The sequence below is a fragment of the Sander vitreus genome, chromosome 3 (assembly GCF_031162955.1).
Source record: "Sander vitreus isolate 19-12246 chromosome 3, sanVit1, whole genome shotgun sequence".
Taxonomy (NCBI): Eukaryota; Metazoa; Chordata; class Actinopteri; order Perciformes; family Percidae; genus Sander; species Sander vitreus.
In genome coordinates, this window is record NC_135857.1 from 9209704 (window position 1) to 9353882 (window position 144179).

The 144179-nt window shown below is 41.2% G+C and overlaps 4 protein-coding genes across 14 annotated transcripts; 3 read left to right on the forward strand and 1 right to left on the reverse strand.

Moving 5' to 3' along the window:
* Positions 1-22751: 22751 nt before the first annotated feature.
* On the forward strand, positions 22752-67034 carry bcl9l (bcl9 like). Of its 6 annotated transcripts, none has more exons than XM_078245896.1 (9): positions 22752-23085; positions 54942-55015; positions 55383-55795; positions 59602-59724; positions 60127-60304; positions 60487-60598; positions 61959-64365; positions 64460-64714; positions 65797-67034. In XM_078245896.1, the coding sequence occupies exons 3-9, from the start codon at positions 55465-55467 to the stop codon at positions 66987-66989; spliced, it is 4599 nt and encodes a 1532-aa protein (XP_078102022.1). In that variant the 5' UTR covers positions 22752-23085; positions 54942-55015; positions 55383-55464; the 3' UTR covers positions 66990-67034. The 6 variants fall into 6 exon arrangements, with proteins under 6 accessions (XP_078102022.1, XP_078102028.1, XP_078102025.1 ...); XM_078245902.1 differs by having other exon boundaries at positions 60487-60571; XM_078245900.1 differs by lacking the exon at positions 22752-23085 and adding an exon at positions 34064-34082.
* Positions 67035-67631: 597 nt separating this feature from the next.
* Positions 67632-73945, reverse strand: cxcr5 (chemokine (C-X-C motif) receptor 5). Of its 2 annotated transcripts, XM_078245909.1 has the most exons (4): positions 73746-73945; positions 71861-72136; positions 70726-70882; positions 67632-68925 (listed from the first exon to the last, which is right to left on the reverse strand). In XM_078245909.1, exons 3-4 carry the CDS (start codon positions 70750-70752, stop codon positions 67870-67872), a joined length of 1083 nt encoding a protein of 360 aa, XP_078102035.1. In that variant the 5' UTR covers positions 70753-70882; positions 71861-72136; positions 73746-73945; the 3' UTR covers positions 67632-67869. The 2 variants fall into 2 exon arrangements, with proteins under 2 accessions (XP_078102035.1, XP_078102036.1); XM_078245910.1 differs by lacking the exons at positions 71861-72136; positions 73746-73945 and having other exon boundaries at positions 70726-70892.
* ddx6 (DEAD (Asp-Glu-Ala-Asp) box helicase 6) lies at positions 73103-83901 on the forward strand. The gene is made up of 14 exons (XM_078245907.1): positions 73103-73211; positions 74009-74630; positions 74713-74776; positions 75529-75633; positions 76412-76541; positions 77663-77809; positions 78283-78377; positions 78494-78616; positions 78728-78856; positions 79056-79172; positions 79667-79730; positions 80506-80607; positions 80718-80897; positions 82222-83901. Exons 2-13 carry the CDS (start codon positions 74434-74436, stop codon positions 80891-80893), a joined length of 1449 nt encoding a protein of 482 aa, XP_078102033.1. The 5' UTR covers positions 73103-73211; positions 74009-74433; the 3' UTR covers positions 80894-80897; positions 82222-83901.
* Positions 83902-85807: 1906 nt separating this feature from the next.
* Positions 85808-98356, forward strand: treh (trehalase (brush-border membrane glycoprotein)). 5 transcript variants are annotated; one of them, XM_078245904.1, is made up of 14 exons: positions 85808-86643; positions 87136-87283; positions 87376-87463; positions 89316-89422; positions 89576-89668; positions 90324-90440; positions 90716-90838; positions 90944-90993; positions 91692-91892; positions 92551-92768; positions 93821-93932; positions 95963-96075; positions 96174-96227; positions 97717-98356. In XM_078245904.1, exons 1-14 carry the CDS (start codon positions 86622-86624, stop codon positions 97795-97797), a joined length of 1527 nt encoding a protein of 508 aa, XP_078102030.1. In that variant the 5' UTR covers positions 85808-86621; the 3' UTR covers positions 97798-98356. The 5 variants fall into 5 exon arrangements, 4 of the variants coding, with proteins under 4 accessions (XP_078102030.1, XP_078102029.1, XP_078102031.1 ...); XM_078245903.1 differs by lacking the exon at positions 85808-86643 and having other exon boundaries at positions 86650-87283; XM_078245905.1 differs by lacking the exon at positions 85808-86643 and having other exon boundaries at positions 86650-87283; positions 92551-92660.
* Positions 98357-144179: the final 45823 nt, after the last annotated feature.

Consider the following 144179-nt stretch of genomic DNA (forward strand, 5'->3'; position numbering starts at 1 on the left):
ATAGCTGGGACTACATAGGGATCTGGGTAACACATTACTGCCACCCCAACATGTGCCACCCGCCCCAACTGTGAGCACTTGGCAACGCTGCACTTTATGTGAGAGCAAAGCTGGCAAAACAGGTGGGTTCCGTGAGCGTGCCCTGTGATTAGATCAGTCATTACCACTGGCTTTGTTGACAGCAAAGCTAACCTCTCATTTCACAGGACCACCTATATTGGAATGTGTTACTAAATCTTAACAGCAGATGATTCAATCTCTGGATTAAAAAAGAATAGTCTTGGCTCACAGTGAGGATGTGTGTTTCCACTTATCATCTAATGAGATTTAGATTCACAGTGCTGTACAGCCACTGTGTTTGTTTTTGTAGCTCAGGATTTTATCACAGTTTATCACAATGTTGACTTCCTCTTGTTAGTGTAGCCATAGGCGTAGATTTGTGTTGGTGGTGTGGGGGGGGATGCAGGGGATATGTCCCCCTCCAATATTTAGAAGAGGTAGATTTGTCCCCCTCAAAACATTTGACAAGCCACTCCCCAAAAGAGGTAACGTACGTACATATATGTATATATATATATATGTATATATATATATATATATATATGATATATATATATATATATATATATATATATATATATATATATATATATATATATATATATATATATATATATATATATCTTACCTGTAAATATGTTTCCCAACGATTTCAGAAAACACTATAGTGGACCGTACCATCTTAACCTCGTAGCGCACGTCTCCTTTCTCTTTTCTATTTCTCTGTGAAATGAAGGATCTGACAAAAAACAGCAACTGTGAAATATAAAATAAAGATGTGATTTGTGCAGAAAAGGCACAAATTGTTGCATACAAATTCACCAGAATGCAGGAAATGAAGTGTTTGATGCTCAAACCCCCTGCACCCTTGAGTGTAGCTGTCCTCGGACTTTGAGTCCCAGACGTCTCACGCTGGCTGCAGCTGTGAGGTTTTCTCGTCCTCATCCTCCTCTTCGAGGCTTCCTCCTTCAGTTGACAGTTGTGTCGGGGACCACACATTGTGGAGGTGGAGCGCGGCTGGCAGACAGGGTAACATGTATTAGCCAGGCTACCATATATTTCGGCTCTATCATCATTCATCTAGCAGGCAGGCAGAGCGGAGGTGAGCAAGGCTGTGCAGAGGCTTGTGCTCGTAAAGCACGGAGGCCCACCCCCAACCCCCATGACCCCAATTTCCCGCCTGGCTCACTCATCTCATGGCCTCAGACCTCGCCATGCTGGCCCCCTCTGCACAGGGCTCCCTGTAGGGCCTCTACCTGAATCACAGAGCAGAGCCCAGTACAGCTGACTGGCCTTGGGACAGGAGCAGCAGGAAGGGGCCTCTCTCCTCCACTGAGCCCCACAGGTGCACAGGCACAACATATTGTTTTACAGAAATAAAAGCTACAAATAAGCCCTGCAGTCTTGCAGCCATGGACAAATGCACAAATTGTTTTCTTACTAATGGCTAGGTTCAGGGTGCGACTAGAATCAAGTCAGAAAATTTTACCAGAAAATGCGTAAATAATACTCCAAAAATATTACAATCGAGGGATTTACGTTGCAAACTATTTTCAAAAAGTAGAGCAGCACACATCCGTGCACTTACTGTAAAGCAATAGTTTAACATTTTTGGAAATGCTTCTAATCCATTTTTTCCCCCAAGAGCTGGATTAGAAAGGTCTGTGTGAATTTTTAGAATTTTTTCTTTTTTCTAAATACCATGTTTTCCCCAAAAGGGAAAAAAAGAGAAACAGAGCTGTTTAAAGTTTTTGTTCTCTAAATTGAAAAAAACAAGAAAACCAAAGTTAAATAACAGGCCAATTTTGGTTTTTGCTAATTCCTTTTTGTCATTATTCCGTTTTGAATTGAAGAATGAAGAAAGACAGATCCGGAAGTATTTTGAAAAAGTAAAAGCCCAGACGACTGATCGATCCAATCCACCAACCAGCACCTCCAAAGCTCAATAATGACCATCTTATGGTAATAACATAATAAAATGCTTTGTAATGATCACTTCCGCTGCACAAAACTTACATCATAGCAAGTCCTTTAGTTTAATGTTGACATCTTGTTTTTCTCAAAATCATTGGGCTAAGCTTATTTAACTTCCCAATTAAAGTCAACTTGTGTAAACAATTTACTTCAATCAAGTGTTGTTCTCTTAAGACTAGTGGAAAGATCTGCTTATTCAGCCTTGTTCCAAGATGTTTATACTCACAGAGTTGTGTAACAAGAGAAGCCACAGTCCATGGAACAGGAGTTGTCTCACTCTGACTGAGGTTTGATTATGGCTCCAGAAGGACACAATGTTAAAGCTATTAGTATATTAATGAACGTCCGTTACATTCAAGCCATTGCCAAATGAGATGATACAAAGCTAATTAAGCCTATCAGCTCCACAAAACTCTCTCTGTTTCTCGGTATGGCTATGTTTACAGAATGGTGCTGTCCGGCGACTTTCGCACACAGCAGCTCAAGAGCTTGAGTGCACGTCACTGCTGAGAAAGAACAACAGCAACGGTCAGCTTTGGAGACAGAGAGGAAATCAAAACTACAAGATAATGACCTCTTCCAAAGAGTCCATCATGTTTTTTTAATCCTCCGTGTCCTTGTTTTGATGGGTTAACTAGTAGTCTGGCATTGCCAGACCTTCCTCCACAGCGCTGCGGAGGAGAGTCTGGCTAGTCCACACAGCATTCTGGGATGGGAGAAAAACGTGCTCTGGTTCATTGGCATTTCTGTAAACCAATCACAATCGTCTTGGGCGGCGCTATGCGCCGGACGGAGCCACGGTGCCTCTGCAAAATAGCCTCGGGAAGGAACTTGTTTTGGTGAAACGTGTGTACGTTCAAAAGTAGTTTTAGTCGTTCAACAGAAAACTCAGATTGGACAGATAGTCTAGCTAGCTGTCTGGATTTACCCTGCAGAGATCTGAGGAGCAGTTAACCATAGTCCTCACAAATCCACCGCAGTTTAGAACGCCAACACAAAGAAAATGGAAGGTGACGGGCATCCGGCCGAAATGAAAGACCCCCGGCGGAATTTCCGGCGGCACCTGAACTATCCCAGAAGTGGAACGTTGTCTACTAGTTAACTAGCAACTGCGTGGAGGAGGGGTGGGGGTGGTGCGCGATCACTGAAGGCTTGTATCATGTGGATGCTATGACAGTGTTGTTGTCATTATTCAGAATTCTTCATGGGGGAAACAGAAACTAAGCACTATAGCGTTAAGACTCAGTATGCTCAGCAGTATGGAATGCTAAACGGGGTCTGACTGTGGTCTCTTTCTTACATTGTGCTAGTCTGAGTGGAGCTTGCGACATGCTAGGTTGGGTATGTGAACTAGAGTGTGGATCAGGCCACATTTGTCTGTCCAAGCCCGACCCGAGTCCGACACAGTTAAAATCTTGTTTTTTTTTTCACATACTAATGACACATGTACGTTAGTTTGTGTGGAAAGCCCGCTTTTATTAAGCAACTGTAGGAAAGCATTCGGAAATGTCAACAGATGAGCGCATCGGAGCACACGGGTCTGTGTATGTCTGTGTGCCTGTGTGTGTGTGTGTGTGTGTGTGTGTGTGTGTGTGTGTGTGTGTGTGTGTGTTTGTCACAAAAACAAACCTTTGCATCAAGTGAAACAGGCCCATTGGCTACTTACATAATAAGCTTATTTAAATTTAAAATGTTCAATGCCTTATCGCGCTGATGTGACCGAGCCCGACCCGAACCCGAACATAATTTCTAAATATCTGTCCGAACCCAACCCAACCCGGTTGGGTATCCATCCTCTAATGTGAACCACAGGATTACAGAGGGCCAAGATCAGTTATGCTGTTTACGCCAAATTCTTACACTATCGACGTTATGTAACTTAAAATAGTAACATCAGACAATTTTTGCCCCATTTTAGGTGGCAGATGTGGAAATAAGTCATCCTCAACATTAGTTGTGTTCTGGTATCAGAATGATGAAGACAGTTGGAGAGCAGTTAGACACAAAACAGGATGTCAGCTCTACAGGATGATTCTTTCCTTTGGCAACTATCGTGTTTTCCCCAAATGATTTACAGATTTTTTAAAACGGTTTGATAAATATTGCATATAGCTGCCGTAAATGAAGCGTGCCCCCTCGACCCCCCCTAGGTTTGGACTGAGCCCCAAAGGTTTACAACGTCTGGCTCCGCCCCTGGCGACAACATAACTGATTTGAAACATATTCCTCTTGAGCTTTATGATCTTTGAGAATGGTCTGTAATATAAAATAATAAATGAAATAAATTGTAATTCATGGGGTTTGCGAGATTATGAGGTCATAGAATGCTAAACAGGGTCTGACTGTGGTCTCTTTCTTACAATGTGCTAGTGTGAGTGGAGCTTGCGACATGCTAGGTTGGGTATGTGAACCACAGGACTACAGAGGGCCTGGCACTCTCTTTCTCTCTCTCTCTCTCTCTCTCTCTCTGGTGAAGCAGAAAGCAGGTACATGTCAGAGAGCGTGTGTGAAGTCCTGGATGAGCTGACCTGGAAAGAGCCAGATGGGGATTGGGGTTTAAGTACCGAAGAGGCCTTCTGCAAACAACATGTGGAAAGGCTTTGGCGGCTAATGTAGCGTGGAGTATTTATGTACTGAGCGCAGACTTGACCACTGTCCATCAGGATCTGGGGAGCAGATATGCCACATGCAGCCACCACCTTGGCAACCATTCCCACATGACCACGCTGTCTGGACCAGTGGTGGAAGAAGTATTCAGATCCTTTACTGCAGTAAAAGTACTAATACCACAGTGTATAAAAACTCTGTTACAAGTGATAGTCCTGCATTGAAAATGTTACATAAAGGACAATTCTGGTGCAAAATGAACCTAGGGGTTAATAGCATCTGTGTACTGAGTCGAACGCTCTCTGGGATCTGTTTTCATGCTAATCGAATGTGTCTGTAGCTTGAAACCTAGCTACCGCAAACCGGGGTTAGCTGCTAACGCTAGCTTTCGGGCACAGGGTAAAGCTCTATTTCTACACCACTAACAAGGCTCAAAATAGCACCAGACTTAAACGGTAGCATAATGAGGTTCCCTACATGCAAACTGCAGCATTGAGAACTTTGTAAGTCTACAGACAGTTTATTACAAAGATAGATTATAAAGTCAGTAGTGTTAATGTTTACATGCGGCCGCCATCTTGGATAACAGTCATGACCAGTCGAACGACGAACACCGTGCAACCAGTAACCAGTAACATAGCTCAAACACAGCGTTCGTGATTCGACATATATTAATATTAATGGACAGAGCATGTGTGACGTCACCCGTTGGTTTGTGGAGATCTGCTATGAGTCGTCGAGTTTGCCATTACAGGCGCAGCCATCCTGGTTGCGGATGTGACGATTTTAGACGACAGGGAGGAGTGAGGGAGGAGCTACTTACAATCTACGTTAAGTTACACACTTTCACTGGCAATCACATCATAGCCACACCCTAAAACAACACCCGCTTTTTCGCCGACGAGACCAAAATAAAAAAAAAATGAACATCATTCTGTGTTGCAGAAGACCTAAAACTAGCAACTGAGACCATAAACTCATTATGAAAATGTTTACTGAGGTAATAAATCAAGTGAGAAGTGCGTCACTTTCTCATAGACTTCTACAGAAACCGACCTCCTTTTGGAACCGCACGTGTCTCCCCCTGCTGGAATTCAGATAGAATGCAGGTTTAAGGCACTTCCGCATTTGCAGCACTTCGCCAAACCGGATGCTTTTGTTCATTAATATTATACAGTCTATGGTATCATTAGAAAAATAAAAAAGTCAAAGTAAAAGTACGGGGTGTAATGTAAGGGATCCAAACAGTTGTGTGTTTAATGGTCTAATCATCTCAGCTGGACTTGTAGGCCCTTATACTGTATTGTTGGCTAGTTTCATTTATAATAAAACATCAGATTTTATAAACTACATGTGTTTTGTGTGTAGAAATCTTAATGTGTAAAGTAACTAGTAAGTAAAGCTGTCAGATGAATGTAGTGGAGTAAAAAGTACAATATTTATCTCTGAAATGTAGCAGAGTAGAAGTAGAAAGTGGCATGAAAAGAAAAGACTCAAGTAAAGTACAAGTACCTCAACTAATGGACTTAAGTACAGTACTGGAGTAAATGTACTTAGTTACATTCCACCACTGGTCTGGACCCCGTCCCACATCCTGCTCCAGCCTTTCTCCCCATGGGACCCTCACTCTGCTCCTGGTTCAGCTGTTTAGTGTACAGTAGCTCATATCCACAATCCTCTCTGAGCAGGTGGTCTGTCATAGGCCTCTTTGTTTTCCAGAGTGTCCCATGGCAGCTGAGGGCAGAGAACTAGAGGAACATGCTATAATCCAGTGCTTTAGGCTTTTTGGGCTGCTCCTTCTCTGCTTCAGTTCATTTAGTCGGAATGTCATCATATCAGATTAGGAGAGAAACGTTGACAAAGTGGTTTTCTCAATGAATATTTCATCTGGTGGTTTTACTGGTGTGTTTTATGAAGCCTATAGGGCACAGTGACGCCAGCAAGTTTTCTTAGACATTACTACCACGAAATGTGAATATTGTAAAAAGGGACAACCAGGGGCTCAAGCTCTGAATGTTTTCTCAAAAGCCCTGAATCTTTTAGTTTTTTTTTAAAGACTTCAACTTTGTGTCATTTCCCCTCAGTCTCTGTGACCGGACTGGACAATGAACGTAGCAATAGTCCTATTTCAATCAGAGACTTTGTTGCAAAGATGTATTGTACATAAGCATAATATGAAATGTACAGAGTCTTTGGGGATTAGACTCCATCATTAAAAATATTTTAAAGGGGTAGAGAAGCCAGACATATTCCCCCCGATGGAGCCTAGACACTGGTGATGGTGGAGAAGGTACCTGGAGACCGAACGAAGGAGCTGTCTTCCGAAAAGGGACTCAGGTTGCCGTGGTTGACAATGATGACACGTTTGCCTGAAAAGACAGCTGATAGCAAGAAAGGAGAAGACATTTAAAGCACGATGTCATGCTGTGATTGGATCATGATTTTTGTGGCCAATTTTGGTTGGTTTACTGAAAAGTAAACGCCTCTTAACAGCTGAATACTTTTAGGAAGAGATAGTGGTGATTGAAGTTATTTAGAAGTCTTCCTGAAAGAATTTGCGCTGAGCTCCATTACTGAGGAAATAGCGCTGTTCATTCTGTGAACTCTACTAAAAATAGGTTTCAAGATCAGTCATGCTGTTTACGCCGAATTCTTACACTATCTAGGTTAGATAACTTTAAATAGTAACTCTTTAGGAGGCAGAAGTGAAAATAAGTCATCCTCTCAACATTTGCTGTGTTCTGGTTTCAGAATGATGAAGATAGTTGGAGAACAGTAACAACAGCAACTATCGTGTTTTCCGAAATTATGTACAGATTTTTAGGCATTCTATTATCAAACGGCTTGAAAAATAGTGCAAATAGTTGTCCATTTAACAATGGTGTCCATTGTTAAATGTGTTTGTGCTGGTGTCGTTGCATGTTTTAAGGGAACAGTTCAACATTTTGGGAAATACGCTCTTATGCTTTCTTGTCGAGAGTTGGATGAAAAGATTGGTACCACTCCAGTATCTTTATACTAAATATGAAGCTACAGCCAGCCGCTGGCTAGCTTAGCTTAGCATAAATACTGGAAACAGAGGGAAACAGCTGGCTCTGTCTGTAGTAAAACAAACATGCCTACTAAACTAATTAGCATGTTATATCATGTTTGTTGTTGCCAATAATTTCCATACTTCATGACAATCATCACAGAGTTATAAAGTATTGATCTCACGTCTTGAATGTTGCTTAAAGGTGCAGCAGGTAAGACTTATAAAACTAACTTTTTGTCATATTTGCTGAAACTGAGCCTATGTTCCAGTAGAACTACATGAAGCAGGTCATTTAAAATAAATCCAGCTCTTCTGGCCCCACCTACAGCCTGTAGTGAGATTTGCAAAAATCCACCGCTCCCTGTTCAGATGCACCAATCAGGGCCAGAGGGGTGTCTAACTGCGTGTCAATCACTGCTCGTGGACATACATTCATTCCCCTTGTGGGGGGAGGGGCTTAGGAGACGTTTTGGGCTTTATTTGAAAGGGGGGAGGGATTGAGAAGTTGTCGATGTTCAAATTTTTTGGCTAAGTCCTGGATCTTCACAATCCTACCTACAGCACCTTTAATACTTTATGCTTACATTTTTTGGATGACAACTAACTAATGTTCACTGTGATGGATTAGGTCAAAGTTGAAAGCCTTTGCATATAGTTTTTCACCGTGTTCAGAAATGAATGGAACTAATGGGCATACCTTGAAGATGGTAAAAGCACAGTTCAGAAACTTAAAACTGTAGCATGCTTTCAAAAATGATTAGCAGTGACGTTAAGTGTGCATAATGATTAGTGGTAAATTGGCTCAAACAGGCAGCAACGCAGGTGCTTAAATAGCTATGGGCAGATAGGCTAACTTAATTAGTTTCCCTTCAGTGTCAGATGACATATTTAATTGTCACTGTGACCCTTTATTTTCTTCTTCAAACTGTTTATACTACAGCATTTGGGAAACACTTTGTATTATTATCCAATTTATCACCAGATGTACGACAGTAAATTATCGGACTCAACAGAAGCCAACACTGTGGCATGCTGACAATGTCAATGTCGAGACGTTTCCCTGAAACCGAAAATTAGCTTCAAAAATGCTTCAAACATGACAGTGAAATTACTATCTGGTTTCCACTGGTGTAATGGAGTTGTCAAACATTGTTTAACTCCTTCGTCTTCTAGCAAAACACATAACGTGTGTAATTTACGAGCACACCACTAATTTGTAAAGTGTGTGTGTGTGTGTGTGTGGGGGGGGATAATGTGCCGGATGCTGGCTGGCACCATGCTCGCTGATTCAAGAGTGGCAGAAATGTGACACAGCAGAGTTTCTCAGTCGGTATCCTACAAGAGTTTGCCTTACATGCAGATTGAATATTTTATATTAAAATGCATCAAAATATAATTCAAATCATTAAGAGCTTCTTCCATTCTCTTAACCTTTGTGTTGTGTTCCCGTCGACCATGCACTTGTTGTCCTTCACCCGGTCTGTTTTGCCCAATTATAAAGCTTGAATTATAAATTATCACCCAAATCTATTTTACACCTTCTAGCCAACTTTTTTTTTTTTATTTTATTTTTTACTTTTTATTGATCCCCAGTGGGGAAATAGATAGATAGATAGATAGATAGATAGATAGATAGATAGATAGATAGATAGATAGATCTTTATTGTCATAATGCAGTACAACGGAATTCTGTTGGAGCCATCCTCCCCAAATAGCAGCATAGAGTAAAAAGATAAATATGTATATATATATATATATATATATATATATATATATATATATATATATATATATATATATATACACACACACATACACCAGCACATTCTCACCCATTCTCACCCAAGCCTTGCTCCGTACTCCGTACTTTGGTCCGTACAATGACTTGAACCTTCGGTTCCCAACCCAACTCCCTACGGACTGAGCTACTGCCACACCCACTACTGCCACACCCACTACTGCCACACCCACTACTCATTACCACTAGTCTCACACCTATTTTTGAATTTATGGTCAATAAACCTCACTTACTGTACATGAAATTATACCTCATTTTGGAGTAAAATAAGCACACATTTTGAATTATGTAGTGAGGATGAGATGAATATATGTTGACGGATTATCACAGACTGGTATATGTCAATGTTTAGTCAGGATACTGTTTTGAAACCATTTTATTATTTTGAATGGCAGCACATATTTCTGATAAAGAAACCTTGAAAACGGGTCAAATTTGACCCAAAGACAACGCAAGGGTTAAATGGAATCACACTCAAGTTCACACTAACTTCGCATTAATTATTATTGTTCCTGTGACTTTCTGGACCTAACAACATGCCTTCAGGCTACAGAGTTTTGAAACCTTAGAGGAATAAATATGTCTGTAATCTATAATGGCTTAATGGAACCAACTATGATCTCAGCTAACATCAAGTCAGCTCCTAACTCCCATGCTGCTAATGTGTGTTTGTAATACTCCACCCGTCTGTTGGCTCAATCTTAACCTCTACAACTGGTGATTAGTCTTTGCGCTGACATATTTATGAAATGCAGCCGATGCTGTTGCTGGGAAATAACAGTAATGAAATCACTTTTTATTTGGCAACAAGAAGAAATGTATCTCTAGTATTTAAGCTTCATAGTCACTTTGAGTGAGTGGAAGGAGGATAGACCTAATCTTTCCAGCATACAGTATAGAGAGACTTTGTTCCATTGGTTTTAATTCAAACTGATGCATCATGTAGAAAAAACTTTTTTTACACTGATGTTGACACACGCAGCCAACAGTGGCTCAATTAGCTGAAGACTCAAATCAGATATGGACAGCACTTTAAATGAACTTGTTTGATCACCAGCCAACACGGCTAGTAGATTTTTAAAGTCACCAGCCAATCAGATTTTCCACTAGCCATGTTTGTTTGTTTTTCTCCTAACTAACTTTACTTTCATTTCAGCTCCTCTGGTTTGTTTTGCGCCATTCCGTTTGTCTTCTCCGTTTCAGCGCGGCTCGTAATTGGTGTTTGGTGTTTTAAACCTCCAGCGTCGTCTTCCAGGCAGCGCAGCGTTAAGGTTAGGGTTAAGTGCCTTGAAGTCGACGGTAGGGGCTTAAAACACCATCGAGCGTCGTAATCGATACGGCACACGCACAAAGCCAATGGTTGTATGACATGTCACAACATAGTGGTTATTGGAAAATGTAGGATTACAACTACAAGCAATGTTGCCAGTTAAACAAAGATTACGTTTCTAAGCCAAACACACACAAAACCGCCCAAATTTCTAGGTGGAAAACAGACCAATCTGGCAACACTGACTTGTCGCATCATTAAGGTGCGTAGCACAAAATTCTGGGCCCTGTAGAAAGGCATTTTCTATGGGCCCCTCCCCGCATCCCCAGCTATTCATTCTAGCATCTTTTTGGGCCGCATTTGGCGGGTTGGAGGGTGTCAGTTAAAGCCCTGGATATGGAGGTGCTTATAATTCTGCTGCGTTATAATTGCCATGTAGCTGATTAACGTTATAAAGAGGCTGCATGGTTTATTGCAGTATTTTATGAATTTAAAAAAGAAAAGTTAATGGCTAAATAGCTGGCTTTAGCCACCAGTTTATTGTTTTGAACTCCAGTTAGAAGCTAAAAGCTAATCCTTATAGCCTCTGAAACTAATTGTACATTATAACCATATTGTTAATAAATATCCACAATGTGGTTATATATTGGTCATTTCACTCTATACAATGAAATATGGCTTAAAGTACAGGTCTACCCAGATCTATACATTAAAAAATGATGTTAGAGGAACAACCCACTGGTATTCATGACTCGGCGGGACAGTTTCCCATAATCTCAAACACCTCAGTGTAACATGTGACAGATGTTTCCATGTAAGACAGAGGTTAAAACCCTCATCAATCCCTCTCATCTGTCTGTTCCCTTCAGCTACTTTACAAGCTTCTAAAATGGATACTTGCTCATTCTGAAGTGGTTTCTGCTTATATGAAGGAGGTCATGAGAGCTTTTCGGGTGGGAAAGGTGACCGTAAAGAGGTCAGTCATTTCTCATTATTTGGACCCTAGGAATCTTGTGAGTGGAACGAGACTTGCGTTGTCAGTGTTGGAAAATGAATATATTCATTCATTCAAAGTGTGTATATTCTTTCATTTTTTGAAACTTTGATCTTTGAATGGATAATATAATTGTTTCCCAGTGTGGATTACCACTTAGACATGTATGAAGAGTTACATCTAGAATGGTGGAGTTACGGTCCTTTTTGCAGGCGTGCATACTGGAGGACTGGGTTTGTGCAGAACAATGTTCAGACACAACACCATCTTATATTGAAGTTGAATGTGCCCTAAAGGTGAAATATAAAAGAATAGATGAGGATACTGTGTGAATACTTTCATCAGCAGCTCAAGTTTGCACACACATGGCAACACGAAGCCGTACTCAGAGACGCGGATCTGTTCCATAACCTCACACCTTTTCCAAAACCACTGACACTGGCGCTGGTATGCTTCCATTCACACATACAGTAGCCAGGTAAACAAACACCGGCAGAGAGAAAGAAACTGTCTACACATGGCCTATGGGTTTTACAGAGTGACACGCAAGTATGTGACCGGTTGTAGCTTTCTCCTCTCGCTGCATGGTTGTTGTAAGGTAAAGACATTAAAGCATTACATTTTTTTTTTTTAAAACAAACTTGAACCCCGGAGTGCCTTCCCCCATCTGGAAGCAGTAGAGGACTTGTCTGAAAGATAAAAACGATATGAATCGCTGCTGGCAACTCAAATGTCCAGTCTGGGATCAATTACCAAGACAGGATTCAGAGAGAGAGAGAGAGAGAGAGAAAGAGAGAGAGAGAGGAGTGGAGCAAAGATTCTATATCACGGTCTGGTCCAGCATCGGCATGTAGCCCACATACACCCACGCACGCACACACGCACGCACGCACACACACACACACACACACACACACACACACACACACACACACACACACACACTAAACAAACTGCTCTGTGACCCGAGCTTGTGCGCACAGTTCCCAGTGTATGCTTATGGATTGGCTGTGATTGCATGCTGCCATGTCCCCCTCCCCCCTTCCTCTCGCACACTGCATTTAACAAGCGACTGATGGCAGTTCCAGATGAGGCCGCTCTCAGCCAGCTGGTCTGTCATGTGGGTTTGGGGGCGAGGATTTCTGCTATAGGATCAATAGAACAAGATGGTTGTCTCTTTTCACAGCTCTGTGTAGTTTTACAGCACAAAAGAAATGTCATACAAACATTAAACATTAAATGATCAAATGTTAAGGATTATTCCCCAGCTTTATGTTCAGTGTCCGAGTTTGCCTAGCATTTCTCTACCCTGATACTCATATGGTTCAGCACCACGAAAAAACATCTGCCCGGCAGTCTCGACGCAATGCATTGTGGGATGCTAAAGATAGAGGGGGGGGAATATGAATAACACAAAGTCAAAACAGACAGCACAACCAGGAGGGGAGAATGGGAGAGAGACAAAAGGATTTAATAGGATCCAGATTGTTTGGAGCTCTGGCTGTTTCAAAGGGAGTCACTGCCATGTGTACGTCTACACTCACTGTGTTTGTTGGAGAGCTGAGCGGGCTGGGCCAGGCTTTCAGAGCTTTACAAAAAGGTCACAGCAACACCTCCAGTCCCCATAATCTTTTTAGGGCCAAGCTTCAATTCACAAATAGTGCAGGACCTCACCTCATGTGGCCCCTTTAAACTTCATATGGCATGGCCTGCCCTGTGTCTCCCAGACCCTTACAAATGGAAATACACACAGTTGCAACTGGTCGGATGTTCCACATTATTGTGCAGTGATATGAGTGATATATGTGCAGATTAATCAGATTAATCTGCGTTGAGTTAATAAAACGTTACTTATTAGCAGGGCCACACTGAGTCTGCAGACCAGACTGTATATTAATGGACAGAGCATGTGTGACATCACCTGTTGGTTTGTGGAGATCTGCTATCTGTCGTCGAGTTTGCCGTCCTGGTTGCGGATGTGACGATTTTAGACGAGAGGGAGGAGTGAGGGAGGAGCTACTTACAATCTACGTTACGTTACACACTTTCACTGGCAATCACATCATAGCCCCGGCCTAAAACATTCCCTGCTTTATCGCCGATTTTAAAATCAACGAGACCATAATTCAAAAAATGAACATCATTCTGTGTTGCAGAAGACTTAAAACTAGCGACTGAGACCATAAACTCATTATGAAAATGTTTACTGAGGTAATAAATCAAGTCAGAAGTGCATCACTTTCTCATAGACTTCTACAGAAACCGACCTCCTTTTGCAACCGCACGTGTCTCCCCCTGCTGGAATTCAGATAGAATGCAGGTTTAAGGCACTTCCGCGGATGCGTTGTCCATTAATATTATACAGTCTATGCTGCCGACGCAGAATTTTGCAGATTTTTCCGGAGATTAAAAGAAAAAAATTCAAATGAAACTCTGAATGTTAACACGTCTCCACCACAAGCAGAAACACAGACTGCTTAATTCCACAGATTTTCATTTTGGATCACTGCTGAAAACTGTGAGAGAAAAAAATCTGCAGATTCCGTTTGAGTCTGCTTATTAGTGTAATTATGATATATAAAAATGAAACATTTCCAGTGTTGACGGTACATTAGACCAGTGGTTCCAAAAGTGGGGTCCGAGAGGAAGGTTCCAGGGGGTTCATTTCACTATAATTCCATCCATGAGTAACACAATGACAGAATGTATGACTAGTTTGGTCATGGGTAGGGCTGGAAGAAGTATTCAGATCCTTTACTTCTGTAAAAATACCACACTGTAAAAATACTCTGTTACAAGTAAAAGTCCTGCGTTCAAAATGTAACTTAAGTAAAAGTCTGTAAGTATCACCAGGAAAATGCTTCAAAAAATACTTCAAGTATTAAAAATAAAAGTATTCAATGCAGAAACATCCTCCCATTGTAGAAAGAGTAAAGGATCCAAACAGTTGTGTGTTTAATGGTCTAATCATTTCAGCTGGACTTGTAGGCCCTTATATTGTTGGTTAGTTTCATTTATAATAAAACATCAGATTTTATAAACTACATGTGTTTTGTGTGCAGAAATCTTAATGTGTAAAGTAACTAGTAACTAAAGAGTAAAAAGTACAATATTTCTCTCTGAAATGTAGCAGAGTAGAAGTAGAAAGTGGCATGAAAAGAAAAGACTCAAGTAAAGTACAAGTACCTCAACATTTGTACTTAAAGGTCCAGTGTGTAACGTCTTTAGTTGTTCATTATCAAAATCTGTGTTGCCTGTTCACAAACTTGTCCTTTTTTATGAATATTTACCTCCACCATCAATTCCAAGTATTCCTTTTTGCTTGAAGTTTCACATTTGCATTTGCATGAACTGCCCCGGCAAGTTTGAAGAAGGAAACATGGAGCACCACACGTATTCAAAATCCAAATTTCAGGAACAGGAGTCTTCTTCGCCCAGAAAAAGAAAAAGGATATTGAAAAGAGAAAGAGACCGGCTTTTTGAAGCGTGAAGGCTACCGTAGCTGTGATACGTACTTTGAACTGCGTGGCGCGAGAGAGTTGATTAGGATATATGATCTCAACGCTAGATGGGAGAAATTCCAACACATTGGACCTTTAAGTACAGTACTTGAGTAAATGTACTTAGTTACATTCAACCACTGGTTATGGGTTTCATACTCTTTCTGTAATAACACATCTAAAAGCCAAAATCCTATCAGGTGGGGGCCCTGGGACAAAATCTTGTCAAATGGGGGTCCGAGTCTATTTTGTGTCACTTCAGGGGTACTTGAAGTGAAAAAGTTTGGGAACTTTTTAGCTTTCCTTTTACTTTCACCTTTTTTCTTTCATGTGTTTAATATAAGTTTGTGGACTAGCAGTTACTTTTATCCACAGAAGAAACATACGTTTGTGCATTAACCCAGGACGAAACAATTCTGTGCAGTTGGACTATGTTGCAGAGGATTAGGAATATTCTGCCAACACAGCACCCAACTGGCAGTTTATACAATATATGGAACATCTGGATTTGCCAGCTTTTAAAAGACATCTGGAGTGGGATGTGAACATTCTTAAAGCCCTAACTGTTCTTGTGCTTTTCTGTGAGTCATACCTGTGCTTGTGTAAAGCAAAGCCGACACTAAACCAAGGCAACGGTGAATGACGGGGACCGTGATTAAAATTCATCAGAGTAACTCTACTGCCATCTACTGTCTGCTCCTGTTTTCCCTTACTCTGACCACCAGTAAGATAAAACAAGAGCAGCATTTATTTTAACTGACTGCAATGCAGCGGTGGAATGTAACTAAGTACATTTACTCAAGTACTGTACTCAAGTACACATTTAAAACACCGTATTTTACTTAAGTCTTTTCATGCCACGTTCTACTTGTACTCCGCTACATTTCAGAGAGAAATATTGTACTCTTTACTCCACTACATTCATCTGACAGCTTTAGTTACTAGTTACTTTACACATTAAGAGTTTTGTACACAAAACACATGTAGTTTATAAAATCTGATGTTTTATTTTAAATGTTTGGATCCTTTACACTTTCTAAAATGGGAGGATGTTTCTTCATTGAGTACTTTTACTTTTAGTACTTTAAGTACATTTTCCTGATGATACTTGCAGACTTTTACTTAAGTAACATTTTGAACGCAGGACTTTTACTTAGTAGTATTTTTTTTTTACAGTGTGGTATTAGTACTTGTTCTTAAGTAGAGGATCTGAATACTTTTTTCACCGTTGTTTGTTTCTCAATTAGATCAGTTATTTGTCTAGCTTTAGTATTTTTGTTTGTCCCATCCAATGCCAATGAGGGAGACACAATTTGAACCTTTGTGTTATTGTGTTTTAATGAGCACTTTGCTGTCAGTGTGATACTCACCGAACCCAAGCTACCCAACTAAACATTACCTTAATTGACCTCCTACCTGGACCTAATCCAAGTCAACAAGGTGGCCATCTACTGCAAATAATTGGCCACATGGGTATGTGTGCCAACAGCCTTGATCACAACACAAACAAGACTATGAAGAAGAGTTCGACTTCCACATGAACCCATATGCTCATCTGCCCCTGGTAATCATCAGTACTGCCTTGTGTACACCATCCATCCATCCATCCATCCATCATCCATCCATCCATCCATCCATCCATCTTCGTCCTCTTTATCCGGTGTCGGGTCGCGGGGCAGCAGCTCTAGCAGGGGACCCCAAACTTCCCTTTCCCGAGGCACATTAACCAGCTCCGACTGGGGATCCGAGGCGTTCCCAGGCCAGGTTGGAGATATAATCCCTCCACCTAGTCCTGGGTCTTTTTCCTCCCAGCTGGACGTGCCTGGAACACATCCAGATGCCTTACCTACCAGATGCCCAAACCACCTCAACTGGCTCCTCTGTGTACACAGTTTAGTCAATTCAATACATCACAACCCTCAGATGGGTTTGACTGAAAGATGCTCTTTGTGTCTCGACACTGGCAGCGTGTTCTCTGCTGCGTCCATCACTGTGTGGTTTGGATCGGCCACCCAACAGGACAGGAACAGACTGTAACGGACAGTCAGGACTGCGGAGAAAATCATTGGCGCTCCTCCAGAGTCAGGAAACGGGCAGGTAACATCATTGAAGACTAGTCCACCTCCTCCCCTCTGGTAGGCGCTACAGACAGTGGTGGAATGTAACCAAGTACATTTACTAAGTACTGTACTTAAGTCCAAATGTTGACGTACTTTACTTGAGTCTTTTCTTTTCATGCCACTTTCTACTTCTACTCCGCTACATTTCAGAGAGAAATATTTACTCCACTACATTAATCTGACAGCTTTAGTTACTAGTTACTTTAGAAATTAAGCTTTTTGCACAGAAAACACATGCAGTTTATAAATTACGATGTTTTATTATAAATTAAACTACCCAACAATATAAGGGCCTACAAGTCCAGCTGGCTACAGAACACTGTACGCCAAAACTAGCAGACACAGAAACAGCTTCTTCCCACAGGCCAGGCCCGGCACTGCAGTAAACACTTAACTCCAGTCCATAGTGTCAGGATCATTCCCTGTGCAATAACCCTGCAACACCAAGCACCCACCTTTCAGTCAATTATATATTTTATAGTATCAAATACATACGGTAAACATGTAAATATCTGTCAAACATACATCAAAATGCCGACCCCATATGAGCCTGTTCGCAGATCAGATCCTAGGGTGGGGCCCTTCTTGAATCTTAATCCTACATCCTGGACTATATACATGTCCTCTGCACATTCTATATATCCTGAACTTTTGCACATCCCTCAGCATTTTTTTGCACATCCATACAGCCTCTTTTCTCTTAATGTGAAATATGTATGTGTTATGTGTTTCTGTATTTATTGTTTGTTTATTTCATATTCATGTTTAATATGTTCATGTATGCACCAACAGCCAAGGCAAATTCCTCGTAAATGCTACTTACTTGGCGATTAATCCATTTTTCGGATTCTGATTTCAGATTTTTCGAACCGTTCCAGAGTTGAGGCTGAAAACCAGAAAGTGATGGTGCCCTCTCCATCAGGGCACCTAGGTTTGGAAGGACCTTAAAAAATCACTTCTTAAAACACATTTGTGTAGACTTGCTTCTATGTAATGTTGTCTTTTTAATCATCTTTTGATCCTATCACCTGTTCATTTCCTTCCATTTTCAATTATTCATTGTCGTTTTTCCTGTCCTTTAAAGTTGTCCTATCTTTTATTTTTACAATGATGTGTATCTACTGTATGTGTATTGATTTGTATGTGCACTTTGTAAACTTTCTTTTAATTATTACCACCTACCTCATGTATATAAGCAATCATTTTTTATTTCATTCCAGCACAATTTGCCCTATTGTCTTTATGTGTATATGCACTTTTTATATACTGTACATACTTCTATCTGTTCATAACAATCAAATATTTCTGTTTATCTTTGTTCAGCTCGCTGTCTTTGTTTTAGCTGTACAGTGATTCTGAAAGCAATACCAAACCGGAGTCAAATTCCTTTGTGTGTTCAGACTTGCTTGGCTATTAAAGCTGATTCAGATTCTGATTATCATGTCACAGCAAATTGTCCACATCCCTAGCACCCATCACTGCTAGGTCTGGCTGTGCCTCCGCCCTTTCTCTGCAATTTGTCATGTCTGTGTCTGCTGGCTGCCCTCCATCAAAGACCTGCATGATTTTAAAGTAAGAGCAAGAGGAAAATGTGATTGTTGCTGACTTTGGCCATCTGGGAAACCACCTGCTGATACCGCTCCTGTGCATCAGTGCCTGCACCAGCTGCCACGGCAACCGCCTCTCCCCAATTACAATTATGCTCTCTCTCTCTCTCTCTCTCTCTCTCTCACACATACACACACACACACACACACACACACACACACGGTGTCAGACTGACTGAACACACTAACACATCTGCACATGGCTGCTGGTTATTCAAGCTATATATCAATGTCAGCCACTGCTGCATCGTTGTCACTTTGTTTTGTGCTTCACTGCATTCTCAAGTTGATCCATTTCTGTTTGAAATAGTTAGGATTATGACCGATAATGACAGTATTGTATGTCAAGAGTGCTACAGTGTTTCAGTGTAGTATGTCATTTCCGTGTTCATTGTGTCTAAACTGGCTCTCAAGTCCTGTATTTGACATGCACCTTCTGTGCCAATTCTTTTCTTGTCTTATATGTAATGTGTAATTTATTGCATGCATACATTAGTGCACAGCCTTTTCTGCAACTATTATGGGTGAAAATCAACATGAAAACATTTCAACATGGAGGCTACATAAATGAAAGTGTTCTTTTTGGTACTATGTGCCACGTGTGGGCATATAGTATAATACTTTTGTACAAGAGCACCTACACTTTTGTATGTTGAGCACATGCTGTTCTCACTCTGAAAGCGCTGGTAGAGATTGTAGGTGAGGGACTTGACATCCTACATTGCTACACACAATGGCCGGGGTAGTGTTTGTCACCACGGAAACCATTAGTTTCTTGGCAGCATTCCTATCATCTCTAGCCAACTAAAATCAGATCCGATGATAGGATTCCAGCAGTCGGCTGAAAGAGGAATGTTTGCGAGCAAAGTGCCGGCAAAGGCTTTGGCAGTGTGGGGGGGGGGGAGACCACAGGTGAGAGGTAACATGAGGATGAGGTACAGAATAACCTTTGCTTTTTTTGCTCTGACAGGTGGCTTTCTAAAAAAGGAGGCTTGAATCCCGTTATGTTTAAGATTCTTGAATGAAAAGTGTGAGTAGGGGGCTTACGTGCATCTCCATCACTAAATGTCAACCTGTTGAAATAAAATGCAGCACAAGTTGTTTACCCATATTAGTAATTCACACACACACACTGACCTCTACACAAACTCACAAACTGATACATTATACATGCAGAGGCTTAATATATGCCTCTACATTTAAATATCCATAATGTTGTCATCATCATTACTTATATACATTTCTTTTTTCTTTGAAATCACTTCTTAAAACCCATTTGTAGGCTATAGACTTGCTTTCACGTGAAGCCGTAGTTCTCATTGTCTTACCCATTGTCTGTTAATTTCATTTTATGTATTCATTGTCGTTTTTCCTGTCCTTTAAGGTTGTCCTCTCTTCTATTTTCACTATTGCAATGATGTATGAAAAGTGTGAGAGGGCTTACATGCATCTCCATCACTAAATGGCCACCTTTAGAAATAAAATGCAGCAGTAGCCGAGCCACAAGTCATTTTAGTAGCCATATTAGTAATTCACACACTCACACTGACCTCTACACAAACTCACAAACTGATACATTATACATGCAGAGGCTTAATATATGCCTCTACATTTAAATATCCATAATGTTGTCATCATCATTACTTATATACATTTATTTTGGTTTCAAATCTCTTTATTTGCATTCACTGTTATGGAAGGTCCTCTCTTAAATCCATCTCTCTGCTTATTTCTTCCCTGTAGCACCATCACATTCCCTAAGGGTAAACCAATTTACATTCTTGTTTTGCTCTTCAGGTCCATGCCAGTTTCCATGACAACATAGTTTCACTTTCTCATCCTCTCTGTCTCACTCTCTCTATCTCCCTCCTCTCTCTCATTCCACACTGCTCCTTTCTTATGTTCTCTTGACCTTCCTCCTCTGTTTCATTTTCTTTCACTCCAAATACCGGGCTCCCAATTCCTCCTCTCCTCTCATTTCCTCACCTAATTTAGCTCATTCCTCTGCTTGCCGTAAACCAGCAGAGAATAATGGACTCAGATAAAACATATCTCAGAGGGGGGGACAGGGACGCTGGGGTAGAATTCACAGCATCTTTTTGCATTTTCATCATACAATAAAAAATGCAGCATACTCTGTCTGCTGGCTGTTGTATTCGTTCTTAAATATTCCCAGGCTGCTCTATTTGGCAGGAGTGATGTCTAGAGCCCCACTTTTTTGTATACTTTCTTTCAAATAAAAGAAATACTCGATTGGCATTTAGTGCGTCTACGAAAAAAAGCATACACAAATTAAAGAAAAAAAGAAGAAAAAAAAACATACCTCGTGTCAAATAACCATAAAACAAAAAAGCTTATCTGGGCTTATTTCCCTTCTGATTTGGCATATCATGACAGAATAATGTAGAGTGCATATCTCTGCCCAGTGGCATAACTAAAATCTTCAGCTATTTAATTACTCAATGATTATAGATGTCTAATGCCAACAGGTGTGATGGCGCTTCCTCGGCTGATTAATGCCAGTCCTTTCTGCCTCGTCTGGAAGGAGAAGGTCATGAAGACAGTGGTGGGTCTCCTTCACGACTCAGACCCGTCTGACTGCTCTCGCTCCATGTCCGCAGGTCAGGAAGTCTCAGCAAGGTTTGTGATTATTTACACTGCTCTATTCTGACACGCATCCAGTCCACTGTAGATTTGTGTTTTATTCCTCTACCTCTCAGTATAAATCATTGCAGCTCCCTCCTCTGTGATTTATGACTTATGTCTCCTTGCCTAATATGCAATTGGTTGCCTGATTAAAAAGATAAATAAATCAGGGTTTCTTATTCATCCTTTCAGCAACAAAAAAGAGAAATCCCTCCATTGTGGATGGTCTAAAAACATACTAGAGAAGCAACTGTTGCAGGTGCAAATTCTTGCAACATCTGGACAAGAAAAGCATATGAGATGTACTCTCTGCCTGAACAATGTCTCATGGTCCATTGATTATGGCAGTTACTTTGGTAGGGCTAAGTGGGAGCCAGCACCGGAAAGGTATCACGTCTTATGCTGCTCCTAGATATAGCCAAGCCTGTTCTTAACTGTAAATATTGCTGCAGAAAAAAAACGCATGTGCTCTATCAGCTTGTCCTAGGTAACAAATTGTATGAAACATTACTTAAACTCCCATCTCAATTTAAAAACACTGTCAGTAGGCTATATTTGCAAGAAAGGTTATCCCAGGTTCACTTGAGGATATATGTTGCCGGGCCAATCTTATGCTACCCATACCACCAGAGGGAGTATTCAACTGAAAAGGGAGCAGGTTTAACAGTGCAACAACTGGATCTCCACTCCGAGTAACTTTATAATGCATCCCCCCCCCAAACCTTGAAGCGTCTGAGCTCAGTTTAGAGCGTTTCTGATTTACTTCCTCTTTGAATTCGAAATGTACTGCAGTATGGTGTCCAATAGAAATGTTGTCTGAGATGTAAAGAGTGATTCGCTGGATCAGATAGACCTAATTAGATGGAAATAAAACACACACACACTCATCTGCTATTTTATTGACTGAAGTTTAAGGAAAGGCACCTAGAGTGCATTTTAAGTCTAAAAGACAACATTTTATTTCAGGGTGTTGACATCACCATCATCTAAACAACATATTATAAAGAATATTAATCATTTTTGAAGTGATTGACATTGCCATTCATATAATCCTAATAAAAATGCGACTCTCAGCCAGCACAGAAGTCCAGTATGACATATCAGTATCCTACAGTGACATGAATGCCCGTGTGGCCACAATAATTATTGTCAGCGGCTGGGAGTGATAGGGACTCGCAGAGAAATGCAACGTCCTGCCCTTCTACATCTTGAATAGTGGGAGTCATGAACCGCTGCAAGGTGACGCGTCCCCTGATTTCGACCGAAACTTCAACCTAGATACGCCGTGTTATTTATCCCCAGCTTAACCTCCCGTCAAACTGCACTAGCTCATTTCTTATCAAACATCGGGACCATCTTGCGCAGTGGTAACGTTACGGCGAACGGAGCAAGCAGTGGCGGCGGCGGCGGCTACTCCGGGGAATGTCGACTGGCCGTCAGTCCTGACATCGGCCTCTTCTGATCTCACACACCAGGTAGAGTACACAGCATTTCAAAACACTGTCACTGCCGAAGCACGCTAGCTGTTTGCCTATTTCGGAGCTGTCTTCCGTACGTGTGGACTATAACTTTCTCTTCTTTTAATGAAGTCTTTGGGTCGCTAGCAAGCCAATAACAAAGTTCAAATCCCGTTAGCTAGCATTGGTTCGCTTGCAGATGTGTGCTACGGCAACGTCAGTATACAAGCAAGTAGCCTAGCGAAGACATGAATTAGCATGCTAAGTTAGCCCGTGGACCTGGCTGGCGCAGCAAGTCTCCACTCGTGAGCGCCGGGGTTCACACCAGGGGCATGTGTCCTTAAATTCTCCTAACGAGAATACGGTGCTTGCTCGACTTTGGTGTTTTCACGTGTCAGAACATGTAAATCCATAATGTGTAAATTACTAAAATTAGCTTGCCAGGAAGCTAATCTGACAGATGCAGCATTTGCATGGTTTTGTGCTAAGCAGCTAAACTGTGTTCAGCAGGGTGACAGACAGACTGCGTAACGATAACGTTGCTTGTCACTTCAACACAGACTCAGCGTGGGCATGTGGAGACTAACATGCTGTTAATATTGCCGCTGCTTAACATTATTTGCCTCTTTATTGTTACCGTAGTCAACGTTAGCTGTAATGGAAACCACTTATATCTCTGTGTAATTTAAAAACGTGTTATTTTAATAGGCATTTCCTGCCCCGCTGTGATTCAGTTAAACACATTAAAGCATACTGTGCAGCTGGACGTCAAGCTAAGTTTATGTCCGACAACTAAAACGTTATGTTTGTTGAAGTTTGTTGTGAGAACGTATGTTGTAATGACCCTTACCACTATTAGGATTGTAGTTATATAGCTAAACGCTGTCATACAGTATGTGAAGTGCTCTTTCTCACACACACCCTTTTTCCTGTCTCTTTCTTCCTGTGTGTGTGTGTGTGTGGTCTCAATGCAGTAACCTTAAGACAACAAGATGACCCTGCTCAGTCAGTTCAGCCTGTTGAATATGGTGTGATAATGCTGCACTTTAACCTGATCACAGAGAGAGAGAGAGAGATAATACAGTTTATTTCTCCTTTGCTACACAGCCTGTGCGTGTGTGTGCACAGGCGCTTCGTGCTGTTTGTGTATCTACAATATCCTGGTGAGCTATATATAGCACCTAACAGAGTTTGCAACTTGAGCCGAATTGTCTTACAGGGCTACAGTACACTGTGCGTTGCTTTTCACTGGAAGTGAGATATCTCTGAGTTCAGAGCATCTTCTTTTTTTCTGGCTGTGTTTTTTTATTTTTTTTTTTTTTTTTTTTTTAAGTACAGTCCACGCCCACCTGTAGGCCTGCATGCAAGTTTTATTTTGTGCTTTTGTTCTTGTAGCCTTTGTGTTTTGTCCTGAGGGGTCCCTGTAAATGAGGTTGTAGTGGATAATGATGAAAACGTAATCTAGCGTGTCAGGGCTTGATAGACCAAATTTAGTTTTTAGTCCATCCAGTGCTCATCACTTTACCAACTGATATTTTAGTAATCAATTGTGTACTCTGTACTTGGATGAAACCCATGTCAGAACAGGTGATGATAAACCAGTCTTCCTGTAACAGCAAGAAGGCTAATGTGTGTATAATTGTAGGAGGAGCGCAAAATGTGAGCCTGCATCTATTGCTTGACACATTCTCGGTGTGAGTGAAAAGTCTATTTCCTGGCTCGTTTGTTTTGTCCAGAGTTTGATTTGAAGGAATATGCACGTGTCAGCCAATGCATGTTCACACAGACAGCTCCAGTGCAAGCAGAGACATATATGGTGAGCTGCTGACAAAGTGTTTCTTATCTGGTTAGGTGATCTGAGAACTTTGGGGTGAGTTACAGGGAGCACTGCTAAGGTGAGCTATGAAAGAATAATGCGATATTGAGAACGTTTCCACACGACAGAATATACTGAGACACTTAAGTACTGGACTCTGTAGGCCTATCGGAAAAAAAAGCAATCCCTAAAAAGCATTTAGACCAAGCATTTTATGATACTTGCGTTACGCTTAACATTAATGTCGCAGTATCTGTTGCGGTTCTGTGCCTTTTCTCTGTGCTTATCTTTTGCATACTTTGCATGCAGGCTTTGCAGACAAAAAGTACTCAGTCCACACTGTTGCTGGTCCTCAACCTTTCAGTATACATTCATATATTTAGTCACACCAGGCGGTGTCTTCAGGCTCTTTAACATGAGTTGGTCCGGTCAGATGAGAACAATGCCATTTGAACTCAGGTGTGTACCAAAAAACACTGGGACCTTGTGAGCATGCAATCCTTAGTCCCTTTACAAGCAACATGCATACAGGATTTAACCCTCAGATACTGTACACTGTTTCATGGGCGCAATAGGACAGATGTTCACCTCTGTTTGTCAGCAGTTACTTATGCTTGGAAAGCCTTGTGTAACAAATTGAGTCTCAGTGGATGCTTACTGTATATTAAGATGTTTCCTTACGTGTTCAAAGCTGATACGAACACAAGGAGTTGTGCGATTTAGTAAAGAGCAGAGCCGAGTGTACCCTTCATGGTTACAGGGAGAGGAATCTTGATTTGTTTTGACTGCCGTCACACTGCCAAATTGTCCTAATATCCAATAAATGAGATACTTGTGGGTCTGTCTGACTTTTGTTTACAAGTTTGAATCTGGTTTGAGTTTTGACTCAAACAGAAAAAAATGCATCAAATTAAACTTTTCCAGATACAAAACCAACTGTAGGTGTGATCACAGGCTTGGTGACCAAAAAGCCCACGTTCCTTTTTCCCCATGAGGCCTGAGCTCTGATCAGATCTAACCAATCATCAAAGCTTTTGAACAATATTATGAACAAATTGGGTGAACTGTAGGGGTTGGGAATTATCAGAGGCCCCGCGATACGATATCATCACGATACTTATGTCACGATATTATTGCGATTTTAAACATATTGCAATTTATTACCTTTTTTCCAACTTCAAATTTTTCCCAATTTCAAATGATGTCCTCAAAAGCAAACTTTGTCAACATCGGTTTCATCTGAAAAGATAATTTTCAGTTTTTTCTCTTTTCACTTCCATTTTATGGGATTGTCAAGCAGCGACAGAAAATATCGTGATACTATGCTGTATCGACATCTCTCCCCCCTCCAACACACACACCCCCCCCTAGAATTGGGTAAGCTAAGTCTGCATAAACAAAGTGGGAACTTAGAGTTGGCATCACATTTTTCACGTTTGAGATAATAAACAAAACTTGTTGAGGATGTCGAGACTGTCATGCTCACTGTGACTGCCCGTCACATTGCATTTTAAAGTGACTCATATCAAAATACACTCACCTAAAGGATTATTAGGAACACCTGTTACATTTCTCGTTAATGCAATTATCTAATCAACCAATCACATGACAGCTGCTTCAATGCATTTAGGGGTGTGGTCCAGGTCTAGACAATCTCCTGAATTCCAAACTTAATGTCAGAATGGGAAAGAACGGTGATCTAAGCAACTTTGAGCGTGGCATGGTTGTCGGTGCCAGACGGGCTGGTCTGAATTAGGGTTGTGCCGATGGACGATGGCTGGCTGACATCACGATAGAGAGCCACCATCGTGATGCCCCCCCACCCTGTCAGACACACACTAATCCTAGTCGCGGGCGCTGGACGGGAAATAGACAACTGCGTCGGTCTTAAACTAGCAAAGACACTTGCGTGGGGCTTTGCACTGTGCTGCGCAGGGTGCAACATAGGGCCGCATAAGTGGAAGCTACTTTTCTTCCCCCTTACGTGCAACCTTTTTGTGAAAAAGACCATCCCTTTGAGCTGACTGGATTGGCTGTTAGTGATACAGTCTGTCTCTCTCCCAGTCAGCATTAGCTCGCTCTACCTGGACTAGTAACGTATCAGCAAGCGGTAGTTGAGAGAGAAAAGGCGTTAACGTGGAACGCTATCACGCTTTCCCTTCTCCCCTCATTGGAAGTTTATGGACACTGCTGTGCATCAATAAGTAAGTCTGATGTCCTGTGGGTATGGACGATGTTATGTAGGATTTATGAATGTACGTTAGCAACAGTGGGCTAATTCACGAGGGTGCTATCCTAAAAATAGGAAAATGAGGCTACAATTTGCATGAGCTCACCAAAATTGGACGGAAGACTGGAAAATGTTGCCTGGTCTGATGAGTCTCAATTTCTGTTGAGACATTCAGATGGTAGAGTCAGAATTTGGCATAAACAGAATGAGAACATGGATCCGTCATGCCTTGTTACCACTGGGCAGGCTGGTGGTGGTGTAATGGTGTGGGGGGGATACTATCCTAGCAATATGGGCCAACATTTCTAAAGAATGCTTCCAGCACCTTGTTGAATCAGTGCCACAAAGAATTATGGCAGTTCTGAAGGCGAAAGGGGGTCAAACACAGTATTAGAATGGTGTTCCTAATAATCCTTTAAGTGAGTGTACTTAGCTTCCAAAACTTGAGTATCTGGATCTAGGCTCCCTCAATATCAGCTGGATTTTCATCACCTTATCCTAAAATAATTTGGAGGATTCTGCGATCGCATGATGCTTTTATGCATTTATTGCACATGCTCAGACTGATCAGCTCAAAGCTGCTTTAGAGCGGTCAAGCAGTATTTCATAATGGTAACAGTGTGTGTTCTTTGGCAAACACTGTAGGCTAGGAAGCCAAAAATCTAACTAATACACAAAAAAACCTGGTAGATATAGCCCTTTACCAAAGCAAACACATATTTTAAAGGCCCCCAGTAGAGGCTGGTGGTGCTTCGTACAACCAAAACCAACCCCATTGTTTTGAACAGAGCACATGACATTGCCATTCAGGTAACCATTCATATACAGTGGTGTGAAAAAGTGTTTGCCCCCCTTCCTCATTTCCTGTTCCTTTGCATGTTTGTCACACTTAAGTGTTTCGAACATCAAACCAATTTAAACAAAAGTCAAGGACAACACAAGTAAACACAAAATGCAATTTGTAAATGAAGGTGTTTATTATTAAAGGAGAAAAAAAATCCAAACCATCATGGCCCTGTGTGAAAAAGTGATTGCCCCCCTTGTTAAAACATACTATAACTGTGGTTGTCCACACCTGAGTTCAATTTCTCTAGCCACACCCAGGCCTGATTATTGCCACACCTGTTCACAATCAAGGCATCACTTAAATAGGAGCTGCTTGACACAGTAAGGTCCACCAGAAGATCCTTAAAAGCTACACATCATGCCGAGACCCAAAGAAATTCAGGAACAATTGAGAAAGAAAGTAATTGAGATCTATCAGTCTGGAAAGGGTTATAAAGCCATTTCCAAAGCTTTGGGAATCCAGCGAACCACAGTGAGAGCCATTATCCACAAATGGCGAAGACATGGAACAGTGGTGAACCTTCCCAGGAGTGGCCGGCCGCCCAAAATTACCCCCAAGAGCGCAGCGACGACTCATCCAAGAGGTCACAAAAGACCCCACAACAACGTCCCAAAGAACTGCAGGCCTCACTTGCCTCAGTTAAGGTCAGCGCTCATGCCTCCACCATCAGGAAAAGACTGGGCAAAAATGGCCTGCATGGCAGAGTTCCAAGGAGAAAACCACTGCTGAGCAAAAAGAACATCAAAGCTTGTCTCAATTTCTCCAGAACACATCTTGATGATCCCCAAGACTTTTGGGACAACATTCTGTGGACCGATGAGACAAAAGTGGAACTCTTTGGAAGGTGTGTGTCCAAGTATATCTGGCGTAGAAGGAACACTGCATTTCATAAAAGAACATTATACCAACTGTAAAATATGGTGGTGGTAGTGTGATGGTCTGGGGCTGTTTTGCTGCTTCAGGACCTGGAAGACTTGCCGTGATAAAAGGAACTATGAATTCTGCTGTCTACCAAGAGATCCTGAAGGAGAATGTCCGACCATCTGTTCGTGTACTCAAGCTGAAACGAACTTGGGTTCTGCAGCAGGACAATGATCCTAAACACACCAGCAAGTCCACCACCGAATGGCTGAAGAAAAACTAAATGAAGACTTTGGAGTGGCCTAGCCAAAGTCCTGACCTGAATCCTATTGAGATGTTGTGGTATGACCTTAAAAAGGCCGTTCATGCTCGAAAAACCCTCTAATGTAACTGAATTAGGACAATTCTGCAAAGATGAGTGGGCCAAAATTCCTCCAGGACGCTGTAAAAGCCTCATTGCACGTTATCGCAAACGCTTGGTTGCAGTTGTTGCTGCTAAGGGTGGCCCAACCAGTTATTAGGTTTAGGGGGCAATCACTTTTTTCACACAGGGCCATGATGGTTTGGATTTTTTTTTCACCTTTAATAATTAACACCTTCATTTACAAATTGCATTTTGTGTTTACTTGTGTTGTCCTTGACTATTTGTTTAAATTGGTTTGATGTTCCGAAACACTTAAGTGTGACAAACATGCAAAGGAACAGGAAATGAGGAAGGGGGGCAAACACTTTTTCACACCACTGTAACCCTTAGCAGGACTAGAAGTGCTTGTTACCAAGAAACTGACATTTTCTGCTTCAAAGAACCGTAAGGGCAAGTGCTGGTGTAGAATCGATACACAACACTTAAACATTCTTTTAACAGTGGATACCAATGTTCCCTCTAAGCAGTGTATTGCAAATTGTTTTACATATATAGAATGCACTGGTGAACTTGTTAACTCTAGCTGGGATTCTACTGGATGCTTTCGTTTGTCACCACGTCTATCCTCTTAAGCATTCTTGTCCTATGCTTTTCTAATCCTACCATAACTTACAGTTGGTATGTGATACTAATTTACCCAACAAATACGTTTTTAGAAAAGAACACCACTTTTAATTTGCGGTTGGTTACTTTACAAAGTGTCTGTTAGAGTATACTGTAAATTAGCCAGCAAAGGCCAAACATGTGCTAACACTTTGATGATCTGGAGGTAAATTCCCATCTTGTTTATACCCATTGCAATAATTACAAGTATGCTTTCTTCATCCAGGTAAATTTTCCTCTTTCTTTGGCTTTCTTTCATCTCTTCTCCATTTAAAGTCTTTTCCCAGCTTGCACCATTGCTTCAGCTCGGGACACTTTCCTTTCTTCTACTACTAATTGTTTTTATAGTTTTGGTAGGCTACTATCGAAACTATCTTTTTTATATATATATATATATATATATAATATTTTTTTTTTTTTAGGGACATGTCTTAAGTTAGGTGCAACTTGTGTCAATTTTCTCTAATTGTAGTTCTTTCTGTCACCCAATATGTGTAATGTGTTTAGTGCACCACTAGCAGTTATCAGTTTCTCTTCACTTTGACCACTGACAAGCAAAGAAAACAGGCTACACCCTCCTACAGCCGCCGTGGCTGCACCTGATTGGACGAACGCTAAAACTTGGGGCTCCCGGATTTCAAAACGGATCATAATGGCAGCTCGTTTGGAAAACAATCTCTTATTTTTATGAAAGTAGTTCACCGAAATGTGTTTGTGAAAACATTTTATGCGAGAAATAGGCTATGCAGTTGCTGAATCTGTCTTTTATTTCAGATCAACAACAGTCAGTTTTAAAGTGCCCATATTATGAAAAAAAAAACAACGCTTTTTCTGGGATTTGGGGTGTTATTTTGTGTCTCTGGTGCTTCCATACACATCCATGCTGTTTTGAGCGAGATACGGTTTCTGAATGTGTCCTCCCTTCAGTCTCCGGGTGAGCTGTTCAAAATCGGCACGGCTTTTTACGTCACTAGCCGAAACGAGCTGGCTAACCGTAGCATGCTAGCTCGTTCTGAATGGCAAAACACTGCTACAACACAGGCCTGCACGATATTGGAAAAAAACTTACATTGTGATATTTTTTCCCCCTGCGATATATATTGCGATATGAAAAAAAGACAAATTTTTACAAGAGGACATAAATAGCCCTATTTAGAAATGCTAAATCATTCTCAACTACTGGGGTGATTTTGTAGGGGAGTGCATCTACAAAGAAAATGAAAAAGGAAATGTTCTTATGTGAACCAGTCTTTGTTGAACTTTAATGCTTTACAAAAACCAAAGCAAGTAAGCGCTGTGATTATTCTTCTGAAGTGATTTTGGAGAGGGAAATTAGGAAGAAGTACACTGGTTGACTGACATGACACCATTGTATTCATATAATATCAATCCAGGCTAAAGTGAATGATATTAATAATGCATGCATGTTGTTTCCTCTAAATGTCAGGTTGTGGTCGACTAGCGGGGCCTGCTTTGGTTGTTTGATAAACTGATTAAAATTGATCATGATTGTTGGTCTGCTGTGCATGCAGAGCCTGCATGTCACACTCTTACAACAAACTGTGTATCCAAGAGCACTTAAATCAGTGTAAATTACATTATATCAGAAACAGACTGCTGTTGTAGATTAGTGTTACGTTTCCAGCGTCGCAGCTCCCAACCATAACGTTAGTTGGGACAGACGCCTTGTTTCTTCAGGCTAACTATGTTAGCTTTAGCCATTTCTGCGGTGAAAAATGGCCAGGGTTATGTCGCGATTACATTAATCAGGTGATTTAGTTTGTCTTTGCAGCGAACATCAAACACTGACTACTGTAGCTTCACTACCCATGGAAAAGCATGTGCATCACTGTGTCAGCGGCTGCCGGTACTTTTCTACACACGGAAGAGCCTCACTTCCCATAACAACCCCCCACCCCCACCCCCGTCGGACTAACGTTACGTTAAAGGGGAAGGGTCGGCCGGTAACAATCATGGAAAAGGACAACGGTGAAAGTTTACTTTTTTATCAAGCAGCAAAGAAGTTGTAGTGTCAACATCGCAACGTCGTGCGATGCGACTATCGCGTGCAGTGTGCACTGTCCCACATCGCGATGTAGACGATGAAACAGAATATCGCGCAGCCCTACTACAACACACACTAGTTCACCTTAATCTACAAAAGAACTACTTGCATTTCCCTGTTCTGCAGGTATTCCACGCAAGGTTGGAAGTGTGCTCTTGTTTAGAAGAAGTCTCCCGGCTAATCCTGCCTTGTACTACTGAAGTTGTAGAAACAAAGCGCTAGATGATGTGATCCTTACCCAGCTACTGCGCATGTGCGCCTCCCAACAAAGATGGGATAGAAGTGCGATGCCTCACTCTGTAGCTAAAACAGACACCTGAACACACAGGGTGAAAAGAGGAGCTGCAGCAATGTGCAGTACAACAAAAAGATGGTGTTTTTTGAAAATTAAACCATATAAACCTATTCTGGTACAACCTCAAAATACAATTATGAACCTGAAAATGAGCGCAATGTGGCCACTTTAAAGATTTTCGTGAGTTTGTGAGAGGCTGCCGCTCCTCCTGAAAGCATCGACCTATGAACTTGCGCATGATCGGCCCGGGGCTGGTCGGTGTCATTCTAGTAGTGTTACCACTCTTCCGTCCAAGACACAGCAAAAAGTCTGATCCTGGCGTTACACTTTTTTAGTTCTGTAAAACGTAAAAAAAAAAAAACAACAACATTGACCCGAGGGAAAAGCCACACGCTGTATCTGATTGGCGTCCTCGCTTGGGTGGACTGGTGTGTGTTCAGTTTGACACCGAATGGCTTCTGTCCATCAGCCTACTGCTTCTGTGCCGTAATGCCTGCCTCTTGTCTGTTCCGAGGCTGCAGATTGGTCTTTTTTCCTTGCTCTAGTTGGCTTTTTTCCCAGAATGTGTTGGAAAGGATACAACCCTTGACCCTCTGTACAAAAACGATCCCAGTACTTCCCTGTCCCTGAGCTCAGTTAAAGCCACGGACTAGGTGCCTACAGTCTTCTTACCCCTAATGTTCAGCCTGTTGAGGAGATCTTTAGCAGCGTTTGTCTGGAATAGCCAACAAATCCTGTTTTGCCCACAATTCTATGCCTATAGGGGTGGGAATCGCCAGAGGGCCCACGATACGATATCACGATACGAAATGATTGTGATTTTAAACCTATTGCAATTTATTACCTTTTTTTTCCCCCCAACTTCAAATTATGTCCCCAAAGGGAGGAAAGAAATTGTCAACATCTGTTTTATGCCAAAAATATAAATGTGTGTTTGTTCATCTCACTTCAAATGTATTTATCAATTGTAATTAATTAACAAAATAGCCAAAAAGTTCAATTCTCATGTGCAATTTATATAATGAAAGATTAATACTTGGCCTTGGGGAAATATTGAGATACCATGAAGTATCAATTGCACATGATAATTTAAAGTTTTGGTACTAGAATAATGAATAAAATAAATAGCTTTTTTTCAGCCCACTAGACGGAACATTGCCGTGAGATGAATTAGAATTGAGATAAAACGGATGTTGGACAAAGTTTCCTTTTGGGGACATCATTTGAAGTTTGCAGAATATCGCAATATGTTTTAATATCGCAATAATATTGTATCGTGATAATATCGAATCGTGGGGCCTCTGGCGAGTCCCACCCCTGCTGTTTTAGAGAGGCCTGTTACATCAACATACCATAATGCTTTGAGCTCTTCACAAATGTCTCACTTTTTCTTTTTTTTCCCCTCTGGTGGCCTTTCCTCTGTTGCAGGCCCTTCTCTGTGCACATCGCCTACTGGTTTGCCTATATTTACTCAGCCCCGTGACATGTTTTGTTGCCACAGCAACCCTCCACAACCCCCATAGTGTGCTGATTTTCTTTTGTTGGCTGTCACCTGTGCAGTGTGCACTGTCCCACAATGCACTGCACTTTACCCCCCAACAAGTGCTATGAGCAGACTGAATTGTGAGTGGCAGAGAAGGCAGCTATGCACATCACAGACCTGTAAACAGAGTTTGTGGATTCACTTCCCCCAAAAGTAAAATTTTTTTTAGATGTTTATTGAAATGAATGCTGACCTGCAGTAACCTCTTGTTATGCTTGCAGACTAATACATTCCTACAACACCAGGCTGCAGAAAAACAGAGTGCATGTTGGGAGAAGAGCACAAGCGTGTGGTTGAAGGAAAGGGGGAAGGGAAGAGAAAAAAAGTTATGGTAAGGTCTATAAAAAGCAAGAAATAGATATGGCAACGGGGTTGAATGTGGTCAATAATCCATGAACAGGGTTTCCTCGTATGCAGGCCCACTCTGACCAAAAAATGCCAAACATGCAGGTTTTTTTTTTTTTTTTCCGCTTGCAAGACTTTTGAACAAGTTCCAGTTGTGTCCTTTCCATGCCTACAGCCTCTGACAGCTTACAAATACAGTATAGACTTCTCTCTTAAAAGGTATGTATTTGAATCTACTGCCTCTGTGCAAGAAACATTCACACTACACCATTTCCTTCCACTAAGTCATTTCCCCCAGATGGGCAGTAGTTTTTCAGTTCATGGTCTTATATTTTATCAGACATGGATGGTTGGTGCTTTCCAATTAAGTGTGAGATTAAGAGACCCATGAGGGGAAAAAACATTTTTTTTTTGTCCAATGGAAGCATGCAAAATCTGAAGGTGCATTTATCAAAGCGAGTCTGACGGTTATAATTTAAGGGCTGCTGGCACCAATAATCACTCAAAATGTGCTGATGACTGATCACTTGGAAGCAGTTTGATATTATTGGTGTCAGTCGGTTTTCCATGAGTGAAAGTTGGCGGGGTCTCGATAGCTGATTCAACATCTTTAAACCCAGCAGAGCTCACCTGCCATCATCCCTGTTGAGAACCATTTCAACTGTGTGTCTTTTCTTCTCACAGATGTAGTGCAGCAATTTGAATTCAGTCAAAAACGGCTCACTATAGATTTCATGTATGTCACTCGTAGGGCTGAAACGATTCCTGGAATAACTCGATTACAAAAAATCCTCGATGCAAAATGACTTTCCTCGAAGCTTCGTTAAATCAATGTTACCAACGTTGTATCGCTGACGGGCGGTGTTTCCGCACGGATCATTATTACTGTCGCACACCAGACGCTGCTCAGTCTGCTGCTGGCGATGCCAGAGCGTAAATAGTGAGGGGCTAAGAGAAGAGAGAGGCTGGAGAAAACGACAGAAAGTGTCCAAAGTTTGGAATCGGATCGAACGTAATTAAAACGAAAACTCGGTAGGCTACAGTGTGCCTACTGCAAAATCGAACTAGCTTACCACAATAATAGCACGACGTCAATGCTTCAACATCTCAACAGAAAACATCGAGTCAAACTTAATCATCTATTCCACGAAGCGGACAAAAGTAAATCGCAGAGTCGTATGGACGATGAAACTACACCAAACACAACAACTAGCTAAATCAAAGACAAGAAAATATGTAGTGGTGACCGCAATCTGATCTAAAGAGCTGACATGTTGACTTCGGAAAAACAGCTGATTGTTGTGCACCATTCTCTCTCTCTCTCTCTCTCTCGCTCTCTCGCTCTCTCTCTCTCTCTCTCTCACATAATCAAATGTATAAATGAAAATAGGTTGAGTATAACTAATATTTACATATTGGCCTATATACAGATCAGTCTCAGGATGAAACTTGTAGTTCTGAAAGTTAAGTTGCACAACTTAACTGTAATGTTTATGTATGTTTAATGTATGCCTTAGTTTGAGGTTGATATCATTTGAAGAAAAAAATCTTTAAAAAAACAATGTAATATGGCACTTAAATGCACTTAATGTGTTTAGTTTTTTGAGATATGATATTGTAAGCAATGTAGGCAATACTAATGTTGCTTTTTTCCAAAAATGTAACCAAACTATTGTTTATTATTGCTCTTAAATAAAAGAAAAGTATTTCTTATCCGATTAATCGATAGAATAATCGGTAGAATACTCGATTGCTAAAATAATCGATAGCTGCAGCCCTAGTCACTTGTGATGTTTGATTACAGAAAAAAAGATCTGGTAATAAATTTCAGACAATTCTCACTGAGGTTGAGTTTTTCTACTATAGTATTATATAGTTTATGTACAACAGCTCGACCATACTTTTTTAATATGCAGCTGGGATTTAAACCACAGGAGTCTGTGACAGTACTTGGATGTATTAAACTCTTTATACCATCAACAGGTAGCCTAGAAATTTAGACACACCCTAGCGGCAGCAAATGTAATTTGAAAACCATCCATTGGCTTGCGAGCTGGAAAAACCAAGGATTGTACAGTAGGTCCAATTGTTGGTATGTGTTCAGCTACATTACTACTGCACACTGTAGTTTTGGTAATTTCAAATGGAAGGTACGAAGGAACCCAACCAGTGACTTAAAAACTCATATTTATGTTCATAAGACAGTCCCCCCCCCGCCTCATTTAATTGCACTATATTTTGTGTTATCGCAGTGCATCCCAATCAACCTGTTCTCTCACAGTAGCTTCAATGTGGTCATGGTGTAGCATGGTTATTTCTACATTCTGACATAACAGGGTTCGAAGCCGTCCGTGTCCGACACATTTCATAGAATTTGTCATGGTCCACTTAAAGGTTGATTCATTTATTAAAGATGGCACGCAGGTAGATTCAGCAGCAGAAACTAAAATATACAGCATGTCTAACTCGGTGATAAGGGTGACAATTTTGGGCTTGTTTGAAACCTTTGCGTGTGGACATGAAGTGAGTCACTGCAACTAGAGATGTACCGATACCGATACCAGTATCGGTATCGGCTCCTATACTGCCTAAAACACTGGTATCGGTATCGGGAAGTACTGGAGTTTATGCACCGATCCGATCCCATGTAATAAAGCCCTAAAGAAAATCTACGTTAAGTAGTTTATTTATGTTCTTTTTCCGTTATAACTGACTGTCAAACTGCAGAATAAAAGAACGTTCTGTGGCATTCATGTTTCACAAAGAGTTTAACCTGAGCCAGACCGACAACAAAGATAGAAATCATATCCCATCCATACAGGGATAGTAGTATACAGTTGTTAAAACATAAAACATAATAAAATATATGACACACTGGTATCGGATCAGTACTCGGTATCGGCCGATACGCAAGTTCAGGTATCGTAATCGGTATCGGAAAGCAAAAAATGGTATCGGACCATCTCTAACTGCAACAGCCCCATAGCCCACTTCACATGTGTGTAACATGAAACCGACGAGGAAAATCCCCATCAGAGGTGTGATGTTTGCTTCATTTGAGCAGGTTTGTATTTCCCAGAGCTGTATGTTAATGTTTTCAGAAAGCAGCACTTGAGCTAAGGAGGTTGAATTTTTGGTGGCACAAATTCTGTAGCACAGCAACAAATATGTTTACATTAATACTTGTATTAATTACTAAAACACATATCTATAGTTAATCCATTTGAACTGTAAATAATGCATAACTGAAAATGAAAGACAAAAAGTGACATGATTTTGCTAGTAATTACCTCCACCAAGAAGGTCATGTTTTCAGTTTGGTTTGTCTGTTGGTCAGCAGGACTACGGAAAATCTACTGGCCAGATTTTCATGATTCCCGCTGGAAGGGTGTAGCATGGGCCAAAGTAGAACCTGTTACGTTTTGGAGCGGATCCCACTCAGGATTGTGTGTGTAAAACTGAGCTTTCTTAAAGTCCTGAATGCATTCTATTTGAAACTGCAACTCAGCATAAAGACTTTCTTATCACTCTCTAATAACAACAAGTTTACTATTTATTTTTTCTGTAGTGAATGTCTCAACACAGGTTCTCTAAAAAAAAAAGTATTTCTTGGAAAGTATTCTGGAGAATGCTAGCTGGACCAGACAAGTTTGGAAATATTGCATAATATGGTTGAGTGAAATCTATGCCTTTTTTGGTGGTGAGAATTTGCAGTAAAGACTAGAAAACAAATGGCAAATATGAATGAGAAGGAGTATTTGTATTGTTGCCTGACATTGTTTGGATATAGGTGATAGGACTAAAGTTTAAAAAACATTGCGTTGCATAAGCCGTTTTCCGACCAAGTAGTTAACAGAAACTTAGTTATAGGGAAAGTCCACTTCTAAACAGATCTACTAACTACACTTCCCCCAAAACCGTTTTTGCCATTTGCATTCGCACTGGCCAAGTGGCCATAGGGACTATAGGAGGGGTAAGGGAGTGATGTAAGCACGGCAGCGGTCTTTATAGCGTTAAAATCAGAAAACAAATGCACCAAAAAAAGTATAAACTAAATACTAAATCTATAGCATATGTCATAATTTAAACAAGTCTCCCGAAGAGAAACGAGTATCTCTCTCTCCCCCGTGTGTGTGTGTGTGTGTGTGTGTGTGTGTGTGTGTGTGTGTGTGTGTGTGTGTGTGTGTGTGTGTGTGTGTGTGTGTGTGTGTGTGTGTGTGTGTGTGTGTGTGTGTGTGTGTGTGTGTGTGTGTGTGTGACGGCTGGCCTGCGAGTCAACAAGCTTCTCAACTCCGAAAACTTTGACGCAAATTGTCAATTCGGCATAAATTTTTGCAAGACTGCCTACATTCGAAATGTAAACAGTTAATTTATCGCCTAAAACGTTGTCTGAAGTGAATTTAGTGATGAATAAGATGGCAAAAATGTTAAAATTGTCCCGTTGTTGGTCTGTCTGTACCGGAAACCTGACCCTCGTTGACCTAGGTTCCTTTGCAGAAAAGGGAACAGCGAAAAGATCCTGCCCTGAAGTAGGAGCTGAAGGAGTTACAGGAACTGCGGCCAGAGGAACTTAAAAATCCCCAAATTGGTCCAGTCGGAACAGGAGAAAAAAAGAGAGCAAAAAAAGAGAACAGAGAACATAAAATTCCTAGAATTTTATGTTCTCTGTTCTCTGTTCTCTTCTAGGAACTGCAAAAATCCCTCCGGTCGGAAAGCGGCTATTGTTGCTCCTATCAGTCGTGCTCCCCCTGCCCCTGGAGAAATCACTATAATACTGTTACAGTACTCCCAACAGTGTTTTTAACATAATTTTCATGTTTTGGTGCCTGTTGCATAAAAGTGTTCAATACTCAACCATTTACAGCTGATAGCATTCTCTATCATACATATGTGATGCCTCTTGAACCTTGATAAAGGACCTCAGACTGGTGAACCTGACATGAATGTTGGAAGTGGCTGTCCTGTTAGATCACCATAATATTTGATAAAAAAACTGAAGCAGGACTTGGTAGACCCTGCAAGGACGTGTTTTAACTTTCAGAATAGTCCTTCACAGAGGTATTTTTGTGTTAACAGTCACACATATTGTGTTAGCCGCGGCCTCGTCCTAAGTTAGACAGCAAGGTGGCCAAGCACATTGGAATCATTTCGACTGGCGCCATGCGCAACTGCTGTTTGTTAGCTAGCACTGTGCATCTCTGTGTAACTCCGCGCGCTCCTGCGTCACACACATTATTCATTCATCAGTACCGTTAAACACTTTGGCCACAGTGTTTACTGGTGTCGACCCACAGAGCACCACTGTGGCATCTGTGTTTGGACTCTGCCTCGTATTTTGTTCTTACTGTTGGCCCCGACTTCCCAGGGCTCTCTGGGTCTATTAATACCAGCTCGCTCTAAAAATACAGAGTACTGTGTGACCCACTGGGACTAAATAGCTCAACCTCTTAACGTAGATACACACACAGCACACACAGCACATCAATTCTGACCTGTATTATAGTTGCTGTACCACTGACCTAGGTTAAATCATCCACGAGTTCTCTTAATATACAACATCCCTGGATGGTCAGCCGAAAAACACCGTGCTCTACCAGGTGAGCTATAGGCCGCCCCTAAGGCAAATAGCTTTTTTGACAAATTATTTTAAATTATGTATCAAACCTTCAGGCCTATCTGAGAGAAGTGATGTTTGTTTCCATTGATGTTGAAGCAATGTAGGGCCGTGTGTTTGTGTGCGTTGGCCTGCTGCTTTGTGTGTGTATATGTACTAACATGGCCCTAAATGAGTTGGCTTTATATGCAAAGGCCATGTGCTATGGATTTCTCCATTCTACTCATTGGATTATTTCTCTAATTTGTGTGGAGCAACAGATTGGATGCATGTGGACAAGGTCCAGATGCTAAATTGAATTTGTTTCCCAAACAACTTTCATGAAAGTGAAAATGTCAAATGAGGAACAGGAAATGGAGAACATTTTATGCCCCGACACATTTGTTGATGGAATAACAGCTCCCCTATGGCCAGCTGATCTCTGCAACATGTTTGGTTAAAGGCTTCCGAAGTATTTCACATACTTACAGAAAACAACAAGACATCAGGGTGTGAACATAATATTCACAACAGCCCTCATATATTTTTGTTTTCAATTTCTCTGCTGGCTCTCTGTCACATGCTGATTTGATGATTATAGAAACATTCCTCCACGGAATCAGCAGGTGTCAGTTGGACTGGATTCTCTTAACTAGATGGTGACACTGTGCACATATATATAGACATATCTATGGTGCATATATCATGAACATTGGCATTAAGAAATCATCATAAATACATGATGCTTTGGTTTGTGTAAGGTAATTGGGGCTGAACCGCTTCCTTGAGTAACTGGAATAATTTGATTACTAAAAAATCCTCAATGAAAATTCTTTGCCTCGAAGCTTTGTTTAATTAACTAACGTTGTAGCACTCACTGTTTTCCCACAGATGTTTATTATCAGCGCACAACGGGCTGACGCCACTGTGGATCATTTTAAGCGGCAAAAAAACCCCCAGAAAACTCTGTACAGTGTGTCTATTGTAAAATCGAACTAGCTTACCACCATAGCAGGGCACCAATGCTACATCATCTCCAGGGTTTCCCCCCAGTGTATTGCAAGCCTGGTGGCCCACCCGGCCTAAGTTGCCCCCCACCAGGCCTAAGCCTCTAGGAATTATTTCTTTATGTATTTTAAGACGTTTTTTAAAACTACATTTACCGCGGGGCGGCTCGTTGGAAGCCCAGACGAAGCGTTAGTCATACTTTCAAATCTCCAGTTAGCTTTTAGCACTGACTTAATGTAGGGCTCTGTGGAATCCGTCTTAATTAGAACTGGCACGATTTACGTCATCGATTACGTAAATGCGTCGACACAAATAATTTGCGTCGATGCGTCGCGTTTCTTTAACTGTCTATGAGCGTCACTCGCCTGTAAATCTAAAAATAGCAGGGTTTCCCGCAGCACTTTGCAGTTTAGGCGGCCGCCAGCCTGCCGCCTGAACTACGTCGGGTCAAAAAATAAATAAAAAAAGCATCTGAGCGCGTAAGCGCAAGCTTATCTGTCCAGTCTGCATATTGACAGACAGCGGAGCTTCGACACAGACACACAGACACGTGCGCGCGCAGAGGTGCGGGAGAAATACGTCGGCTCTGCATGTTGAAGTCCCAGAGAGTCTCTGTAATGCTGATAAAGTGGTTTCAAGTGTGGTTACAGTTTTCAAAACTGACAAACAGACAGCGTTTGCTGCGATATGATATTAATGGCGAGCCGAAAGCGTTTGCGGTGACGCTTCCTCCTGAGACATGCAGGCACAACAGTGGTTTCTGTGCCCTGGTGACTGACTGACAGGCTGAGGTTGTAAGGCAAGGCAACTTTATTTCTACAGCACCTTTCAGCAACAAGGCACTTCAATTCCATTCCTTTGCACTTAAGTTAGTTCTCCATTAGTTCAATGTTGACAACAGGGCAGTCACCAAGTTTATTGTTAAAGGTTTGTGTCATTATGCAGTTTGCACTAAAAAGTCTTTGTTGTTTACATTCCTTTGCATTTTAGTTGGTTCAATTATTACAGTTCGTATTGATACCAATCCTGAGTATCTGACTGGCGCACCCCTATCCAAAAGCACAACCAGTTTTATTAATGTTAGTGACTTTAGTGTATTAATGTTAGAGTGAGCACTGTTACCAGAATTTTTTTTTTGAACCGTTTAATGTATTTTTGTTGATGTTGAAATGGATTTTAAGACAGCAAAGCAAATACTTTTTGCACTTGCTCTGTTTACTTTAAGTTTTTATTTTTGTATTCCTCCTGAAAGTGACTTTATTTTGGCTTCAGGTTGCACTACAAATTCATTTTACTTGAACAGTGCAGTGTTAAACAATTTCAATAAATAGAGATTTGAACCTTATTGAAATTAGTTTTGTGTAAATTGTTAATAATTGAGCAATGGGAAAATAATCGCTAATTGAAAAATGAATCGTTAGATTAATCGAAAAATGAATCCATAGATTAGTCGACTGATCGAAAAAATAATCGCTAGATTAATCGTTTAAAAAATAATCGTTTGGGACAGCCCTAAGCCCTGCTGTAAGCTTTGTGCAGTCACATGTATCTGGGCTTAGTGAACAGCTCTTTTGCATATCCAGTGTAAAGAGCCAGAGACAAAAAGGGGAAAGAGGGGGCCACCAAAAATGTACTTTGGCCAACAGAATAAGGGGCTTGGTGGCCCATGTGGCCAGTGCTTAAAAATAGCATCTATCCCTGTTATTGTATGCAGTTTAGGCAATAACAATTTTCCTTTTTCGAAAAAAAGAAACCTCTCTTTTGTATATTTACTATTGCTGTTAACTATAGAGCAAAAGTATTTCTTATCCGATTAATCGATGGAATAATTGGTAGAATACTCGATTACTAAAATAATAATAATAAATAAATATTTTTTTTGTTGCAACCAAAGGCAACAGCCTATTTGATCCCAGCAAACAGTGGTTATCTCTCCTGCCTCAGTTGGAGAGACCATTTTTCAGTCCCTCCAGGATTTCGCGGCCTTTTTTTGAGATTGTTGCGGCCCAAAATGCCTGATTTTGTGGGTAAAAAATTTCGATAAAAGTTGCAATGTCTTTTGTATTTTTGTTGCAATGAAGTTGCGAGAGACAAAGAAGGAAAAAGAATATTTTTGGTATACTTGTTTTGGGCAGAATAGAACTACTCTGGTTCCTAGTAACCTTACCAGAAAGGCTCAGGATGCTGCAAATGTTGGTATAATATGAAAATGGCTGGTGGATTTAAGACAAAAAATAATAATTTATTGAATGAATCAAATTAAAAAATTTCTGTCAATGGCTTGTTGATCTTTTCATTGTTAGTTAATTTCCTAACCTGGGATGGGACACAGGTTAATACGGTTTGACAAAGCACTTATTGGACTTTAACTTATCATTGCACCTACAATAACGAGTGCAGCTGTCCACAATTTAGGTCATCGTGTACGTCTCTTCTCCGGTTTTTCCTGCATCCACCGTGAATGAAAAATCGTTACAGTGTACGTTGAAGTTAAAATGTATACAGGTTGGCAGGACGGTCTTTCGCTGTACGTTTTGTTGGTAAATGTGAGATGTTGTGAAATGAAGATGACACACGTCTCGTCTTCATAGTAGAAACAAGGACATGAATTGGGCGACGTACGTGTGTTACGTCACCCCGTTCTCACTCCCGCTTGGTCAGTGGCTCTCAGCGTCACATACTGACGCAAAGTCTGGCACGTGGGACTGCTGTGGTTGGTTGAAGTCGCGGGAAACTCTGGTTATTGGTCAAATTTGCGGTGATTGGTCAAAATTGCGAGTCGCACCGAATTCACGGTGATTGGTAGCCTAGAAATCTCGACGCACCCTAGCGACAGCAAATTTAATTTGCAGCCAGGCTAGGCACTCTCCGTTGGCTTGCGAGCTGGAAAAACCAAACTCTAGTCAGGCCAATCACATCGTGTATAGAGTCGGTGGGCGGGCTTATGGCTGCAGCTGCTGGGAACGGCGGTCTTCTAGAAGACTTGGAGTTAAGCTTTTCTTTGAGAAAAGAACAAAGAACGGCACTGAAGTCATTCTTAAAAAAGGAAGATGTGTTCAGAGTTTTGCCGACAGGATACGGCAAAAGTTTAATCTATGAACTAGCTCCGCTACCTTCTTCGTTCCTCTGGTTGGTTGTAGCGCTATCCTATTGCGTGCAGAGGGAATTTGAAAGACAACCGTTTATCCCGCCCCTGGGATTGAGCCCTGCCAATGGTGAGTTCCCAGACCCAACATCTTGATGTGGGTCTGGCTTGTCAGGCTAGGTGATTGGTTGAATTTGCGTGAATTGTTGCGATCGCTAACATCGCGGAATACTGGAGGGACTGATTTTTACAGTTAGCGGTGGGAGAAAAACTGGAAATTTAAGTAAGCTGGCAACCCTTTTTCTCCTCATTGCCGTTTCTTGTAGCACTGCTGCACAACACAGGCTGCTATGGAACATGCAGGCGGGACTTTAAAGGCCCATTTTTGCAAGCAACTTTTAACTTTGAGCCATTTGGTCCTACATGGACTTTAAATGTTCTGCCAAAGTTAGAACAGTTTTGTTTACTTTAGTTGAGAGATTTCTGTATTTGTCTTCTTGTGTGTGAGCTATTCATATTGGCTTGCAATCCTAAAACTTGAGGAGAATGTATAATAAATATTAGAAACGCCTCAGTACGGCTCAATATAATTCAACAGCACACAGACTTTGCAAGATGGCCATAATGTTGAATAAACGCCTCTTTAAAAACCGTTGCAACACAAATGGAACATAATAACCTTCCTGAAGGTGTGATTTGTTGTATTAGTGACTTTAGCTTGAGCTAAAAGTGTAGTTTTTCAGAGATGGACAGTATTCCAGGCAGTCAGTATCAGTCCACTGAGTGTACACTTTATAGCCGCTCAGACAGACTTTTTTGTTGACATTCTCACATGACGGTCGAATACAGAGCTAGGTATCAGGTAGCAGTGTTTCCCACAGATTAGAAAGCAATTTGTGGTGGGGGGAGGGGGGGGGGGATACTTATTTTCGTAACAATCAAGTACCAAAAACTGAGGACACGCTGTTGGATGCTGTCCTCCTCTCCTACTTCAATGCCTAATCCCTTTCCCTCCCTGACCCTGTCTTTCACTGGTTGAAGCCTGAAAATATTGTAAACAAATTAATAACATAACTAATTCCACTGGTCGGATTGTTCAGCTCTGTTTCAGACTGATACCTCCGGTTCAGGCTGGTCCTCATCCTCAACACGTGCCTTTTTCAGTCTTCGGAAAATACTTTTCAATACTCATCTGGATTTAAGCAGCAAACATTCAGTGTAAGAGTAAAAAATGACATAACATTATTTATAATACGTTTATTTGATTCACAGCTGCTACATATAGTGTTTTGACCTCGACAACCCGACTGCATTTTACCGCAAACTTGCGACTAGTTAACTTTCTAAAGCCGGCGCAATCGCTTGTTTGCTAAGAGTCGGGTCGGGACTCAACGTTGTATTCAGAATATAAAATATTTGTATAGCACTTTTTAATGTGTGATTGTGTAAAGGTGTTCACGAGATAGATGCCAACCTTTCGTGAACTTGTGTATTTCGCCAGCCGTCTTCTCTCCTTTATGGAGACAGACGCTGTGTGCACGGTGGGCCCGATGGTGTTTTAAGCCTCCAACGTCGCCTTCCAGGCAGCTAACCCTCAACTTAACCCTTAAAACATAACCATTGCCGCGCTGCCTGGAAGGCGACGTTTGGGGCTAAAAACACCAAACACTGCACAGTGGGAGGAGCTGTGTCGTCATCGCAGTATGTATACTTGTATATCAACTTGTGCAATAAACACATGGTTAAAGACACCCCCAGGGATTTTTTGATTCATTTGCAGAAAGGATTAATGCGAAGGCAGTAGGGATCGACCGATACTGATACTGGTTATTAGTAGTTAATGAAACCGATAACTGATATTTGAAACCGATATGCATTTGCAGTAAAAAAAAAAGAAAATCTTTAGGTCAAAATTAAGATTTTGGAATGTTACAAACTCCCACACAAAACTTAGTTTAAATGCTTGAAGCAATTATTAAATAAATGAGTGTGTAAATTGTGTAAAATGAATGTTTTAGTCTTGATGAAGGGCTAAAACGGAGAGAAAAAGATGCGTTTACTAATTTAAAACCTCTTAATGTGGACGTACTTTCAGTAATTCTGGTTTGTAACAGGCCCCTGGTCTCTTCTTCTACGCAGCTTGTTCCGAAACAGTTTCTCATTGAGTAGGTAGCCTAGTTATACAGTATAGGCTATGCAGTCTAAACAGGCTTTTGAAGCAGTTATTTTTCAAAAGCGTTATTATGAAGGCTGTGTCATAAATGTGTGTGATTTAAATCTGTGCTCATTCAAAACATTTTGAATTGCATTGTAATGAAGGGCTGAATGACTTTAAACTTAAAGTTACATACCTGCAAACTAGTCGCTTTTCGGCGAAAATCGCCGTTTTGAATGTGAAAATGTCATCCACGTGAATCGTGTAGATCCGAAGAGTTTTTATTTGCGGGGGGGGGGGTCCGAGACCCGGTGCTAATACGGCCGTTATCTACCGGACCGAATAGCAACGCGGATGTCGGTGCCTTATTGAGGTGCCACTTAAATGCCTTCTGCGCTTCTCTCTGATGCTCCGAAAACGGACGTTGGAGGGAACCGAAACATCGCCGCACGGCACGCTAGTTAGTTAACACTACATTCGACAGCAGGTAACGTTAGCCTACCGTTAGCTAGCAGCTGGAGTAAACGCGGTTAAAATGCTGACAGCTAAACTGTGTAAAAGTGTGTCTGTGTTTCACTGGAGAGGACTGTAACACCAGACTGTAGCTGCCGTTGTCTGAAGAACAACACAGACTCAGCCTCGCCTCGCCAGCCTCGTGCTGCATTCAAAGTAATTGTAAAATACCCTTTTCCCATCCAGTGGTTTTGTTTTTGTCGTTAACAGGAATTTACTGGTGAAATAAGTTATTGTTATAAGTTATTACATTTTTAATAAATCATTTAATTTTAAATATATATATGTGTGTGTGTGTATGTATGTATGTATGTATGTATGTATGTATGTATATATATATATATGTATATATATATATATATATATATATATATATATATATATATATATATATATATATATATATGTATATATATATATATACACATACATGTATGTATGTAATTCTTTCAGTTCAGGCACCGTTTCATACTGAAGATCACAACATGTTTTGTAAATCATTTTCATTCATTTTTACTTTGTTGTGTTGGTAAGAGAATGTGGTTTAGCTCCTTTTTCAAGTTTCATCAAACCTGTTTAAACATCGGCCCTATTCATTATTTGATTTCTTTACTCCACAGAAAGACATTTTCAGGCGTATTTGCTTGTTTTCGGAGTTGGAAACTACAGGTTGCAGGTCCAGATCGTTCTATCCTAAAGCAACTCCCTCTTCATCATAATAATAACCAGGGAAGTGCCTCGCCGAGAGTATGTATCCTCTTCACCCAAACCTAAAGCTTGATTTATGGTTGTGCAGAGGCTCCACGCAGAGCTTTCGGCGTAGCCTACGTAAGTGGCCTGAAGTTTATACTTGTGCGTTGGTGTGTGCATCGATCTCTTTAAGAGAATAGCAGGGCCGGCATGTGTGTGGGTAGTGTGTGGTAGAGCGAGTGAGCTTCGGAGAGAGTGACGGCTCGGCGTAGTGGGAGAAACAATGTCTCCCCTGTTCTTTCTGACCACGGTGGGAAATGTGTAGCAGGAAAGTTTAACCCTCTCCTTGATTTCATATTGTTTATGGAGAAGGAGAAGCAGGAGATGAGTCGGGGGAAATCCAACGCTACCAAGCCACGTTTTTCCGAGAGGTGCATGTCAGGCTACGGCGTAGGGTCCGGCGATGTCCATGTCTCCACGGCCTAGATTTTACGCAGAAGTATAAATCACGCTTAACTGACCCGTTCTTGTGCCGCATGTCAGTTAAACGTACGTCCCGACCCAGAGCGTCGAAAAGCAACGGCAAGAGTCCTGACCAAGCGCGTCTAAATATGACGCCAAAGGGCTAGCCGCTTAAGGAGACTTTTTGCGTCAGTAACAAACCCCAAAGGCACCTGACCGAGCGTCGCTTGTTGACGCACTGGGGGTGAGAATGTGTTGTCTGCACAAATGTCTGCTCTGTCCCTTCCTGAAAGGGCTTCAGTGTTGTGAGTCCAATCCAGCTTTTTATTGATTTGGACCCCAAGGTACTTGCATGAGTTAAGAGTGCGGATCGGGGCCACATTTTTCTGTCCGGGCCCGGCCCTCGTCCGACAGAGCAGTAACCAAACCCGGCCCTAAAAATGCCTTATCGCGCTGATGTGATCGGGCTCGGTTCGGATATCCATCCTCTAGCATGAGTCCACCCTCTTCACTTCCTCTCCCTGGATGACAACCAGGACAGGGCCCTCCTGTTCCTCTGGTAGTCCACCAGCACCTCATTGGTTGTCTGATGTTGAGCTTCATGTGATTGTGGTTGCACCCTGTGACAAAGCTCTCTATCAGTCCTCTGTAAAAAATAGTCTCTAAGTGGAGACAGCACGTTTCTCCCTGGAAATGATTCACTGGAATCATACATGTCGAATATAGTGATAACATGGCTACTTTTTCATGTGTTTTCTCAGTAATTGTTCAGCTGTTTGTCAGTATGCGTGATGCGTGATTAGTCATAGGAGCCAGTGTGCTTACAAAACAAGCTAAACAAGGGTTTGTACATTTCCAAACTGTTTCAGCATGCTCTTTTGCACAGTGAGACTTGGATCTTACTATCCATCCATTATGTCTACCCCCAGGATTTCAGACTTTCACGTCTAGTTTTCACGTCAGATGTTGGTCATTTTTACCTCTATATCATATCTGTCTTATGTTAAAGGGCTTAAATGATCTGGTGAAGAAATGCAATTAGCATCGTTGGACCCACAGATACAAATACATGAGAGCAACATATTTCATAAATAATATAAGTTGTTGAACCATTGTTCTGCAGTCTGTTAGGCCAGCTGGAGATCTGCAACCTTGTCAACATGAAAACAAAAGCTCGACTGAAAATGAAAGATCCAACCTGCTTTGGCAGAAACAGTGTGACCGGGTAAGGGGGGGGAGGGAGAGCGAGAACACCTCCCTTAAGGGACATTAACTTCGATTTTACAAGCTTGATCTTATTGCAGATTAATTGCATAGCAGCCACTTTGATTTAATTCATTATTTAAATGTCACCATAATTAAGCACTAATCATTTCTCAAGCCTAGGTGTTAAATGTCTTGCGCGAGTTGACGTCAGGAGGTAATGAATGCAGATGACACCAATTAAGTTTAGTGTTGGTTCACCAGGTGTGTCTGAACGGCTTCTTATAAACAAAGATGAGAGCTGAACATGCAAGTTAGATTGTTTGTATCTGTGCTGCTGTTTAATATACAGTACAGCACTTTGACAGTGTTCTTTTTTTTTTTTCCTTCAGTTTTACAGCATTGAATCAAAGTGGATGTAATGCGCCTTTTTTTTTTTCCCCGCTGATCAACAGGAAAAAAAAACCTAAATATATCAAAGTGAAAACAAATCATCACAAATTGAAGTAAATTAGGTTCAAAGACAGTAGTTTACCCTCTACTATGATACACCGAAGGCATCACCGGTGCAACCAGTTGTTGCATAATAAAGTTTTAATGGAGATGGCCTGTGTGTAATCCTGGTGTGACAATTTTGTGTTTTCATTAATAGTCATCAGATGAACAACCCTCAGATTTCTTAATTTGTTCGCTCAAGTTAATCATTTGTACTGTGAAGTTATTATTATTATTATTATTATTATTATTATTATAGTTGTAAGCCAGACTGTCCCATGTTACAGTTCTAAATTATTATTACTTGTATTCTCCTGTCTAAAGTGTTCTGAAGCACCTTTTTTTTTTTTTTTTTTTTTCCAGACTTTGCATCACAAATTGGATCTTCTTGAGACTCTTCCAAATCAAATATTTTTTGCGGCCTGTAAACAGCACTATACAGATAGAATTTCTTGGCTTGAATAGGGAAGCCTGCTTTGTTTGAGACCTGTAACTGCCTAACGGTTCAGTTAAACATTAATATGCTAACCAAAAACTTCTAGTCACGCTATCACCTTGTCTAGCTGGGTCAAGGAATAAACATTCATTACATAATACACTATTGATTAAGGGCACATTTGGATTGACTCGTTGTAATCATGTTCATTCATTGGTGTATTACCACTGCACAGAAACTCAAAACCACTCAAAACCCTCTCAAGTAAAAACTCATCCAGTCGGTTTCATGATTTAAGGTACTTTATTGTCACTGAATACTACACTGTGTGAACACAATGAAATTACGTTGGTGGAAATCAGTGCCGCAGCAGGAAATGAATAAATGAAAACCAATAAAAAAAAAAAAGAAGATTAAAAACACACATGAAAATGGCATTGCACATAGGTATGATAGTTGGTAGTGCTTTTGTGACAGTAGTCCTTAGCAGCTACAGGTTGTATTTGAGTGTGTTTCTGCATGGAGAGGGGAGGGGAGGGGGGTTCCTCAGTCTGAAAGAGGCTTTAGCTGTGCTAAAGTCACTGGAATGTTCCTTGTGGCTGATTACCTTAAATGTAGGCTCCATTCACACGGCAAGCAGTGAAGATAATGGTAGTGCGAGGCCCATCTCCTGGTTTACAAAATGTTGGATGAGCCAACATTTACTAGAGCCGAGATGACTTGTACCTGCTTCAGAGTTCTTTTATGTGTGACTCTGTGTGACACTCTGTTGTGTGAAATAGCGCCCACCCTTACACTGAACAAAGTCAATCAACACTGTTCTGCTTATCTACCTCATGTATATTTCAATCTTACAATTACAATATTGTTATTAATATATTACCATTGCACTGAACTATCAGACTATACTGATATTGCACTATTGTCTTGTTATACTGCATACTTAACAGTATGTATGTATGTATATATATATTTCTTACTGTCCTTTCTGTTTTTTATTCTTTATATGTTAAGTTGAGTGTTGTACTTTGAGAGCAAAGATTAACCAGAGTCAAATTCCTTGTTTGTTTACGCAAACCTGGCCAATAAAGCTCAAATTCTGATTCAGACTTCTTCAGGCTTCTCCCCTGTTGATCCTATCAACTGCAGCAGAAATGGCCGCGAGTCTCCTTGATATCTACTAGACTGGTATTCACTTTAGATAGGCCTATCTTTTCTTAACTGTCCACTCGAAGGTCAGTGACTTCGCCGCATGATTAGTCGGCCTCCACTCTGTGTCGCACTAAGCAAGTGAGTCACACTTTGTCAACAGGAGCGACGTCTGACCGTCCCCGTTTTGAGTTAATGAGTGATGAAGTCCTCCAGCCGACCAACAAGCGCCTTTCTGTGCTGTTAGTTAATGACTAATTACAGCTTTGTGTTTACCATTAGCTGTCAAGGTGAGTGAGCGGTACAGATGGTTCTGCAAGAGCAGGACAGCTGACCTGACTCACTGCACCGTGTGCAGCGGTGGCATTGCGTCATGTGGCCAAATATGGAACCCCAGTGTGGAAATGTTGACACGAGATCTGCATTATGTCAGCCGCATATCTCAGCTGGATGTTTGTGAACGGGCTTGTGATGACTGTTTGGCCAACTATTGTTCACCAGCAACAGGTGTGGACGGGTCTTGTTAAGACCTGCAAATACTGACGAAAAAGGAATTGTGTACAACTAGTTTGCAGACTGCATGCAACTTCTTTGACGCACAGCGAGGCAGTGGTGGAGGAAGTATTCCGAATCTTTTTCACTTAAGTAAATGTACTAATATCACACTGTAAAAATACTCTGTTACAAGTTAAAGTCCTGCATTAATAATGTTACTTAAGTAAAAGTATGTAAGTATCATCAGGGAAATTTATTTAAAGTAAAAGTACTCAATGCAGAAAAATCCTCCCATTTTAGAAACTGGAAACGATCCAAACTGCTACGCGTTTCATCAGATAATTATTTTAGCTGGACTTGTAGGCCGTTTTTGGGTAGTTACATTTATAATAAAACATTGTATTTTATAAACTACATGTGTTTTGCATGCAAAAATCTTAAGTTAGTAAAGTATCCAGTAACTAAAGCTGTCAGATGAATGTAGTGGAGTAAAAAGTACAATATTTCTCTCTGAAATGTAGCGGAGTAGAAGTAGAACGTGGCATGAAAAGAAAAGACTCAAGTAAAGTACAAGTACCTCAACATTTGGACTAAAGTGCAGTACTTTAGTAAATGTACTTGATTGCATTCCGCCACTGTAGAGTAGCTCACCCCGGTTGTGAAGGTTAAAATCAGAAGCTGGGGGTTATGGACACAGGCAGGTGGTGGTGTCAGGAGGGCATCAGCTTGCAGCTATGGACCTGAACCCAGAATGAAGCCTCGTGTGCTGGTAAGGCTCCACCATTCTTAAGGTTGAGCTGGAGTGCTGCTTGGATTAAGGCTGTCTCTAACATAGGGCTGGGCGATATGGAGAAAATCAAATATCACAATATTCTTTGACCAAATACATCGATGTTGATATTACGACGATATTGTAGGGTCAGTCTATATCCACGACGTTCCACTTCCAGGATTGCTCCGGTGCCGCCGAAAATTCTGCCGGATGTCGCTCTTGTCGCCCGGCTGTCCGGTGCCTTCCTCTTTCTTTGTGTTGTAATTTTAAACTCCGGTGGATTTCTGAGGACTAGGTTTAACTGCTCCTCAGATCTCTGCAGGGTAAATCCAGACAGCTAGCTAGTCTGAGTTTTCTGTTGCACGACTAAAACTACTTTGAACGTACACATCTTCCACCAAAACAAGTTCCTTCCTGAGGCCATTTTGCAGCGGCTCCTTCCGGTTGCTTAGCGCCGCCCAAGACAATTGTGATTGGTTTAAAGAAATGCCAATAAACCAGAGCACGGTTTTCTCCCATCCTGGAATGCTGTGTGGACTAGCCAGACCCTCCTCTGCAGCGCTGTGAAGGAAGGTCTGGCAATGCAAGACTATTGACTGGATGACTATTGGGGCTTTCACAAAATTATTTTTTTAGATCAATAATCATCAGTAATGTGGATACAATGACTAAGTGGGTAAAGGCAAATAACAGAACAGCTAGAACAGTCTGGTAAATTCAGAAAATGACATCACTTTACTGTAATGCAGCCTTTAAAAGCAGGAAAAGACAACACTTGTGTTACATACGATATTACGATATCCAAAATCTAAGCCGATATCTAGTCGCATATATATGGATATTGATATAATATCGATATATTGCCCAGCCCTACTCTAACATTACCAGTGAAGCTAGAAGAGATGTGAGAGCTGAGGCTCCGTCTGGGCTCTCAGCTCTGAGCTGGAAGAAGATAATTTACTCGAGTAGAAGTAGTAATACCATAGAGTTGAAATACTCAAAAAAATAACATAAAAAATATACTTAAAGTACCAAAAGTAAACATACTCATTATGCAGAATGTCCCTTTTCAGAATGATGTATGTTATATTATTGGATTATAATCTGTAATTTGATGGATTAATGCACGTATGATTTTAATGTTGGAGCAGGTAAAGGCTGGTAAATTCTAATTGCCTTATCTATAATAATAACATATAATATCTCATTTGTTGATCATATTGTGTATTAATCATGTGAATCCAAGTAAGTAGTAGAGTAAAAAGTACAATATTTCCCTGTGAAATGTAGCGGAGTAGAAGTAGAAAGTTACATAAAATATAAATGAATACATCCAGACACAGTGAATCATATTACATATAGAGCATAATAAACAAGTATTTAAAAATGCATGTTTCTAGATGTTAAAAGGTCCCACGGCATGAAAATGTCCATGTTATGAGGTTTTTTAACATTAATATGAGTCCCACCAGCCTGCCTATGGTCATCCAGTGGCTTGAAATGGCGATAGTTGTAAACCGAGCCCTGGGTATCCTGCTCTGTCTTTGAGAAAATGAAAGCTCAGATGGGCCGATCTGGAATCTCCTCCTTATGAGGTCATAAGGAGCAAGGTTACCTCCCTTTTCTCTGCTTTGCCCGCCCAGAGAATTTGGCCCACCCATGAGAAAGAGAGAGACATCATGGCTTTCAAACGAGCAAAGTGGCAGTTGGTCAAGGCCACACCCCCACCCTCCACCAGAGACTTCACATACAGTATTAGGGGACCACTAAGGCCTATATAAAAGAGACTTCAGATACAGTATTAGGGGACCACTAAGGTCTATATAAAAGAGACTTCAGATACAGTATTAGGGGACCACTAAGGTCTATATAAAAGAGACTTCAGATACAGTATTAGGGGACCACTAAGGTCTATATAAAAGAGACTTCACATATAGTATTAGGGGACCACTAAGGTCTATATAAAAGAGACTTCAGATACAGTATTAGGGGACCACTAAGGTCTATATAAAAGAGACTTCAGATACAGTATTAGGGGACCACTAAGGTGTATATAAAAGAGACTTCAGATACAGTATTAGGGGACCACTAAGGTGTATATAAAAGAGACTTCAGATACAGTATTAGGGGACCACTAAGGTCTATATAAAAGCATCCAAAAAGCAGCATGTCATGGGACCTTTAAGTAAAGTACAATTATCTCAAAATTGTACTTTAGTACAGTACTTGAGTAAATGTAGTTAGTTACTTTACACCACTGACTAAAATACATTAAAAACAAATGCTGAGAAACCCAAACAAACAGGGTTGGCACTGTCTAAAAAGGGCCTAAACTAAAATCGGTAATAAGCAGGTAATGTGTTTTTGCCTGCGTGTGTATACACTCTTAAGTGCAAAATCCTGAGTGAATGAGTCTCTGTGAGTGAGAGAGAGAGAGAGAGAGCGAGAGAGCGAGAGAGAGAGACATGTATTGCTACAGACAGTGTTGTGGAAGGTGTGGTGGAGTTTTTGTGGTTTGCAAAGTGTTTGGTTCTTCAGAGCTGCAGGTCCCTCCCTCAGCTCAAACTCTTTGCTCGCGTCCCCTTAAAGGAACAGTTACCTCCCAGTGTCTCTTTGGCCGTGCCTCTCTCATCACTCTTCTTCTGTCTTTGTTCCGTCTTTGCTGATGGAGTTGATGTTGAGCCACATGCTGAGGACACACACACACACACACACCCTGACATATAGCGCTGACTGTAAAGGTTGCTATCTAGCTCCACTGATGATATTCCTCTCTCGTTGTCCCCCAGGTCCATGTGTGGTCGCTAAAGCGTCCAGGAGAGCAGCATGGCAATGTGTCAGTTGAGCGTCTGGTTGAGATGAGGTGAGTGAACAGGCTGAAAAGTTTGCTCTAAAGGCCTAACCTGGAACCCGCTGTCAATCATCCACTCAGAATAGGCACAATATAGGGCTGCACGCTATGAGGAAAATATGCCATAATGTTGTTGAACATCATGATAACGATATTACTTGCGATAAATAAAACCGATATTAAAATGTGCTCCGTTCTGCTGCTTACAGTATTCTGCTAAAAGACAACAAATTGTGTTGTGTTGTGCAGTGGTCAGCTTGTATTACTCCCAGATCAGTCCTTGTAGAGAAATGATCTGAAAGTATCTTTTAACTGTTGGGCCAATTGCAGAAATGTAGTCTGTAACACTGATGCACCTGATGTTTCCTCTCTCCATCAGTGTCGCCTGGAAGCAATGTGAACGCCACTGACAGACAGCTTTTCCCCGTACCAGACCTCCACCTTAATCACCAGCCAGTCAAATGCACACGGACAATAAACTGGCCAATCATGGCAAGCAGGTCACCAGTGACAGCCGATCCCAAATAGCCAGTGTGACCCAGCAGGCTCAGCAGCAGCAGCAGCAGGGAGCCACCGGCCACCTGGGTCCAAAGGGCGTCGGTGCCGGGAGCCATGGAGTCAAAACCAACCAGGTTTCTCCCGGCAACCCTGGGCTGAAGGCTGTCGGCCAATTGGCGAGCGGCGTCGGAGGGATGTTGAAAAACAAATCCAAGCGGGAGCGGAGCGTCTCCATTGACTCTGGTGAATCCAGAAATGCCGTTCCTCCAGCCCTGGAGGCCGATGCCAAAGGAGGTAAGGCACACACACGCACAGACGCAACGGTGTCAGACACTGTGACTCTATTCTGATGCAAGTATACAGAAGTTCACTTCCTTTACCTTCCTATCAGTCAAATCTTTACCCGAAATACCAGATCATGTGCATTCACCTCCTCCACAGCAGGAAGTGAACGCAAGGACTGAGAGGGCAGAATAACTTGTTTTCTCTCTAGCTGAAATGCCCTGACCTTTCAGTGACGCGTCAGAATTTCCCCCTGGCTTTTGATAGTTTGTGCTATGCCCGCGCTGCAGTGACACGTCTCACATGAAACAGCATCTGGGCTTTCTGTAGTGCTCGGAGGGCGAGACCGGTCACGAGGCTGTGAGAACCTACTGAGCCTGGTGAGCTTGTTATTAAAGCAGTGAGTGGGCTCTTTTTGTGAGTGTCTTGGTAAATATTTAAGCTCACGTGGTTCGGTGTAAAGTGTTCGATTTGCATTTGTTTGCTGTTGATTTATATTTATTTATTTATATATATATATATATATATATATATATATATATATATATATATATATATATATATATATTTTTTTTGTCTTGTCTCTCTCTTTTACAAGAAGGGAGACAATAAGTAGAATAACATCGACAAACAAACACAACCTGAACAACTGCATTTAACACGCATATAACGATAAGAGAGTAAGGAAAAATAAATTGAAAAAAAATCAAAGTAAAAACACACAGCCCTATTGGCATTCAGATCCGTTAATCATTCCATCCATTGTTTTGTGTGTCGTTATGCTCCCAGAAAAAGAAGAAAAAAAATTCCAAAACTTATCAAGTTTTGTTTTTTGTTAAGTAGCATATCTTTACAAGAGTAAAAAGTAAAAAAAAAAAAAAAAAAAAAGTCATGCCTTTACGCCACTGGGAGAGCCCACATAGTGTTTGTTTCTTCCACTGCTGTTGCTGGTTTAAGGGTTTGTGTGTTTACGTGACCATTTGACTGCAGATGACAATGTGATTTTTTGTGAAACTCATCTGGGCTTCCCGCACACACACACACACACACACACACACACACACACACACTTTGATACACTCCGAGGGTAAATCCCATTTGACCCACACACTTTCCTTTTAAGATATTAACCAGTGACTGCTGGTAACAACAACATTCACAGAAGAAGAGTTGAGCTCTTTCATGCTGCCTCTCTGTGTCAAGGTAGCAGCCCCCCCTCTGCTGTCCTTTTCTGTGTATTGTCACTGCACACTTCCTTCCTTACTGTACATCCACATGTCTTTTAAGTCTGCGGTTAGCCACGCTCATCTGATGTGTTTGTTGGAAGGTATAGGTTGTTTTTTTTTTTGCCACTAAGATAAGATGTTGAGTAATGAACTTGAGAAATCGTCACTGACTTGTTTACAGAGCTACTCTAAATACGTGACTGTAATCACCGATATTGCCAGTGCACTTTTCTTTCCTGTCACCATTCGGAGTCCAAACCCCACAGTTGTATTTGCTGTCAGACGTTGGTTCACTTCTGACTCTTCTTCTTCAGGTCACCTTCTGGCAGTGTTGATGCTGCTACGTATTTCTTGCAGCTGTTTTTGCACCCATTGGCGCAGAGCAGCTTGTGCATCCACAAAATCATAATGACACCATGTGAAGAAGGCTCACGCTTCTCAAAACGTTGCATCTGCAGATGTGTGTAGCGTGCGTGGCATTTTGTTTTTTATTGCGAAAAGAAAAGAGAAGCAATACAGAGACGAGCAGAACTGCAAATGATTGCAGTGTTTCATGAGTATTTTTGATCATTCACGTGTGAAATGTTTAGTTAATCTAAGAAAACATGTTTACAAGTCAGCTCAGGCTATTTCCGTATATGGCGTTTTTCCACTACATGGTACCTGCTCGGCTCGACTCGGCCGCGGTGCCCCGTCCTCCATTTTCCATTGCAGATTTAGTACCGCCTGAGGCGAGCGTGGCTGGTCGTCATAGCGACGCCGCAGGAAACTGCCGTGCACACGCAGAACGTCTAACTGTACGTACACACCGCCGCCGACTTGAGCTGCGAAGAAGCTCTGGCCGCCCTGTCAAGGATGCTTGTCAACAAGTACGTGGGAAGCTGTTTGACGCTTTGGCTGCTCTGACGTAGTAGCGTTCTATGTTCTATCATGGAAAAAGCACAAGCAGCCACTGCACGGCCAATACATTGACACTAGAAACCTTTTATAAATTACATATATAATGACAGAATTTGTATTGGTTGTTGGTCGCAGCGGTGTCTGTTAGCCGCTGAATGCAGGCAGAGCGAGCAGCCGCCAGCTGTTGATCCGTGCAGGACTTCACCGTGAGCGGACTGTTTAGAGACAATGTGACCGGCAGGTAATTATACCTATACGCAGTTATCATAAACGATAGGGAACCCAGCAACGGCGATGATGAGCTTTTCCTCCTTTTTCTCGGAACTAATGTTTTTGTAGGAACGAAAGTTTACATCGTATGTTTCTCCGGAATCAGCCAGCGCGAAGGACGTCTATATTCCGATTGGTTGCCGGCGTTTGCCGCTGAACCGCGTCATAGCTCATTACCATAAAGTTGACCTACTTTCAACTTTCTGATTGACGCTCTGGTCACTCAAAACGCGACACTGACAGATTTGCAGCCAGCTTCCCTTGAAAAGGAATGACTTCCGGTATCTTTAGAAGCTCAAGTCGGCGACGGTGTGTACGTACAGTTAGGTGTGTTGTTTTTGACTCTCGGCATGTGACTGTTTGCCAGAAGACAAATTTTGTTTCAAAAGAAGCTAGAGGCGGCAAAAAAAAAAACACCGCTGGCTAAACTATTTAAAAATGGCAGTTTTGTTCAGGACAGCCCCGTCTGTCGCTGGCAGTGACGACGCAATGATTAGTGACGATTCTCTCCGACCAATCAGTAGTCAGGCAGGTTTTCACGTCACCTTTTGGTATCGCCTCAGCTCACTTGGAACCTTGACGGAGGTGGTACTAAAAAACGTACCCGTTAGCAGGTACCAGGGACTTTTTTTCGTAATGGAAAACCAAAAAAGGCGAGTAGAGTCGAGGCGAGTCGAGCAGGTACCATGTAATGGAAAAACGCCAATATACTCACGTTTCACTTTTTGCACAGGCAAAAAGAGCACGGGTTTAAGGTGATTCTGCCATTTGACATCCTGTTCACATTTAAAGTGATTTGTTACATTTGTCAAAGCAGCTGTAGACTGATTCTATAACTTCCAGCAAGTAAGGCCAAATGCATTAGAACAGTAGTACGTTATCTTCTGGCTGTGTAAAATACAGTGGTGGGTTAAGACCATAAGTGGTGGAATGATTACAACAAAATAGCATTGGTGATACCCTTTTAAAGCAGTGTTTCTCAAACATTTTTCAATATTGTACCCGTTTTTGAATTGTTTTTTTTAAGCCAAGTACCCCGTGACCTTAGCGCCGCAAAACATTTTAGGTAAAAAAAAAAGTCTATATAGAGAGGTACAATACAGCGCCGACACTGATAGATTTACTAAACAACAACCTTGTAACTGAAAAAAATGTAGATGCTACATTTCAAAGGTTTAGAATCCATCACTTAATGCATTCATTATTATAGTATAATAATTATTTTAGGAATTATGCAGGACATATTTTTGACACACAAAATTTCACGTACCCCCTGCAGTACTCCAAAGTACCCCTAGGGGTACACGTTCCCCCATCTGAGAAACACTGCTTTAAAGGGACGATACTATGATAGTTGTTTAAGTGTTTGTGTGTGTGTGTGTGTGTGTGTGTGTGTGTGTGTATGTGTGTGATATCCTCTAGAGGGTGTAATGCGCAGTAAGCGGCGCTGTGTTCTGGAGAAGAAACAGCCATATAGTGGAGATGAATGGTGCTCTGGACCTGACACAGAGGAGGACGAAGACAAGCCACACACTGCGACCCACCGTGAGTCCGTCTGTCTCCACAGAGGGGGAAACACATTGCCAGTTGCTGTTGTCTGAATGTAGCACAGTCCTCACTAACAATAGTGTCAGTGGGACCACAACTTTGAAGGCCACGTGAATTCCATGTAGTAATGCCCTGCCCCCGTCTCAATGTTATTGTCTCTGAAAACAACGGGTTAAAGCCGTTAATTGGAGCCGTTTTCAGATCCTGCACACACACTGACGGGAAGAGGATGTCCTTTTGGAGTACTATACTATTCCTTTCCACTGAGTGGACTTTACATGTGTTTTAGCTCCATCTAGTGTTTAAGTGTTGTAGCCAAACGGATGTACTGGTATTACAATGATAAACCAGGATACCACTGTAGTCAAATGAAAACCGCGTGCTGCTGATTTTTCTCAGGAGAGCGTGGGCTGGCAGCTCCTATCCAAGGGCTCTCTGATCGCCTGTCTGCAGGGCCCGTGTCTGAACCTGCGGGTCCCATCATGGGATGTGGAGTGGGACCAGGGCTGAAGACGGAGCCTCCTCCTCAGCCTTCACAGCAAGTGGTGTATGTTTTCACAACCAGCCTAGCCAACAGGTGAGAACTGTTTGCAGGCCTGACATGCAGGTGATCCTTCACATCAGAAGTGGAGATGTCTGAATTTTATTTGTCTTATCAACCAACCCATTTGTTTTTTTATTTTTAACACTGAATGATGCAACTGATGTGAACAGTTTAATTATTAAATTATTAAATGCATTGCTCTTTCTGTTTGACAGTGCTGCAGATGCAGTATTGAAAGGACAGACCGATTCCATTCTTCTCTTTCACCAGCAAAATGTTTCACGCACCAAGTTGGAGCAGGTCAGACATCCACAGCTCAGTGGCAAAGTAAACAAAAGTTTGTGTTAAACCACAAGGAAGTAAAAAAGTGTTGTTGCACAGTAAAGGCCACAGATGCAAAGTATATGGGGAGGTTAAAATGTGAGGCTATTTTCATCTGAGAAACCTCCTTGTTCCTGTTTCCAGTAGCAGTTGTTATGGCCGCTGTGAATGCTTGTAGAACAAATTGAGAAACTGGAGTGCACTATGTGTTGTTTTGGCAAATTAATAATAATAGACAATATCAAAATCAGTAATCCGAAGAGGGTTTATTGCCGAGTAAGTAACACTTACAAGGAGTTTGCCTTGGTGGTTGGTGCACACATAAACAAACAAACATATTGAACATTAATATAAAATAAACAATAAATACAGAAAACAAGATATATATATACAAAATGTCTGTTTAACATAAGCAAAAAGATATCAAAAATAATATAGTCTGTGCAATGTGCAGGTGTATAGTTTACAGTGTTGGGGAAGTTACTTTTAAAAAGTAGTGTTTGCTCGTTACTAGTTACTTCTTAAAAAAGTAATCCGTTACTTTACTTAGTTACCCCCTATGGAAAGTAACTTTTTACTTACTCGTTACTTTTACGTTACTTTTAAAAGCAGGGGTCTCTAGCAGAGACTGAAGTGAAATTATACAAAAACTATCTTTGTGTCTGAACTACACTGCAGGCTGGATTCTCTCCTCACAGAGTGACGGCTGATTGCACATCAGCAGGTCATCGGCCTTACACGGTGTTAGTGTATGTAATGTCTGTATCGACTTGCACCGGTCGCGCAGCCACGATGGTCCGTGGTCGTAGACACATGCAGCCTCTTTTCTGGAAATCTTTGCAACCGACACAAGTCCACAGCGGTCCGCTGTGTGTATGCATGAGCCGGTCTCCACCGCATCCATCTGTGCGGTTGTCAGCTTTGTGCCTGCCTGGCTCAGAGCGGCGTCTAGCAAAAAGCTGACGAAGCTTAAAACGCTCTCAAAAGTTAGCGTTGGCTGCTTCTCGCTTCCCATGATTACTCTGCTACCAGCCTCTGCCACGTCCCATGTGGAGCTTGTGAGCACGCAGCTGAGAAGGCAGTGTCGCTGTCAAATCTGTCCCTGGGAGTAAGTAAGTCCCAGGGACAGAAGTAAGTAAATAAGTAACGTTGCGCCGAATTGAAAAAGGAACTACATTTCGTTACCAAATTTTCAGTAGTAGCGCGTTAAAGTACTTTTTACCCTAAAAAGTAGTTATGTTACTTACAAAGTAACGCGTTACACCCAACACTGATAGTTTATATACTATATAATAACTACAACTACTACTACTGGAAATAACTAATGTCATTGTTTCTTCCCCCCACCCCTTTTTGTCTGCCACAGGGCCACCCATCAGGGAAGCTTCCTAACCTATCTGATAAGGTAAACTCCAGCAGCTCTCCACCCACAGGCACCCCTAAATCCCAAAGTGGAACTCCGCGCCCAGCCTCTGCTGGTGTTCGAGGCCCACTGCATCCTGCAGGGACACCATCATCAGCAGGACACTCCGATAATGAATCCCCTCAGACCAGACCTGGCGGAGCCTCCAGCAATAACCTCATCGTCGCCCATAGGTCAGAGGGAGGGAGCACGGCCACACCCGTAGGCCCAGTCGCAGGAACTGGAGATACAGAGGGTGCAGGGGGCATGTCTCTTTCTGTTGCTGCTGTTTCTCCCTCGGGGAGTCCCTCCATTCTTTCTGCACACCTACAGTGTGACACAGGCCAGAGGAGTGGCCCAGGGAACATGGACGGTCTTTCCAAAGAACAGCTGGAACACAGGGAGCGTTCCTTGCAGACTCTGAGAGACATAGAGAGGCTGCTTCTGCGCAGTGGGGCAGGTCCGGGAGACACAGGAGGCTCCAACAACAGTGCTAGTAATAACCCCTCCAACCTAAATAATAACAACAACAGTGATAGGAGTGGTGTTCTCGAGGAACGTGACAATGGTACTAATAGCTCTGGAAATTGCAGTAGTGGTAATATGCTATCGTCAGCCTTGGCTCCGATGGGAGGAATGAAGAAATATGAAGAGCCCCTTCAGTCCATCATTTCTCAAACACAGTCCCTTGCCGGACCTGCCCTTGACAGCCCTCACATGGACTCTCACCATAACCTACCACAACACCCCCATCACCAGCTCTCTTCACCCGGGGTCGACATGGGTCCGTTACTTGGACCAGAAGGGCTGACCCCAGAGCAAATGGCGTGGCGGAAACTCCAAGAAGAATACTACCAAGAGAAGAGACGGCAACAGGACATACAACCCCCCACACATCCGCAGCACTTTAGAATGATGACGGAGATTGGCATGCACGGAGGTCCCATGATGATGAGAGGACCCCCTCCTCCCTACCACAGCAAGCCCGGAGACCAGCAGTGGGGTCCTGGCAATATGATGGGAGGAGGAATGGGTGGGAATGCACGAATGATAGACATGCACCAAGAGGGACCCCGCGGCCCAAGGTTCCTGGGACAGATGCAGAGAGGGCCACCTGGGGGAGGCAGTTTTCCTGGCAGCAAAGTGGGAGTTTTATCAATGGAGGGTCTAGGACCACAAAGGCCCACCAGGCCAGGGATGATTTGGCTCGATGAGATGCCCAACAACATAGGCGGTGGAGGTCCCTTTCATGGCTGCTACCCTGGTGGACCTCCTCAGCACTTGCAAGGCGAGCCAGAACATATGATAACACAAGAGGAAATGTTTCGCCTCATGGAGAAACGGCAGATGCAGGGGCTTCCCAGGTACGAACTTGACAGATTAGCTAAACGGCAGCAACAGGGCAACCTGGGGTCGAGAATAATGGATCATCCCGGGGGCCTAGACTTTCACAATTTGGGAATGGGCCGGGGTCCACCCTCTTCTCGAGGTGATCCTATGGACTTTCCTGGTTCACGGGAGATGATGGGCTCTCCTGGTGGGGGTCCTCAGATGAGAGACCTGGTGGACTCTCCTCTGGGGAGCAGCCTCACAATGAACATGAACCCACAGATGAATGTTCAGCAACATCAGCAGATGATGCTATCTCAGAAGCTCAGAGGAGGTCCTGCAGGAGGGGGGCCTTTAGGTGAGATGTTTGGCCCTGGAGAGATTTCACGAATCAGGGCTTCACAGAATGGAAGAGGAGGAAATAAGGGAATGATTTCAGGACCTGATGGCCCCTTCCAGTTTCCCAATCATGGTCCCTTCTCTGGAGGACAGGTGGAAGGGCCCTATCTCCAGCAACCTGGCCCGGAGATGTTTGGGCCTGATCAGCAAGGCCATAATCCAATGGGAGGTACATCGCGGCTTAGTCATATGCCGATGACTGGAGGCCTCAGGGGAGTAGACCTCGGTCCCAGGCACCCCTCTGACCTATCAATCAATGTTAACCCCCTGACCTCTCCTTCAGTACCTCGTCCTCATCAGCTCAAGTCTCCATCCCTCAATCAAGAGCCATCTCCTCTCCTACCTTCCCCTTCTGCCCCAGGACTGAAGTCCCCCTCACAGATCTCCTCTGCAGGGCATCACCCCACTCTTCCCCCGGCGTCTGTCACTGGGACTCCTTCTACTTCCATGAAGTCTCCCCAGATAATGGGGTCTTCCAACCTTGGCTTGCACTCTCCGTCTGCCTCTCCTGGACGACTCAAGTCCCCTGCTATGGCTGCGGGCTCCCCAGGGTGGGCATCTCCTAAAACAGCTCTTCCAAGTCCCGGCGGTCCAACCAGTGGGAAGGTAGTAGGCAATGGAGGAAGTAGTTCCACTGAGACAGGTACACTCAAAATCCAAGATGACGTTGGATTATCGTTAATGCGCTTCCTTGTATTGCTGTGACATTAATCCATTCTTTTTAACGTTCTTTACAGGCCAATCACTTCCCCCCAGGAGTTCCAACTCTACGCCCATTAGCCAGCCAGGCTCTATGAATCCTAGTATGCCATTCACTTCCTCTCCTGATAACCCTCCATCCCAGAACCCTTTATCGCTCATCATGTCTCAGATGTCAAAGTATGCCATGCCCAGTTCAACTCCTCTCTACCATGATGCAATCAAAACAATTGCCACTTCAGACGATGAGATGCTGCCAGATCGACCTCTTCTATCTGGTGTCAGCATTGGAGGTATGAAACAGGGACACATTGTGACACTGACAGAAAACACCTCATACAGTTCGGCAGTGTGTAGAGAGGAAGCAGTAGAATAGCGCTGGTTCAGTGTGTCCTTTGTAGAAACGGCCAGGCCATCAGAGAAAGATTGACTGACTGAATTAATAAATAAAGTGTCTCAATTCTTAAAGCCTTACACACCGGGGGCGTGACGAATAAACAACAAGAAAATGCTAACTAATCGCATCAAAACTATTCATACTGGCAGCGATGTGAATTTGGAACAGTTGTTCAATAAAATGTTCCTATATTCACGCCAGCTAATCTACCATGCTGTTGGGACAGGTTTTCTTTTGCTGTTGTTTTTTTAACAGTTTTTATTTTACTTTTTCATATTAATATATATGATAGTTATACAAAAAGCAATATACGGTCGAGAAGCCGAAGCTGGAAAAGCTAACGCTAAGCTACTGTAAGCTATTTTATCGATTTTCCTTTTAGCCAAATACTCTGAGTGAATTTAATTCCCTATGGTTAACAGTTACGCAGTGTAGCCACAGACTGTAGAGTGCCATCTATACAGCCCACATACAGCCTATTATGATCATCATAAGTAAACAACACCGCGTGATTGGTTGACGTCTTTATTTGCAGTGCGAAAGCTCGAAAAATTGACTTAATTTCAAAAGAAATGACATTGCTTTATCGCCGCGTAATTTCTCCTATTAAAAAAACTTTGGTAGGTGATATTATACGGTAGCCAACAGAAGACAAATATGAAAATTCGGTCAAATTGCTCCTAGCTTTGATTTGGCTTTTTTGACTGTTGCACAAAGTCAGTTCCGCTGCTGTATAACAATAGCACATGACAGCCAGAGGAAGGAAAAAAACACAAATAATCTAAGACTCTATTGGTCAAAACCAATATGTCATGTGCATGGATTCCTCAGCCTCAACCCTCATATTATAGTAGTGCTGCTGAAAAATATGATTGAATGATGCTATGATGAATATGATATACGTTTTTCATAAGTATAATTGGTTGAGAAAAAGGTCAGCCCATTTTCAAATGTTAACAGTGTGCGTTTCATCATCAGGAAACATGGGGACCCCCCAGACCTCGCAGATACTTGTCTCCCAGGGCTCCATCGGCCCCCACAGTGATCCACAAAGCCCCATGGCTATTGTAAGCCAAGGTCACCAACACCTGCCCCATGACGCCTCCGGACCCGTGCTTTCTTCCCCAAACCACATGGGCATGCCTGCCATGAATTCTGCCATGATGGGAGGAGGTGCACCTGACGGAATGGGGCCCTGCAACGTTTCGCCCATATCTCAGAACCAGATGGCAGGCTTTTCTCGCATCCAGCCCCCACCGCATGGGCCCATGCACTCGCCCATTGGAGGAATGTCGCATCACTTCTCTCAGTCTAATGAAGATATTCTACCACCTCAGCAGTTACACTTGCTTAGAAAAGGTCATCCTCACCAGCGCCCCTCTCACCCCTCAGACTCATTTGGCCCTTTGCCCATGGGGGATGGCCCGGATCTAAGCGAAGTCATACGACCCACTCACTCAGGGATCCCTGAGTTTGATCTCTCCCGCATCATTCCTTCCGATAAGCCCAGTAGCACTCTTCAGTATTTCCCCAAGAGTGAGCCCCATCAGAATCCACACCAGGGGCCACTTCCCCAGCAACCTACTCCACAGCAGCTCCTCAAACAGCTGTCTTCTTCTGGGCATCCACATGGCAGCGGCCCTTCATCTAACCCCCACTTAGCAAACCTCCAGAATATGATGGCTGAACAGCAGCTGCCACCCCACCCTTCACACGGTGGATTACGCCAAAACATGGGCATTCCTCAGGGGGGCGCAAGGGGTATGGTTTCTGGTGTGGGCATGGGCCCCATGTGCCCTCCTGGACATATGATGGGAAGGACAGGTATGGTGCCCCAGCAGCAACTCCAGCAACAGCAAGCCATGATGGCCAACAGCCTTCTCCACCACCCTTCCAGTCCATACCCTGGCATGATGCCCTCCCAGCAGCACTCACACAATCTGATGGCACAGCAAAACATTATGATGATGCAGGCTAAGCAGCGAAGCATGTCAATGCCAGGGGATCCATTTGGTCCCCAGGGTCCTCTAATGTCCCCTCAGGGTCCCATGATGGGCCCTTCCCACCAACAGTCTGGTATGATGGGCCCCCAGTCTCTCAGACAGCGGGGAATGTCTCTGGACAGTCCGATTGGCTATGGCCCCGGGGGTATGGCCAATATGCCATTCTGATCCAGCTCACATAAACTGTTAAAAAAAAGAAAAAGAAAAAAAGAAACGTGTCCACTAGGTTACCTTCCCATTGTGTCCAAATATTTTCTTTAATGTTATTCTTCCAGTTATTTGAAAAGAGGAACTGTAAAAACAATAAATCAGTGATACTCTCCAAATTTTGGATTTCAACTGATTCAAAATAATTGAACATCTAAAAGCACTGTAACAAAGTTCAATAACAAATCAGAAGCCATTTCCTAAAATACTGTAAAATATGTATATTTCAAAGATGTGTGTATTTGTTGTGGAAACAGAGTGGCAGTCAGGAGAGGAGTGCCTCAAATTTCTATTTGTTTTAATATCGCTGATTTATTTTCTCCAACTACCAAACTGTTGTGCAAAATGAATTATATATATATATATATATATATATATATATATATATATATATATATATATATATATATATATATATATATATATATATATATATACCTGCTGTATATAAGATGCAATTTGTGATTGTTTGCAGTTGTTCTGTATAACAGTGTTTTAATAGAAGTCTAAAAATAGAATAATACTGATCTCTATGGTGGTTTAAGTTTGGGTTATTGTGTCAATATTATTGTTTGATACCACTGAAAGGAGACATGGTTGCTGTATAATATATGAAAACTTTATTAAATCCAATTAGCAGTAGCTAAAGTACAAGCAAAAACAGATTTCAGCAGATGCCAACATTATACATTTTTTTATTGACTGGGTAAATAAAACATCTTTTAAATGCAATCAAAGTAGCAATTGGTACTGTCGGATAACATAACATTTTTCATCATTACAAATGAAATACTGTTGTACACAGGCATTGTAGTTACAGGTGACATTGTATACGAGTTTATTAGATGTGGATGGTGCTGGTGGTGGTTGCTCCATCAGAGATGGATGCTTGACAGTGACTCTGAGCTCTGATGAAAGGTAGGCAAACACGGCTGCAGCCCAATTTACAAAGTAACTTTATTAGCTCATTGCGAAACCGCACCCCAACAAAGGCATACAAGAACGGGTTCAGGCAACAGTGTGAGAGACCCAGGCTTTTGGTCACATCGAGGGCTGGTCGCAGTAGGACATACCAGCTACAGGTTTTATATACGATACCACGCATGTCTACCATAGTTTCGATTATTAAGGTGATATTATAGGGTAGCCAACAGAAGAAAAAGACGAGAGTGACGAGCAAAGCCAGTCGAATCGCTCCTTGCTTTGATTGGCTTTTCTGACTGTTGCACAGAGTCACTACCACCGCTGTGTAACAATAGCACATGACACCCAGGGGAAGGAAAAAACACATATGATCTAAGACTCTATTGGTCAAAACCCAGTTGTTTGCATAGATTCCATAAAGATGATTGGAACAGGAGAGCCTAGATGAATTTGTGGATTCTTCCTTCACAGAAAGAAACACAGCGTTGGGTACTGATAAACCCAAGCAGACCAGCCATAATATAATGCACGTGAGGTGCACTGTTCTGGGACGTCGACTTTGCATACTTGGAATAGCATGAACGATGGCCAAATACCGATCAAACCCAATGCAAGCTAGGAGGAAACTCCCACAGCGGAAGTTAAGGTTTTTCATCAGGCCCATCAGCCTGCAAAGAAACTCCCCCATCAGCCAGCCAGTGGCACTGTTGACTACATCGAAAGGAAATGTAAAGAGGAGCATGAGGTCAGCCAGGGCGAGGTGCAGCAGGTAGATTTCAGTGATGCGCAGGAGGCGCCAACGTCTCAGGAGGACAGTTATCATCAGGCCGTTCCCCGCCACGCCCAGCAGAAAGATCAAGCTGTACAGCAAGGGTTGGAACACGGCGTTAAAGGTCTGCAGGCCAGTCCCCTCATCTTCACAGACTGTGTCCTCGTTTTCATAAACGTAGTCTGATGAATCTGTGCCTTCCAGCTGTGAAATAAAAAGAGGAACATTTTCCTTTTAGTTACCTCATCGCAGTTTGAGAATAACTTTGTGTAATGTGGAATAATACACAATGGTACACTCGAATCATTTGGGCATAATTCTAATAGCTGTTGTTAATTATGCAATGAAAAATGAATCATTACATTAGCTTATAGCTCTACTTTGATTTGTGTATTTTTTTTTCTTTCCTGTGGCTTTCTCAGTCAAACTATTACTGTAAGCAGGAAATGCAGATATGGGCTAGATTATTTTCACTTCCCCTTCTCAGTAACTAGGAGATGTTTTTAAGGCAAATATGCAAAAAATATCTTACTTTGGCTGTATAATAATAAATGAATACTAATTACTTTTTTTTATTGCCAAATCAACAACTAAGTTAACATTAGATCAGGTGGAGAAATCGCAGCTATTAAAACCTGACTTGTCACTTTAACGGCTGCTGGTCCAAACAAAACTAAGCTCTTCTAAAATTGTCATTTCTCCATGTTTAATAATGGTGTTAAGTCAGTGACCATGACAAACAGCCAAAATATATCCATATATGTTTATATTATAAAAAAAATATATATATATATGGGTACAAATGTGACGTCGTACAAACATTCATAATCTTAGCATCCTCTTGAATTTCATTGCAGTGTCATATTAGTAGCAAAATGTACTCTGTGCTACAGTTACTCTGGTATTTTCATGTAACTTCTAGAAAAGATAATATAAAATACTTTTGATGATATTAAGCTATATTCACGATACTTTTCTTATATATCGGTTTCCCGTCTTAGAAATGGAAAAATTCTGTTTGAAGAAACAAAACTTTAAAGTGCCAAAACTATATAAACTAACTGGAATTAACATCTTATCGTTGCTGCCGTTACTTTCAACATTTCTATTGGGCCTAAAGTTCATAATGACTACTACACTGCAACCTGTTCTTATATCACAACGCTTTGACATTTTATAAGGTGATTTCCTCTACAAGTTTATACATTTGATTCATATTACAAACGAATCGGACCGATTTGAAATTAGAAATAATCGCATATAACTGCATTATCGTTAAATGATATCATGTTAACCTTTGACATCCATCAGTGCCATGATAAATGAATCGCAAGTTCCTTGAAGCCTGTGATTAGAGAAACAGAATATACCACCCTGCAGTGCTCTCCTTTCATGACGAGCATGTATGAAGTATTATAGGGAATTTCTTCCTCGCTTATTTCCCTAGTGAGTCAACAGGAAAGAAGCAGTGTGCACCCATGTAACAAACCCACATCTGTTTAGATGCATTGCTACGGTTCGGTTAATACGAGATACTATAGTGTATCAAATATGTTGTCAAGTTTAAAAAAAAATCTTGTACTTTAATCTTAATCATAAAGAGAAAAGAAAAAAAAGAAAACCTACATGTTGCCGGTTGTATTAAAGTGGCTTGTTTTAAAATGCCAGATGCTGCAGCAGAGAGAAACTGTTACAGAGTTATGCTATACTGTCTTAAACAGTACATTTCAGCTACTGGAAGCTTAGCTACTTATTACAGCTACGTGCAGTCAAAGGACATTTGACAACAGACTAAATCACAGTAAGATTGATCCTGTTGCTTTCAATGACAACCTGTTATTTTAAGTGTATAGAAATTACAAACGGAACATATGCTACATTTGAATGTCTAAAATTAGATTTTGTTTAAATCGTGCCCGGCTATATATGCTAGTATAACAAAGACCTTTAAGAACATCTACAGCAATTTAACATTCACTTCAACAATTATTAATTATGTCTTACCGGTGGAAAGGTAATTGCAAAGGCCATGTGGGTGAATCTTGGTCACTTGAATGTATCTTACACTGCCGTAGTGAAATGTGTGTGTATAGCCTACTTCCTCTTAGTGCTGGTTCTTCTATACTTGCTTTGCTGATTTCTGCGTTAGGGTTGGTTGAAACTGCAAGTCAAAACGGACCAAAGCTTTAAATACTGTACCAGGCTTTCTATGGTAAGCATGAAAGAGCAGTAATGCAAGTCCAAGTAAACACACCCTACAGTATATTGTAGCATCGGACAAAGGACAGGCAATCGTACTGAACTAGTCTGATTTATTTGGGTAGTTTGGCATGCAACATCCAGCCATCCTCTAACAATAAGAATAAGTTGGTGTGAGATTACCATAAACATCATCTTAAACCGCATTCCGACCAAGTAGTTACAGGAACGTAGTTATAGGAAAAGTCCACTTCTAAGCAGATCTACATACTCTCCCCCAAAACCGTTTTTTTTTCCATTTGCATTCGCACTGGCCAAGTGGCGTAGGGGTAAGGGAGTGACGCAAGCACGGCAACGGTCTTTATAGCGTTAAAATCAGAAAACAAATACACCAAAAAAGTATGAACTAAATACTAAATCTAATGTATATAGCGTATTTGTCATAATTTAAACAAGTCTCCCGAAGAGGAACGGGTATCTCTCTCTCCCCCGCCTCTGCCTGCTACGCTGTGGACGTGTGTGTGACTGTGTGTGTGTGTGTGTGACGGCCGGCCAGCGAGATGGAGTTTAACTCCGAAAAGACAGTTAACCACAGGTTCCCGTTAATCTCATGATGGACATGTGTTGTGATATTTAAACAAAGAACCGTCAACGGCGACATGAAAGCCTCTTATTTACGAGAGCGGTCCGAGAGACCTCCAGCTCACAGCGGGGTCTCTGAGCATGACTGGCCGAGCGACGAGCTAGCGGCCGGGGCAGGCGCCTGCTGGCTGTCGCCTCACTTCAGGGAGCTTCTCAACTCCGAAAACTTTGAAGCAAATTGTCAATTCGGCATCAATTTGTGCAAGACTGCCTACATTCGAAATCTAAACATTTCATTTCTGCAACATGCAACATCCAGCCATCCTCTAACAATAAGAATAAGTTGGTGTGAGATTACCATAAACATCATCTTAGTTTGGCCACTGGTATCAGTTATGTTTATGATTGCAACATGTATCACCAAAAGGGGAGGGGAGGATGATTGGAGAAATAGGCTTGTGACCGGAAAGACTAGTTTGCTACTGTAGCTAGTTGGTTCGCTGGAGACATTCAAGTGGGGGAAAGCCACCGAGGAACCCATGAGCAAGGCAGCTCCACGGCCAGCAGATCAGACTGTGACTGTACTGGGAAGATTCCAGGTGTGAATAGCCATGTGAGCATGAACAGGGCATTCCTGAAGAAGAGAGCACAGTTGCTGTCAGTGATATGGCCCTGGTAAATAAAGACATGGATATTTAGTACTGATTCCAGATTTTTATATCTGACCCATGGTGACGTATATTGACGTATTTAAATCTGCTGTTACTTTTTGAGAGCAGCACCAGTATAAAATTATACATAAAAACCATTCCCCCGAACCCTGATTGTAATATGTAGTCCCTATAAACCTGGTTATGGTAGGCTATGATATGGAGCAGTAGAGTGCAGGTTACTTGTAATAAAATTCCAATACTTTCAAAACATTTGTCTATAAACGCTAAAGATAATATGAAAATATGGTGGGTGACAGGGACAGAAACAAGAGATCTTGCAACAATACAAATAAACCACTATTTTCTCTGGGTTTGTCAGACATTTCTATCACCTTTGTTCTTTGCTATTTGAATCTCTAATTTGGGTAGAAAAAGAAACAGCAGGGCATGCACTGTATATATTTGGTAATGTGAATGCAGAAGTTAGGCTAGCTACATTGTTGTGTATTGACCCAGGGTAGAAGGCAGGATGCCCCCCCTCCACACAAGCGATCAGTCCGTTAAAATGATGTTTCGTGTTATAGTTTACTCAGTTTACGGTTGCATTAATGCCAAGGAAGTAACGTTAGATGAATGTCTGTGGAGTTTCTCACTCATCCAGTTCATAGTCTCCAAGGAAGGTTAAATTCAAGACTAATTAAGATAGATTAATGTAGGCTACATCACGTTACTTTTGAATGAACTAGCTAGCTAGAACACTGATAGTAACTGTTACACAAAAATTGACCTACAAAAATTCGGGCTCGATTGATGCATGTGGAGTGGATGTCAATTTAACATAGTCTGAAGTATCACTGTGACGCAGGATGCCCAGTAGGTAAAGGGTAAATCCCAAATCAAATCCTTGATTTGAAATGAAATCAGCTGATTACTTGGATGTGGGCGGGTTCAAATACGAGTGGAAGCCATCTTGAACGTTTGGTTGACAAGACTCTTTCGTAGTCAGCTAAAAATTGAGTACGACGCGTAGGAAGCCGGTTATTTCAGTTTTCCAAGGTAAATGCATGTACATCCAAACTATATACCTGATATTCCATTATTTCGTGGTGACTTTTACAAGTAGCGTTAACTGTAAATGTTATTTCGCCATCGTTAGCAAGTTTGTTAGCTTGCTAGCAGACCTGACGTTAGCACGGCAATGGAGTCAACTGAGTTAGCTGACATTAGTTAGCTAATGGTGGATATCCAGTCTTGTTCGTTTGCTAAAATCGGAAAAGGTGTCAATTATTTGCACTAGCGGTATAACATACTGACTGGATTAAAAAAAGTCTGAATTCGGTATTGTGACGTTGCTCAACGTTACCGAACTAGCACAACATTAGCATGAAGCTAAAGCTTCATGTGCTAGCTAGTTAGCCAGATGTCTGTGGCTAAGTTAACAGCAGGGTAACGTTAGCTTGTTCCCTTCTAGTTGGTTGGATACAACTGAGAGCAAATGCTCCATGTCAGTCATGTATTTAGACATTTATCCTTTCGACCTCTCAAGCGGCAGGTAATTTCATTGTACAGAAACTACTGGTGTTGACTTACGGTAAATCAACGTCTCCATGTTAGCAAGGGTTAACTATGCAACATTAACGTTACGACCCACTGCTGTGTAGGCTAACTTCTGACGTAAGGCCAGCCATCTGACGTTACTGTCAGTTGTTGATACGCTAACGTTAAATATTAACTCGATTAGTCTAGCTAGCTACCCTCTAAATACAGCATGTCCTTTGCCAAATAAAATCATTTAATTGTAATGTTACTTTTTTTTGTCGGGTATGATGTTAACACTGTCTCGTATGTTTCAGGGTTGAAGAAACTTGAGAAAGGACGCAACGGCTCAGTGAAGCTAAACAAGATGGCTAGCTAAACAGTCTGCCAGTACTTGAAAGCTAGCTTAGCCCTCCTGGTGTATGGTTTTCGATAAAAAAAAAAATGGCAGATTACATCTATGATAAGCCCTAATTTGCTAAAGAAATCCATGCTTAGACGTTTTCTATAAAAAGGAGAGGAAATTGTTTTTGACACTTGATGTCCCAGAAACAACAACAATATTGTTGAGGAACCTGCTGAGACAAAAAACATTTGAACATTTACATTTGGATAACTATTAAAGTCTCAAGAGGGAAGGACAATATTGTGCTTTGAGTGGTCCCAGCAGAGTGGGCTCACTTCATTTCGAGACTAAGGAGATTTCATTGCTATTGAAACTGAAAAGTAAAGCTCAGTAAACATGAGTACGGCCAGGACAGAGAACCCAGTGATTTTGGGCTTGTCCAACCAGAACGGACAGCTCAGAGGCCCAGTGAAGCCTGCTGGAGCACCAGGTGGAGGTGGAGGAGGCCCTCTACTACAGCAGCTTAATCAGATGAAAGGCACAATCAACAATGGTAACTCCCAACCGGCCCCTACAACCAACGCTGTCATCAAGTACGGTTTTTTTAATTATTATAATTATTACTATCAATTATTTTATTATCCTTATTGCTTACTCGTGCTTTACCCTCCACAGGCCTGGAGATGACTGGAAGAAAAATTTGAAATTGCCCCCAAAAGACATGAGAATGAAAACTTCGGTTGGTTCTTTTTTTCTTTTTTTTCCCTGAGCTACAGATACCTGTTTCACCTGTGCTTTTTGACAGGTCCTTTTGCTTATGTCTGTTATGTAGTCCTTTTTTAAACTGTCTTTAAGTTCATTAAACACCCAGCAAGTTCTGTGTTTTTGTTGGCTTTCCAGCCATGCTAGCAAATCCTCCTAAGCCTAGCTATTGTTATGAAGAGTAGGAATTGTTCATACTATTACCATGAACAAGGTCTGAATCATAAAACTTTTGCTCCTTATAAAAATAATGCCATTTCATATACATGCATTGTTAACTATTATGTGGTAACCATACATTTGCTGTTATGCCTGGGTTCTTAGCTATGGGTATTGAGTACTTTTAATAAAGCACATAATTGCATGCCACTGTTTTACACAGTCATGCTATTAAAAACCTTTTATAAGTTTGTCTTTTATTGGAATTGTTGCAGTGGTCTACTCGGGATCTAATAGGAACTTGCTACATGACTGACAGATTTTAGTTTACATTTTTTTTATTTCTATATTCGTTCTGTAGCTAATGAGAGCTACAAACGATCGATTAGTTTAAAGAAAAGCACTTTTCTTTGGGAATTTCTGAAATTGGTTGACACTTTAGACAATTTTTTTTTTTTTTTTAAACCTTTCTTCCCTTCCATTATCAGTTGGGCATAATCCATTAGTTTACAAACCCAGGATTTACATCTTGTTAACCAATTGCTAATGCGTATATAATTCTGATTACAGGATGTGACTGCAACTAAAGGCAACGAGTTTGAAGATTATTGCCTAAAGAGGGAGTTGCTCATGGGAATCTTTGAGATGGGCTGGGAAAAGCCATCTCCAATTCAGGTACATTCAGACACAACTCGGATTTGATCTCTTTTGGCAGCTGGACGAGAAGGTGTCTTGCTTAAGGAAGTGCATGTTTTCATAATTATAGAGTTTTGGTGTGTGGAAAATCCTGGTAGTCATTCTGTTAACATGACTTTGACACGTTACCAACATTGTCTTTGATACCGTTTCCTAAATTTAAAATCAGGAATTCCAATTGTATTGGTCACACTTGGATTCTCTGTCATTAAATGACTATAATGTCTAATTGAAATAGTGTACAGGGTTTTTATGGGATTGATTTTTATTTTTTTGGGGGCGTTCGATCCTAGGTCAGACTCTGGTGAGGCAGCAAAAGTGAATTACTATTTTATATAAACTATTAAGCCGTGCTAGTGGCATGGCAATGTCGGTCGGTCCACCACTTTGGTCCAGACTGTTATCTCAAAAGCTGTTGGATTGATTGACATTTTGTACATTCATGGTTCCCGGACTTTGATTATCCCTTGAGTTCTCCTCATCTGACCTATTCAGATAGGCCCAATAACAGGGTTTAACCTGCATTGCTGAGCAGCCTGAATGGGATATTAGTGGGCCAATGACCTGGGACTGTTACTATTATTTATTTATTTATTTTCATCAAGTCCCTCTACATGTTATTTAATAGTGACCAAACCTTTGAATTGAATGTTTGAATATATTTTGTTAGAGCAGACATCATTTGGTATGTGCCAAAAATACACTGACTGCATAAAAAGTAGTGTTAAGTATGAATCTTTTACTACTTTTTGCACAGGAGGAAAGCATTCCCATTGCACTGTCAGGAAGGGATATCTTGGCCAGAGCTAAGAACGGCACGGGAAAGAGTGGAGCCTACCTCATTCCCTTACTTGAACGCATTGACCTGAAGAGGGACTGCATACAAGGTGAGAGGAATCTCATTTTCTCCTACAGTAAATGCCAGATCTAATCTTAATCAAGTCATTTGTCATTTTCAAGCAAAAACTTTGAGGTTCCAGCTTTTAAAACGTGAATATTTGCTTTTTTTAAAAAGCCCGGGTACATAGTAAATTTAATCTCAAGATCATTTGATAATTCAAATAAATGTTAGTTGGAGACCTTTTTGTTTGAGTATATATTTAAAGGTGCAATATGTAATACTGACAGCTAGTGTTTAAAATAGTTACTGCAGTACAAAATCTAAATGTGAGTACACAAATGTTTAATGCCATAAAATGCCCGTCCCTTGTAGCCATGATAAATTAGTCTGAAGCTAATGCTTAGCTGTTCAGGAGGAAATTGGCCTACTCGGTGTCCTTTTGGGCTCTAAGCTGTCTCCATCTTTCAAATACATCTCCAATATTTACCCGGGGTTTGTTACGTCTCTGGTCACGCAACTGTTAGAAACATGCAGTTTTTTTTTAGTGTTTTTTTTTAGGTCGGGTAGAATCTGTCTCCGTTGATCCGTTTGTTTGCTGCTTTCATGGCTGTACTAACATTAGAGCTGTAGCGCGCTGGGTTTACGTTTTTAAAGGTATATCTGGCAACCCGGCCAGGCTGTCAAACTGGACAGTTGATAACAACACACAGGCCAAAACAGTAATTCTGTCACGCAACGGAAATTTCAAAAGGAGAAAATACTGGCATTAGCAATGTCAGAAAAGAGTATTTCAACTTGGCATGTTTCCTTAATATCTGACGCATTGGGGTCACACTTGGCTTTATTACAGTAACTATATTACATATTGGACCTTTTTAAATTAGTTTTTTAAAAGTTTAAAAATGTAAAAGATTAATAGTAAATTAGTTGAATGATCATCCACTGTGTAAAAGTACTTTCTCTTGGCGCGGTATATCACACCTAAGTAAAAGCTCTAATCAAGGTGTCTTTGCAACATTGTGTGTGAAGCTTCCTCGCAGTTTGTACCTCCTAGTTGTTGTGACTTGATTGTTTTAATGGTTCTGAAAAGCTTTGTTCATGCTGGCTCAGGTTTGGAGAAAACAAATGTGTGAGTGCTCCGTCACATGAGTATTTCTGTTGTTCCAGCTGTGGTCATAGTGCCCACCAGAGAACTGGCTCTGCAAGTAAGCCAAATATGTATCCAGGTCAGCAAACACATGGGCGGAGTCAAGGTAATGGCAACCACAGGTGGAACCAACCTACGCGATGACATCATGAGACTCGACGAAACGGGTAAACTTCATGATTTACTCACATTACGTTACTGCGGTTTGTCTTCATACTAAAGGCAGTGTTCATATCTTGAAGCAGAAATAATCAAAAACCTAGTATAGGCTACTTGTTCTATTCAAATAAATGAAATCTCTTTGCTTTAGATGTCTCCTCGTATTCCTTTTTATGGAGGAAAAACCCCATTATTTGATACATTTTCCCTGCGCCCCTGAAATTGTTTGAGTGAAACATGCCAGACAATTAGAATGCCTGACTGTGTGAATATTGTCAGATTTCCCACCAAAGTACTGGATACAGCTTTCTTTACTTATTCAGTGGCTGAATATTGCCAGGACGATATAGACCTGATCCTTTACTTTCATAATGCTACACTGAAAGCTGCACATTTTAATAACCTCAGCCAAGTCGTAACACTACCATTCTTTAGTGCAAATCCTGTGTATTTTTTTTTTTGACGAATGTTTATTTTGCAGTACATGTGATCATTGCCACTCCTGGGAGGATTTTAGACCTCATCAAGAAAGGGGTGGCTAAAGTCAATCAAGTGCAGATGGTCGTTCTGGATGAAGTGAGTTAAATAGTTTATTTCTCATTTAGTTTGACCTATAATACTTTTTTCCCCCTGACAGCTCTCAATGTGCCTCCCCCCCCTCCCCTCCCCTCCAATGTCCTTCTGCTCAATAGGCTGACAAACTCCTGTCTCAGGACTTTGTGCTTATGATGGAGGAAATGCTGGGCTTCCTGGCCAAACAGAGGCAGATTCTGCTTTATTCTGCAACCTTCCCTCTCAGCGTGCAAAAGTTTATGGTACATACTTCATTTTTTGGTACTTGTTTGATCATTTCTTATTGCTGATGCACAAATCAGCCTTTGTAATTTGTAGCAATCTGACAACCCTTGTCTTCACCTGCTTTGTAGAATGCACACTTGCAGAAACCCTATGAGATCAACCTGATGGAGGAGCTTACACTGAAGGGTGTGACTCAGTATTACGCTTATGTAACTGAAAGGCAAAAGGTCCATTGCCTTAACACCTTGTTCTCCAGGGTAAGCATTGCCTTTATTGCACTTGAAGGCCAACTTGCCTGCAGACGTTTTATGCAAATGGCTGCTGTCATAAATACAGGGCTGTTTGAGTCCATTTTAACATTTTTTTGTTTTGCATTGCATGTTATTGGATACTTGAATTCAAACGTTGATTTCACCGGGATTAACTGCTGTTGGTGGTCTTTTTTTTTTTTCCCAGCTCCAGATCAACCAGTCTATAATCTTCTGCAACTCCTCTCAGAGAGTGGAGCTCCTTGCCAAGAAGATCTCCCAGCTCGGTTATTCATGTTTCTACATTCATGCCAAGATGAGACAGGTCAGCTCAAAATACTGCCTCAGAAATATCACCTACCAGCTTTAAGACCAAAATACACACAGGTGGCGATGGATGCATACCAGAACAGCTGCTACTTACTACTTTTGGTGTGCATTAAAGTGGTACATCGTGCAGACGTGCACGTACCTCTATTAGATGTGCTGCTACAGTTCCACACCAATGCTTTATTTCTGGAGTGTTGCTGCTGCTGCCAGGTTTTCCCACCAATAAGAAACAGTCCTGTTGACACTTGGGTAACTGTACAACATGTACAAACAGCTTTTGGACTGTCCTGTTGTTTGTCATCTATTAGAGGTTGCCTGGAATACATTTAATGTATTCACATTGCAGTCTAGTTTTGCGGCCTTGTTCATTATAGACAATAGAGCTACATACCCATAACATGGTGCTTTTCCACAGCCCATACATTTTAAATGTGTTGTACTGAAGAATCAACCATGAGGTTTACATGACGTCTCTTTTCTGCTCTCCAGGAGCATCGCAACCGTGTGTTCCACGACTTTAGAAATGGCCTCTGCCGGAATCTTGTCTGCACTGGTAAGTGGTAGAGCCATGTGCACGTACCTACACTAGATTTTTCCAAGTATAACTGTAATTGTCTGGAAGCGGTTTCATTGCAACCGGCAGCTACTGTGGATACATTATAACTACCAGACTTGCTGAGCTTGTAGTTCACATGATTGGTAAATCAACCCTGCTTGCCACTGACTTTTCAAAGCGTGTCCGATCAGATCACAGCTGACCTAGCTTTTTAAACGCACAGTCTTGAGTTGACAGATGTAATATTTTGCTAGTTTAAAAAAAAAAAATAATGCTTGAGTTTCTGTTCTTGTTTATGTGATGACATTTCAGTAATTGTTGCGTCACTCAGCTTGGCGGGTAAATCCTTTAACTGAAAGACAATGGGCTGCTCCTGCTTGCAAAAATAAATAAAAATTTGGTTTGTTAAGCTTCATATGTGCCGACATAAACGCACGGCGCAAAGCGACAGACACGATGGCAATGCATTTCAGGCTTCAGCCAAGTGAGATCAGCTGAGATCAGCGGCATTTCAACAAGGGCTCTCTTGTAATTGTATAACCTGATAACCCAGGTTGTCATGAAAGAAATGATCCATATCTTGAAATTGCACTACAAGGTTGAGGATTAAGCTATGAGCAGATCCGCCTATTATATTGGAGGGTTGTGAGAGTCAAAAAGCGAAGCGAAGGACTCGTGGGTTGAAATAAAGTGCTTATCTTTTTGAAATTCTTATTCTGCTTAACATTTGGTCCAGATGTATGATATTGGTGTTACTGTCCTGTTCCTCCAGACCTTTTCACAAGAGGCATTGACATTCAAGCTGTGAATGTTGTGATCAATTTCGACTTTCCCAAGCTGGGAGAAACGTACCTTCATCGCATTGGTAGATCTGGTAAGGGCCCATATTGGTGGTTTCTTTTCTACTGAGCCTCTTGTACAAAGATTTATTTTTTGGGTAGCAAACGATAAAGTAATTTAAACGCTCCTGTCCTTAATATCCAGGCCGCTTTGGACACTTGGGTCTGGCCATCAACCTCATCACTTACGATGATCGCTTCAACCTGAAAGGGATTGAGGAGCAGCTTGGGACGGAGATCAAGCCCATCCCTGGCATCATTGACAAGAGCCTATATGTGGCAGAGTACCACAGTGAGAGTGGCGAAGAACTCAAGCCATGAGCCAGTGAGTACACGGACACCGATGGCCAAAATACACATTTCCTCTTCAGGATAGTTCCAGGATCATTTAGCTGCTTCTCTGTCTTTTTGATGCCAATGCAACCATTTCAACACACCAAAAAGATTTATAATTGGACTGATTTTTAATGGCAGACATTACGTCTTGCTGTGCTAGTGCTATTTGGCATGCTGGGTCAGTGGTATTAGGTGTGCACAGAGTACCTGTCAGGTCCTATACTGCGCATATGTAAATCGTACAACTACTACAGTTAAGGCCGGTTTTAGCTTAAAGCTAAACCGCCTAAACTGTGGCTGTCTTTCACTCGTAAGGATTCCAACACTGGGAGTCGGTCTGCGACGTGCAACTATCGGTAGCTAAACGCAGCTCAGCGGTAGGCTGCAGTTGCACTTTTCAAGACACCATGGTCGCTGCCTGTTAAGGGAGAAACGGAACTGGAAAATCCAACATTTTGCCTTCCCAGTGAGTTGTGTAAACAAACAACGAAGCACATGGGCACCGACAGGACCATGCATTAATCGCACCTCGTAAACTCTTGAGAAACCCGAGCTGTTGTAAAATGCACTTCTGCATCAGTTTGTTTCCAATTGACTGGTGAAAAGTTATTACATTTTTAAAAACAAACATCTGATGAAAATAAAATGTTTGCAAAAGTCATTGTTAGAACTGTAATAGCAATTATCATAAGCTTGGTCTGAAAAAAGGAGTGATCGTTGCATCCCATTTTATTATAAGTGGAACTCACTGGCACAACTAAAGGTCATTTGGCAATTACTGCTGTCATTGCCATGATGGTGCATTTCCTGATGTACCCCCCTCTGTTATCCCTGCTAAACCTGACGAAAGATGTAGAAAATGAGCATAATATGCCATTCTAATGCAATTGTTGCTGTGACAAGGCTGCAGTTTTTCAACTTGAAAGATTGTGTTACAGCCCCATGGAACACAATGTTTGTATGACCTGCGGTGTCCTTGAGCCAGATATTCAGTCTCTAGCAGCTGCAGGAGGGCAGAAGTTCCCGTTTTAAAAATCAATAAGTAATCTAGGGATGATCAAGTGTTCTGGCCCCGATACAAGTCCTTGGATATTGGGCATTTGCTGATACTCATGTTGATTTAAATACGTGTATGACACATTAAAATCACAAGTGTAGCCGATTATATTTGTCACCTTATGCATGGGCTTTCTGGTCCAAATACAGAAGGCCCTGATTTTAAAACCTATTCAGTTTATAAAGTTAAATATATGATAAAGGAATGTTTAACAGGAGAATGTAATAAACTTAATTTCACTCTTCTCTCTCTACAGATGAGTCCATCATCCATTCCCCTTTGTATCTTTTTTTTTTTTTTCATCCCCCGTCTTGGAGTTCTTGTGTGGGTTTATTTTTTTAATTTTTTTTTTTATGTACAGTTTCTGTTAGTCTACCTTTTTTGGATGCCACCATAAGGAATGTGTATTTTGATGGACGCGTTTTTGGAAGAACTCATTTGCCTTTTTTATAGGGCTCTGTGCTGCTGCACCACCACACCCTGAAGACATAAGCACCGGGAGGAAAGCATGGGACCAAGTCGAAAAATATATCAATGCACATTGTGAAGATTCATATCCACCAATGACACAAAGCCAGCACCAACAGACCGCTACATGACACCCCTCCATTCTCCACGTTTTTATTTTGAAAGTTTTAACCAATTTGTATCAAGTGCCTTAACAAGCAGTTCAACTCGTTCTAAAGTAATAACCCTCCATTATCCGCCATGTCGCTCACTTCATACCGCGCACTCACGTTCACCTAATTGAAAATTGGTACCGCTGATTTAACGTCGGATAGCATTGGTGAATTCATAACTGTTTTCGGTTGGATCATTCGTTCGCAAGAAATGGAGATAATTAGGAGGGCGGCTGGTCTGAATTCTTTCTGCTGGCTAAGCTACACTTGAGTCTGGCTGCTAAATGAGGACAAACTTGGACGTTCCATGGACAGAAATGCTGGATATTTTTCCAAGAGAGACAGCCAGACTGTCCAGTTGCTTGTGGAGAAGCGTGTGCTTCTAAAAGACCCAGACCCTTTCCTCCGTCTTCTGCATCAGAACACTACAAATGAATAAGCAGCCCCTCCACACCATGAGTCACGAGGATACCTGTTTTGGTGGAGTTTAATTGTGGGAATGTTTTTTTTCTTTCTTTTTTTGTATTTTTTTTTTTTTTTTGAGTCCTGTTTCACCTTCCTATGGATGGCCATGCTTAATTCTGGGAGATGTGCAGCCAATATGTGGGGTGCATCTTACATTTTGTGTATATACCTTCATTTTAAGATTGTTTTAAACAAGTTCAAAAGGCTGGCCGACAAACTGAAAAGCCCCACGCCCCACTCCCCATCCCCCCCACCCTTTCTCTCGTTAGCACTGGAGACCATTTCCATAACTGCCAGTTTGTTTGATCTGCAACATTGGCCTGTGAATTTATTTATAATTTTAGAAATTGCAGAATATTAGAATCTAAAACATGACCTTGTGCATGAAATGCTTTTGGAGGCAGTTTGTCGCTGATGATCTTTTTTTAGCCCCTCCAAATTTGATGGCGAGTGCAATTCTTCAAAGCTGCACTTAAACTGGTATTGTTTAAATAGTTGCCCTTATTCTCCTGCTACCAGTGTTACCAAGTGTTCAGTCTAGACAGATAGCTTTGATAAGCTTGTGCATTTGAGTAATGAATTCTTTGTCACCAGCCTTAACTTGTGAAACGGACTCTTGAGACGTGCTCTAAGATCTCCCGGTTATAGTGTTATTGGAAGAGAAAATAATATTCTATCATGTAGTAGTAGTAGTAGTAGTAGTACTACTCGCTGCAGTGCAGCTGAATTGGCAGATAATTTGTTTTCTGGGGGAGGTATTAGCTGTTACATTGATCTATGCTCTTTAAGCATCGCTACATTGCTTCACAAATGTTGGGGAAGCTGTGGATTTATTTACCCCCCCCCCCCCCCTTTCTAAAGAATGTTGGCCAAATGCATCAAAATGAACCATCTGACCTAAAATGTAGCATGAATTCAGTCTGTGCATTGCAAGTTAGCTGGCTTTCATTAAAACCAGCTAACCACAAAAGATGCCCCATTTAAAAAATAAGCTGAGCATTGGGCTGCAGTTAACACATAGAGATGGGTTCAGGCAATAACACTGACTGCACTGCTTTTTGTACACCATGACACCCAGATGGGAAAGCAGTGTGATGCAGAACATTCCCCCCCAAAAAAAAATGGCACTGAGGGGGAATGGGCACAAAGGATTACATATTACCATTAGTCAGACTGCTTGTTTAAAAAAATAACTTGGGCACCTCAGACTGCTGGGTTTATGGCTTAATTCTTTGCCCTTTATTGCTTTCATATTTTAGGTTTGGGATACAGTTGCTTTTTGCATTTTTATGCAACATGACAACCTAATTTTGCATTAAGGTCCACTGACCACATGTTGAGCTGGAACCTTTTTGCAAATGAGGTTCCCCTTTGTTATGGTGAGATGCTCTCGACTGTTTTAATCAATGAGAAGTAGTATTGCACATTTAATCAATGCTCTTTTTAAAAAAATAACAAGAGTGACCGTGTTGATCCGTTTAAAATCCCTATTTGGTTTCTCATTGGTTAGGACTGATCCCTGTTCTCTCGGCTCTATCGTTGTCCCTTAAATACTTGCACATTGAATTTGGCTGTTTTGGCTTATGGGTTGGGTGGGAGGGCTGTATTTGTAAAAATAAATAAATTTAAATGAAGCGTTAGATGAGTGAACAGAGATCTAATCGTACAGGCACTTGGCAGCTGTCTGTCTCTTGTCAGCCCACTGGCAGTAATCACCGCAGCAAATGCTTTTAGGGCTAAAATTGACAATCCCTCAAGATGTAGTTGCTACCTTTTTGATGGAATGCTGCATTACTGCCAGTGGCTGCCATGATGAGAACCTTAAAGACTGAGACAAGAGCATCTTGCCCCAGATTGGGTGACTAAATTGGATAGTTTGTAACTAAATCGTCTCATTCTTTAAGGTCTTTCTTTATTTTTTTTCTTTTTAATTTGTGGGGTGGTTAAATTAGTGCTCTCGCTGCCCTGATGCACATGTTCATCCTCCCGATAGTTCCAACACATTTGGGGTAACGCAGCTTTTGTGTACAATCTGGCCATCCTATCCCTTACCTGTCGGAGGATGTGAGAGGAGTCCCTAAGGGATTTTTTTCAAAACTGCTGCATCAGTAAAATAAAATGGGGAGGATACTTTGGGCATTACAAAAACAGGATGACATGATCTAAAGATCCAAAGTTATGGTAATGGGTATAAAAAGGTTTGAAAAAGTTGCCCTTAAATTTGGATTATTTTTTTTTCTCAAATGAAACCTTCAAGTGGAGTAAACCTTATTTAAAAAAAATAAATAAATAAAAAATAAGTAAAGAACTTAAAGTCTCTAAATTTTAGTGAAGCATTTAAAGCCTGAGTTCATTTTCTTTTTTTTATTTGATGGAAATTTGGTCGTTATTTAATTGGCAGCTTTTTTTTCAGTGAAGCTAATTTTACAATGGACTTCAGTTTAAAGGATGTCATGAGTACACATGTCAGTATTGGATACGACTTGAAAGTTGTTTTGAAAATAAAGCTCACTGAAATTTATTGCGTCTGAAGTTTTATCTTTCCTCAGCAACCACAGCAGTGTCCGGTTAATCACTCTTTCAAAGCTAGGTGTCAGTGTTAAGTCTTAATATAAACTCTGACCTGGAGGAAGCTACAAGACCGCAGGCTGACTTGTACTCCGGTGTCACGGTTTGTAGCTCAAGATGCATACGTTGGTGGTATTGAGCTTTTCATCAGTGGCTCTTTTAGCCCGTGTAAACGGTGCTTTCCCCCTCCCACCTTGTGACAGGTAAGCTGAATGACGAGTGTATTTCCTTTTTAAAATGTTTTTGTATACGAGACTGTATTGAGACTGCTTCCTGTTCTTGAATTCCTGTTGATTCTAAAAGAAAATTCTGGTTAATGTATGGCTGTGAAACTGATCCGTTAATCTAAAACATGTCTGGAGGCACTTTGGATAGTCCCAAATCTTTAAATTTGGGTCTTGAATTCTTAAAATTGAATTCCCCACCAAAACAATTGATCTGCTCCGTTTAAAACGTGTAATGCTTACAATCTAAAATATTGGAATGCCTCTACTTTGTCTACTTAGGATCTTTTATTTCAATCAAATTGTCTACACACTGAATTTCTTCAGAAAGAAATTGCACTCCGATGCCACAAATGTAGGCTGCTGGCTTTGATAGATATGGTTTAGTTTTGCTCTCGTTTAGCAAACCTGTTTATAGGGTAACCTTAGCCTGCTGCTGCCGAACCCCTGGAAGCACTGTTTTTGTAAAGGTTGGATCCAACATCTACTGCCGCCAGTGAACCGACGTTTCTCGTATTTGTCGTATTATCTTAAGCATATCAAGTTGTCAGCAGACCTTTGCCCTCACCGGTTAATTTTTAGTGACTGACATGGTTTTACTGCTTCCCTGCAAGACTTTGAAACAAGATGTCGGTATATTGTACTAAGGCTACACATGTCCTTTTATCATGTCTGTTTAATAACTAACTATCAATTTCAGTGAAATATACTGCACTGGGCCCATCTTGCACCAGGTACAGAAAGCTAAACTGTTTGATGATGACAAGTACTTTGTTGACATGAAGCTGAGGGAAGCTCCAGGTAAGACGGCAAAAAAAAACAGTCAAATATTTTCTCCCCAAGATGTTTGGTTACATGCAGTGGTGGAATGTAACTAATTTAATCAAGTACTGTACTTAAGTACAAATTTGAAGTACTCCGCTTCATTTCAGAGAGAAATGTACTTTTTACTCCTCTACATTCACCTGACAGCTTTAGTTACTTTACACACTGATTTCTGCACACAAAACACATTTAGTTTATACAATCTGATGTTTTATTATAGATGGAACTAGCCAACAATATAAGGGCCTACAAGTCCAGCTGAAATGATTAGACCATTAAACAAACAACTGTTTGGATCCTTTACACTTTCTACAATTGGAGGATTATTCTGCATTGAATACTTTTAATACTTTAAGTACATTTTCGTGATGGTACTTGCATACTTTTACTTCAGTAAAAAGATCTGACCACTTCTTCCATCACGGATTACGTGGATGCTTTTGTTGCTCCCTGTGTCTTTCCCTGCAGATGTTGTTTTGTCCGCATTTCGCAACCTTTCAAATGCATCGCCGAACTCTACCGTCCCACCTTCCAAACTGCAGGAGTTCCTCAGTACATACTTTGAGAAACCAGGGACAGAGTTTGAGCCATGGACACCACCAGACTGGCATGACGAGTGAGAACCAGTTATCAGACTCGTGCTCAGATAGTACTGTATATTCACTGTTAAAATGTGCTTGGTTGACATGAGTTGATGTTTCTATGCAGGCCCAAGTTCCTGGGAGGAATAGCAGACGGAGAACTACGTAACTGGGCTGGAAAGATCCATAATCTGTGGAAGTCTCTCGGCAGAAAGGTGATGAGTTAGTACTCATTAGTCGATCGGTCGAACATAGCCTAACCCTAAATATTTTGGAATTAAATAATAGTTTATCATTTTCATTTAAGCAAAAATGCTAATTCAGTTTCTCTAATGTGAATCCTTTCTCAGTCAGTTAATACAATGAATATATTTGGGTTTTGTTGGACAACAAGCTATATGAATGTCAAATTGGCAGGGTTCCCACAGTCATGGAAAACATTGGAAAGTCTCATTTTCCAGGCCTGGAAAAGTCATGTAATTGGTAAAATCCTTGAAAGTTTTGTTTGTTGAAATTAATTTAACAATTAAATTAAATAATGATTACATAATTGTCTAATGTCAATGTCTTTACGTAATCGCATTTTTTTTCAGTTTCGCAGTTTGTTTCGCAATTAATTAACATTAGCTAAGGTCCTAAGGTATGACAGAGTAATTGTTTTTGTTTAGATATGCCAAATTGCAGTTATAAGTAATTATTGGTCAGACTGTTGAGCTAAAGCTATGCTAGTTGGTGGCACTTAACCCCATACACATTCATAGCAACACAAATGACAAGTGGATAATAAAGAGGCAGTGTACCTGTGTTATTACATTATCTGGGTCACATAACACTGATATAACCAAAAGATTTATCCTGGAATTCATTCAAAACTTTAAAAAGTAATAAATGTTGTTCAATTTGACTGAAAGACAATTATATTTCTAAAAGGTGCTCTAAGCGATGTTGGGTGACGGCACTTCCAGTTGACGTTCGAAGTATTTTCAAACAAAACGGAGGCTAGCTCGCCCTTCCCTTCTCCTCATCCCGTCCCCTCTCACTCCCTTCCGTGCACTAACCTCCCCCCCCCCCACATCCTTCTTGTCGGTTATTGGCTGGAGCGCTGGAACACTGTTATGCTTTGTGGTGCAGGTTGGCGCAGTTTGTTTTTGTTGCCGTTTGTGGAGCCTGGGCTGTCTACAGAGACCGTGTTTTTTTTTACAGTGTGTTCAGGGGACAGGCAGCTAGCGGATTGTGAGGAGATGTTTGCTGTATGTGATGAAAAAAATTCTTTAATCGCAAATATTTATGAGACAATTAATTGCACAGCAACATTTTGAATTGTTACAGCTCTGACAGTAATCCTCCGTGATTAACTCTTATCATAATGTAACCTAACGGCCATTTATTTTCCGTAGCGGTTGACGTAACGTAGCGCTGGCGCGTGTCGATAGCGTGACGTTTTGTTTACCATCACGTACCTTTCTTAATTTAATGTACGCCAGCTAGCTGACATTCAGACTTGAATAGAGTCTGAATCCGATTTGTTTGAATAACGCCGGCCAAGTGTACATTTAATATTTCATGGCTCTCTAAGGACGAAACCATTTGTATCGGCCATTAGAGCCGTGAGATATTATATAGCATGTGGGCTACGCATTGTTTTTCAGACTTGCATTGAGAAATAAGTTCATAATCACATGCTTTAAAAAAAACATGAACAAAACTAACCGTTTCACATTAATAAAGGTTTCTGTTTATTTTCATACAATAATTAACATTTTGAGTAAAGTATACTATACAGTTCTGTTTGGGTTATACATTATGAATGGTAATGGAAATGTTATTAAAAAAAGTTTTGAAATGTCAGTACAAATGTGTGGGAACCTTGAATTGGGCTTTAGGAAATCATTATTCACTGTCTTCTGATGATTTATTCGTAGGCCAAACCATTAGTTGAGAAATAATTAGTTTCATTATTGATTCATCTGAATTATTTCTCAACTAATCGTTAGTTGCAGCCCTGAGAAAGAGGTTGAAGCGTCCACGTTGAGTCCAAAGATTTCAAATAACTGATTTCTCTTCCAGATGGTCAGCGGTGTTAAAGATCACCCAGAGCTCTACTCGCAGATATATAGCCCACATCCTGTCGTTGTGCCGGGGGGGGGGGGGCGCTTCAGGGAACTCTACTACTGGTGAGTGAACGATGGAGCCCGTCTGTCTGAGAGGAAAGTCTCAGCAGGTAAGAGCAAGCAGAGATCACAGCCAACTCTGCTGAGATGCCCCCCTCCCCCCGGTGGGTGCCGTGTGCGTGCAGACAGTGACGTGAGCCGCTCTGTGCCCAACAGGGACTCCTACTGGGTCATCAACGGGCTTCTGCTGTCAGAGATGACAGACACGGCCCATGGGATGATTCAGAACTTCCTCTACCTCGTAAACAGGTAAGCCTTAAAGCACCTTTCATCTTTCATAGCACACAGTGGTGGAGGAAGTATTCAGATCATATTAAGTCAAAGTACTAATTCCACACTGTATAAATACTTTGAAAACATTACGAAGTATGTAAGTATCATCAGGAAAAGGTACTTGAAGTACTCGATGCAGAAAGATCCTCCCAGTTTAGAAAGTGTAAAGGATCCAAACAGTTGTGTTTAATGTTCTAATCATTTCCGCTGGACTTGTAGGCCCTTTATATTGTTCATTTATAATAAAACATCAGATTTTATAAACTACATGTGTTTTGTGTAAAGTAACTAGTAACTAAAGCTGTCAGATGGATGTAGTGAAGTAAAAAATACAATATTTCTCTCTGAAATGTATCGAAGTAGAAAGTGGCATGAAAAGAAAAGCCTCAAGTAAAGTACAAGTACCTCAACATTTGGACTTAAGTACAGTACTTGAGTAAATGTACTTGGTTACATTCCACTACTGCATAGCACAAAAAAAAGTCCAGCTCGCTGCAGGTAGTTTTCTCATTTTGAATAATAAGTCATTTAGCAATCTAAGTTGTACACTTTGGATGTGGACCTCTCGTGGGGGGGGGGGATTTCGAGATTTGTGGAATAAAAGATCTTTTTCCAATCACTCCTCCTGCAGATACGGCTTCATTCCAAATGGTGGGCGGATTTACTATGAAAGGCGCAGTCAGCCTCCATTCCTCACTCTAATGGTGGAGAGCTACTATCAAGCAACCAAGGATAAAGAGTTCCTCAGGTGATATTTAGGCCGGAGCTGATGTCCTGCCAGACACATTATCATTCTTCAGCTGCCTCGCTTCTCTTCCAGAATAGACACAAAAAAAAGAAGCCTATTAAACATTAAAACCTCAGTGCTCGTGTCTTGTCAGTGCCTCCGGTGTTTAGTTTTTCCCTAAAATACTCAATTAGAATGTGACACTTCTCTTTTGTGTAATGATATTAAGGACTGTGAAAGGTAGTGTGAATTAAAACATTGCTCCCTGCTGTCTGTACAAACTTGCATGGTTTAAGAGCAGCGTTGCCAGTTCTGGAGCAGGAGTACCAATTCTGGATGCAGAACCGTTCTGTGGCTGTGGAAGTAAACGGGGCGGAGCATGTACTGAACCGGTATCATGTGCAGGTGGGCATGCCCAGGTACGTCTGAAATAAATCTAATGAATAATAAAAACCCATTTGAGATACGTGGGTGTTGTAGGGTGTGCCTTCACCCACACTAACCGTGTCTTTTGCTCTTTCTAGGCCTGAATCCTACACAGATGACCTGGAATTAGCTGAAGGACTCACTGATGGTAATGGCTTACTAGTGCTCATATTCTTGGTGGTTGAATGAATCCCTCTTTATGAGCAGAAGTAATATTACCCTGTTATGGTCATTTTGTTCCATGAGAAAGAGAGAAGAAGAAAAAAAAAAAGAGTGCCGTGTGGTGCTCTGTCTTGGCTTTGACTGTACTGTAGTTTATAATTTCTCCTCAACAGAAAAGTGGAATATGTTGCCCTCCATTCAAGGGTCATCTGTGCAAAACAAACGTGCTCTGAAAACCTCATTAGCATCTTTTAATTAATACATACAGTATGTTGAAGACTTATTTTTCATATTGCTGCTGAACACACATTTTAGGAAATACGGTTTGCTAGAATCTTTCTGCCAGCAAAATGTTTGCTCAGACATCGCAGAATAGATTAATATTTATTAATAACAAAGTCAAGGCCGTGAAGTTATGTCCTCCTCCTTCTTTTTTTTCCTGGCAGCTGTCGTACCAAATGTATGCTCCGGGGGGAGGGATTGTTGGGTCTCTGTCAATCATAGTGTGGTCTAGACCTGCTTTATCTGAAAAGTGTCCTGAGATAACGTCTGTTATGATTTGACACTAAAAATAAAATTGAATTGCATATTTTACTTCTTCCACATTCACATTCTTCGCAAACAACACATACATGAATAAGTACCACGTTTGAAATGCTGATTTGTTTTTGTTTTCTGCCTCAGACCGTAAGGAGCAGCTGTGGATGGATCTGAAAGCGGGTGCAGAGTCTGGGTGGGATTTCACATCCCGCTGGTATACGGACGCTGACGGCCACAACAACGGCACCCTCAGGGAGACCAGTACCAGCCAGATCCTGCCTGCTGACCTCAACGCTCTCCTGTGCCTCAACGAGAAGACTCTCGCTTCATTTCACAGGATACTGGGTGAGCAGCCTTTTAGTCTATATCCACAACATTCCTCTTCTGGGATTGCTCCGTTGCCGCCAGATATTTCGCCTTTCGATATTTCTTTTCGGTTGGATGTCCGTCACCTTCCTCTTTCTTTGTGTTGGCGTTCTAAACTCTGGTGGATTTCTGAAGACTGTGGTTAACTGCTCCTCAGATCTCTGCAGGGTAAATCCAGACAGCTAGCTAGACTATCTGTCCAATCTGAGTTTTCTCTTGCACGACTAAAACAACTTTTGAACGTACAACGTTCCACCAAAACAAGTTCCTTCCCGAGGCTATTTTGCAGAGGCACCGTCATTGTGTCCGGCGCTTAGCGCTGCCCAAGACGATTGTGATTGGTTTAAAGAAATGCCAATAAACCAGAGCACGTTTTTCTCCCATCCCAGAATGTTGTATGGACTAGCCAGACCTCCGTCTGTGGAGGAAGGTCTGCGAGACTAGCAGCCTTTGAACTTACTTTGGTCTGCAGTGGTGGGAAGTAACTAAGTACATTTACTTCTACATACTTTTACTTAAGTTACATTTTTAATGCAGGACTTTTACTTTTACGTTTTCCACCACTGTTGGTCTGCACACTGCTTTTAGCTCCTAGCTGCTGTTACGTAACGTGCGTGCGTGTGCTGTTTCCGGCCAGGTGACAGTGACTCTGCGGCCCTGTATGAGCAGACTGCAGCCCGCAGACTGGAGGCCATAGAGTCTGTGCTGTGGGATGCTGAGAGGGGAGCCTGGTTCGACTACAACCTGGTGACGCACTCCAAACACTTTGAGTTTTACCCCTCCAACCTGGCACCTGTCTGGGCACAGTGCTATTCTCGGCCTGAGATGGCAGAGAAGGCAGTACAGTATTTGAAGGTTAATGGGCATTCTAGGCTTCATTGTGGTCTCATTTTACAAATAATTGTGGAAGAATAGCTCGTTTAGTTTATTTAAAGGGTCATTTCATCCAAATTCCAAAAGATGCATATTCTCCCCACTGACCTCTAATTATGTGGTATAGTAGTCTACATTATATTGAAAGGTGTTTTTGACCTCCTTATGTCCATACATGAGTGGGCTAGAACATTAGAACCCCTTCTGAATATAATGCACTGCAACACCACATAATAATAAAGTGACCCCTAGGTGTATGTATTTATGCCATTTGTGTGAAAGAACCCAGTATTAATCCTGATAAGGCACACATCTGCCCAGTATGACTCGTCTCCTCTTCAGTTCCATCAGAGAGCTAATGAGCTGTTCAGCAGCCGCACATTAAACACACTAACATACCTGCAGATATCACTTCCCTCTGGTTAAATACTGCTGTGGTCTTTAGTCTTCAATACCACTAACAACACACTGTCTGAAAAGGGACACATTGACATTTTGGACTACAAAAAAAGGAATGAATAAATACATCACCATCCCTAGTCACTACACTGTGACTAACCTTCAACCTGGACTTTACATCTGTCCATTGCACATTCTATATATTTGCATATTCTGCACTTAACCCATTCAGCCTCTTTTTTTCTTATGCAATAGTTATTTTGTATGTATATATTTGTTTTCTTTATTGTTTATTTCATAATTATGTCTAATATGTTTGCAGCATTCAGACGCAAATTCCATGCAAGTGTACTCATTGTGGCAATTAACCTTTTTCTGATTCAGATTTTCAGTTGGACAAAACATTTTGCTGATGTGCCTCTCGACAGTTGTTGAGGGAGGAGAGATTGTTGTGTTCGTTTTTATTTCCCCGCCACCATTTTGAGCCATGAATCCCTCCCTCTGCTCAGAAGCTAGTAGGATGTTCCGTGTGCTTTGTGAATGGTGCTTCATTTGCTCCAGCAGATGGCACTCACACACTACACTGGTCTAACCCATGCATGCTCTGATGGTTGCTGCTTTTCCTGTGTATACAGGGGAGCGGTGCTCTCCAGTTCCCCAACGGAGTCCCAACGTCGCTGAGAGAGCCTGGGCAGCAGTGGGACTATCCCAACGCCTGGCCTCCTCTGCAACACATGCTCATCCGTGGTAGGCGGCAATACATTGATCTGACACTGCTGCAAGTGCTTGAAACCTGTACTGATGACATGCAGTGGTGGAATGTAACTAAGTACATTTACTCAAGTACTGTACTGAAGTACAAATGTTGAGGTACTTGTACTGTTGAGTCTTTTCCCGCCACTTTCTACTTGCCACGCTCATAATTAGGGAAATGCATTACACAGGAAGGCCTGCATGATCCCTCAATGAGTTATTGATCAGAGCACGTTGAATGGGAGCCAGTGGTCGCCATCGCTGTCTCTCTGATTCTCCATCAGAGGACATACAGACAGCCTCCCTAACAGGGGTGGAATGTAACTAAGTACATTTACTCAAGTAGTGTACTGAAGTACAAATGTTGAGGTATTTGTACTAGAGTCTTTTCTTTTCATGCCACTTTCTACTTCTACTCCGCTACATTTCAGAGAGAAATATTGTACTTTTTACTCCACTACATTCATCTGACAGCTTTAGTTACTTTACACATTAAGATTTCTACACACAAAACACATGTAGTTTATAAAATCTGATGTTTTATTATAAATGAAACTAGTCCAGCTGAAATGATTAGACCATTAAACACACAACTGTTTGGATCCTTTACTCTTTCTAAATTGGGAGGATTTCTCTGCATTGACTGCTTTTACTTTAAGTACATTTTCCTGATGATACTTACATACTTTTACTTAAGTAACATTTTCAATGCAGGACTTTTACTTGTAACGGAGTATTTTTGACAGTGTGGTATTAGTACTTTTACTGCAGTAGAGGATTTGAATACTTCCACCACCGATGCCATGTTGTTCTGTTGTCTTTGCATACTCATTTCTGAGAATGCCCAGTGGTTGTAGGGTAGTGCTTGTTTTTTTTTTTTTTTTGCCCTGGCTTTGTACTTATGTATTTAAAATGAAGCAAAACCGGTTAAACTATACCCACCTTCAGGTTTTATTTGAGGCCGTTTACATCCACGCCCTTAAAGGAGTGGAGTTTCCTTGAAAACAGTGTGTGAGTGTTACTCACCAACATGCATTGTGTGTATCCTTGAGGTATCTCCCTCCCCCCTGTAAACATTTGCAAAGCCAATTTTCTGAAAGTTGTCATCGTCCTCATTTGCTTACAAAGGTAGTCTTCTTCCCTGCCTTCCTGCCTTTACTGGCCCATTGCTGCATTTCTTAGCGTGTTACCGCCACCTGGTTATCAGTGGAATAGTGTGACACCCTTTGAAGGAAAATGTAAGGCTGCAACTAACGGTTGTTTTCATTGTCAATTAATCTATGGATATAATTTTCTTGGACCGATTAGTTGTTTGGTCTATAAAATGTTGATCAGTGTTTCTTAATCCCAAGATGACGTCCTCAAATTTCCTGTTTTGTCCACAACTCAAAGATATTCAGTTTACTGTCACAGAGGAGAGAAGAAACTAGAAAATATTCACATTTAAGAAGCTGGAATCATAGAAATGTTACTCTTATTCATAAGAAATGACCAGACGATTATCAAAATAGTTTAATAGTTAACAACTATTCGATTAATCTTTGCAGCTCTAGGAAAACGTATCACATCTGTGTGCACATCTGTGTCCTTGTGCGTGTGTACAGTACAAACAAAACGGAGACCCAATTGTAAAAACATTGCTCCATAGTGCAACCCGTGGTCCAAGACTTCACACAGCACGTTAAAGGCTACAGAAAGTCATTTTATTTCATATTTGGCTTGAGACCGAACCACCCACAGAGATCAGCAGACACTTGTTATATCGTCACTGGTGATGCTCTGACAGGCCCGCGCTGCAGCCAGCTTTACTCGTTGCTCATTTAGTGTGATTTTTGTCTTTTAGTCTTGTCTGTGTGACACATGATCAGAGAGGGACTGATTTTTGGCCTTAAGTCTGTATGATTAGAATCTCTGCCCTGCTGAATCTTTCTAAGACTGGGGGTCTATGTATAACCTGTAGGCTTCATGTTAAAAAAGACTTTCTTAGGTTTCTTTAATGATTTGAAATCATCTCGTATTTCCAGGTTTGTCCAAACTACCTTCAGAGGATGCAAAACAACTAGCATTTGATTTAGCCCAGCGTTGGATCAAGACAAACTGGTTGGCATACATGAAATATGAAGCTATGTTTGAGAAGGTGAGTCTTTTTAAAGGTTTCAGTATGTCACAGCTCGTTGTTGCACAGTGATAACCCAGCTGGCTCAGAATGAGTAATCTTCCTCCTCCTCCTCACAGTATGATGTGAACGGCGATGGCAAACCTGGTGCTGGAGGAGAATACCAAGTTCAGGTATTTCCTTTAATGTGTTGATGGTGTCAAACAAATGTGCTTATAGATCCAATCATAATGTGAGTTTACAATAACTTTGGGTGGAAGAATCCTGTGTCCCGTACATACAGTTTGAAGCATGCATGTTTGATGATTTCATATGTCAACACGGGTGTCGGACTGGGGGGTGGAAATGGGACTGAGTACCCAGGGCCCTCACGTGAGGATGGCCTAAAAAGATGCTAGAATGAATAGCTGTGGATGTGGGGAGGGCCCATAGAGAATGCCCAGAATTGTGTGCTACGCCCCTGTGTCAATTCTGTGACTAACGTTAGCTTGGAGAGCTAATTTACCTGTTGGGCCACACACTAAAGAACATGACACCAGCCAAACTAGCAGTCAGTTTGTAACATTAGATTTGGTTTATCAAAGACGTTAGCAAAGCAACACTACAGCAACAATAAGCACAGCAGAGATGACAGGTCAGACCTCCGTGTTTAACTATCTTTAAATGTTACAATTACGGCTGAAAATGACAACACAAACAAGTTAGCTGATTTCACGCATCTCCAAAATCAAATCAAATCAACTGCCATTTGTCTATGGGAAGTGATTTTTGTGTTAGCAACGTCACAGTGACTGTCTATAGTATTTCTAATTTCACACTGTGCAGGAATTTCTCCCATCTAGCGGTGAAATTGTATTTTGCATTCAAACGAATAGTGCTCTCTAGTGCCTCGCTTTTTCAAATGCGTGGTGCAACTACGGTAGCTGTTAAGTACCAAGAAGCTATGACATGTCTTCCAATTTTTGGCGACGAGGATTCCTTCTCCTGTGGCTCGGCATAAGCATGATCCTCCATTATGAACTAAAGGCCAGTGCAGGCATTCAAATGTTGCCGGGGCGGTGACGAGCGCCTCTCGCTGATCTCCTTCTCCGTTTCAGCTGGTTTCAGTCACGTGACGCTGGCTCTGAACGGAAACGCGTTGTGGATTAACTAGACAGTTAGGCTAGTGCTCTATGTCCCTCTTAGCGATTATAGTTTTTCAAAATGGCGGAACGACATGGAAGCCTCCTTGGACTTGCCCATCCAATGTAAATACAGATAAGAAATTCTTCGCTTACGAGATCATTGGCAGAGGTCATTTTACACCAATGAGGACATATTCATGAATGAAGACATTGACTTTAGCTAAGAATAAAACTTAAAACTCTACACAGTGTACCATTTTAACTTGGACACATCTGCATGCTCATGTACACATACACTCTCACTTCTGTGTCATTATCCATCTCCTTTTTTTTTTTTTTTTCTTTTCTATAATGTTCTACCCTATTGGTACTTGTTGTCTACTTTTCACTTTAGTCTTCTTACTTTTTCCATCAGCACAAATGAACCACTTGTTTTAATTCTTGGTGATGTTTGCATCACTGCGTTTTGCTGCTTTGCTAAAGTGTGACGTAAAAAGGAAAACGTCCCTTATGCTCGGCCGTGTTGCCCTGTCTGTAGCTGGGTTTTGGCTGGACCAACGGTGTGGCCCTGCAGCTCCTGGACCAGTATGGGCTGAGACTCGTCTCAGGAAGCAGATGAGTGACTCCTGGCCTCCTGCTGCCTCTGGTCCTCTCAGCCACTCTCAGGCTCCAGTGAATCCCAGGTGATAGAAGAGCCTGACGGGAGGTTGGCTTTCATTATTCCTGCTTTCACTGCACTACAGCACAGGAGAGATTCCTGTCCATAGGCCTCTAACTATTGTTACTAAATAGTCCAGTTGGCAATTCTTTTACATAATCGTCTTTGTTTTACCGCGATTAATTACTAACATTAGCTAAGGTCTTAAGGCGTATGACTGGTAATTGTTGATTTTGTTTAGATATGCCAAAGTGTAATTATATACTGTAAGTGATTATTGGTTGGACTGTATTTTTATTATTTCATTTGTTAGTTGTTAGCACATGACCCTATAACGTTCATAGCAACAAAAAACAACAGTTAGAATTTTTTTTTATGATAAAGAGGCGTGGTTTACTTCATAGACTGTTTATAACATTATCTGGGTCACATGACAGTCATATAACCAAAAAATGTATTCTGGGATTCATTCAAAACGTTTCGTTTAAATAAAAATAAAAAATTGTTTAAAAAAAGTAAATTTGACTTAGACAATTATATTGTTAATCGCAATTATTTGAGACAATTAATTGTATGGCAAAATCACACACACACACACACACACACACACACACACACACACACACACACACACTTAAAAATTAGACTAAATTGTGCATATTTGAACATCTGATATTTTTCTAAATCTTATATGATCAGGATCACTTTAATTTGTAGAGGGAACATGATACGATTGATCATAAACTAAGAATTCCTTTGATGAATATTTTAGTATTTATCCTGGGGGGTAAATGATCTCTGGCGATATGCGAAGTTGCAGATGATGTCTGCACTTTCTCTTGGACTCTCTCTGGTAATACAGGCTGTTAGTGCTTGCTGCTGCTTGGATTACAGCATTGACAGATATCGAGCTGACATGACAGTTATTCACCTTTTATAACCTTTGATTATAAAGCGTTTTGCTGTATGCAGATGAACTCACTCTGAGGCCTTCTATCTGCATGCAAACTGAAGTTGGAATGTAAACGAGCTCGTGAGAAATAAAATGTGAAGTGAATGCATGAATGATGTTTAAACCATAGCAGTTTTTCAAATCAACCAAGTATTTCAGATTACAGTGCTGGTATAATAATCGCATGTTAAATATAGTGATGAATTCCCACACACTGTCGGCACTACATTTATTTGAAATGCAATATTTTGGTCCTATTCCTTCATCTTGCACAGTCTATGACTGGAACGTTTTAATAAACTTATTGCTGACTGTGTGCAGCAATTCATTACTTTCTGTGGCATAATTTCATCTTGCTGGCAGTTCTGTGGTGGAATGTTACTAAATACATTTACTCAAGTACTGTACTTAAGTACAAATGTTGAGGTACTTTAGTCTTTTCTTTTCATGCCACTTTCTACTCCGCTACATTTCATAGAGAAATATTGTATTTTTTACTCCACTACATTCATCTGACAGCTTGAGTTACTAGTTACTTTACACATTAAGATTTGTGCACACAAAACACATGTAGTTTATAAAATATATTTTATAAACTACAAGTCCAGCTGAAATGATTAGACCATTAAACACACAACTGTTTGAATCCTTTACACTTTCTACAATGGGAGGATTTCTCTGCATTGAGTACTTTTACTTTTAATACTTTAAGTTCATTTTCCTGATGATCCTTACATACTTTTACTTAAGTAACAATTTTAATGCAGGACTTTTACTTGTAACAGTATTTTTAAAGTGTGGTAGTTTAGTACTAGTAACTTTACTGAAGTAACGGATCTGAATACTTCCACCACTGGTGGCAGTTCTGTGCAAGAAAGTAAGAAAAAGGTGTCTCACACTCTTGCTCCATAATTATGCATTTCTCTATTTATTCTGATGACATTCTTCAAAGTCAACACTGCACCGATGTTCTATAGGCCGCACCCTTGTTACACTGCTACTAGATTAGGACATGTTTTTTATATTTAATAGTACTATGTTCAGCAATATGACTTTTCAACATATGCCTTACCACAAGGGCAGTTCTGTGCTTAACACAATGCTGCTAACCACACTGACCTATGCATTGTGCTTCCTGTGGCTGCTTCACAATAAAAGCCACTCTGCATTCCACCAGATGAAACCTTTTAAAGGGTAACTGAAAGGACCAACAATCTTTGACATTGGTCCAGTATTAAGCGAGCTCGCTGCAGATGGCAGTGGCGAAACAAGCTACAATATAAGTTAATAGGACGATTGTCCAGCTTGTATTTACCTTCACAAAAGCATTTGTTTTGCCACTGACAGGCTCAGATTAATATTCTAAGTGTCTGACATTACAAAAAGGATTTCTAAGGAGGTCGACCTTTCTGTTAAAGAGTAAGATCCTTTTTTTTAAACCTAAAAACATCCGCGAAATTGCGTTTGCTAAAGCAACCAGACTCCATGTAAATAAAAAGTAATTTTAGCCTCTTAAAATACACTTTATTCACAGCCTACAAACAAAATAAAATCAGTCACTTAGATTAAAAAACATAGGAAAATAGGGTCCAGGTTAAAAAAAAAAAAAAGGTACCTAATACCGCTCTGACATGGAGAGAGTGAACAATACACAGTGAAGCCGTTAATGAGTTAGAATCACTCTGGACCAATACATCGTTTTCCTGGGAGTCCCTGGTGCGTGTGAAAGTTAATTTGAATCCAGCATGGGAATGGTGGACTCCACCACTATCAATAAAACTACTTCATAGACACGTAATTACTGGATGTAAATACTTTGGATCAGAGCTTTAGGGGTGCCTGGCACCCTTTCAATGTAGTTTTAAAACAAAAAACGTTTTTCTACTGTGCTAACTGCATTTTAACATCATTTTGGACCATCATGGTAGGTGAAACACTGAATTATGTAACTAAGACACCAAAATTCTGATCCAACTAGCTTTAATGCTGAGCCACAGGGCCATTTCTACAAAGGTGAGGTGGTATTACAAATGATATTGATCTATGGAAAAGCAGACATTTCAAAAATGCAGTGTATATATAACTTTTGAAAATAAGATTCATGCAATTTTGACTAAAGACGGACTGAGCACTATTTTCGGAAAATGGCTCAGAATCTTTTTTTTTGAATGATCTACGCATCTAGATTCTGGGTTTAGTTTCACAATGCTGTGATATTCCTAGAGCAGGGGTCTGTTTCAGGAAGGAGGTTTATCAAACTAACCCTGATCTCTGAGTTGATTTACCCTGAGATGGGAAACTGAGTTTTCGGTTCCAGAACAGCTGATATGAGTTGGTTCAATCAACTCAGAGTAGGTTGACTCAGAGTTAAGCACGTGCACCACCACAACAAAAAGGCAACATGAATACTGATACTACGATTCACCATCGTAACGACCACAAACAAACTGGTCGGCAGAAATACTCATGCGCACAAACAGCGAGTTTGAATATTATTGATTATTGAGTATTTCTACAAAAAGAGAGAATTGGTGTGGGAGACAATTGCTGTTCGAGTCTTTGAGCATTGACAGTGTATTAATTTCATATTTAATCACAGGTAACTTATGTTACTGGTGAAAACGGGAATATAGGTGGTATTACACCTATAATTTCATTTAGGTGCAATCCTGCGGGCAAAAAAGTAAACTACTACTAATCCCATTCTGAGCCTGCAGCACCATCATTAACAGAAATATCATTTACAATCATTTCATTATTTTTAATGGCTCTCACTGGTTTGTGTCCAGGGAACGCAACAAAAACGTTTAAAAAAACGTTTCAGAGCAAGGCACTTTTCTACAGTGGCTTTACTAATATGATCCGCATCACCAATGTTGTAAATAAGTCTTTTCCAAAAAACATAATGCGACACAAAGAATCTGCTGGGATGTAAAAGCATGTCCACGATGGTGGATGTTAGTGATATGAGGATGGATAAGGTTATCTACATATCTGATGGACTGTGAAGAAAATACTTCTCAAATCGGTTATGTGGAAATGAAAATCCATCTAGTCGGGACTCATCTCCCGACGTAAACTCTCTGAAGTAATACAGCTTTTTCATCAACGGCATCGTCAACAAAAGGACACGCAATGTCAGAGAAAACGTTTTTGAATCTGCCATAAACCAATATGTTGTTTTTATTCATGCAGATAACAAACTGGGCTAAAATGCACCTGATACAGAATGAATGAATGAATGAATGAAAGGAAATGGAAGAGCGCTGTGTCAGAGGGAGGAGACTGAGAGAAACTCGAGGTTTCTGGAAGAAAACCTGCTCCCGACCAGGTTAGGTTCACAGACTCCGTTACCATAGTAACTGACTGAGGTTAAGTTACCTCTCTTTCTGAAACGGACTGGAGTTCCCCCTCTCTCTCAGGTTTGATTAACCTTTCTTTCTGAAACAGAGTTTCCCTCGTCTCAGGGTTAACAGTTTTCACTAAACCTGCTTTCTGAAACGGACCCCTGAACTCCTTCGCTCACAATAGATCAACACCGACTTTTTTTTTTTTTTGGCAATTATTTTTTAGGTGTGTGGGGATCAAGTTTAAAAACAACAAAAAGCTAAAATCAACCACAAATAGTATACAAAACTGTTTAATTTCATGAACATCTTAAAGGTCCAGTGTGTAACGTCTTTAGTTGTTCATTATCAAAATCTGTGTGGCCTGTTCACAAACTTGTCCTTTTTCATGAATATTTACCTCCACCATCAATTCCAACTATTCCTTTTGGCTTGAAATGTTGCATTTGCATGAACTGGGGTAGACGCTCCATATTCATGCGCCATCTTAAAATACGTTAGCCGGTAAGGGACATACAGGATATACTGCTCTGACTTTCGCTTTTTCGCTGTCACATGATAAACTCACAGGTGCTGCTAATGGGTATCGTAGCTTCCCGGAAACATGGAGCACCACACGTATTCAAAATCCAAATTTCAGGAACAGGAGTCTTCCTCTTCGCCCAGAAAAAGAAAAAGGATATTGAATAGAGAAAGAGACCGGCTTTTTGACATTACAGCTCATTGTGTTCTCCCTCCAGTTTGAAAGCACCCACACCACAGAGTGAAAAACGTTAAAGAGCTTGAAACTCACACAAACGTGCCTTCAATTTTAAAAAGAAACAAAGACAAGTCAACTTTATTTTTTTCATTTTTCTGCCAGTTACTGATTGTTCCAAACAAGGCATTCTGTCTTTGGCATTTCTGCTTACATGAAATACAGGCCAAGCATGAAATGAAGTCTATATAGATATTCAGATGGAAGTAAAAAAAAATAATGAGAAATTTGCTTCTTAAAGAAGAAAATGCATCCCTCTTGGCTGTGAAGATACGAGGCCCTGTCAGGGATTTCACAGCATCTCTCTCCTTAGCATGAGTGCACACAACCGATCGAGTGTGCAACCGAAATGGGCTAAAGGCAAACGGGTGCAGCGCTTCGTGCAACCCCCAAAGATCACACTCTACTAATGTGCTATTCTGAGTCTCCATCTACAAGCCTTATCATAATTTTTTATTTATCCCAATGCATAACTATGACACCCACACAGTCACAGCTGTGTTTAGAGAGGTTTAAGCAGCAGGCAGCAGTCATGTTTTCAGCCCTTCACTGACAGCAGCAACTCAAGTAGAACCTGCTCCTTTTTGATAACTCGCACATTACCATGCCGTTTTAGCAGAAATGTGTTCTGCTCACTTAATGAGATGGAGCTGTAAAGTGTGGAATAAGTTGTCCGGCAGTTAAGTGGCGGTGAGGTGAAAGTACCATGTGTTCGTGTGTGCACGTGCGTGTGCCTTTTTTAATTACACAAAGTGCGAGGACATTGTTCGGGGAAGCACGTTCCGTGGGCGGCCCGTGAATTGTAAAACAGTGGTGACAAGTGCATTACATGTTGTTGTGGAAGCAAAGGTCAGGATGTCTTGTCCTCGCCAGTCATCCAGAAACTGCTGCAGCATACAAACTAGCATGGACTAGAAACTTTTTTTTTTTTTTTTTTCTTTTATAAAGTGCTTCACATTTTCTTCTTGGAAAATGGTTACATATATAGTAATTTCATTTATTCACGTCTTTAAAATTATACATGCGTATCTACATGTTTACTTTATTATCCTCTGGCCTTAGATATATAAAAAGCAAAATAGTCATAAATGTATAAATATATGGGGGGGAAAACTGTGACTTCTTTGCCCTCCTGTGCTGATTCAGCAGAGATATTGACAAGGGCACAAATGAATGTTATACCATACCACACTGTAAATTACTTAAAGTCCTGCATTGAAAACGTTACTTTGAAGTATCATCAGGAAAATGTACTTAAAGTATTAAAATTAAAAGTACTCAATGCAGAAAAATCCTCCCATTTTTAGAAAGTGTAAAGGATCCAGTTTAATGTTGTTGTGTGTTTAATGGTCTAATCATTTCAGCTGGACTTGTAGGCCCTTATATTGTTGGCTAGTTTCATTTATAATAAAACATCAGATTTTATAAACTACGTGTGTTTTGTGTGCAAAAATCTTAATGTGTAAAGTAACTAGTAAGTAAAGCTGTCAGATGAATGTAGAGTAAAAAGTACAACATTTCTCTCTGAAATGTAGCGAAGTAGAAAGTGGCATGAAAAGAAAAAACTCAGGTAAAGTACCTCAACATTTGGACTAAAGTACAGTACTTGAGTAAATGTACTTAGTTGCATTCCACCCCTGTTAGGGAGGCTGTCTGTATGTGCTCTGATGGAGAATCAGAGAGACAGAGATGGCGACCACTGGCTCCCATTCAACGTGCTCTGATCAATAACTCATTGAGGGATCATGCAGGCCTTCCTGTGTAATGCATTTCCCTAATTATGAGTGTGGCCTCCACAAAACAATTGGTTTGTCTTTGGCTTAGCAGCTAAACTGTTTGGAGGATAGGCCAACTCCTTGACCTCTAAACTGGAAGGATTGGCTAACTGGAGGCATTATACGGATAGATATGAGCTAGCTTAGTGATATTGATTCTGCACTGTCCAGAGATATCAGGCATCTTATAATCAATAACTCTTAAGGAATTGTTCATATAGAATTTCTTAAGAGATTTTAAAATCCAATCTAATGGAAGGAATAGCTATCTGTGAGAGAAAATGTAATATATATAATGATTAAAAAACCATCAAAAGCAATTCACCTTGCTTATGCAGTTCACACGTTTTATATCCCTTTTTGAGGGTGCTGGTTGCTTGATTTCTCTATGATATTGTCAAGTGGACATATTCTGTCTTCATCAACTTTGCTTTTAAGCAGCATATCTGACTCAAAGACGCACCATGAACCTTTGATATGTTTTTTTTTTAAGGTTGTAAAGCGCTCACTTAAGCTAAAACAGCTAAACTGTATTTGAAATTGCAATGGCCTTGAAAACCTTGTTCTCTGTTACATAAAATACTTGACTAAATATGCAACAGTTAAAGTTCAGAAAAATATCCTTAGTAGCAAGAATTGCGTTGGTGTACTCTGATCAGCTTTAAATGACAGCGCTGACAGCACAAGCAAACAACTCCACATCTGTTCTCGCACTTTTAAATGTAGATAAACTTGGATTGGTGCACAGAGGTATGTGACATCGCCTTTTTCCAACCGAGTTGTGCCCAAACCAGTGAGGAAAGCTCTGATAAAAAGATCTCTTGTGTGAACTTTTCTAACTTTGGCAGAACATAGTGTGTTCATGTAGTATCACATGGCTCAGAGTAAGAGCTTGATATGATAGCCTTTCAGGGCCTTTTAAAGGAACACGATGAGGAAACCGTTCGCCACCTCAGGAGGGAGCGAGGGGAACCATCCAAGCTGTGTACAGTAAGGATGGTACGCTGTTGACCTCAACTGAGGAGGTAATAGGGCGGTGGAAGGAGCACTTTGAGGAACTCCTAAATCCGACTAATACTATGGTAGAGGCAGAGCTGGAGGATGAGGGGGGATTGGCATCAATTTCCCTGGTGGAGGTTGCCGAGGTAGTTAAACAACTCCACAGTGGCAAAGCCCCAGGAATTGATGAGATCCGTCCAGAAATGCTTAAAGCTCTGGGTGTGAAGGGGTTGTCTTGGTTGACACGCCTCTTCAACATTGCGTGGAAGTCTGGGACGGTGCCTAAGGAGTTGCAGACCGGGGTGGTGGTTCCCCTTTTTAAAAAGGGGGACCAGAGGGTGTGTGCCAATTACAGGGGTATCACACTTCTCAGCCTCTCCGGTAAAGTCTACTCCAAGGTGCTGGAAAGGAGGGTTTGGTCGATAGTCGAATCTCAGGTTGAAGAGGAACAATGCGGATTCCGTCCTGGTCGTGGAGCAACGGACCAGATCTTTACTCTCGCAAGGATCCTGGAGGGAGCCTGGGAGTATGCCCAACCAGTCTACATGTGTTTTGTGGATCTGGAGAAGGCGTATGACCGGGTGCCCCGGGAGATACTGTGGGAGGTGCTGCGGGAGTACAGGGTGAGGGGTCCCTTCTCAGGGCCATCCAATCTCTGTACGACCAAAGCGAGAGCTGTGTCCGGGTTCTCGGCAGTAAGTCGGACTCGTTTCAGGTGAGAGTTGGCCTCCGCCAGGGCTGCGCTTTGTCACCAATCCTGTTTGTAGTATTTATGGACAGGATATCAGGCGTAGTCGGGGTGGAGAGGGGTTGCAGTTCGGTGGGCTGGGGATCTCATCGCTGCTTTTTGCAGATGATGTGGTCCTGATGGCATCATCGGCCTGTGACCTTCAGCACTCACTGGATCGGTTCGCAACAGAGTGTGAAGCGGCTGGGATGAGGATCAGCACCTCTAAATCGGAGGCCATGGTTCTCAGCAGGAAACCGATGGAGTGCCTTCTCCAGGTAGGGAATGAGTCCTTACCCCAAGTGAAGGAGTTCAAGTACCTTGGGGTCTTGTTCGCGAGTGAGGGGACAATGGAGCGGGAGATTGGTCGGAGAATCGGCACAGCAGGTGCGGTATTACATTCAATTTATCGCACCGTTGTGACGAAAAGAGAGCTGAGCCAGAAGGCAAAGCTCTCAATCTACCAGTCAGTTTTTGTTCCTACCCTCACCTATGGTCATGAAGGCTGGGTCATGACCGAAAGAACAAGATCCAGGGTACAAGCGGCCGAAATGGGTTTCCTCAGGAGGGTAGCTGGCGTCTCCCTTAGAGATAGGGTGAGAAGCTCAGTAATCCGTGAGGAGCTCGGAGTAGAGCCGCTGCTCCGCTGCGTCGAAAGGAGCCAGTTGAGGTGGTTCGGGCATCTGGTAAGGATGCCCCCTGGGCGCCTCCCTAGGGAGGTGTTCCAGGCACGTCCAGCTGGGAGGAGGCCTCGGGGGAGACCCAGGACTAGGTGGAGGGATTATATCTCTAACCTGGCCTGGGAACGCCTCGAGATCCCCCCAGTCGGAGCTGGTTAATGTTGCCCGGGAAAGGGAAGTTTGGGGTCCCCTGCTGGAGCTGCTACCCCCGCGACCCGACCCGGATAAGCGGATGAAGATGGATGGATGGATGGATGGATGGACGATGACTCTTTGGAACTTTAGCTTATTCACCGTATCCCCCAGAGTTAGATAAGTCCATACATACCCTTCTCATCTCCGTGCGTATCATAACTCTGTTTGACGCACCCACCGCTAGCCTAGCTTAGCCCAGATCCTGGAGGTAACAGGCTCCAACTAGCCTACTGCTCCCAATAAGTGACAAAATAACGCCAACATTTTCCTATTTACATGTTGTGATTTGTATAGTCACAGCGTGTACAAATAACAAGGTCACATAAGACACAGCCGTCTTCTAACCGTATACATACTGGGAACTATATTCTCAGAAGGCGAAGCACTGCTACTTGGGCGGAGTGATTAGCGCCTAAACACCTAAAGCCCTTGCTAAAAGTGCCCTAAATGAAACTACAGTATTACACCATTTATGATACACAACCAAACTGGCTTCATTAAAGGTGCTCTAAACGATGTGATGCGTTTTTTAGGCTACAACATTTTTTGTCACATACAGCAAACATCTCCTCACTATCCAAAACACTGCAACTTGGGCGGAGTGATTAGCGCAACACCTGAAAAGCACCGTTGTTACTCTCTGCTCCTCACCACGGGGCTTCTCAGGTGCTGCGAGCAAATCACTCCGCCCAAGTAGCAGAAGTAGCAGTGCTTCGCCTTCTGAGAATATAGTTCCCAGTATGTATACGGTTAGAAGATGGCTGTGTCTCATGTGAACTTGTTATTTGTACACGCTGTGACTATACAAATCACAACATGTAAATAGGAAAATGTTGGCGTTATTTTTATCACTTATTGGGAGCAGTAGGCTAGTTGGAGCCTGTTTCCTCCAGGATCTGGGCTAAGCTAGGCTAGCGGTGGGTGCGTCAGACAGAGTTACGACACGCACAGAGATGAGAAGGGTATGTATGGACTTATCTAACTCTCCTGTCCAAAACATTTAGGACTGTTGCCAAAATGCTCGACTGTGAGGCAGAAGAGCTCTTTGTTGTATTGGATGAGACGCCTTGTTTTCCCAGTCATGCCATTTGTTTCTGGTGGGCATACAATCAATATGGAGACCACAAAAGCCTATCACCATGTGCAGCGTGGCACAGTGTCCTTGCCTGCTGTTTGAAGGTTTTTACCAGACACTTCACATGGCAAAAGAAAAAAAACAAATCACACACTCGAGTTTGTCTTCAAAGATGTTTTTTGTTGTTTGGACCATAAGTGTAGAGAATCACACACAATATTTCACACAGATTTTTCCATTATCCGGCTAAGTGGGATGTCAGTGTGATGACTGGCTCCGATCAATAGTGTGCTGTTGCTGAGGACTTGAATTGTTTTTGTCGGAGTAATTGTGAGAGATCACATGCCACGGAGAGAGCATGTGGAAGGTTATCACATTTACGCTTGCAGCATGCTTTCACCCAAAGATAAAAAGCAAGCGTTGTGTTAACTGGCTGGTCTTGCTGGGTAATGGCAGGACGTATGTGTGCGAGGAAAGTGTCTTGAGACATTTCTGCACACAGGGAGTCTGACAATATAGCTCCATCGTGTGACGCAAACGAGTCAAAGAGCCGTGCAGGGGAGGGGGGGGGAAGGCCATGCCTGGAGAGGCTGATGAGCCACAATCAGGAGAGAAGAGAAAGCAAGGTAGTGAAAGAGAGCACACAAGGAGTCCTGCTTATTACAGCTGCACAGATGGCGCAGCAGATGAGATGGGAGGGATAGATGGATGGAGAAGGAGTGAGACTAAGACAGGGAAATAGAGAAATGGCACAAGAGCACGTGTTTGACAGTGTACATAAGGAGCGCCGGATTGGAGAACTTCCAAGGGAAACGCTTTAATATTTATTGTTCTGTGGCTGGTCGGAAACTTTCTTTCCACCTCCAATCCGTCAGCAAGAAAAATGGCAGAGGAGCCGTCTGTGAAATATTAATTCCGTTGCAGGGAAGCTGCATGCTGAAGGTAGGAAGGATAGAGCGACATATGGCGGGAGATCCTGAGGGAGAGAACACTCCACAGACGAGAAGGGGGGGGAATGCAAGGACGCAAGGCAGAGTGGAGGGAAAGGAGGGAAATCAAATTATTGGGGGGAGGATTCAGTGGAGCTCATGAGTCTGCATTTGCAAGGGAGCAATATTTGAATGTGCTTTGTAAGCTATTATTCCAGGCATAGTCAATATTCATTCAGTCTGTCTACCAGTGATACATGCCCAAGTAATAAGAGGAAGATGACATTGCTCACTTGTATTAAAAAAAAAATAAAAAAATAAATGCAACCTCAGCGGACACAGAAGCTTCCTCTCTAGTTTTAAGTAACATTATTTAGTTTTAAAAGTCAAACTCAGATACTGCAGAGTTTAGATGAGTGGTATTTGTGACAGATTTTACGGGATTAAATTTGGAAAGAAGAATGGGTTACACTTTACTTGAAGGTATCTACATAAGAGTGACATGACACTGTCATGAACGTGTCGTAAACATTATAAACGCTTCTTTTAGTAAGCGTCATTAGTCTTTTGTCATGACAAGTTATGGTTAGGGTTAGGGTTCATGTGTCATGACTGTGTCATGTGTTCATGACAGTGTCATGTCACTCTTATGTAGATACCTTCAAGTAAAGTGTTACCAAAGAATGTTGTGAGCGTTATTATACAGTGATGTGTGATTGCATTTTTGACATAAACCTATACTCCTCAGTAATTAGATACTTTGGATAATTAATGATATCATCCCACTGGAATCTTAACACTAATTATGGCTTCTGGGAGTTTACTTACAGTATGATTCCCTAAAGTTCTTTTTGTTAGTTTTTTTTTTTTTTTAAACTGAAAACAGCCCCATGCTCTCTCAACATACAGCACATATAGTCTGATGTGTAGTATTTTTTTTTTTTATAAATGTATAATTTATAGTAGATATTTTGTATATATTTAAATCTGTGTACAAGATGAACTTGCTTTGTACAATTAACAAAAAACTAAAATATTGGAGCTCTTATTAAGTATGTTGCTAATGTGTCGTGCTACATACTGGCTAAATGCTGCCACTTATGCCCACTTTGTTCATGTTTTTTAATATTCATCGGATGGGTAATATCAAATATACCACAGGTGGTGTTTAAACATTTTAGGCAAACCATTTCACCTCATTTTACCATAATAATAAAAAGAAACATCATGCACAATTCTAAAATCCCATTCCACTTGAATGTTACCAGTGTTAAACCGCCACTGAAACCTGACAAACCTTCCAGCTATTGCTTATTATTGTTCAGACACTGACAATAAAATAGTTATTAAAGCCCTTGCTAACAGAACTGAAACTACAGTATTACACCATTTATGATACGCAACCAAACTGGCTTCATTAAAGGTGCTCTAAGCAATGTGACGCGTTTTTTAGGCTACATTTTTTGTCACATACAGCAAACATCTCCTCACTATCCGCTAGCTGCCTGTCCCCTGAACACACTGTAAAAGCAACAAAAACAAACTGCGCCAACCTGCACCACCAAACATAACAAACAGCGTTCCAGCCAATAACCGACAAGAAGGATTTGGGGGTGGGGGTTGGGGGGGTTTAGTGTTAGGGAGGGGGAGGGACGAGCTAGCCTCCGTTTTGTTTGACAATACTTCAAACGTCAACAAGAAGTGACGTCATTCAACATCGCTTAGAGCACCTTTAAAGGAAGATAACAACACTGGCGAGTTATGCAGTATAATGTCGTTTTTCCATTACACAGTCCCTCCAGGATTTCGCGGCCTTTTTTTGAGATTGTTGCGGCCCAAAATGCCTGATTTCGCGGGAGCTTTTGTAAAAAAAATTCGATAAAAGTTTTTTTTTTTTTTTTTTTTTATAGTTCTTTAAAAATAAAAAGGAAACTTGTTTTGGGGAGAATAAAACTACTCTGGGCTGAGATTTCCTAGTAACCTTACCAAAAAGGCTCAGGATGCTGTAAATGTTGATATAATATGAAAATGGCTGGTGGATTTAAGACAAAAAATAATAATTTATTGAATCAATCAAATTTGAACATATCTCTCAGTGGCTTGTTGATCTTTACATTGTTAATTATTTTCCTATGCTGGACTGGACTGGGACACACATTCATACGGTTTGATAAAGTACTGACTTTAATTTATCATTGCACTTACAATAATGAGCGTAGCTGTCCTCAATTTAGGTCATCGTGTCATCTCATCTCCTTTTTCTCCTGCATCCACCGTGTGTGTTGTTTGTGTGTGTGTGTGTTTGTGTGTGTGCAAGCGTCAGTCACGGGGGGTACGGAGCAGTAGCCCCACCCACAGAGAGCCGACAGCCAGGATGGAAACGGCAGCAACTTAAGCGACTTTTAAATCGTTACATTTTAACATCAGTTTAGACTTTATCGGTCTTTCGCTGTACGTTTTGTTGGTAAATGAGTCACACACACGTCTCGTCTTCATATAAAAAACGAGGAAATGATCAACCCGTTCTCACTCCTGATTGGTCATTGGCTCTCAGAGTGCACGTGGGACTGCTGTGATTGGTTGGTTGGTCGCGGGAAACTTCAGGTTATTGGTCAAATGTGCGGAAAAGTTGTGGTGATTGGTCAAAATTGCGAGTCACGCCAAATTCGCGGTGATTGGTTGAATTCGCGTGAATTGGTGTGATCGCGAAATCCTGGAGGGACTGATTACATGTTACCTGCTCGACTCACCTCGACTCTACTTGCATTTTTTGTTTTTCCATTATGAAAAAAAGTACCTGGTACTAGCTAACAGGCACTATTTTTAGTATCCCCTCCGTCGAGGTTCCAAGCGAGCTGAGGCGATACCAAATGGTGATGTAAAAACCTGCAGACTACTGATTGGTCAGAGAGAATCGTCACTAATCACAGTGTCATCATTGCCAGCAACAGACGGGAGTGTCCTGAACAAACCCGCCATTTTTAAATAGTTTAGCCAGTGCTGTTTTTTTTTTTTTTTTTGCCTCCAGCTTCTTTTGAAACAAAATTTGTCTTCTGGCTGTGGCAACAGCCTAGCCTGGGAAAACCTTGAACTTCCGGCAAATTTGAGATTTGCTCTGCAAGTCAGTCTGGCCAAGAGCCCATTCAAGCCCATTTCCAATTTTTCCAAATTGAGGCACCAATCACAACCGTTGAGGCGGGCTTTACGCGATGACGATAGCGCAGCGACGGCAAGCAGCTTTTTGTTTACATTCAACATGACGGCCACCGAAGCGCAGCAACCCATTGATGCCGCTGTCGCTGCTACGTCACCCGGATCTTTGTTCTGATTGGTTGGACTATCCAATTGCAGCCAGAGGCATTTGAGCGGCGTCCGTTGGTGACGCCCCTTTGGAAATGGGCTGTGGATGAACCTTGCCCAGGTTTGCCCATGATGTGCTACTTTTGACAACTTATCCAAAGTCTTAATCTACTCTTTTGACTGGCCCAAATCCACAAACCTACTACTTGTTGTAAAAGGTTGCAAGAGTTCCTACTAATGTGTTTTGGCATGGCTGGCCGAGTGGCACTATATCCATGGTATTGAAAGGGGGATTTAATTCTTGCATGTTATGTTTCGCATGATCAAAAAACTCAGCTTTTTTCACAAATCGGTGTGTCACGTAACTGCAGCCCAGAGCTGACACCTAGGAACAGCAGAGAAAGGAACTTGTTTTCAATTTTAAAATCTGACCACAGACTTGGCAAAACCTCCCTGGTTGAAAGAGAATAACAGACACAAAGAGACCACAGGATTACATATCATTTAAGAATGCATAAGAAAAGTGGTCTTCTTGAGTGAACATTTTGATTTCCTGCCATCTGATTTAGGGCTGGGCAATAGATAAATATTATATCATTGATAAATGAGGCTGGATATCATCTTAAACGTTGGATTTTATAATATCCTAATATGGTAAGTGTTGTCTTTTCCTGGTTTTAAAGGCTGCATTACAGTAAAGTGATGTTATTTTCTGAACTTACCAGACGGTTTCTAGCTGTTCTATTATTTGCCTGTACCCACATAGTCATTAAATCCTTTCTACTGACTATTTATCTCAAATCTCATTGTGTTCATATTCTGTGATAGCACCAATTGTCAACCCTACAGTATCGCCAAAATATTTATCGATGCATCTGGTCAATATTGTGATATTTAATGTTCTCCATATCACCCAGCTTTAATCTGATTTAGTACTCCAACATGTCTGATCTTACAGCACACCTGGACATAGAGCAGCATGCTCTGTCCCTTTTTATATTACAGGGAGAGAAATAAATCAATGTGCAATCTAAGACAAATTATTTCTATTCCAGTTGCTTTAATCAATACACAATCAGTGTTGCTGTGTACCTGTTTATGACCACATTTTGGTTTCTGTGTTCAAGTGTAGGCCACGTCATCCTGTTATTAACATGCACACCTATTTGATCAGGGAAGCAAATTTATTCTCTCTCCAGAAAAGACGACAAAGGATGTGCTGAAGTGATTTCTGTCACTCTTCCTCTTTGTTTCATGTTCCTCATTTGGAATGCACAACATCTGAATATTTACCAAGGTCAGGTCAAGACCATCTTTGTCCGCTGGAGACCTGTTGTGTCCCAGTGGGATGGAATAATGAAGAAACCAATTTCCTCTTTTGTCAAAGCTATGTGAACCATGTAATCAGAAAACCCTGCCAAAACACCCTTCAGGAGGAAAGAAGGGGGGAGGAGATTTCATTTTAAGGAAATATTGGAGCATCACAGCTTTTATTGTCTTTGATTGTCATCTATTCTAAATGAAAATGTGCTGGCTCTTATGATTTATTATATTCCATTAGGTTACTCATTGACACACCTTTGTGATTTTTGCATTGGCCACAAGGAAATAGCTCATGGTTCTTTTTCATCCACTTTACAGTAATATCTGATATCAGAACTCAGATGAAAGAAATAAGATGGAAAAGATAAAAAAAGAAAAGATAATTAATTTTTGTATCAGATGTCACCTTTACTCTTCACCTCTGGAAGACCGTGGGAAGGAGGTGCATAAAAAGAGATTCTTTATTAATGTTGCAGGGTGAGAGTTTCCAACCTAGTGTGGGCTGGAGAATCGGTGAAAACGCCCTCCCAGGTGTTGCTCCAGCAGATGGGCTTGGGATGCGGTGATAATTTATTCCCCAAGGGTTGGCTCTGCCTTTGAAAAATGCTGTAGCTGGGAGAAGATGGCCTTGCACTGTTTAAAAGGCGAGCCACGGGGGGGACAGATGCTCCGATATTCCATCAGGGGTTTAGCTGCGGGGACTCGTGGCTGCTCTCAGCCTAGCGGGGGGAAGTTTGCCTGAGTCACGCCTCCGCAGCTCAGCAGGAGAAGCCGAGAAATGGCAGGCAATGAGCGCCGGCGTGCTCAGGTCACGTTGCTGCATTTACCAACACAGGCAAGAAGGGAAGATCTGATCACAGACTATACTAAATTACAGTGTCAGGGGAGAAAGCCACACTTTTTGGGCAATTACAACACAAAAATAAAGTCAGTTAGATTTGAGTAGACATGAAAGAGGAGAAATCAAAACAGAAAATCTCAATTTGATTAATTAGTTTGCCCTCGCTGACATTTTGCAATCCAACTGGTGAAAGGTGCTTGCTTATAAAAGAAAGAAATGTCAATCTAATAAATATTTTCAATAAAGATAAAGCAGATGAGACAATCTGGGAAAACAGGGTGAGATTTTCCCACATCATTACACTAAGAGGTAGGAGATTTCAGTCTCTTTCCCTGTAATAGTTGCATCATATTGGTCCCAGTTCATCCCTTTGTATCTTCTGAAGTATCAAGTTACATTTCAATTATGTTGGAATAGATGATATAAGGTTTGCAAAGTACAACAAAAAAAAGTGACGGTGACTAATGTCGGATCATTGAGCTTCATATAGTCCGCTGAAGTATTTTCAGAATCTGGTGTCACTAAACAAGTTTGACAGCTTCTCGGGGCATTTAAATCTCTATCTCAGAGGGAGATGACTAATTGCGGTTATGGACTTGCTTACAGAACATGAGCCATGGAGAGAGGCTATTTTCTGAAACAACATTCAAATACAGGGTGTAGACACAACAATGTAAAGTGTCTCGTGAAACTGCCACAAAGATGGGTTGTATTAGGTTGAATGCCAATTAGTAACCTGTATTAGCTATAAACAAGGTCTGTAACCCAGTACATGAAATTCCCTGGATAGCTGTCTGTTGCTTTGGGGTTGCCCTTGGCTTTTCTTATATCTGAGACGGATTGCTGTTATGTTGCGTTGATGGTGAGAAGGTGCATCTGTGTATGCAATCAACACTTAAATGACATAAGCCTGTATGTGCTAGTGTTATCTGGATAGATAATCTGTTACATTATTCAGAAATGTTAAGGTAATCCTTTTTCTTAATCCTCTTTTTGCCCTTGTGATCGTTGGCAAATTGCTTTATTTGCATCTTTTGGTCTAAAGATTGTTAGTTGAGCAAGTTTAAAGCAGATATATCAACATTTTCATAATAACAATGGAACAAATGACTGCATGATGATCAACCCACCGAGAATCAACAGCCGACTCTGCAGTTCCCTACAGCTCTACGGAGCGTTATGGCATCTTTCAGCTAATTGCTTTGGTTTTTACGGCCTACAACTTACTGTTTTGGTTCACCCACATAGTCATTTACGGCTGCAGCAGGTGGCTATTTTAAAAGAAAAAGCTCAAAGAACCCTCCTTACACTACCTGCACAGCAACAGCAGACAGACCGATATATTGTTGCATTTAGCTAAAAAGCCAGATATTTCCCTCTGGATTTGGTGAATGCTGGACTTGCGCCAAGTGATGGGTGGTGATGGCACAGTGGATATGACACATGCCTTTGGTGTGGTAGATCTGGGTTCAATTCCCACTGTGATACATCAGCCAATGTGTCCCTGAGCAAGACACTTAACCCATAGTTGCTCCAGAGGCATGCGGCCTCTCACATATGTAGTATGTGAGAGGTATGTGTCGTAATTGTAAGTCGCTTTGGATAAAAGCGTCAGCTAAATGACATGTAATGTAAAAGTGGCGAGAAACAACACTCCTAATGAATGCTAATAATGCTCCTGTATCAGCTGGATGTGTCAATAGGCAACTGCACACTAACAGGTTTGTCCCATCAACCTGAAAAGTGTTCATATGTTAGTTTTTAGTGTGGATGGCCCGAATTATGGCCTGTATGGTCAGCAGATGGAGAGGGTCTCTGAATTTAGGCCTACCTGGGTCATGGAAAAGCCATATCAAACACATGACTTTTTTTGCATTTCATTTCTATTACAAACTGTGACTGGGGGGCAGATAAACTGGCATTAATTATAGGGCAATAGGAGGTCAACAATAGATTATGGTTGTATAATATATACAGCAGGAGCGTAGATTTCACTGCAAAAAGTGGACCGACTAAAGTGTAGAGCATTACGTTTATACCATGGTCTGGGTGAATACTTTTCCATTAAATGGAAAAACAATCTGAATATCTTATTTCAAACACTGTGTGGTCCTTCCATGCCACATCCTCGGAACACCACTCGATGGCGCTAACACACAAGCTGCAACAAGTAAGTTACACTCCACACTGCCCCTTTGAACTGACTTTGTTTCACAGCGATCATCTCTCATCCCATTTGCTGTTCAGGTCGCTACTTTAGGCTGCGGCCGACAGTAGACATGGCAGTCATTTGTTTGTGAAAGTCTTGATATTGATTGGGGGCCAATTACATGGCTGATAGCTAGCTTGTCTTGTTATTAAACATACTGTCAAATTGTATTTACTGATTGTCAACAGTACACAATGTTATTGACTTTGAATCTTGCTAGCATAGCGTTAGCTTTCTTGCTCGTAGCTGAGCTGAAGGGTTCTACAAGCTGAGCCAACTAGAAATATCTCCCGTCAGGTCGTATCTAAAGGCCTAGACACACAGAGCCGACAGCCAAATGTTGGCAGAAAAGGCAGTTGGGCTGATCAGTCTCCCCAAATTGGTCAAAAAAGTGCCTCGGAACACACCAAAGTGACAAGACGTAATATGTCTCCATAACAGCAGGCGGCGCTAATCTGTATTGTTGCCCAAAAATGAAAACCGGCAGCTAATTGGACGAAGGCGTTTCTCCGGAAATTCAAAGCCAGACTGTCATGGCAGCTCGTTCAGAATACCTCATTTTGTACTAAAATGGTTAACCGAAACGTGTTTCTGGAAACATTTCAAGCGAGAAATAGGCCATGCAGTTGCTGAATCTGTCTTCATTTCAGATCGACAAAGGTCAGTTTAAAAGATTTTCGTCAGATTTTGAGAGACTCTAGTCACGCTCATTCCGCTTCCCGTTTCTGGGTTAGCACTCTACCAATCAGATGGGTAATTTGAGTCCAAATGCCGGCAGTGCCCGCCCCGCCGATTATACATGTCAAATTGGCCAAAATGAAGGACGAAGGCCCCTCGGACGGACGACGGCACGGAACATACCGAACAGACTCGAGTCACTGACCTCGCCAGGCGGCTCTGTGTGTCCGGACCTTAAGGTTTGTCCTATTTACTGGAGCAGTGAACAACGTTTGCATTGCATAAGAACCTCATGGGATGGGAATGATTGTTCCAGGTATTAGTCTAACCCTCAGGTGTTATCAGGGAAACGGTTATTGTTTGAAAAAAACTTTAGATTGTAAAATGCGCATATATATATATATATATATATATATATAATTTATTTTAATGGTCTTACTAAAATGGCAAGTGACCATGGTATAAGCTGGTTAATTATCAGGTAATTAATGTATTCAGTTCTGGCCTTCCTCCCGCCCGTCGTCCATTCATTTCTGATAACAGACACCTCGTCGGGCATTAACCCTTACATATGGGAGCTAATAAATCAACCCCCATTAATGCAGTGGGCTAATAATAGCAGGAGACACCGCTGGAGTTAAGAAGAGAGAAAGTCACACTTGCATACTGTGTTTTTTTTTTAAAACTTTGCATTGTTTCTGTATTTGCAGCTGTTTGCTGTAATGCATTTGTCTTGGCTTGGCAGCACTTTTTCTTTTATTTGCAGCACGTTGCTGTACTTGTTTTGGATGTTCCAATGTGCTTTTGAATTGGCATCATTTCTGAAGTTGCAGCACATTTCTCCTAATGGAGGTTTTGTGCCGTTGTAGTGTGTTTGCCCATCATCAAAGACGCAGAGTGTTCACAAGTTGAACTTAACCAACAGGAACATGACCGGCACACGTTATGCAGGGAATTGACAAATGTTGCCTTAACTGGCATCCAACCAAATATGACCCATATAGTAATTGCAGTGTTTATAATGGTGATTTAGCTGCTTCAAATATAGTGCTTACATTTTTTATTCTACCCTTTGGAAATGGCCACTGGAGGCAAATCACTCCCCCAAAACATTCCCACACAGTCCTTGGAGTTGTGTGGAGCTTCTATTGTTCCATTCATTTGAAGGTGAAAGCCTGGCGATTCTGATTACACTTGTTTGCTTTAGCAGCAGTTCCTTGATAGACACGTCCCTGTGCCGTGCCTTCCTTGGCCTCGCTGAATTGTGGCGAGGCCTTGGATGCAGTGGCTGAGTTTATCACTCTTAATGAGAGACTCTGCAGTAGCAGTAGGCCACACTCCATTACGCATGAGCCAGATGATAAATGACATCGCCTTCCATGACTCCCTGACCCCAAGGGATGTTTAATTAATCAGAGGCTGGACATGACCACCATTAGTGGAAGGAACAGTGGCCAGGGCTACAATGGACACATTCTCACTCCCACACATCATTATTTGTCTATCTTTTCAACTCCTTGGCAGCCAGGTGTGAATAAATATATATATATATATATATATATATATATATATATATATATATATATATATATATATATATATATATATGTATGTGTGTGTGTGTATATAATCAGAACGGAGAAAGAGAGCGAGAGAGATCTTCGCCACCTCATGGGGGCTGTTAGCAACACTAACTGCTATTTGAATGTGAAACAACCTCAGCTCTTAATCAGGTTAGAATATGAATAATTGAGTCTCACAGACAAGCTGAGAGGGGGGGGGGGCGGTAGAAGTGTTGCTGCACAGGTAGAGCAGCTGTTCCCAAAGTAGGATCTAGAGACCCCTAGAAGGGACCCTGGAGGGAGATCCAGGAGGTTCCTGACAAGATTGGGAGTCGTTAAACTTAAATGAAATTAAATTCATTAATGTCATTCTCACCACTATTATTTTGCCATTAATAATGACAAAAGTTAATTCAGTACTACGTACACAAACTTCCAGCTAAGCAGTGTCCTGGGACAAATCAAACTTAAAATCGAACAGACTGTTATGGTTGTGTATGTTTCTGTTTCCTGTTTTATTTTGGTAGTCTGGTTTTCTGTCTTGTCATGTCTTCTTTTACTTCCTGTCTTTTGGTTTTCCTGCCCTTGTGATTGTCTGTCTGATGTCTTTCACCTGTTTCCCAGCCCTTGTGTCACCTGTCTCTTGTTTGTATTTAGTCTTTGTGTTTCCCTTGTCTCGTGTCAGGGCGTTGTCTTCTGTTGCTGCGTGTACTGTTTGTGTGGTCTTGTGTGGAGTCTACCCTGTTGTCTCTGTGTTCCAGTTTGGATATCCTGTTCTTTTGTTTTATCTACATTCTGGAATGAGTTTTACCTGCTGCATTCAGGACTCTTTTTGTTGGTATGAACTTTGTTTTTGTTAAATAAATCCTCAAGCTCAACTTACTCTTGCCTGCTTTCTGCTTTTGGTTCCTCCGATTCTCTGAGCCATGACACAGACAGCTATCCAGCGAAGTCTAACAAAAACCAAATATGTGTTATTTTGGTGGTCTGTGACATTAAATATTTCTAATGCCAAAACAGTTTTGTACTTTAGCCATCTACCAGACAGTTAATTAACCCCATGAATTTACTGTATGTGGGGCTGCAACTAATGTCAATGTCAACTGATCGATTAACTGTTGTAGTCTTAAAAATGTCGAAGATTGCTTGTTTTTGTTCAACCAACAGTCCAAAAGATGATATAAAACTGAGAAAGGCAACATTAATTCGCAAATTAGTTGACGATTTATTTTCTGCCAATCAATGTGAAATAAGTACAGTACAAAAATTGTTTTTGTTTGTTTACCAGTGGAACGTTTAGCTGTAGTGTATAAACTAAGTTTAGATTTTTAATATATATTTTTCTTATGTTTTCTTTGCATCGTTTGATTTTTATATTGTACATAAATGGATGAGAAATGATTAAGACCCTGGAAACCTTGAGTTGGGTAAAGATCACCGTGATCATCATGTTTGCACTGAAGCTCCTTTTTATATTTCCATCACAGTGTATCGTTTAAAAGAAATTTTAATATATTTCAACCTGGCATTTTCCCCTTAAATGTGGCTATTGTGACTAAGCGTAATGCTAACTTTGCACTCACCACTTCCACTGCAGATATTCGAGGAAATGAGGACTCGTTCAAAACAAAAAATGTGCATGCTTTTTACATGAAAAATATAGTCGTCCAAGCTGTGAAACTAAGTTACAATAAAAATTAAAAAAAAGCTATGACAGCACGTAAAACACCATTATATGTCAGACATTGCAATATATGTAACCCACAAGCAATAAGCACTAGCACCCGGTTATACATTTTTCTTGACCCGCTGAGATCTGAAATTACAATGGTATACCTTGAGCTGAGAGAGAAAAAACAGCAAGTGGTAGATTCCTCTGCAGCTATTCTAGGGTGCTACTTTCTGTTTACTTTCAGTCGGACTCGGAGACAAGCATTTGGAAAGCTGTAGGAGGCTCGTGTAGCTTGGCCCGATAAACGTTTTGTGTGACTCCTTGTTTCCCAGGGTCTCTACAACGGCGGTGGTGAGTGCGCAACCCAAAAAGTCACAATTACGGGAAATAAACTGGAATTTTAAGTTAATTGCAGGCTGATTTGAAAAGTCCACCACGTTACCTTATGATAATGTGAAAAATGAATGCAGACTTGACACATCACTGTGATGGATTATACAGCAAGCAAGTTTCAAGAGTCTGCAATTGATTTTAAAGTCATATGGAAACCCATGGCAATCTCAAAGGTAAAAAAATACAAACAAAAATCTGAAAGATTACAGATAGATAGATACGTTATTCATCCCGATGCAAATTTTAGACAAGACAGCGTGGTTTAGAAAATGGAAAAGTAGAAGTTATCTGTAGTAAATGGGCTATAACATGCTGAATTACTAGTCTGGTCCATTACCTTCTACTAATCACTACTAGATGACTCTGAGACCCTAGATAGGTTTTCAGACCATGTTTTGAACCACCACGGCAAAATATCCAACAACGCTCGGCTCTGCTGCTTGTGACAAATATCCTGTGTTGTCCTGAAAACTCAACTGTTATTTACTCTGGAGACGGAAAGCTCGTTCAGACTTCCATCTTCTTCCAAGTTAAGTTTGTGGCTTCTAAATGCTTTAAAAGGGAACTATGCAGTTTTTTTTTAGCTTAATTTACTTTAACTGAACAGTTTCGGAGTCATTGGAATGGTTATATGACTTTTTTCGAGTTGAATGGTGGTCGTCTCGCTCCCCCCTAGCGCCTGTGAGCGGAAAAACCACCCTTGCAACTTTCGTCCGGCGAGCCGGCTGGCCTCAGCGTCAGGAAGTATCGCGTGATATCAAGTCTCGCGATGTAACGAATTGCTTCACGGCACTGCACACATACGCCCATTCAGGAACCGGCTAACAAGGTAGCGATGGAGTTTTTCACTATCGTCATGGTTGAGCCGGCTAAAGAGAAGCAGAAAGCTAGGAAAGCGTTGCCGGAGGAACAGAGAAAGAGGAAACGGCAGACTGACCGAGCGAGGAGTCAGACACAAGTAAACGTAGGAGCTGCCAAATATCTATTCTGAAGCTGTAGGGGGAGCTCTATAGAGAAAACTGCGAGCAAAAACGAGCAGCGACAGCGAAGAAATGGCCAAAACTGCATAGCACCCCTTTAAGATACTGGGTAGGTCTATGATAAGGGTTAGGGTTTAGAGCTTCATGACTGTTTGGCTGATCAAGGAATTTCTTGCAATGTTGGTGGCAAACTGAATTCAGAGTCCAACTTTGTAACAAAATATTCCTTTGAATAACTGTCAAAATTTGTCTCCACACCTTTTCTTTGCAGGAATCCAAAACAGCCCTTTCTATTACATAATAGATTGTGATCCGCCAAGCTTCAACACGGCACAAAAAATTCATCAGATTCAAACAGCTTGAGTGACATGTTTCCCTCTTTCTGTTGGCAGACCCTCAGCATCTCCTGATGCTGCTGTTTGAGCTTGCCCATCTCTATTCTTCTCCCTGTACTATACATTTGTCTGTACTAAAACATTGGCTTGTATTCCCATGACTCAGGGATACTCTGCTGCGATTTGACATTGATTGTGGCAAATTGCTGCATGCGTATTCCTTCATCCCATTTCTATTGTAAGTGGCGAAACATTGTGGATAGAGTGGAGAAAAGAGCTGGGCATGATTTGGCCTCAGAATTTCACTTTGAAAGTGTGAACTTGCTTATTATTGAAATTGAAATGTAAATTTGGCTGTGAAAGGTCACAAAGACACGACTGAAATGTGTGAGCTGCAGGCTGCCAATTGGTGCCGCATTTCAACTGGGGCTCCATTTAAACGCTAAGTTACACACCGACTGAGCTCATAACACCTTTGAAATCAGACGACGGTGACAGACAAGTCTGCAGAGCTGCGTTTTACTAAACTGTTTCCAAAAAATCACTGTATTCATCTCAGACGTGTCCCTGCATAAGATAACTGGACCTGTTAATAGACATTGAATGTTGTTAGTCACAAATACACCTAATTTCTGCACCTACTTGTATGTAGAGAAGAATTAAAACATTTGAGTTCTGAGTTTAAAGTCAGAATTCTGAGAATAAATTCAGACTTCTTATCTGAGATTTAAGTCAGAATTCTGAACTCAAATACATTTTTCACATTGGTCCTAATCCTCTTCTGTATGTCTGTACATAATAGTTTTATGTTTATTTTTGTACCTATCTTTCTTCTGCTTTGTTTGTATTAAGCTGTATGTTAGTTTATGTCATCTGTGTCTTTGTATCTGCTTAGTGAATGCCATAGAAATGGAGTAATAGGCTATTTGGGTTCCAGGTGTGTTTAGTGGCAGGCTGAGGTATGAGTTGCAGCCTCTGTGTGGCAGTGTGTGCTCACAGTGTTCCTGTCAGACATTGCAAGCTTAGCCAGCTCTGCACGAACAGCCCTCTGGTTTGTCTCATCTGCTCTCTGCATGCTGAGCGTCTTCCAATCTGGCCGCGAGCGATGGAGAGACTGGCGCTTTCGGTGTGAGCTCTCCTCAGGATTGTCAGAAGTCCTTTGTCAAATCCCCATACCGGCTGGCCCTGCAGGCTCCAAGGAAATTAACCGGGAGGAGAGACTGGGGAGGGGGGGAGGTGACACTGGCAGCAACTTTTTTTTTCTGTTTATGCTGCAAGAAGTATTACTTTTTCATAAAAGACATCGTCCGTGATCCCTGCCAGTGGTCACTACAGTTGGGGGAGTCTGAGGAGTGCAAAAAAAAATGAAATGGACTTTACTGTGTGGCTCTCTTGCCATCAGGTCTCTCCACTTCTTAGCCTCATGTCTTGGTGCAGATTCCTCAGAATACCTCAACGTGAACCTTCCATGACTCATCTGCACAAATATATAAACATTCACATCAGGCACAACATTTATTTTGCTCATGGGTCACAACAGCTTCCAGATTTGCAAATTCACAAGCAATGTTTGACATTTTGGATTATAAATAACCTCCAAACCAGTGCTGGATACCTGCCTAGTGGCTGCGAGGTAAATAAACCTCAGACAGACTGCAGCATTTGCATCTCTTACCCTGAATAATAGCAAAACAACCTGCTGAATACAACAGTAAATGAATCAAGTAATATATAAAGGTGAATGAAAATACAGTTCCCACATTTCTTTGGCGGATCTTTTTGTTCAGTGTGCTTTTAAATTGCAAATGTTGAATGAGCATATCCAGGATGGAGTTCTATAACGCAGCAGTCGTTTAAAAAAAACCTGTGAAATTAAAACAAATGTGGAATGACAGAGAACAGCACCCGACAGCAGCGTCACTTCCACTGAAGGCTGTATCGTTAAAGTGGCACACTTTGATTCTCATCATACTTGCACAGAAACCTGCTGTTACATGAACGGAAGAGGCAAGCTGTCTGCCTAAACAAAAACCTGTACGACATATCTAATCCAGAATCTCTGTCTCTTTATTAATATCTCCCACTTTCCAAGGCCATTGCAGGCAATGTGCCAATGTTAATATGTTAATACCGGATTTTTGCATCAATGTGATGAAGTCTCTTAATTTCTCAGCTATTTAAGTCACTAATATGGCCAAAAATAGACATTTACATCCAGCCGTTTTGTCTATAAACAGTTTCCCAATTGAGCGTGTACTAAAACTCAGTTACCAGTTTATTACATTAGGTACACCTAGTTTAAACTAATGCACTCTAAAACAACAATACATCCTATTTTCGTGGAGGTTATGATGTTCAATTTTGCATTATAACTGTTTCAGTGTATTCTTGCCCTACTGGATGTATTATAAGAGCAGAATGTACATGCACTTTAAAGGAAGAGCAAACCCATTCTTCTCTCTCTCGCCTCTCCTCGTCTCCCTTATCAAAATGCCTCTTCATTAGAATCAGAAAAAGAACCCTCTTCACAGCTGGAAGTAAGAGCCACGCATTAAGAAGCATATGGACGAAAATTCATTCTGAAGTCACAGGGGGGCACGGTGGAAAATAAAGAATAGACACTGGCAGCCAATGATTCCCTTTTATCTGCACATTGAAATCCCCCCTATTTTCTTTTACAAATGCATTAGTGACTGCTTTTTTTGAGCCGCAGTCTGGAAGAAAAGGCTTATTATCATAGATCTTACACTGTCAGTGTAATTATCTTTAAGAGAATCTTTGTCAGTGGCTTTTTACCCCCTGGTACATTATATGCTCTGTTAGTGCCTCTCCAATGTACTCAACAAATGTCAAAAAGCAATTTGAGGGAAATTGTAAAACTGTGAGATTGCAAGTCTTCTATGTTAAGGACACCATGTAGCGGGGAAAGGGTGATGGAGTCTTTGGGGCCTCGGCTTCTCAAAAGGTGCTCGTAGCCTCCAGGGAAGATGCTTGCTCTCTCCCTCTCTTCTCTGTCTCCTTATGTGCTTGTCTTCATCCTTGTCTCCCGCCACCCACGCTACTCAAGATCAATTATGATTGACATGCGCTCTGGTTCAAAGCCCCCAACCCGCAACACCACCCCCCACTTCTGCTCCCTTCTTACTCCTCAGGTTGCAATTGTACTCCTACGTCCCATCGTTAGCCCAATCTGGGATCATGCAGAGAACTTGCTTCCACTGAAGTCCTTGCAGCATGTTAAACCGCTGTTATCGCAAGAGAACTTTCAGTGACTTGTGCACTCTTTTGCCAGTTCAAGTGAGGGTGCTGTGTTCGCTTGACAAAAGAGGAAAATAGATTTTTCCCGATTCTTTATGGTGTGTTATGCCGAGCTATAAACTGATATCTAAAGCTTGAAGAATTACTTCAAGCTTGTCCATTTTATTATGTTTTTCAGAAATCGACCAGAAAATGGGTTATCCCCGCCATCTCCCTTTAGCTAGTGCAGCAGATAACAAGCACGACACAACATCTCAATTATTGTTCAGTATAAACAACCGTCCGTGCCCGGAGTTTGCCTCACCTATCGCAAATGAACATGATGATGAGATCTGTGTACAAAGTGCTGTGCAAAAACCATAAAAGGACTCAGGCGCACAATGAATAGTTTCATTCAAAATGAAACATCAAGTCAAAACCAGCGGCAATGGTATCGACTCACACTGTGTTTGACTTGTTCAGCTGTATTGCGAATGGGGGCATGCTCCATTTACAGCAGCTATATGAACTTTTTTTTTAATCCATTTCATAATAGAATCCCTGAAAATATATACATTATTTGGGAAAACATGATAGTTGCCAAGAAAAATAATCATCCTGTAGAGCCTGTAGAGACATCTCATTGTTCTTTGTCTTCATTATTCTGAAACCAGAACATAGCAAATGTTAAGAATGACTACTTTTTATTTCTGACACCTGAAAAGAGGCAACACTGATGTTACTAGTTTAAGTTACAAAGCATAAGTAGGGTAGGAATTTGGCTTCAGTTCATAGAATGAAGGGCGATATTTCGCCAGTAACCGAACTATTGCTCCGTTGATTTGCCGGTCCAGTCAGAGAGAATGAGGGGAAATGACACAGAGTTGTAAGTTATTTTAAACAGACAGATTCGAGGCTTTTGAGAAAACATTCGGGACTGTAGCCTCTGTCTCTGCCCCTGGTCTCAACTTTTCACCACAGGACGCTGCAGTTTTTTCCGGCTCCCCCCCGAACACACTACCCCCATTCAAAATGAATGGAAAGACTTGCGTTTTCCCCCAGACTGCCCGACGACCGCTTGACTGTATGTGCACGCAGCTTAACTACAGCCTTACAGAGCGGTTAGCATAGCATAGACTACTGTCATTCCTCTGAGTGACCAGTCACCAACAAAACAAACTTTACAGCTTTGATGTACATTTATTTAGCTTAACTAAAAAAAACCTTAAAAAAAAGTAGAATAAGCATGCACACCTTAATAACCTTCCTTTAACAACAACAGCTATTGTTAATGATGTTGAATATTAAAGTAAGGACTTCTTTTGGCAGCAGTTGTGTTGTAACTATCCTATTTTTAATGGATTAAAAATAACTCCCCTAGACAAATACATTGTACATTTTCAATTTAAATTGCATGCCCTTTCACTTCGCTCTGCAGATCCTCTGTTATCACGGACTCTGCAACTGTGCTTACGTTATTCAGTTTGAAGTAATACCAAATTACCTTTTTGTGAAATAGGCTGTTAAGCTCCAACTAATATATTACAAGTCAAATTGCTTACACTAGCTCGTTGTTCCGTCTGTAAACAAACTTTCTGCCCTCCACACAGCGCACCATAATGAGCCACATATTGACCATAATGCAGTTTAGGTCGTGCAGAATTTTCTCTGAACTGATCACTGTGAAATTAACTGCGATAACCACTGCTAATACTACATTCTGTGACTGGCTTTCTGTCCACCCACTTTATTATTTCCCCTTCTCGTTGCTTTGACTGTGTGCTCATGTCACTGGAAGGGATTTCATGGGGAAGTAAGCCTGAGAATGAACCAAATTAGGCCATTCACAATCACAGAGCTCACTGTTGGGAATACTGTTAAAAAAGCTGACAGTTTTGTTCCTTTTTTGAGACTCATCACAGCTGTTCAATTAAAGAAATCCACGCAACCTTTTGCAATTAGAGTATTTCTTGGTTCACAGAGGATCTGGTTACTTTCAACATGAAATTCAGGAACTTGAAGAATGCTGATAGAAGTTGAATGCATCGGCACAGGGATTTCTATTTATTCAGTTTTACAATACCCATAAGCCCTTTCAAGCGTGGTTAATAGCCATATTTGTAAAATAGCCATGAATCCATCAGTTTACACTGGTTTGTCAATAAGAAATACATCTTATCAGTACAGTTGCAACTGGCCCCATACACGTCAGACCCAAAAAGGACAGTGCATTTGTTAATACTAATTCCAATATTCCTCACAGTCTTTGTGGAGCTGTGAGTGAGAATGGAGGGCTGGCTGATTGGTTTTCATATTTAACAAGGGGACTGTGGAGAGGCAATTTATTTTTTTCTCCTCCCTGCCTCCTGGGAGACAGTTCTTTATTTTATTTTTTGTGCTTCCCTCTCCAAAGAATGTCAACACGACTTTGTCAGCACTAAGCACATTCTCTGCTGTGACAGTTATCACCTGACCCCAATTTATGAAAGGCGCAGAAGAGACACATTTCTGTAGCTCAAAATGAATATATTATCATCCCGAAATGTCTTATATTCAGCATTGGAGAATTATATTGAAGGATGTGCTGGAAATCCAAGCAGCCTTTACTTAAATAAGACAAAAATACTCTACTCAGATGCAAAAAAATGAATAAAAAAATGAGCTCATGAATACTCTTAACATGCAGTTGTCCCTCAATCTGTTCACAGACACTGTGACGTGACTGTCAAGCTTACATGAAATAAAAGTATCATTTATAAAAAAAAAAATTAAAAAAAAACTTTCAGATGGCTGAACTGTGATATCCCATTGCCCCGCTGACAATGCTGACACATCTGTATGGAGACCCTATCTCTCCTTTTCAACACAACAGCCAGCCCTGAGTTCAAATGCAGCCTATCTTCTTGATAGTGCAATGTCATTATGACACAGATATTAGCGATGTGAGGAAGGATCTTCACCATTCTCAGCTAAGCAAAGCAAAGAGCACTTCTAGAGAAACCTTCTTTCTTCCTCTAATGGTGTTTCTGCCACTCAGAGAGATGCGCCTGGGTAATGTTTATTGAAATCTATTCGCAACAACAGCCATAAAAGCAGACAACCTTGGTTGTGGACTGAAACCTCGACTTGGCAAATCTATACGTTACGTAAGCACACACTGCAGACGCACACATATGGAGACGTGCACACACAAAACATCTGCATCAGCATCTGCATAGATTTGACTGCCTGTGCACACGTACACGCACGCACACACGCACACACACACACACACACACACACACACACACACACACACACACACACACAAATTGCGTTCGAAAGGCATCTGCCATCATGTGACCACGAGGCATTCAGATGCAACCCTCCAATGAATATAAAGTATAAACACTCCTACAAATTCTCCACCCCTGGCCTCTATTTCATGCCATTATCTTGGCATAATAAACACATTAGCTTCTCCCTACCCAATTCCTGCTCCTAAGATGAATCCTTCCCTACTATATAAAATAATTTGCCAACATGATATGTGCTGATGAATAATTCATGAGGGTTCATGGAGAGTTCCAGTCCCATCTGAGTCCGTGGAGGCAGAGCTGACAGACATGCAGGTTCTACAGTCGGGCCGGCTCGCAGGGCTCAAAGTGGAGGGTTTACTGAAAAAAATGTGAATTGCAAGAATGATGCACAGTCCCCTATATTTACTCTGAAGGGTGCTTATTCACACAGGCATAAGGGCAGTTCAAATGAAGATTCAGGATCATTTGATCTCTATTGAATTGTCATAATTGGTTCAAGTGAAATGATTTCTGAGCTGCTCTGGACTTGTGTTTCCCGAATCCTATAAATATACTGCATACTTTACCAGTAACAAACTTTGGGGGAAAACAACATTTCCTATTATTGTGATTATATAACATTATACATAGTATAGTAGGCCTATGTCATAAAAACATCATGAAAAAATCTTAGTATAGTATGTCATGAAAATGTCATAGCATAGTTTGTCATAAAAATGTCATAAAAATGTTAAAAAAAGGAATAGTGTAGGTTGCACAGAGGAAAAGTCTGTTGTCCAGCTGCGCGCGCTCTCTACTTCTTTTGAAATCCTTTTTCTGCCACAGACACAACAGTTGCCTTGTAAGGCATGGATACCTGAGCCCGACGGGTCCCAACGGTACCCGACGGGCCGGGTTCGGACAGATATTTAGAAATTATGGTCGGGTTCGGGTCGGACTCGGTCACATCAGCGGGATAAGGCATTTGTTGTAAAATGGTGCCGCAGCTCCTTTAAGAGAGCTCATTTCGTGTGTAAAGTGGGCAGAAGAGAGATAGACAAAGAGGAAGCGGACGTGTAGACGCGACCGGAGCAGAGTTGTTGGAATAAGTTTAAGTTTTGTACACAGTATGTGCGGTGTCTGAGATAAACCCCAGACTGAAAGCCAAGTTCATTCATCTTCTGACCAGAAACGGGATTTTAACCCCGTTATATAACGTCGGCCCTGGAGGTAACGAGTCTCCCCTGGTTTTCTGACCACGGTCGGAATCGAAGCAAGCAGGAAAGGTTAACACATTGAACATTTTAAATTTAAAACAGCTTATTAACGTGCGCTTGTTGCCCCGTGTGCGCTGATGCGCTCACCTGTTGACATTTCCGAATGCCTTCCTACAGTTGCTTAATAAAAGCTTTCCACACAAACAAATGTACATGTGTCATTAGTATGAGAAAAAAAACGCGCACAGGATCACATCTGGGATCCTCTGTCAGGCATTGGCACAGTGGCACAGTAGCCTCCTCCAGCAATACAATAATATGTTTGTCCAATAAATTATCCATGTTAACAAAGAGGTTTTCACAGCGTTAAGATAGCTAAGTGTTTACAAAGAGACGCAGTGACGCAGGTGTTTAGCGACACCACAAAAGGTGGCCGTACGCAATTAGAAGTAAGGGTACTCGTGGACAAAAATGTCTGGAACTCAGTACCGTTCAGTACCGGCCCATTTCTGCTCCATATTAACACGTTTGGAAAGATTGATTTTTAAGTATTTTGAATCCAGCATTGTTTCCATCCATGTCATGTTATGTTGTAAAATGTAAAAAGTTTTTCCTCGCCTCTTGGGGGAATTGTTCGGTCTTTGTAAATGATAGAGTGTACTCTATCTGTAAAGTGTCTTGAGATAACTCTTGTTATGATTTGACACTATAAATAAGATTGAATTGAATTGTTCACTAGCTTGAAGTCTTCTTCTTCCCTGCCTTTGTTGGCGCATTGCAGCATATGTTACCGCCACCTGTTGATCAATGGAATAGTGTGACGTGTATCGCGTACTCGTGCACGAAATAAACAAAAGATGGACCAATTCATCCAACTCTCTTAATAGCGCTACAAGAGTTTTAAAACTCCACTGGGAACCTTTAAACTGTTATGATTTAAGTGTGACAATGCACTGTGAGGTGTCCATGGTTACGTAAATAAATGAACACAGTGGAGAAAATGCCATTCCGATATGCTTTCTTCACCTCTGCCTCATCTACTCTTTTTATAAATCAGGACACCTTGGCATGTTACTTAAAGTCTTGTAATTACCTTCTTTTTTAGTGTTTCTGCCTTTCATACATTTGCTTAAGTTAGATATTTCCAACCTTTCCCTGTATGCTGCTCAGCACTAGATATTAAGAGCCACAGGTCCAAAACAAGCCTCAACATTTAAAAAAGAAGAAAATTGAGTTTTTTTTGTCTTATAATAAACCCGATTTTAACCAGAGTTACATATTTGTTGGTCCAAAATACATCATGAAATCAGACCCAGGAATGCAAAAATATACTTCCTAATATTCTTTATTCAAATATTCCTTAAAGGTGAATTTCTTCCTTAAAATTGCAAGAGATTGTTGGTGGATGTAACAGCTTTTGGTTTAGCAGTATTACGAGATGTAGTTGCTTGCTGGCACTCACATTAACATTGATTCTAATTAAGATAATGTGAAAGTAGCTCCTGATTGAACTTGATTCAAGTTTACAATAAACAGATGTCAAAACAACAGTGTCGGAGCACTGAAGAGGTACGATTTTACATGAATCCCAATTTATTAAACAATCCTCCATCGGAGCACATTCCCTAACAGCTGTTGCACACTGCTCGCTCTTATTGAGTACTGATTGAATAAATATGTCAGCTTTAATCAGGTGTTGCAGTAACATTTCAGTGTTTTGGAAGCCTGAGGCTCACTCTGTTGTTAACAGAGCTTAGAGGAGTTCCAATGGAGCTCATGCACCCAAAGGATGCACACACAAATTTCCTCACTGAGTCTGGTATTTATTAGTCTATATCCATGACATTCCACTTCCGGGATTGCTCCGGGGCCACCGAAAATTCCGCCAGATGTCACTTTTTTCTGCCGGATGTCGGTTACCTTCCTCTTTCTTTGTGTTGGCATTCTAAACTGCAGTGGATTTCTGAGGACTATGGTTAACTGCTCCTCAGATCTCTGCAGGGTAAATTCAGACAGCTAGCTAGACTATCTGTCCAATCTGAGTTTTCTGTTGCACGACTAAAACAACTTTTGAACGTACACAAGTTCCACCAAAACAAGGTCCCTCCTGAGGCTATTTTGCAGAGGCACCGTGGCTTCGTCAGTCTTAGCGCCGCCCATGACGATTGTGATTGGTTTAAAGAAATGCCAATAAACCAGAGCACCTTTTTCTCCCATCCTGGAATGCTGTGTGGACTAGCCAGACCCTCCTCCACAGCGCAGTGGAGGAAGGTCTGGCAATGCGAGACTAGGTATTTATAAAAATGCTAATCTTGGACAACACCGACTCCCCCACCTTTTGTTCATTTTCTACAGCTTCTGTTGTCATTTTCAAAATAATTCAGTTGAGATGTGTTGGACAAAAAAGACGTCACAATGTACTGTGCCTCTTTTCCCTAGTGGCCGTATTGAAACTGAACCATGTTCACAGTTTTAGGGAGATATTTATTGTTAAAACTAGGGCTGTCAATAGATTCAAATATTTAATCGCATATTTGTCCATAGCTGTTTTTTTTACTCGCTAATTAATCTCACATTTTTTATCGCTTCTAAATGTACGTTAAAGGGATATTTTTCATGTTTTTAAGGCTCAAGTAGTATTTGAGACTCTACTTACTCTGGTGGTAACTCTGTTCTCATTGACAGTACATGCAAATAACTTTAGTCTTATGGAGAGAACCATCTGGAAGGGCTTTGAAACTGAACTTGTTATTTAAAAGACCCTTTTCTTTATCTATTTCTCTCAGGGAGTTTTGTTTCTGTTAGCCATCCACAACGTTACTGCTGCATCGCTTCCTGATTTCCCAAACTAGAAGGAATTTGCGTTATTTTTCTTTATTATCGTGTTAATTTTGACAGCCCTAATTAGATATATGTTTATCTGGCACAGCACACTTCCCTGGTATCTCAACAGTGTCCATATTAAGTAAAGGTTATGCTCATGTAAAGGTACGATACACGGTGTCAGTTACTGATACTAAGAAGGATGTTAAAATAAACTAATTTTACCTCAAGGTAAGTATTAAAACTACATGATTCAACTACATGTAGGGTATCACAGACCGGACTCAGGGACTCCCCAGGAACTGGGATTGGTTATCTTATCTTTGTGCATATTCCCATGGATTTCAGGTGCTGTTAAATGTTTTTTATCCTCAGAAGACAACTTTAAGCGATTCAAATTAAGGCCGTAATCTTCTCTTTACCAACAGTGTGATCCCATTTCCAGATCAAATATTTTCTTTTGTTATTTTTCAGTATCACAAAACCAATGTAAGAACAGAATGAGATGTTTTTCTTGAAGAATGACTGCGTCTCATCACACCTCTACCATTCAGCATATATTTTGTGAAGCTGACTGAGAGGTGACTGCAGAGTTTTCGCGCCTTCTAGAACCTAAAAGGCAGGACATGTTTAAAAGTTTTAGTACACAGAAAATGCACACACAAAGAGATTTACATCATGCCTGCAATACAAATGAACAGAGGAAAGTAGTAACTTCCAGAAAAAGACAAATCATGTTAGCTTTGTATTTCCTTTGTTTTCAGATATTACAACAACAACAAGAACATTCTGACACTTTGCTGATATTATGGATAAGTGAGTCCATGAAAGATCCATAAATGTCAAAAGTTCATTCATACATTATCGGATGATTGAAACCGCAGAGACAAAACTGGCTAAAGATTTGGACTTAAAAAGCTCCCATTACTCTATGCAAGCCTTTCGAAGGTTCAACCCTCAGTCTCTCCACATTCATTGATTTGTTGTTTCTGCCTGAGTAGCAATAACTTTCAGGTCAAACTCTTCTCTTCTTCCTTCTTGCCAGCATGTAACTGTGCCACCCTCATCTTTACCACCACGGAATTCAATACAGTTTTATTTAAATGATCTAAGTTGCATTTTTACGAAACAAATCTGGGGGCTAGACCTAAAGATGAGTGCAAGCCTGTACTCCCACAGAGGGCAGAATTTATGGATTCAATATCGACCCAGGCGTTTGACGGACAGCATAAACACACCACAGTCAACCCCAACATTACAGCTGGAAAACAGGTTTGAACCATTTTTAAATCTCAAGACAGAAGTGGAGATGACTACTGATAAGTTTAGATATGGGAGTATTATGAAGAGTGCCAGCTGACAGAAAACAGCAGAAAAGGGAAAATACCTAAAGAGACGGTTCAACCTGTAACTTAGCTAGTTAGCTAGCTGTGGAGGAAGGTCTGGCAATGCGAGACTAGCCTCCACCCCAATAAAGTACATTCTGTAACACCAACCCTGCTGATAACGTAGAAGACAAAAAGAGAGAACAGCTCTCGCCTGACCTAGCTGACGAGACCGATAAGGCCAGCATCAAAAGCTTGCTTCATCATGTCTTCCCGGCCATCTCCCATCTTAGGGACATCTCTAACAAACTAAGATCAGAGATTAATAAGGAACTGGATGTGATGGTAATGGACGCACTGACGGATCTCGAATTACAGCCATTCAAATCAACACCAAGCAAACCTGTCAGTGCAGACAGGACTCAGGAGAGGGGATGCCTGGGACAGACAGTGTCTTTGCTTCACTTCTACTACCCCCACTTTCTTTCTGTTGGTGATTTTAATATTCATGTTGACAACCCCTAGAACAATCAGCATTAAAGACCTGCCTTGTATTCTGGGTAAATATGGACTGACTAACTCAGCATGTGACTGAGCACACGCACACACGCACTTGCCCTTATTCCGACAAAAGACAATATCCCGACTAAGCTGTTTACCTGGCTCTTGAAAATGAATATTCCACTTATATTCCTGTTTAAATGCAGTTGTGCAAAAATAGGATTCTAAAAAATTTTTCCAGCGGTGGCGGACTTGTTGGACCGTGTGAAAACAGCTTCCCTCTTTCATTCCTTCAACTACTTTCTTGAATAGATTGGCCTTGCGATGTTTGCGCATATCCCAAAAGTTTTTTTTATAATGTTTAAAAGTAGTTGTGTTTCTCCTTCTAACCAGATGTGGGTTTTTTTCCCTTAGGCATGTATCTCTTAACCTGACGAGCCAGATGGTTTGTTACTGGAAAAGGGCCGGCACTTTCTAAAAATACCTGAAGGTGATTGGATGAACAACCTGTCTATTAGGTCCCCAGTTGTTGTTTTGAATGAACAGTTGCGGCCGGTGTGCCAGTTTAGCTGGTGATCACTGGAGATATTTGCATGAAATCAGTGAATATTCAACAAGGCCCTGCCCTGCGTTATGCTCTGCCTCCTCCCCTCGAGTGCCAGAGGTTCACATTTTCACAAAGTGTTTGCAAGTGAGACAAAATAATGGATATCGCTGAAAACATCACCAGTTTATGTGTAATACATGTCATCAGTTTCATTTTTACCCCCAAAACGGAATAAAGCGTTAAGTGGGGTCATGCCTGTTTATTGTACATCAGTTAGGTTTTGGTATGTGAGGCAAAGATGAACCTACTTTACTGTTTCGAGGCTTGCATTTGCCCATGTTAAATTGTGATATCACCAGTTAACATGGGCATATATTTCTCTCATATGTTAACCTGTGTTAACTTAGACTAAAAGTCCAATATATAGATAGAAATCACAAAATAATTTCAGCAGTGTGTAGTGTTGTGGTATAGATGATGTAGAAACTAGTCTGTCCATTCTTTTTGTCCATGACATCCAAGGTTCGAATCCCAGCTAGATCTCTAGTGCGTTGTTTCGTTTTATTTTTTTTCCGTTCATACAGTATGTGTCGTATTTGTGTGGATAATGCTTAAACGGACATGTGTTACACATAAACTGGTGATGTTTTCAGCGATATCCATTATTTTGTCTCACTTGCAAACACTTCGTGAAAATGTGAACCTCTGGCACTCGAGGGGAGGAGGCAGAGCATAACGCAGGGCAGGGCCTTGTTGAATATTCACTGATTTCATGCAAATATCTCCAGTTAACATGATCACCAGCTAAACTGGCACACCGTCACACCTAAACCACCACCGTAGATGCCAGTAGTTCAGAAACAAACGCATTACTTAAAGCCTGACAAGATAGATTTTTGTGTGATCTTGCAATTCTCGCCTGATCTTATGATATCACAAGAATCGAGCTGCAGTGCAAGGTAATTCATCTCTCCCACAGCCTTGCAAACTGTTATCTAGTTGGTTTATGTACAACAACTATAGCAAAGCACAGAGCTGACTGTAAGCCGTAAACAGGCAAGAGGCCGTAAACTGTCCCAAACTGCAGTAAAACCCCTTGAGACCCATACTCAGAATCAGGTTTGCCAGATTTGTACGATCATTTTGTACTCTGTAAAATGATGATGTGTACGATCAATTAGACAGTGACAGTGACTCACAGACAGTGACTCAGAGGTGAGGCTTGAAGTTCTCACAAAGGTATGCTGTGTTCAAGTCGAGTTGTTCTGAATGCACCTGTAAACCCAGTTATTTAGCCTATTTAATTAGCTTAGCTTATGGCCATATAACTGTTTTCATGCAGAATATGAACAGGCTTCCAGTCGTGCTGTCTTGTAATTTAATTGTGTAATATTAAATTACAAACACTGTTGTTGTTGTCAGACTGATAGACTTCCCCTTTCCATGCAGCATGTCAGCTTGCTTTAAAAGCAATAAAAAACAATGACGGTAGATTTGTAGACATGTCAAAAAGTCACATTCTGAATAATAGTGGAATATTAGTGTGCAGGTAAACGTACTCGATCGTGTAGATAATTTCAGGTCTTCATGTTAATGATGCTGTTGCCCCCACTATGGTAAAGGTAGTCTGCCTAAAATATTGATTTCTCATTTTGCAGAAGAATCTTCATTAAATGTGAAGCAGATTGAGCCTTCGTGATGTCAATCCTGCAGCCTCAGTCTGAGGTAAAGTATTAATATCAGCGGTTCTTTCTGTGCCTGGAGTAGATTATTGCTTGTTGTTTTTAACAAAAATCCTTATTTAACAAAAAAATATGCAAGTTTGAAAAACACTGTTGTCAAAGAGAAGCATGGTCAAATGATGTGACACAAATACTGTCAGAAAAGTGCTGCAATTTTATCATAAGATATTTTGATGTGGCCTTGCAGTCAGTGATTAAGGAGGATAGCATGAGATAAGCAGTAATGGGCTGTCAGCGTATTATCTAGTGTCAGGGAAAGGTGATACAGGAGTCGGAAGGAGCAGCAGAAGACGACAGCAGGGAAGAGAGAGGACAGGATCATATGGAAGAAAAGTGCTGCAGACACATCCATCTTTTCCTGAGGCCAATAATGTTATTTTGTTAAATAGATTTGCAGGCACAAACCAACAAAACAGAGAGCAGAACTCATTTTCAATAACCAAGCTGAAGCTAAACAGAACCCTACAACACCAGTGACTGACTCATTTACTAAGGAGGAGATAGAAATAAGCAGAGCAGACAGTACATTTTCCTAAAGTTGACAATATTAAGCTACCTGCACACTTTTCTGTTATTTATCTCCATCTCTTATTTACCAGAGCAATTCTTTCTGGCTTCTGCTGCAGGTCCAAGTTGGAGCCAGTGTGTGTCCAGAGATAGTGTTCCAAAGTCCAGAGCCGTGTGTGCAGGAGTGGAGTGGAGGCAGGAGTCAAACCAGGCCACTAGGGGACAGGAAAACAAGATTAGCAAGGTACAGATCAGGTAACAAGATATTAAGCGGCTGGAAGCGTAACTGACTGGGTAGAGTCAGTTTACGATCTGGCGCCGAGTGACGGAATGAACCGGGTATATCAAGCAGAGCAGGATGAGACTCAGGGGCGATTCTTGGATCAGACCTTTAGGGGGGCTCAGCCCCTAATGAGAATATGACACTGATACAGTGCCTTGCAAAAGCGTTAACCCCCCCCCGGTAAATCAGTAATTTCATTGGATAAAAATGAATATATGTATTTATTATTATAACAGAGGATAAATGCAAACTATTGAACATAGGAAAAAACGACTAGTCCCTTTATGGACTTTTTAAATAATAAAAAAAAAAATACAATTTCTTTTGGATGGCTCAGTAGACAAGTCCAAAGCCATATGCACATTGTGTAAAGCCGAATTCAAATATCACCGAAGCACGTCAAGCTTGAGCTACCACCTACGGAGCTAAGCATAGTAGTTCAGTTAACGTGACTCAGTTTGATGCTAGTGGGCTCAGGCAGAGCACTATTTTGGAGAGTGCTACTTGCCGACCTGTGGATGAAACCAAATCCCAAAAAATTGCTAAAGCTCTTGCGAAATGGGTGGCAACTAACTGCAGACCTGTCAGCATCGTAGAGGTCTCGGGTCTTAAAGACGTACTACGGTTGGCACGTTCTGAATTGTGCAATAATGACAGGTTCACACATTTTTCTTTTGATTACAGTAAATAAATTATAAACAAATACAAATCTTAAAGTCAAGTTCATAAAGCAACTTTCTTTGCATTCATTGGATTCCCAATCAAGATACACTAGAATAGGTAGGAGGTAAGAAAAGGTAAGAATTGCTTTCCATTGTTAATATGTACATAAAAACAGTTCTGAAATGCAAAATAATAGAATTTTAATCATGTGATAAAACATGCGATTAATTGCGATTAACTATAGAAATGTATTTATTTGATGAAAATGTATCGTTTGACAGCCCTAGTTTTTTATTATTATAATTTTTAGGGGGGCTGAGATGAAAAAAAGGGTCTAAAATCACCACTGATGAGACTGATGAATAGTAGTTGGTCCTGTGATTCCTGTGCACCTGACTCCACTCCTGTAATCAAACACAAACACAAGGGGGGGAGCGAGATAAGGCAGCAACACTACAAAGGGGCAGAGTTCCTTTTATTTAGCAGAATTACATTATGTTGTTCTATCCTATCCAATAGTTCAGATTTTCTATGCTGTATTTTGATTAATCCCCCACCCTGACTGATTATTGGTCCCCCCCTGTGCCACGCCACTTCAAACATCCTGGAATCGCCCCTGTTCTGCTGACTAACTTGAGAAGCCCTTCAATTTTCAACATGCAGTTGGAGTGAAGATTTCAAAGATGGATTCCACATGTTTCAGTACACAAGCCGTCCTGCTAACCTATTTGTAAAGGTACTGCAAACAATTCATTTGGTGTACTGTAAGATAATTCAGAGATAGAAGAGTAATTATTTTCTCTTTGAAGCCATATTGTATACTATATCCGAAGGGATGTATGTGATCCCTCTGTTTATGATGTTTTATTACATGTATGACCCTGCATATATTTATTCAGCTGCAAACTAATGACAAATGTCATCTGTTTATGTTTTATAGTAATACATACATACATCATTAAAGAACTATTTAAAGATACTTTAATGTCACTTACATTACAAACATGCTTATATGCCACAGGCTCCAAAATATTATTAGTTTTATAAATGATCAAATATGAACAAAATATTTCACTTAAGTAGCACATAGCAGGGCTACAGTTAGGCAGTATTTTATACTTCTACCACCATCCATGTAATGATGTGTCGAGTGCAAAAAATAAAATACAAAAATAGAGTGTAGGTGCTCTTGCAATGCAAATTAATATGGTACAAAAAAGTTAAAGGAAAGGTGTGAACATGGAACTTCAGTGAAAATGACATAACTAATGTTGAAAGCTAAGGTGTGAATGGGAACATATAACCAAACTATCTTCTCTTGATTAAGTTACTTTTAAGAAATGGACTCTCTGCAGAGTGAAGATAAAATGCTCTTGATATATACTAAAATATCAAAAAATAGCCTCGAGGAGGATCCAAGGGCATGCTCTCCCAGAAAATAAGTTTGTACAGTTAAATATATCTGGTGCTCTTTGAGAGCAGAATTTAGAGGCTAGATCCATGAAGAATGTTGTGCTCTTGTAAACAATTCTGGCATCTAGTAAACTGAATCATAAACACATTGGTTGTATGAATATTATCATCTTTGCTTGGGCAATTATTCAGCATGGACATATCTGTATAAGTGAAAGGTGTACAGTGTATACAGCTATTTGATGTAATTTAATTTGCATTTTTGTCTTGTTCTTATCTTGTTTCAGTTTTATGTATCACTCAATCACTTTTTCCTTAGATCTTTTTTTACTCTTGAGTTGCAGTACTAAGTGACTTTCATGGTGTGGGATTAACAAAGTTGTTAAGTGATATGAATGGTGATAAACGAGAAGGGGTTGGGTGGGTTGCCGACATTGCCGTATACCCCAGACGCACTAAAGACACTGAGGGGAGAGGGCGCAGCGCGGCCCCTGGGAGCCGCGGGCCACTTTCACCCCGAGCCTTACCGAGCCGACGTAGAGTCACTGAGACGAGGGGAACCTAACCACACCGAGCGGCCGTGAACCGGGTTATATCCCCAGGGCAGACTGTGTGGACCCCACCTGTTGTGGTTAAGTGTTAAAACATTTTTGGTTCATGATGGAACTGTTACGGGCCGATCTAGACTGTAGGTTATTAATGGGAAACATTGGATTAGTCATGGAAGATGAAACCATGCAAGTTTTCCTTTTGTATGAAGGAAAACTTTCCAGAAACCCAAACAGTGGGTGGGCCACTCTATTGTAAAGTACTGACTCTCAACTCACACTCAGGTGCAAATCACCCCAGTGGATGATGGAGGCCACGATGTAATGAAGCCAACAGAACTACATCATCAGCTTAAACCTGGGGTATGATCCTGATGTCACATTCTGTCCAAAATTACAAACAAATTCATTAATAAAGCACTTTGGCCACCAAGGACGCTTTTGATTTGTTGAGGAAAGTTAACTTGTAGCAATGAGCTGGGTACCCTGTATTCTCATAACACCCCCACAAGACACCCTAAAGCAGGAGTTTTCAATGTTTTTTAGGCCAAAGACCCCATATATGAGAGAGAGACAGAGTAAGAACCCTCTACTACGTAATGTATACAATTGAGTTGCATAATAAACTGGGCCAAAAATAATGTGTAGGCCTAAAGCCTTTACACATGCCTTTTTTATGGTGCATTATGAATTGTGTTTTGATGTTAAACATACAAGTAGCACAGTGAATCCTTAAGCTTCATTGTATCTGTAGCCTGTCATCAATGTTGTGTAAATTAATAAAAGATCACAAATAGGCCGGTATCTTTGTTAATAATAGGTTGGACTTATGTTTATATTTTCAGACATTTTAACTTTTGAAAATGATTTAACAATTACCTTGGGCCCCCCTGCAGTATCTCTGAGGATCCCCCTAAGGGTCCCGGACCCACTGTTGAAGATCTCTGCCCTAAAGGACACAGTCCAAGCTGTTATTCTGAAACCAGTGGCAGTGCAGCTCTGCAATTAAATGGATTTGTCAGCAGAAGGAATGGCAACTGAGATTGTGGCTGTGCATTGGACAGTCTGTATTGCTTTTGTAGTACTGGAAGCTGTGTTTGGGTTTTCCCTTGAGGCCTCACAGAGCATGGGCCCATGGGAGTTGAGAAAGTGAGCCAGTGGAGCAACGCAACATCCAGACTTTAATAGGGACTTTAACTTTCGTAAAAATGACCCAATACAAATGGGACCTGAGGACAGTCAGATGTGATCCAAAAACACTGAAAGATGCTTAGAACTTATTCAAAATGCAGTCAACCGAAACAGACCCCCACCCCCCCTCCCAAAAGAGAAAGAACCAATGAATGAGTAGCTGCAGTTTTCCAAAACTGTGCACAAAAAGCTGAATTGTTAGAGAATTAGAGCATATTTTACTGCTTATCCCCATCCATCTTTGAAAAGTAAACAGTTCTTTCTTTGTATCCTAGTGGTGTAAGCTGCTACTTAACACTGACACACCTCTCTGATCCTACATACTGACACAATATTGGGCAGTGGTGGGAAGTAACTAAGTACATTTCCTCAAGTACTGTACTTAAGTACAAATGTTGAGGTACTTGTACTCTACTGGAGTCTTTTCTTTTCATGCCACTTTCTACTTCTACTCTGCTACATTTCAGAGAGAAATATTGTACTTTTTACTCCACTACATTCATCTGACAGCTTTAGTTACTAGTTACTTTACAAATTAAGTTTTCTACACACAAAACACATGTAGTTTATAAAATCTGATGTTTTATTATAAATAGGGCTGTCAGCATTAACGCGTTAATCGCGATGCGATTAAGGGCCGAGCATAATGCATTAATTTTTTTTTAATCGTATTAATCGCATGCCGCCATTAATTTATTTTCACTTCACTCGGCTTTGCGTCGTGCCTAACAGGCTACTATTTTGCCGTACTTCCTCGTAACACATCCTGCTGCTGCAGGAATAGCAACGCCGATTTCGGTGCCTCATTCTGGTGCCACTGATATGTCTGCGCTTCTCTCTGATGCTCTGAAACAGACGTTACAGGAAACAGAAACATTGCTGCACATGACGCTAGTTAACACTATACTCGACAGCAGCTAATGTTAGCCTACCGCTAGCTAGTAGTAGTTTAAACACGGTTACAATGCTGACAGCTAACGCTAAACGGTGTAAAGTGTGACTGTGTTTCACTGTAGAGCATGTAACAATCTGCAGCTGCTGTTGTCGGAAAAACACAGACGGTGCGTTCAGTGAAACTGGTAATTTACAGCCTCGTGGTGCATTCAAAGTTGTTGTTAAATTCAAATGTGTGACTAGATTAAATATATAATAAACAAATACAAATCTTAAAATCAAGTTCATAAAGTCACTTTCTTTGCACTCATTTGATTCCCAGTCAAGATACACTGGTAATAATTGTTTTCCATTGTTAATATGTACTTAAAAACTGTTCTGAAATGCAAAATAATAGAATTTTAATCATGTGATAAAACATGCGATTAATCACGATTAACTATAGAAATTCAACGATTAATCACGATTAAGAAAATGTAATCGTTTGACAGCCCTAATTATAAATGAAACTAGCCAACAATGTAAGGGTCTACAAGATTAGACCATTAAACACACAACTGTTTGGATCGTTTCCAGTTTCTAAAATTTGAGGATTTTTCTGCATTGAGGACTGTTACTTTTAATACTTTAAGTACATTTTCCTGATGATCCTTACAGACTTTTACTTAAGTAACATTTTCAATGCAGGACTTTGGTATTGGAAATGGTTGTCTACAGGGCCCATCATATTCAGCACTTATTGTAAGTGTCAGTTTTTTTTAGGGTAGCTATGTGGTCAATAATATCATAATCATAATGACCTGAGATTGAAACAGAAAGGGCCATAATCTAGTATTTGTGCTTTGTATCTCCTTACAACCTGTTCAAAAAGAATAATACTCAGCACTACAGAAGCAGATCAAGCCGTCTGGCTCCAGACATGACAGCAAAGCAGCACGTTGTGAAGTTGAGGAGATGAAGAGACTAGAACAGGTCCAAAGAAGGTAACATTGACAATCCCCTCAGTTGTTAAAATAAGGTTTAATCACATTTATTATTATTATTATTATTATTATTATTATTATTATTATTATTATTATTTTGTACTTAAGGTCAAGTAGTGCTAACACAGCTTAATTCCTCATCTGTTTGATCTAAGTCAGTAAAATACAGGGAGGTAAACGCCAAGAAAGAGTTTGGGCTGTTAATTCAAAATCAATGAATGCTATATGCTGCTAATGGTATCTGTTGCTTCTATAGAAATGTTCTGTAGATTATGTTTAAAAGATCAAAGGGGAGAGTTTTAAGTTTACTCTTAAACGTGGTGACGGTGTCTGCTTCCCCAACCCAGACTTGGGGCTGGTTCCACAGGAGAGGAGCCTGATAGCTGAAGGCTCTGGCTCCCATTCTACTTTTAGAGACTCTAGGAACCACAAGTAACTCTGCATTCTGGGAGCGTAGTGCTA

Bases quoted from the DNA above. Each gene is read 5' to 3' on its own strand.
- bcl9l (XM_078245899.1), top strand. From the start codon at position 55,465: ATGCACACGGACAATAAACTGGCCAATCATGGCAAGCAGGTCACCAGT. The intron at 60,305-60,486 runs GTGAGAACTGTT...TCTGTTTGACAG, and splicing joins ACAACCAGCCTAGCCAACAG to TGCTGCAGATGCAGTATTGA. The intron at 60,599-61,958 runs GTAAACAAAAGT...TGTCTGCCACAG, and splicing joins ATCCACAGCTCAGTGGCAAA to GGCCACCCATCAGGGAAGCT.
- cxcr5 (XM_078245909.1), bottom strand. From the start codon at position 70,752: ATGGCCTTTGCAATTACCTTTCCACCG. The intron at 68,926-70,725 runs GTAAGACATAAT...TTTATTTCACAG, and splicing joins TTGCAATTACCTTTCCACCG to CTGGAAGGCACAGATTCATC.
- ddx6 (XM_078245907.1), top strand. From the start codon at position 74,434: ATGAGTACGGCCAGGACAGAGAACCCAGTGATTTTGGGCTTGTCCAAC. The intron at 74,777-75,528 runs GTTGGTTCTTTT...TTCTGATTACAG, and splicing joins ACATGAGAATGAAAACTTCG to GATGTGACTGCAACTAAAGG. The intron at 78,617-78,727 runs GTACATACTTCA...CCTGCTTTGTAG, and splicing joins TCAGCGTGCAAAAGTTTATG to AATGCACACTTGCAGAAACC.
- treh (XM_078245903.1), top strand. From the start codon at position 87,102: ATGCTTTTGTTGCTCCCTGTGTCTTTCCCTGCAGATGTTGTTTTGTCC. The intron at 89,669-90,323 runs GTAAGCCTTAAA...CTCCTCCTGCAG, and splicing joins TTCCTCTACCTCGTAAACAG to ATACGGCTTCATTCCAAATG. The intron at 96,228-97,716 runs GTATTTCCTTTA...CCCTGTCTGTAG, and splicing joins GAGGAGAATACCAAGTTCAG to CTGGGTTTTGGCTGGACCAA.